Source organism: Rhinolophus ferrumequinum, chromosome 13, assembly GCF_004115265.2.
Source record: "Rhinolophus ferrumequinum isolate MPI-CBG mRhiFer1 chromosome 13, mRhiFer1_v1.p, whole genome shotgun sequence".
NCBI lineage: Eukaryota > Metazoa > Chordata > Mammalia > Chiroptera > Rhinolophidae > Rhinolophus > Rhinolophus ferrumequinum.
The window spans coordinates 58,206,923-58,347,973 of NC_046296.1; the positions used below are offsets into that span (position 1 = coordinate 58,206,923).

Consider the following 141,051-nt stretch of genomic DNA (forward strand, 5'->3'; position numbering starts at 1 on the left):
AAGTCCCTCTAAACTCCCTTCTCAGATAGGGTCACTCAGGAAAGAGTCAAAACTTAATGACTGATAATTAATGTCTGACCCCTGCCAGGCAGACTACCTTTTAACAAAGGTTTTAGCTCAAAGGAGTGAAGGGCTAAGGGTGGGGTGTCAGACGTGCTATTACAAAGTGTTGTCCCTTCCTTTGCTTCATTGGCTTTCAAATTTCCTAAGACTAGGAGAGCAAGGGATTTCTAATAGCCAGTAAGACATGGGGAGACACGCTCAGAACTCCAGGTGCCCCAGTTGCCTGCTGGTGGTGCCTGCATGAAACACAGGGCTGTAGACACCGAGCCTGATCTCTTCAGTAGAGGTACGGCTGGCAGGGCTGGGGGTGGAGCGGGACCCTTGCAGTGTATCTCAGGCTCTTCCTTACCTTCGCAGCCCCTCTTCTGCTGACACTAAAAGGCAGCCAGCCTTGCCACCCAGGAGGGGAATCCTGTTCTCCACGTTGGGCAAGGCTTTCCCCTTTCTCCCCTCCAGTCTCCTGGCCCCCAGAGCTGTACAGTTTGACTCAGTTCGTAGTTCTGAACAGCTCTCTCTCATTACACCCTGAACTATAATCATGCAGTCAGCATCTTCCTTCCTCAGAAAGATACACAGCAGGCCCCTGTCCCTTCAGGAAGGACCAGCAAGCTTTCTTTTGTCTGACGTCTAGATTTCCTCTCCTTCCTTTCTGGACTGGGAGGATTCCAGTTAAAATGTCTAGAAATTCTTTCTCTGGTTCTTATTCTGCTCTCTGGCTTCACTAAGGAAAGGGAATTATAAAAAGGAAAAACAAAACTGAGGATTTCATTGTCAGGCAAAATGCAAACACATTTAAGGAATGGCCTGAGAATCCCTAAGGAGCCCTCAGACTAGAGGGGAACAAACAAAGAAAAAACACTTCGATACAATATGGGAAATGCTGTAACTGATACACGCTGCCAGAGGAGGGAGAGACGACACAGACAGAGTGGCAGTGGGAGGTAGGGACGCCTACACAGAGCAGATATCACCTGTCCTCATAACTAAATAGCATAATGTCCCCAAGGGAGAAACATTGGCCTGTTTCAATGGCACCACTAGTTTAGGGGATGGTTTTATCTCCCATCATACACATGACTTCAAACATCATTATTACTTGGTAGTATACAACACTGCTTCACTAGAAAATCAAAGTTTTGAACTGGCTTTCCATAAAATTCAAGAGGTAAAATGTAACTGAGAAAATGTAAAGTTTTTGTTGTAGTCGTTCTTTTGGTCCAAATGATGCTCTACTTTCTTAGCTTTCTCAGTCTGTCGAACTTTACCCTGGATGAAACATCATCGGATTCCAGATAAAGTTCTACCAACACCCACGGTCACTAATGTCTCCGTGCCATCATGATTTTCACAGAAATCTTGGCCAAGTGACTTTATTTCACACCAGCTGTAGCAAAGTTGGGCGATTACCTAATGCGCCCAAAACATGATGTGACAATAGTTTAGGGACCTGCCTTGATGTTATCACTGCTGTCGTCATCTCATTGTATTATCCTCTCCAGCTAAACCTCCTTAACCTAGTTGGCTGCTCCCTGACCTTCCCCTTTAAACTCCTGCAGTGATCTTACCACACTTAGTCCAAGCTTTTGCTTTGTTTTGTTTTCACAGGACATTTCTGTGTTCCAAATAACTTTTTCCTTTTTAGCTGTCAAGCAGCCAAGCCCCCCAAGGTGCATTGGTTTGGGATGTTCTCCATTCACAGATTCAGCGTGTAATAATCCAAGATCATGGGGATTATGATCAATGACGCATGGCCCTATTTTAAATTAGAAGTGGAAGCAGACAGACCAGTTAGAGCCTGCTCCTCCCAGCGCTTCACACTAAGTTTTTCTGGGGCGGCTGTGAGCATCATGATACAAAGCAAGTACTCTGGAAGTATAGGAGAGGCAGAGATGAAAAGGAGATTCCGGAAGACTGGGGAGATGGGGGTAGGGCTGGACCTTTAAGGCTGAGGAGGATTTCACAAAGTTTAGAACAAGAGAAAGGCCCTCCCCAGTGAGAAACAATGGCTTGAGCTTGGAGCTAAGCTGCCGGTGGGCGGCTGGTTGGCTCAGTTAGTTAGAGCGCAGTGCTCATAACACCAATGTCACTGGTTCGATTCCCACATGGGCCAGTGAGCTGCACCCTCCACAACTAGACTGAAAACAACGACTTGACCTGGAGCTGATGTTTCCTGGAAAAACACATGGTTCCCCAATAAAGAAAGAGAGAGAGAGAGAGAGAAGGAGAGAGAAGCCCTCCAAGAAAATGGAACACCTTGAGCAAGATATCATGTAAGAGAAGGGCCTATTTAAAAAAAAAAAAAAAAAAGTCAGTGTTGCTGGAGATTGAGCTTCTGGGGTGGGGTATAGAAGTAGGGGAAGCTAAGCAATTGGGTCAGAGCCAGATCATGTAGATTTGCGATGGTGAGCTGGGTGTGGACTTTATTCTGGATGGATTCCAATGATAAAAGGGAGAGGTGTGAGAGGTTTTGAAAACTTTAATTAGGACACCAGCTGCAGAGAGGAAGAGGAGGGGAAAAATAAACTTTGTAGCCATCAAATTGATCAGATTGAAGTCAGGTTGGATATGGGGAAGTAGGGGTAAAGTGTTGGTATGAAGAAGAAGAAAAAGCCAAAGACTGGACAATCTATATCAAAATATTCTCCCAGTGCAAGGTCCCAGCGAAGCATTCAAACTCTCATTGAAGTTCATGGTTCCAGGATTTGGAGTAGTGGCTGATGACATTTCCTATGGTCAGGAAAAGGAAATTGAGCATTTGGAGGAAGATAGTGGGATAGATGATGGACCTGTATTTGAGGTGCTTTGGAGACATGCAGGGGGAGATGATGAATTGGCTTTGGACATACAAATCTGGAACTCAGGAGAGAGATCTGGGATAGGCAGGAAAGCTTCAGCTTTTAGAGCAGAGGTGAAACCACAAAAATAAATGGTATCTTCCAGGAAGAATGTACAGAAAGGAACAGCGGCAAGGTGGGCCCTTGGGGAGCACTAATATTTGCTGCTGGATGGCCTGCTTTGCGAAGTCAATGCATTATGGCCACCATTCGCCCATCTTCTCTCCAGAGCCTCGCACAGTCCTGGCAAAAGAGCAGGTAGGTACTCAATAAACATTAGTTGAGTAATGGAATGATAACTGAAGGAGCAGGTAGACTGCACTTCATCAGAGGTAGGGACATAGTTGTTCAGCATCAACTATGTGCCAGATACGTACTGGCTTTACTTGTGGTTTCTCCTTGAAAAGAATAAAATGATGTCACCCAAAGCTTCACAAAGCTTAACAGTCCAGCTTTATAGTGACCTCAGCTTTTGAGGTGTCTGCAACTCCCATGCCTTCCCATTGGCTCTTTCCTACCCTCAACATTTTTGTGTTTAATCTCTACTTAAGGAGTCACGGGGAAATGAAACTCCTTGGAACTTGGGACGCTCGTAACTTTGTCTTCCATAAAGAGAATTCTCAGATAACCAGAAACCTTGTGGTTCTTCTAGGACTGTCGCGTTTGTGCATTTAATTGATTAATTCATTTCCTAAGAGCCAGTATTGCCTAATATGTGGGAAGAAGATATGGCTTACCCCACGAGAAGCTTAACCTACACTTAAAATGTGTGTGTGTGTGAGTGTGTGTGTGTGTGCATGCATGGGTGTGAATATTTAGCTGTAACAATCTGTAAGCCCTGTGTTCTGTGGGCACACACAGAAGACTAAGACAAATTCTGTCTTACAAGTAGGAGTATAGGTGGAAGATCGTGGAAGTCTTTACAAAAGAAAAGATACAAAAACAGAACCCTGAAAGCTAAATAGATATTTTGGGGGATGTTTTGGTTTGTTTTGTTTCAGACACAAGGGGCCAGTGGGAGCAAAGATGACAAGATACAAGAGGGCCTGAGTGTAGACTGCTTGAAAAGGTGGGAGATAAAGCTGGAGTGGTACCCCAGAAGGCGTTTAAAAGAGGGTGACATGATTGGATTTGTGTCTGGGGAAGACCTTTCTGCCAACTAGTGTGGACATTGAATGAGAGCCTGGGTAAATGCCTGAAGACAGAGCTTTACGCAAGGTACCTTTCTTTCCATCCTCTTCTCTACCTCACAAAGGCCTCAGGAGGGCTGAATTTTGAAAAGTGACTTTTGTAAATGGGATGAACCGTTAGACGGGGTTGTAGACCTAACGGTATGCATCAGTGCATACACTTTGCAGCCAGCAGAATTCAGAGAGGGTACAGATATGGGGTGGGAGGGAAAGAGTATGAGGTTGCTCAAGAAAGAAGTTCAATAACTTGGTCAAATTTGTACTGATAAGTCTTGATTTATTGTAAATAAGATTTCTTCCAATCATTATTAGGTTTACACTTAGCTTCCTAAAGCCCCTTCTGTGATCTAAAAGAGTTTGCTTTATGTGTCAACACTGGCCCTGGCTGCAGCCCCAGCCCCAGCCACAGGGGAAATGCAAAGCTCTTTTAACTTTGAGGGACCCAAAGGAAGAGTGCCTCGACTTGGCATAGCTTCTCTCACCAGGCTTTACTCTTAGTAACTTGCATTTTAACAGCTCTGTTAACACAGATCATCATGCTATGAAATTCAAGTGGGATTTGCAAAGAACTCCTTGGACTATGGTTTAATCACCTCATCAAGATTCAAGAGATTTACTATCCGAAACCATTTTTTAAAGTGCTGATTTAACTGCCATTCACACATGTGCTTTAAGCATTTTGCACATATGTAACCAAATGAACGAGAGACTGCATTTCTAGAGTAATTTTTAGGAGCCAAGAAACAAGAATGGGGATTTTATTCTGCATTTCAAGACTCACATGCCCTAGCGTGTCTGGCAAGAGACAGAAAGCACAGCCATGCAAAGGACTGTCATTTGCAGCCCTAGGAAACTTCTTCTACCCGTTAGTTTTCTCTCCAAGAATAAAAATGTATACTCGATCTGAGCTTTGGAAAGTGATTTCTACCCCACAGTGTATGATGGTGTTAGGCCAGGATCTGAGTCAGGAAATTTTCAGACAATGATACCAGCCAATGATGCCTCCTGAGTCCCATCTAGTCCTTCTTTTATTCTCAACATCTCCTCTCCCCTGGCCTGCAACTAAAGCCCCAGAGAGAGGTTTCTGAAATTTCCTGGTAAGCAGAAAGCCGTACTGGCTATCCGGGGCACTGCCACCAAGCCACTTGGTGCAAAGTAAGGAGGAGAAATGCCTCCTCGAGGGGGGCGCCGTGGGGCGCGGGCCGATGGAGCTGCGTGGCGGGCGGCGCAGGAGGGTGCGGGGCTCGCGGAGACGCGGGTGTGCGGGCCTGTGGCGGGGTGAGGCGGACGCTTCTGTGCGAGGGAGATGTGTCAGTCCCGGCCTGACAGATCAGAGCCAGAGGCGAGGGAGGCGCGTGGGCCAGGCCCGCAGGGGTCGGCCCAGGGGCTGCGGTAGAAATGGGCGCGGAGGAAGCGGCCTAGCCAAGGCGGTGGGTGGAGCGGCGAGGGGGTTGGAGGCTGGGCCGGGGTCTGCGAGTGGACCCCCGCTCTTGTCCCCAGCTCCGCAGCACCTGAGGAGGCTGAGGCGGCGGTGGGCCTGGACCTGCGCTGGGAGGTGGAGGACAGCGCGCTGGGAGCCCCCAGGGGAGGGTGTGTGCGCCCTGCAAGGCTCCTCCCGCAGCCTCAACGGGAACTCAGAGGGCACTGGAGTTGCTTTAGGTCGTAACCAGCCTTTGAAAAAGGAGAAACCCCAACGGAAAAGCGATTATCCCATGACAGATGGACAACTGCTCAACCAGAGGGATGAATTTTGGGACACTGCGCCAGCTTTTGAAGGCCATGAAAAGATTTGAGATCCCTGAAGCCTGCAGCACATGCTTTTGAGTGATCTTGAACTGGCACAAAGGATCACTGATGGTGCAAACGTCACCTTACCACGTGGTGCGCTTACAGAGTGCCACGAGGAACTGGGACACGGATACCAGCGTCCACGCTATTGCTTGGCACCACCAAGCAACACGACAGAGGAAAAGAGCGACACGGAGACTCTGGATGTCCCTGAGCCACCTACCAATTCTGGATACGAATATCAGCTCCGTTTGTGCCTTTCCATGGGCAAAGACCTCAAACTCGTGGTCTGTGCACAGATATATCGATAGTAACGCCACCTGAAGAGGCGGCCCCGCCCGGCAGAAGGAGTGCTTGGCGGTGGTTGTTCTCTGGCAGACCTCTCACCGACAAAATGAAGTTGGAAGAGCTGAAGATCCCAAAGGACTGTGTTGTACAGGTTATAATGAGCCAACCTTTGCAAAATCCAGCACCAGTTGAGCTGGCCCTCCTGGCGTGTGCTCAGGTCCCTCCCGCTCCTTTTTCTTTTTGTTTCCTACTCAATGGCGTGAAATTTATTTTCACTGCTCTGAATTCCGGACGAATGGATTTAGTTCTGAGGAATTACCAGTGAAAAATTCCATCTGTGATGAAGAGCAACAAAAAGAATCAATAAAACACACAGAGCTAGCCTTGGAGACTCATGTCATTACAATTTCCAATTTAAGGGGCAGTTAAGAAATGGATAGCCATTTATTTTCAAATACCCAGCAACTCGGTGAGGCTGTATTTAAATGACTTGGACCCTCTGTGAACAGCACCAAGCGCCTTGTGAATACAGGGTTTTTATAAAAACGAATCAAATGTAATTTCCAGAAATCATCAATGACAGTTATAAAAGTTGGGCTTTTAAAAATGCAAACTGGAAAGAGCAGCATTTGAGGCTCGCTTCTATTCTGACCTTAATTCTTTGATCAGTTAATATTTAGCCATAAAGGACTAGAGACTGGCAAACTGTGTTTCATTATTGCTTTCCCCATCCCCAGACGTTCAGTTCTTTATTTACATTCACACTAAGTTCTGGTGCCTTCGAGCACATTGGTGGCAGGCATCCTTCTGGAAGACTAGGCAATAATTCAATGACTAGTCAATGCAATCAGATCTCTGATCTTCAACGGCTACTCAGTTGAAATCGCTTGTCCTCTTGCTGCAGAGGTATTTTGAAATGTCTCCATACTGAAGTTGTTTTCATATCCAGGCTTAGATGGTCAGTACTGTATAATACCTTAATTGTTCTCCCTACGCTGCTTGGATATTTTCAGAGCTAACTGTGCCCCCAAATGCACGGATACTGGGCCAGAAAATGCAATGAATCAAGTATAGCTATTCCCACTGTAGGTTAATAATTATCTCTTCTCCCCCAATGCGCAGGGTGTAAGGAAAAACCATTCTATCTGTGCCTGAGAGAACTGTGCTTATTTTCACTCTTTTAGAGAAAATTTCAACTTACATTTCACTAATGTGAAAGATTTACTGATGTCACTTAAACATCAGCAGTGAGACCAACTGGTGAAATGTTGCTTTATAATATAGTGTTTTCCAAGTCACTGTTACCTTAATTATGGTGGATGACAGTTTTCCTCTCATCTTTCCTAGCAAACAGGCAAATTAAGCACCATCTGCAAATTTGAAAAATCCGGTGTGATAACCTGATTCCTTTGTACTATGACTGGAATAAAGCTGCTGAGGATATTTAATTTGGAGCCTTTTCAAGGTTGGTTCCATGATGGGGGTTACCACATGATCACTGTACCCCTGAGAATCTGTTAATATGAGACGGAAAAATGGAGGAAGGAGGCACTTAGGCAGTTTGAAGTCGGAAAATAAACCTCCACACCTATTTAGATGTGAAGCACCGTTATTAATTTCAATGGCAAAATGAAACTGTTTATTAGTTTAAATGTAATGTTTAAAATAGTATTAAACTTCCTATAGCATGTTAGATATAATTGGTCATTGTAACTGGTCATGTTTCTGAGAGCTTTAACTACTTCTCTTTTTAATGCAACTATTTTAAAGTTGTGGCTACATTTAATTTAGGTTTGCTGATAATTGAATCTAAATTCAAGAGGATACAGTAGCATTAATGCCAACGGAGGATTTTTATATATGGAAGTTGAGGTATGTGAGGATATTTCAATATAATGCCCTGTCAGCGAAAAGATTTTGTTAACATGTGTGCCACATTGAATAGCAACATCTCTCAAAGTTTGTCAACTGGAAAAAAAGAAGTGTTCAAATCTATTTTTCCTTAAATAAATTTGGCTTTATCATAATCTGTGGTTGGTAAAAGGTCTTTTTATTGTTTGTTGAGGATTTGAGCTCTCTTAAGAGTTTATTTTAAAGGAGCATATACTTTGAATAACAATTTTCTGGGCATGTTTAACCTCGGTAAGAAAACCATGGTGATTTTAATTGTAAATAGATTGGTATAAGATCAGACCAATACTTGATGTGTACAATTTTAGTATGTAGGGTGCTTATGCTGTTTATTTTTAAAAAAGTTCAATTTTTCTTTTTGTCTTTGCCTTTATTCTGGTTTTTTAATTGCTACTAGTCTCTACAATAAGGGTAATATGCTTCGTTCTAATAAAACCTCTAAAAAGGTTTTCCTCCTTTATAAAACCTCAGCTCAATAAAAACCAAGTTCATTATCACCAGAAAAAGAGAGAGCGAGAAATGCCTCTTCTAGGAGAACTCCCAGCAAAGTCTGAAAGGACTGGTGATTTCACTGCTTGTGGGGAGATATGCTAAGGGTCTCTCCAGGAAGGTGAAAATAGACCCACCTAACCAATAGAGACTATGTTACTATTTATTCCCCCTAAGGGCTTTGTCATTCCACAAAGCTTACTTTCACCTTATATTTGAATATTTAAAAAATTAAGACATCCCTCCCCTAAGAAATCTGTTCCGATGTTCATCAAATTTATTACATTTAAAAATATTTTAATATAAACCTATCATTTGTAACAACCTATGAAATTAAACTCATTTCCCTTTTTCTTCCTGTGCTTTAAGTCTTATTTTCTTCCCACGTTATAGTAGGAAAGAGCACTGGGTGAAAAGTTCAGGGGTCTGTATTTCAGTCTGGACCCTGCCAAAAATGCTGAAAACCTTACGAAGGCCCGTTAACCCTTCAAAGGTTCAGCTTTCTCTCCCTTCCGAGGACACAGACACTTTCTGAGCCACTTGTCTCACAAGACTGCTGTGAGCTTCAGACAGGAGCCATGTCTGTGAAAGCAATCCAAAACCCACCATGAGCCAGAGCAAAAAAGGGAGCTTAAAATTTTCCGGAGATATTTCACATGAAACACTATGTAGTTTTGATGTACTGAGTTTCCTTTGATATTATCCATAATTTTGGCCCTCAAATAGTTCCCATTGTTAGAATTAATTTAATAATAATCTGACGGCTGCCTGAGCTTCCTGCAGTATTTATAGCCAATTACGAAGACAACTTTCTCACCTAGGAACAAAAGACTTTCATGGGTATTATTGCATATTAAAATATATTTAAACAATATAGGATCAGACCATCATTGAAACCACTTCAGATCGAAGAAATTTGCCAACATGTCCTCATGTCCTGTCTATTGCTGTTGGACTATTCTTTCTGTCCATCTCTGCTGATTAAGCACTCTGTGTGCTGCTAGCTGCAGAGACCACACAGCTGCTGGGAACAAGGAAGTGAGTCAATGAGGAAATGAAGGAGCAGCACACTTTATAGGTTGTCAATTTTAGGAGGATGTTGTGGGGAAATTTTTTTCTTTTGCTTTTTTAAGCAACGCTTCTTTTCAGATTCCCACACTTCATCATCAAGAATTACAATGATTTTCAAAATGTGCCTTTGGCAGGGAAGGTTATGTTTGGTCTGGTAAAAATTCTAGCACCTTTCTCTTTGAACCAACAGCTCATCTAAAACCTTTTACCCAATCCAGAATATAAGAGAATTTATGATGAAGTTTGGGGCGTAGGAGACCCAAAAATCAATTGATAGAAAACTAAGCTTTTCTTGGATGGAGCCTGTGTAAAATATTTTGCAGTTATATATAAAAGTGCTCAGAGAAATGTCTGTGGAGTTGAATTCAAAATCTCCAACTGCCAGGAACAACAGTTGCACTCGATTTGGTCCAGGAACATATATTGAGACTAAAAAGAGAGACTTTCCCAAAAATCTAAGTTTTGTTTTCTTCTATAATATTGCTAATAAGTGGAAATACTACCATGTGAAATCCTGGCATATATATATATATATATAAAACAGCTATGTATATAATGAATGTGGACTACTACGTCTTGTTAATTCTAGATCACAGAGAAAGTAGTATAGGTACTGTCTAAAAGTTGATAATCTAATGAAATACATTTGTGCATTGATAAGGACTATTTAAACACTTCTAACTTAATAATATTCTTTGGATTTCACTTCTCAAACAAATATTTTTAATTCTGAATATTATGCTCTATTTGGGTTCATATGTTGAGGACATTTTGAATTGTCTTAACATTTACTAATCATGTAAAGAATTCAAGCACCATATTTTCAAATTAAGTTTGCCTTTGTTTAAGGTCTTTCCTTTAAAAATGTATGGATTCAGCTAAGTAACCTATATTTTATTGTATTTTAAGCAAACAGAGAAAGAAGCTTTTAGAAAAAGTTAGAACACACCATTTCCTTTTTTAAGAGCTTTAAAAGAAACAAGGATGATAAGCCAAAAGCAAATTACCAAAAGTATTGACATGTTGTAAGACAATGGGTTTAGGAACTGGGTAGCTAAACTATATTGTCTTCTTCAAGGGCTGAAGAGGTGAGCGTACTTCTGTGTCTATCATGTTTGACTCAGTCATCTGAATGACCCTCCTGGTAAACACCACTGTAATTGCTGGATACAATATTTTAAGTTCTTTTTAAAAATGAGTAACTGACTTGACAAAAAGGTAAAGAATCTTCAGAAGAAGAAAAACTGGGAATTAAATGAATACTAAAGTCAGCTTAATGAAACACGTAAGTACTGGAAAAAAACACAGGTGAATTCCACTTTAACTTCAATGTAGAATAAAACTTACTACTGTAACTCAAAATCCAGAGGCAATAAAACTAGGAGAAAATATTTGTAACAAGTATTACAGATAAAGAGCTAATATCTCTAATTCTAAAGAACTTTTAAATTTGAGGAGAAAAAAAGACCACATGCTTTACCATTGCCCTTATAAAAATGGGCAAAACACAGACAATTCACAAAAAAAGAGATATAAAAATGGTCCTAAAGCACATGAAAAGATGTTTATCCTCACTCATAATAAGAAAAATGCAAGTTAACACTACATTGAAATACCATTTCTTAGGCAACAGAATGGCAAAAAAGCAAGTGTGGAGGATGGGAACCTTTTGTGGAGTTCAAAACAATCCACAAAAGGGACACTCCTGGAGCACCCGGCTCAGGTAACCAGGTGCCACTGAGCCCCAGAGGACCCCTACTACATAAGTCCACCTGGCAAGACTGGGAGACATAGCAGCCCTACCTAATACATAGAAACAAACACAAAGAGGCACCCAAAATGAGGAAACAAAGAAACGTATCCCAAATGAAAGAACAGGAGAAAACTTCAGAAAAAGAACTAAATAAAATGGAGGCAAGCAACCTACCAGATACAGAGTTCAAAACAATGGTTATAAGGATGCTCAAGGAACTTAGTGAGAATTAAGAACAAAGAAATAGCAAGCATAAAAAAGGACATAGAAACCATAAAAAAGAACCCATCAGAAGTGAATAACTGAATAACTGAGAATAACTGAAATGAAGAACACACTAGAAGGAATCATTAGCAGACTAAATGAAGCAGAGTATTAAATCAGTAATTTGGAAGAAAAGGTAGCAGAAAACACCCAATTGAAACAGCAAAAAGCAAAAAGAATTAAAAAAAAATAGGATAATTTAAGAGACCTCTGGGACAACACCAAGCATAACAACATTCACATCACAGGGGTACCAGAAGGAGAAAAGAGAAAGCAAGGGACTGAGAAGCTATCTGAAGAAACAATGACTGAAAACTTTCCTAACCTAGGGAAGGAAACAGACATACAAGTCCAGGAAGCACAGAGAGTCTCAGACAAGGTGAATCCAACAGGCCCACAGCAAGACACAGTATAATTAAAATGTTAAAGGAAAAAAAAACAAAGAGAGAATCCTAAAAGCAGCAAGAGAAAGGCAACTAGTAACCTATAGGGAGCTCCCATAAAATTGTCAGCTGATTTATCAACAGAAACTTTGTAGGCCAGAAGGGATTGGAATAAAATATTCAATGTGATGAAAAGCAAGGACTTACAAGCAAGATTACTCTAACCCAGCAAAGCTATCATTTAGAATTAAAGGACAAAGAGCTTCCCAAACAAGAAAAAGCTAAAGGAGTTCATCACCACCAAACCAATATTGCAAGGAATGTTAAAGGGACCTCTTTAAGATGGAAAAAAAAGATCAAAATTATGAATAATAAAATGACAATAGCTACATGTCTATCAACAATTGCTTTCAGTGTAAGTCCAATCAAAAGACATAGAAGTGCTGAATGGATAACAAAACAAAACCTTTACAGGTGCTGCCTACAAGAGAATCACTTCAGATTGAAAGACACACATAAATGGAAAGTAAAAGGATAGAAAAAGATATTTTGAGAAATGGAAATTAAAAAACAAAAAAAGCTAGGGTAGCAATACTTATACCAGACAAAATCAACTTTAAAACAAAGGCTATAACAAGAGACAAAGAAGGACCCAGTAATCCCACTTCTGGTATTTATCCAAAGAAACCCAAAACACTACTTCAAGGGGATGTGTGCATCCATATGTTCATTGCAGTATCGTTTACAATGGCCAAGATGTGGAGGCAGCCTTGGTGTCCTTCGATAGACGAATGGATAAAGAGGAGGTGGTACATACATACAATGGAATATTGCTTTGCCAGAGAAGGGAATGGGTTCTTGCCATCTGCGGCAACATGGATCGACCTGGAGGGTGTTGTGCTGAGTGGAGTATGTCAGACAGAGAAAGACAGATGCAATGTGATTTCACTTATATGTGGAATCTGAAGAGCAAAATAAACAAAACAGAAACAGACTTATAGATACAAAAAACATTTTGATGGTTACAAGATGCGATGGGGGTTGGGGTGGTGGGTGAAAAAGAGAAGGGATTAAGAAGTGCAAATTTGTTGTTACACAGTAGTCATGGGGATGTACAGTATAGCATAAGGGATATAGTCAATAATATTGTAATAGCTACATATGGTGTCAGATGGGTACTAGATTTATCAGGGTGATAGATGGGAGGGGGGTTGGGGTCAGGGTAAAAAAGGTGAAGGGATTAAGAAATGCAAATTGGTAGTTACGAAATTATCATGAGGATTTAAAGTAAAGCATAGGGAATATAATCAATTGGTCAACATTTCCAGGTAAAAAAACAAATAAGTCATGGGGATATAATGTACAGCATAGGGAATATAGTCAATAATATTGTGATAGCGTGGTACGGTGTCAGATGGTTGCAGGACTTGTCACGGTGATCACTTCTTTAGGTACAGAAATGTTGAATAACTATTGTGTGCACCTGAAACTAACATAATATTGAATGCTAACTATATTTTTATAAACATTATAAAAACCTTTAAAAAAAATAAAGTGGCTAGGACTCCAGAATAATGTTGAAAAAAAATGCAAGTGTGACAATATACTCTGTTGGCAAGGCTGTGGGAAATAGTTTCATACAGCGCTGGTGGAACTGCAAAACGGGAAAAACCCCATATGGAGGGGAATTTGGTAATATCTCACAAAACTATATATGTCCTTGATTTTCAACCCAGCAATCCCCTTGCTAGAAATTTACCCAGAGGATACAACTCCAACAATAAAAAAATCCATATGCCCAAAGCTATTCATGGTAACATCATTTATAGTTAAGACATTTTGGAAACTACCTACATATTCAAGCATAGGAGGTTGACTGAATGAACGATGGTGCACACACACAATGGAGTACTATACAGCTGTGAAAAAGAATGAGAATGATCTGTGGGCTATTGGGAGTTCCTTCTAGGAGATATTATTAAGTGAAAAAAGCAAAGCGCTAAAGAGTATTTATGTTAGACTACCTCTGTGAAAGCATGAAAGGAAAATAAGAAAACAGATCTATTTATCATTACAAAAAAAGAAATACAGGATAGATTAACCAGAAAACAATAAAGTCTGTCTCTAGTTCGGAGTAGGGGAATGGAATGTAAAAGATATGAAAGGGATTGAAACTTCTTTCACTTTTAAAAGTATATCAGTATCCTACACATTCAAAAAGCAAACTAAATCAGTAAGAATTCCTAAGAACCAAGTGGGGAGGGAGGGGGAACATCTAAAACAAAGAAACCGAAACAAATGTCAAAGGCCTTAATTTGTCTTATCTTCCACTGCTCCCTTTATAATTTTCTGCCCAAGCAGTAAAACCTTTCCTCATTTCTTGGTCATTTCAATCCTCAGAATCACCAATACTTGGCTTATCACTATTTTTCTACCCTGGATGATCCCTGTTTCATCATATCTGGAAAAAACTCTAATGCGGTTTATGGTCCTCAGCTCAGCAATAATTATTGCAAGAAGGAAGTGATGGTTTTTGTCTGTTCTCATAATAACGCTAATTCCATCAACATTTGCTAATGTGCAGCCGCTCTGTACATAAGAATCTGGACAAAATGTTTGATTAGGTTTACAAGTACACCTTGTCCTTCAAGACTAAACCAACCGGGTAGTCATTTTATTGAACAAAAATGTCCCATGATTCAGAGAAGTTAGTACTCCCAGCGGTGAGCCACATTTACATCTAATGTTATGACTACTTAGAGCGATGGAAAGAATTTTGTTTTCTAGAACAGAAGGCAACTTCCAAATGAGGTAAACAAGGAGAAAACTGTCAGAGAATCATCTCAAGAAGTCAGCGTCATCTTAAGAAGTTATCCTCTTAAAGTGTAAGTTCAAAATGTTAAAATAAGACTCATGCTAATCCAAAATGAATGTAAGTCAAAGATTTTATTCATTTTATTTTACTCAAATTATTAATTAGTAAGGGAACAGTAAGATATTAAGACAAGCTCAAAGGAAAATTTGAATACGCATTGTTCAAATATATATGTATAATAAATACATACACATGGAGTTGGTATTTCTGAAATACCTTTTGGAGGTTGAAATCGACTTGCTAATAGATGTAAAACTGATTAACATTCTAAAGCTCAACAAGATATTAATGTTTAGGCTTTTCTTTTCTACAGAAAGAAATCAATTTTACATCTACCAGACAAAAATCATTTGTATTAGTTACTGTGGACAATGATCATACGTGCTACATCAGTTTTTCACAAGTTACCTTCACTCCTACAGGAAATTCCCAGAAAAACCAGTGAAAGGAGTACACCTGTCCACAACCAGACAACAGCCCAAGTGTACACTAGGTGACATCCAGCACTCCATGGAAAGGACACACATCAATGTCTTTTGCGCATTGCCATGTCTTGGATAACCTTCCCATGAGTAACGCGCTAAGTATAATGGGAGAAAAGAAAGCAGGGGTGGTCTCTAGTTAGATCAGCCATGGCCACAGAATGAAAAAAGAAAAGGGGCAAAGTTAAAGTTGATGCCCCACGAAAGTGCTATGGGTGGGCACAGGTGACCACCCTCCCCCTGCCAATTTATGACAGTTTGACTTTCAACAGCCTGCTTCTAGGACCTTTCTTTCTGCCACTCAGACTTGCAAACAAAAACCCAGACTCCTATTTGCAACTCCCTAAAAACTTCCCAACACAGTCAGACAACTGAGGTATGCTTTATCACGGTCCAAGATGTGGTAGGGATCTTGAGCTGATTCTGTTCAGTTCACCCTAAAGCCAAGGTCACAAGACTTTTGCTCTCACTCACCATGGGAGTTACAGACCAAAACATGGTCTTCCTTTAGAGGAATTATGGATGTCCTAGGACATCAAGTCAGAGGTGTTTCCCCACAGGGTGGCTGGGTAGTGCCCAATCAAAAGCTCTGAAGAGAAGGTCATCACTACTTCTATTAAGGGGCCATGGGTGCCATGTTGACCACTGCAAAGGAATTTTGCATTAAGAAGCTAACCCCAAGAGCAAGTGGCATAGCTCCTCAACCCAGGGGATACTCAAAAAGAGACTCATTGCCTGTGGGCACTGGCTTGCTCCTTTATGGCTTGTGGGTAGTGCATACCTTGGTTGCTTGTTCAAATGGGATACCAAATGATCTCCAGGTGCCATGCCATCTCTCTTCCTTTCCAGGTGCATCCCTGTTCCACCAAAGTCTTTCCCAATTATTTGTATCTTCTGCCTTTCTCTTTCAACACTCCCAGCCTAAGGACCATCCCGAAGTTTTGTCTTACCACGTAGTCTTCCAATCTAGAGTCCAGTCACTGATTTCCTCCCTTTTCATTGAGGCTTAGAGTCTTGAAACACAAAAGCAAGGATTGCCTTCTTTCTGTTTTCTGCTCTTTCTTACCTTGCTGCATGGAATGTGGAATGCCCACTTGACTAGGTGGGAGAAGGGCCAGAAGGACACACCAGAAACAAAACTGGATTAGCTATTATTTCATCAGCATCATACCACAAACGTTATTTCAAAGTCATGGAGCAGATCTGAGACACCAATGACCCAGTCAAGATGAGCTGCGACTTAGCTTCTCTACCTGGAGCGGCACTTAAGAGTCAATACCTTTCTTTCAAAATGCTGTTGTTTATTCATTCACTCAATGTTGTTAACATTTGGAAATTTTATTGTGTTAACTACTTTGAGTAAAGGAAGCTTGATGCATAAAACATCAAATAAGTCAAGAAAAAGCATCACTTTGGAAATGAACATAATATTCAGAATCAACATAGGTCAGAAATAATAGTGATGAGAGGATTTCCAAGTGCAAATTGTCACTCTGAACTGAGCAAACACTTATGAAGAACAACAAAATATCAGAATTGACTGAAGAGCACTGGGCCCTTTAATGCAATCGTGGTGATAAAAACAAACTTTCATCTCTATTCAGGTAGAATCAGATACAGAAAATCCAGATGCCTCTGAACTGAGCACCTACCATAGTAAAGGTATTTTCTCATCAAAGCCTTAAGTACGAATAAGCTGATATATCAAAAAAAGTTTTCAGTGAGAATAAAAGCTACTTTCCTTCAGGAGAAAACCAGTGGGTTGATGGAGTTGGGGGTGGGAGGGACTTACTTATTGGAATTCCATTCACAAGAACTTGGAAAAACAGGTGAAGGTGTCATGAAAACTGCTATCCTCCCAACATTCACTATTTATGCCATAGTTCATGGATGCCCTTGTAAATTTGATCTAAAAAAAAAAAAGAACAAGATTTCTTCTCCATAAAAATTCACAAACAGGGCCGGCCCAGTGGCTCAGGCGGTTAGAGCTCCATGCTCCTAATTCCGAAGGCTGCCGGTTCGATTCCCACAAGGGCCAGTGGGCTCCCAACCACAAGGTTGTCAGTTCAACTCGAGTCCCGCAAGGGATTGTGGGCTCCGCCCCCTGCAACTAAAAAAAAAAAAAAAAAAAATTGAACTTGGCACCTTGAGCTGAGCTGCCGCTGAGCTGCCACTGAGCTCCTGAATGGCTCAGTTGGTTGGAGCGCGCCCTCTTAACCACAAGGTTGCTGGTTCCACTCCCGCAAGGGATGGTGGGCTCCGCCCCCTGAACTAGTAACGGCAACTGGACCTGGACCTGAACTGTGCCCTCCACAACTAAGACTGAAAGGACAACAACTTGACTTGGAAAAAAGTCCTGGAAGTACACATTGTTCCCTAATAAAGTCCTGTTCCCCTTCCCCAATAAAATCTTTAAAAAAAAATTCACAAACACACAATTTTTAAATGTATTTTACTTCATTGAAAATTGATTTGTTCAATAAGCTGGTATTGATATCGCATAGTGGAAAGAACATTGAATTGGCTCTGCCACTGACAGGTGAGTTCATGTAACCTCTGTGGATCTCTGTTAGTTTCATATCTGTAAAATGAGATGGTTGGGCTAAATGACCTTTATGTGCCTTTCTAGAACTAACATCATACGTGTCCATAACTGAAGAAAAATTTAGTATTCCTTAATGGAGGATCTTGCATTGGAAGCAGGCAATCCTGGTGCAAAAGGTGGCTGGCCCCCTGACTCACTCTTTCCTCACTCTTTCCTCCTGAGTTCTCCCTTACTCTTGTGGTCTTTGGTTGATCTTTATAGTTATCACCATGCTGATTTTAGAAGGACTCTCCATACCCTCAGGCCCAAGACAGAAACAGGCTCTTGCCCTGGCTCTCCTGAATAAGGCTTAGATGTGACTAAACACTTACAATACACAGAGAGCAGCACACCTCTAGAATAGATTGACTTATAAGCTATGACTTACTCATTCTCACTTTGTGATCTACTATGTTCCAGTCAGTTTAGGTCCCCATATTAATCCAGGAAAAAAAAAGGCAAACTTGAATACCCCTTACTGAAAGTGTCCTTATACAAACATAGACTTGTCATCATTCAGGTTCAGAGAGGGTAAGAAAGGCCCAGGTATTTCTTTTATCAACTGAGTTCTCCTTTCAGTTGTTCTGACCTAATGTGCAAACTCTTATCTATATGTTAGGCACCAAGAATGAACTTTTGGGAAGGCCCTATGCTAATCTCACCCCACCACCAATCCAAGAGTCATGCCCTGGCAGGACTCAGCATGATACTTATATTACTTTATAATACAACACAGTAACCCCAGCTCTCCTACTGGGAAATAATACAGTGGGAAAGATATATTTGAAAACAGACCAATATTATACATTTTGGTAATTGCTAAAATGGATATGTGTTAATCAATATTAGCATGTAAGAGAAAATCTAGGTAATGGTAGGTGAAGCACAATAAATAAACCTCTATCTCTCAAGTAAAAGAAGTTCAGAGGTACATAGTCCAAGGCTGTTAAGGCAGCCTCACAGCGTCAATCTCAGATTTTTCCTTCTTTCTGCCCCACCATCTCTGAATCCAACATCTCTAATGGTGTTCATGCTCAAGGGAGCCTCATGGTCCAAGATGGATGCTGGAGCTCCAGTCAACACATCCACATTCCAGTCCACATATAAAGAAAGAAAGGGCCAGTGCCAGCTATCTGTTCTTCTTTGGAAAGATTTCTTGGAAGTCCTACTCAGAATCTATTTGTATTTCATTGACCATAGATTGATCACTTGGTCACAAGAAGTTTGGGAACTGGGCACACTGCCACTCCAAATGAAATCGGGAATCTTTTATGAGGGAAGGAGGGGAGAATGGATATTGGATTGGCAGTAAATTAGCCGTCTCTGCTTCAGCAGGTGTGTACAAAGTAGAGTGGGGACTCTAGAGGATGCCTGAGGCAGGCAGGAAAGATTTCACAGAAAAGGTTCAGCATTTGAGCTAAAACAAAATGATAAAAAAGAATTAATTAGCCTCCCTGGTTAATGAACATCCCAGGCCACACAAATAGGATGTACAAAGACAGAGGGATCAGAATATAGCTTGTATAGAATCTCAAGATAGTTTAGACTCCTGGAAGGGGAAGATGAGGCCAGAATGGAAAATTAGGGCCAGGTCATGAAGACCTTGTATGCTGGAGAGAGGAGTGTGAGTTTTAAGAGGGAGCCAATGAGCAGTTTTAAGCATGGAAGTGACACAGTCTGATTTTCACAACAGAAAAATCATTCAGCACTTACATTAGGAAATATTCACTAGTGAATGGTGCAAGGAGAATTCTGTCTCATTTTAAATGGCTCATCCCAATAAAGAGTCACTAACAGATGCTAAGGACATCTCTGGTGATGGACGAAAAAGGAAGGGAACAAAGCAAATAACTGGGCTAAAAACATTTTCCAAAACTTCTTTGCAAAGACAAAACAGAGAGAGAGAGAGAGAGAGAGAGAGAGAGAGAGAGAGAGAGAGAGAGAGAGAGAGAGAGAGAGAGATTCAATATAAACACATTCCAAATCTGCGGAAGTTTTCAGGGAATATTGGGGCTCGGATACACATAAAGGAGAGAAAAAAATTGAGGTGGATAAAAACGTAACAGATTTAATTCTGATTTATTCTTTTGTTCTGTCTTTTACAGATCAGTCTCCCCCAGCGCCACTTAAATCCTATCTCACTCTTAACATAATGGAGAGCCAATTTTTTAATCAAAAGCCATTTTTAGGATCAAAGAGAAACATATTTCTAGGCGGATAGTATGTTAGTTATATCTCGAAACATCATATGGTGAAGGGTATTCAACTAAAATTAGAGATGATATTCACTGAAATTCTCAAAAAAATCAAATGCCTCCAAAACGGGGGAGGAAAATTGAATCTTTTTTCTTCCAGGATATTTTTCTCAAGTACTAGCGGAAGTGCTAATGAGAGACAGGCCTCCTTGCCATCCAGTGACAAATGTAATAGGTTACATGAAACCACAGAAAATGAGTCTATTTAAAAATGTCAGATACAACACTAAAGGAAAACTCGGTCTTGTATTTTTTTCCTCTTGATCATGGCCTAATAGAGACAATTCAGAAATGATTTCTTCTGAACTTGGTGATATTCATGATTGAAATAGTGTTGCTAATGATAACAATGTGTAGAATTATTACATGGAAAGTACTAATAATGCAAATCATATGGTCTGTAGTTGCAGTTCCTCGGCATATTATTTTTCCCTAGCATATTTGATTACTCAGAGATTAGCATACTAAAACTCAGATTTGTTCTAACATATAGAGAATTAGAGTTTATAAGAACAAAATTAGACAATTAACCAAATTTTCACTTATGCCAGCTTTGCCACATAAAATAATGACAATGTAAGGCAAGGGGAATTGAACTACAAATACTATTTTCAAATATTTTTGGCATCTCGTGTTTTTGCTTAGATCTACCAATAGTGTTCTATAAGACATAATATTAAAGTAATTGCTATGTAAGCAATTACTTGCTAAATCAGAGGCACAACTCTTAAAATGCATGCATCTTTACCACTTGACTTCATGACTATGTTTTCAAGAAATAATTAGAATATTTTCTTTTCCCTATCTAGAAGAATTTTTTTAAACAATCTTCATATCTCATATTGTTTGTACATCTGATGGTTACAAGAGACTATAATTTCTTCTGTAACCAACAATATTTGTAAAGATCTATTATGTCACTGTGATTACAGGTCATTTCTACTGGTTTTAAGGAGCAACAAAATCAGAATTTAAAACATTGCAAACATATTGGTAAATTTTTAGAACCATGTCCCAAAGCTGATGGATATAGAGCAATGAGATTTTCTCAAAGAAACAAAGTTGTAATGGAGGAACGTTTTTGACCAAATACTCAGCACCAAACAAATCTTGATTATGACCACAATGTGTAAAAAGAAACAAAGATACAACTAAAATTTTTTGTAATAATTAGCAAAAATTACATCTCAAGTCCCATAAAATATACATTATTTGTTCAAAAGATGTTACTATATCATATTGACTTATTCATGATATATTTTATATATAATATGTATATATAAATATAATGTAGTATATAAAGGTACATATAAAGGTACATATAAAGGAATATAGTATATACATATTATATTTATTTATTCAATACATGCTATATCAGTTTTGCTAGCTTATGCTGCAATAATAAACAACCCCCTAAAAATCTCAGCAGTTTACAACAAAAATTAATTTCTTGCTCACATTACATGTCCTGTACTGTTGGTTCCATCTCTAATCCACATCTTCTTCATTCTGGGACCCTGGACAAAGGAACAACCCCGATATGGAACATACTGATCTTGGAGTAGAGAGAAAAGAGGAATAACAGAATTCCGCAATGGTGGAATCCCACAATGGGCCATCTGTTAACATTTCCTCGTCCAAAACTAGCCACATGGCGAAGTCTGATATCAATGTAGCACAAAAATACATCTCTCAGTGGGAAGGGCAGGAAATTATTGGAAGTACCTTTATTGCTTAAGAGACTCTCTGAAAACATATTTATCCAAACAATAGATCATTCAATTATCTCTTTCACAGGACAACAGATCTCTCAACTGGGCAAATTGGCTTGCTTATTATCAAATGACCTTACTCATCAGAACATCAGAAACATGGAATACAAACAAAGCAAAAGAGGAAAATTCATAGCTGGAAATTTTCTATTTATAAATAAGACTCAAGTTAGGGGAAAAATTATCAAGGAAATGTCAAGGGAAGAATCATAAATAAATAAAAAATTCAATAATGAATTTAAGAAGAAAAACATGTAAAACTATTATGCAAATGCAAGAACTGCTAAATCCAAAAAATCTTTAAAATATATAAACATAAACCTTTAGGTCATCTGATCAAGTGGGGAAGTGGGAGATACCACAAAAGTACAAAGTTGGAAATAATGGAATAACCACAAATACAGAGGAAACTGAAAGATTCATAAGTGACTACTTTGCTCAACTGTAAGCAAATAAATTTGAGAACGTGAATTAAGAGGATAATTTTTAGGAAAATATAAATTATTGATAGTCCCAACACTATTTAAATTGTTCTAGAGCATAGAAGATGAAAAGAAATTAAACTTCTAAATTCTTTTTATGAAGATAGTCGAGTATTGGTAACAAAAACATTGGAAGAAAGCCACAAATTAATCCCACTTATGAATATCAATATAAAACTCTATATAAAAGATTAGTCAGTAGAGTAGAGCAGCGCATTAACATAATATTTTATGGTTATTTGTATTTTGAGGAGACCCCGAAAACAGACCCTTTGTTTCCATCGAGGTTCTGTAAAAACTGAGCAATAAGACTAGGAATAGAGCATATGGAGACCAAAAACACATTTTGATTTTTGATAAAAGCTGTATTAGGGTCCACGGCTAGTCTGAGAGTCAAAAGGGCCTGCAAAGGGAACCCCTAAGTCCTACCCACTTAGTCAGATGCAATGTTCTACAGGGTGAAGACCTGCCCAGGTAATATCACAGAGGAGCAAAGACCTCCTACTCCCTGTGGGAAGCTAGCTCCAAGAAGCAGAGATGAGTGAAGCATGCATAGTTTATTCTTCCAAAATTTAAAAATCAACTAAGTCACTCTACTCCCCCTGACCCCAACCCCCCAAGGCATAGTAAGGTTAGGGTTGTTGAAGCCAGGAATGTTAAACTAATTGAGGTCCTTCACCAGGGAAAGAAATAATACGAGCAAAAAATATATCCCAGTTTGTTGGTTTCTTAAAAATTCATTTGGTTTGACCATTAGCCAATAGTCTATTTCCCTCAAGAGAGAGGCCCATGAGAAGAGTCCTGCTCCTATTCCTAGGAAGCTGCTCCACCAATAACTGCACTTTGTGTGTCCTTCTGGGACTACTGATGACAAGATGGATTTTGCCCCCCAGAATGCTATGAACTGGCTCAAAAGAGTACATTGTCTAATAAATCCAAGGCAATGCTGTGATTCATGGTCAAGGCTGAAATTCTATTTAACCTACATTTTATTTTCCATTTTAAATTGTGTCCTTGCTGTGTTGTCCACCACCAGAGGGCAAATGACATGTGCAATGAGATTAAATGACATTAAGGTACTCCAGTGATAAAATGCAAACACTTAATGTTGCCCTAGAAGCCCCAGACTGAAACCATGACGATGCACTCAGCTGAATCTATTTTAGAGAAATTGAACATGAATTGGCTATTAAAAGATGTTAAAGAGTTACTATTAGTTTTGTGAGGTGTGATAATGGTATTGTTGTTCTTTTCATAAAAGTCCTTATCTCTTAGAGATTCATACTGAATTATTTAAGGTTAAAATAATATGATGTCTGGAAATGTAAATGTTCCAGCAGAAAAACAAAAAACACTCAAGTGAACATACTGTAAAGGTAGTAAGTGTTAGATTATAGATATGTTTAAGTTACCGTGCAAGACCAGGAGCCTAATTCTGCCCAGAAAAGTTAGGATAATGTGACATATTTGAGTGTTGAAACTTGTGTAGGAATTCTCTGAGCTAACGGGATAGGGTTACCAGGAAAGAAAATAACATTCTAGGTAGAGAGCATGAGATATGTAAGGGCACAGAAGTTTGGAAAAGGATGTTGGAATAGACATGAAGAAGCTCAGAGCAATTCTTCAGTAGAAGTTATGCACAACCCTAGTGAAAATATTTGAGGTAAAAGTGTTATTTAGTCTTGATTATGCAGAGTAGAAACTGGAGTCAACTTTTCTCCACTGGATCATACCATTTCAAACTATTGTATACATTTTGTTAAATTGATCTCATTTAGAATGCCAGTTTCTTTCTTCTTTATGCAAGCACTAGCAATATTTCAAGGCAGGACTCAAGAACCCCTTTCAGTCAAAAGCTCTCTTTACCCAATTTATAGGTCTCTAAATTGCCTCTCTTCTGACTCTTAACAGTATGCTATTCGATATGGCACTTGATGAGTACATCTACAATATCAGGACAGTTTTATGTGGGATGACCTCATCCCCTTGAATACAAGGGGTCATTTATCTTGAACCCAGCCTAGTGCAATGCTTAGAATATTGTTAAGACTTATCATGTGGGGCATTTTCCCAAACATAGGGAGAGGGCCAGATGTGGGTAGCTAAAAGTTCATAGATCGCTCAATCCCTCAAGATGCTCTTTAGGGTAGATATCTCAGTTTTATCACCGGTGGGGTATAAGAATAAAACAAAAACAAAACAAAAAAAAAAGAAAAATGAATGTGATTCTGTGACCTTTCTGAAATGTCACAAAAATGGATGATACCAGAACTAAAAGTCGATATTTAATAATATTGGAAATTCAACATTTCTTTTGAATTTTTATTTAACTCTGTCAATTTCAGTTAAGATTTCTAAAGGAAACGATGAATGAAAATGGGATCTAAGAATGGATTTGAACTCTATACTAATGATGACTACATTTTGGTTTTTAAGAACTACATTATGAAAAGACAGGCAAGCACAAGAGTCTTTTAAAAGTATCTAAATCTAAGAAAACAAAAGTTGAACAGAAAAATCACAATATCAGAGAAACAGAACAGCAGATATTTCAGTTCCTTTGTTGTGTGGTACCAAGTATCGTGGAAAACAATATCTCTTGGATAATTCAGAGAGTTAAATCGTAGGCCAGGTCCTCATTAAGGCTGCTCATGAGCGTACAAAACAAATATATTACTGTGATTGGTTTGGGCTGAGAACAGAATTCCTTTGCAATTTTTAAGGTCACAACATAATGCATTTTTAAACTATGAAAAACTTTAAAAACTAATACACATGGTAAGCCCAAAGAAAGCTAAACATTAGAGGAAAACATAAATAAGTTGAGTCAATGAGCTTTCAATCAAGATTAACTACTTGTCAAAAAATCACATCAAACAGGAATATTCAGCAAACAGCAGAACAGAAATGCAATGTAGGGGGAAATGGGCTTCTGTCATTGGTGGTGGAAGGAAGAGAAGTCATAGTATTTTGACAGCTAGAACTCTGAAACTTGAAATCTACTTAGCCAACACTATTCACTTGTTTGTAAAACAGAAATGATCTAAGTTTTTTTTTTTTTAGTTTTTACATCAGTTTCCAATTGCTGCTGCAACAAATTACCAAAAATTTAGTGACTTAAAATGATACAAATTTATTACCTTACAGTTTTGGAGGTCAGAACTCCAAAATCAGCTTCACTGGACTAAAGTCACGGTGGTAACAGGTCTGTGTTCCTTCTGGAAGGTCTATGGGAGAATCCATTTCCTTGCATTCTCCAGCAATTGGCTGGCTGCCTGCATTCCTTGGTTTGTGGCCCCTTCCTCCAGCTTCAAGACAGCAGCATAGCATCTCCCAGTCTCGCTTGGACTATGTCTGTTGCTTCCACCATCATATTTTTTTCTTTCCCTCTGCTTTCATTGTCACATTATTGTCTCTTATTCTGGCCCTCCTGCTTCCCTTTTAGATGGACCCTTGTGATTACATTGGGCTTTTCTGGATAATCCAGGATAACCTTCCAATCTCAAGATCCTTAGCACATCTACAAAGTCCTTTCTATCAAGTAACGTAGCATATTCACAGGTTCCAAAAATTAGGACATGGATCTCTTTGGAGGCCATTATTCAATCTACAAGAGTTGGATACATGGATGATGGATGGAAAGATACTTTGATTTATGAAAAATTCCATTCTTATTTTACTGAAGAATATAAAGTCTCCATTAAAAAAATAAGAAGGAATGATGTGTAAAAGTACTGTAGCAGTATAGTTAGCTCACAAAAACCTCGCTGAACAGAGCAATTCGTTTCTGAGGAATACGATAAAATGGGAACATACTATACTCTAAAGGAATATTCATCTGTAGCTAGTCCCAATCTCTACTTTGTTTTTAATTTACAAAGATAGTTGAACAAGATCTCCCATCTTTTCCTCATCTTCATTGTATCCTGCAATGCCACTAAAAGCTTCTTTACGGTATGATTCCATTGGGGGATTAATGGATCATATTGATAGATTAAAACAAAATATTTGAAGTTGCAGTTACATTATAGTACATGGTGAATCACCTTGAAAGTCTTAAAAGTATTATTTTTCTTATTTCTTTACTTCTTTTTTCTTTTTCTTCCTCCTGTTCCTTTTTACATAATCTTCAATCTACATATCCTAGTTCAAAGGGTGTCTAAACCCAGAGTTTCAACTTTCTGTGTAATGAAATAATAAGGAAGATGGGAACATATTTTTATCAACAAGTCCAAGTCTTCCTAACTATCTCATCATATCCACTAGAAACATTCTTTCCAATCATAAAAATCTAAGTGTTAGCCATTTCTCTCTCATTCTCATTGCTATTGTGGGCCCTCCACCTCTTCTGAAAAGTGTCCTCAACTACTCTCTTTCCTCCACTAAATGGTCCCCGACAATTGTGCCAGTTTCTAGTTGTCTTCAAGGATCCCTGCGTAGTTGATCTGGGCCATATCAGAAATGCAGCCATTTTTCCTCTATTCCTCTTCAATGACGTTGCCCATGAAAGGGCAGAAGGCTCTGACACTACTTCTACTACAACTTCCTCCCTATATGTGCTGCATGTGGTTGACAGTCCCCTGAAATCATTCCATGACCAGTCTACTTCCAACAAGTGATTGGATGGTGGTGCCTACCACTGAGATGTTAAGTACAAAAGGAACAAGTCTTCCTTTCTAAGTGTCGGTGAGATTCACTGATGATTTGCTGGTCTACGTGTCTACCTCTCCCCCTGGCTATAAAACTATGTCATATGCAGTACTGCATTTGTGGACATATATATATACCGATCACCTGCTATGTGCCAGGCGCTGAGGATGCAACAGTTCACAAATCGGATGTGACTTTTGTCTTCAGGTGGTAAGTTCGAAATACCTCCGGAATAGACATCGTCAGCATTTGGCTAAAGTGCGGAGTAGCAGAGGCTGGCTATATTAATGGTAATAAACAAAGGCAACTGAGAATCAACTTTCCTGTGTGTGTGGGTAAAGGAAGAGATGCAACCAGTAAAGGAGAAAGAGAAAAATGGGCCGAGGGAAAAAAAAGGGGGGAAAATGGAGAAGGGGGCAGGAAAGCCGGAAATAGATCAAGGATGACTGAAATAGGAGAGGGATGAAAGTCAGATGAAAGGGAAGAGAAAGTTCCAGCACAGTTACACCCTCCCGGCGGTCTCCCGGATGTGGACCACAGGCCCCAAACTAGGGGCAAGCATCTTCCCGCCCGCCGCGCGCCGCGCGTCCTAAAGGCGTAGGCTCCTCGGAGCTGCGCGCGGCGCGGCCGTGTGACGTCAGAGGGCCCGGCACTTCCGGACCCGGTGACGCCTTCCGAGGACCGTCACGCTAGAGCCCGCTGCCTCCTTGGCTGACAGGTGAGGTTCTGCCTGCCGCGCTCGGGGTGACTTCACGAGCGGAAGGACCGCCGAGCAGGTACGCGAGAGCCGGAGTCCTTCCTCTCTCTGGATCCTCGCAGAGCCCGTGCTGCCCTTGGCCAGACGGCCCGCAGGGGCGTGAATAACCGCGCTGAGACCGCTCCGGGATCCCGAGGCACTTTGGCCGGGATCCCCTTTGACTGCTGGCGCAGCGATCGCTCCGCTGAGCGCGGGAACGTACCATTTATGCAACTAAATTGCGGCCCCTTTCGGGAGTAGGAGCCAGGACGTTAGGCACCTGGCCGGGAAGAAGGGACTAGGAGAGGCCAAACTCTGAGCCGGCTTTTCCAAAGAGTTGAGTTCTTTTACCAGCGAAGCCTCTAACTAGCCCTGGGCAACTCACTCTTCCTCCGTGGGTTTCTGTTTCCCCACTTGTCCCGTCAGCGGAGTCTTGAAGCGCTCGTTAGGTTTGGACTCGGGGTTCTCAGAAGGATCAGCCTCCTCCCCCACACCTCTTCCAAGTTTGCTACACCGGGTACCCTTGAAAATTGACCCTTGGGCCAGTCTCTGAACTTGACACTCCCCTAACCATGTGTTTGAGGTTCAGCAGTAGTTACTTAATAATTCCCTATGGCGCCAAGGTTAAAACGGAGCTTGCTCTCTTGAATTTAGAGTGCCGCATTTTGGGGAAACCGATGAGGCTTTTCTGTTGCCTCTACGTTTACTGTGCGTATCGATATTTTATTTTACGGAACCTAGTCTGTGCGTCAGTTTTTCTCATCAGTACAATGGGGGTACCGTAGTGTCCAGTTGATAAGGTTATTTTATTAACTGAGACAATTCATTTAACATTGAGAACAGTGGTTTACACACAATAAGCATTCAAAGGTCAACTGTTACAGAATGACCCACCCACTTCACAGCTCTTGATGTTCTTTGCAGCAGGCATTCAGTTCTCAGACTGCTTTTCATTTATCCTTGGCGCCTTAACTGGAAACTCACCCTTGGGTTTTTAATTTTTCTGCACAAGACAGATGCAGATGGGACACTTTGTTCCTTGATTCATAGGTTTAGAAGCAGCAAAGGCGTTATGAAAAAAAATTGTTCCTTTTTCAGGTCAAGATAATTCAGCACGTTCATCATGAGCATAGTATGTGCTTTAGTTCTGATATTTAGTCAGTGGTTAGTGATGGATTTTATAGTCATCATATAAGATTGCTCTTCTGACCCAGTTGCACGGATTTGAGAAGACTCTCACTAGAGATTAGTATGTTGTCATTAAAAAGCAAAGTAAGACAAAATGTAAAAGTTGTAAAAAAAAATGTAAAATTACTAGTCTCATGACCCTTTATTAATGCAGCAAGAGACTGTTAAAGCTCCGTTTTAACCTTGGTGCCATAGACAATTAGTAAAGCAACTACTGCTGAACCTCAAAGGTATGGTTAGGGAAGTGTCAAGGTCAGACAGAGATTGGTAGAAGAGTCAATTTTCAAGGCTACCCAGTGTAACAAATTTGGGAGAGGTGTGTGGGGAGGAGGCTGATCCTTCTGAGAATCTTGAGGTAAAGTGCATCGTATCCATTTCCACTCTACACTATTATGTAATTTACTTTTCAGATTCTATAGTATTGCATACAATTTCAGGGTAGTATGTGACTGGAAAATACTATGAGTAGGAGTCAGAAGACGATAGAATTGATTTTACCATTTTAAAGCCCTATAACCTTGGACAAATAATATAAAAATACTGACCTTCAATTACTTGCTCCATTAATTGTACTGCCTATTTTGCAGTGTTATTAAGGCCAGATGAGAAGGATGAAAATGTACTTCACAAATGAAAGAACTACAGAAAAAGAAGGTAGTTTTGTTGCAAGTAGTGAGATTGTCATCAAGTCAGGATATAGCAGATGGTTACTTCCTCTGACATGTTATTCTGGAGAAAGATGGAATTGATATTACTTTAATGGGTGGATACAGATGTAAAAACGTTCTGTTTATGCATCTGTTTTATATGATGACTTCAGTATCTTGAAGCTTATATAGGGCTATGTGGTAAAATTCCCAGTGTTTCTCTTTCATTCCACTTAACACAAGTTGCAGTTAAATAAATAAATGTGTTATTAGGGTTAAAAAAAAACTTTAGAAATTATTATAGATTCCTAGGAAGTTGCAAAACAAAAAAAAAACAAAAAAAAAAAAACAAGGAAGTCCTCATGTACCTAACCTCCCCCAAGGGTAACATCTTTCATAAGTACCGTACACTTTTGAAGTGACGAAATTGACATTGATATGATCCGCAGAGTTTATTGAGATTTCACCAGTTTTACAAGCACTTGTTTATCTGTGTGTACAGGTCTATAGCTTTGTATACCACCAGTATATTCAAAATACAGAACTGTTCCATCACCACAGGGTTCCTTCATGCTGTATAATGACAACCATCTCCTACCCCAGTCCCTAACTCCTGGGCAACCACTACTCTGTTCTCCATCTCTATAATTTTATCTATTTCAAAAATGTAGTATAAATATATTCATACAGTATGTGACTATTTAAGACTTTCTTCACTTAGCATAGCTCCTTGGAGATCCATCCAAATTGTTACATGAGTCAGTAGTTCCTTTTCATTGCCGAGTAGTAGTCTATAGTATGGCTGTGCCAGTTTGTTTAATCATTCACTGGTTGAAGGACATTTGGGTTGTGTTCAGTTATGGGCTATTACAATGGAATTGCTATGAACCTTTGTAAGCTTTTAGTGTGAGCATGTTTTTTATTTCTCTGGGATAAGTGCCCACGAGTACAACTGCAGGGTCAAGTGGTTTGTATTTAGTTAATGCATATGATCATATGATTTTCTTCTTGGAGCACCATGAAATGGATTATATTGATTGATTTTCGAACATTGAACATACTTGGACTACATCCCATTTGATTGTGGGATATAAGTCTTTTTAATACATTGCTGAATACTGTTTGCTAATATTTTGTTCAAGTATAGATATGAGAGTGTTCTTTTTTTACTGTCTTTGCGTGGTTTTGGTATTAGGGTGATGGTGTACAATCTTTAGTGATAACCTCTATTTCATTCCTGATATTAGTCATTTATATCTTCTCTTTATTTTTTTTAATGGAAGTTTATTGCTTTTATTGACCTTTTTAAAAGAAATAGTGATTTAGTTGATTTTTCTGTATTTTCAATTTTATTGATTTTTGCTCTGGTATTTATCATTTTCTTTCTTCTGCTTGCTTTGGGTTTATTTTGCTCTTCTTTTTCTACTTTCTTGATTATTGATTTGAGACCTTTTCTCATTTCTAATGTAAGCATATAGTGTTATAAACTTCCCTTTCAGCATTGCTTTTGTTGCATCCCACAAATTTTGATATTTTGTATTTTAATTTTCATTGAGTTCTGTATATGTTTAAAATTTCCTCTGAAACATCCTCCTTGGTCCATGATTACTTAGAAGTATGTACTGTAGTTTCCACGTGTTTGGAGATTTACCGGTTGTCTTCGTATTATTGATTGCCAGTTTTCCCATAATGGTCAGAAGACATAAGATATATGATTTTAATTCTTTTACATTTACATTTGTTTCATGACCCAGGATATAGCGTACCTTGGTGACCGTCCCATGGATACTTGAAAAAAAAATGTATTCTGCTGCTGTTGGGATGAGTGTTCTAGATATGTCAGTTACATCTTGTTGGTTAATGGTGTCCTTCAGTTCTTCTGTATGTTGTTGGTTGCTTGTCTAGTAGTTCTTTTCACCCATAATTGTGGAGTTTTCTGTTTTTCCTTTCAGGCCAATTGGTTTTTGCTTCATGTATTCTGAGTCTCTGGTGCATGTACATTTAGGATGTCTTCTTGGTGGATTGATCTTTTTATCATTATAAAATATACTCTTTGTACAGTAATTTTCTTTGCTCTGAAGTCTATCTGATAGTAATATAGCCAATCTTTCTTTAAAAAAATAGTATTAGCATGATACATCGTTTTCCATTCTTTTATTTTATTATTATTATTTATTAAATTTATTGGTGTGATATTGGTTAATAAAAGTATATAGGTTTCAAGTATACAATTCTATAATACATCATCTGTATATCACATTGTGTGTTCACCACCCAGAGTCAGTTCTCCTTTTATCACCATATATTTGACCCCCTTTACCCTCTTCTATCTCTATCATCCCCCCACCTTATCTTTTTCCATTCTTTTATTTTAAACCTATTATAACAATATTGTTATGTCCGATGTGACTTTCTTCTAGACAACGTATAGTTGGGTCATGTTTCTTTTTAAATGCATTCTATCAATCTCTGCTTTTTAATTGGTATATTTAGGCTATTTATATTTAAAGTAATTATTGTTATATTAGGACTAAAGACAGCCATTTTATTACTGTGTTTCCCCGAAAATAAGACCTAGCCGGACAATCAGCTCTAATGTGTCTTTTGGAGCAAAAATTAACAATAAGACCCAGTATTATATTATATTATATCATGTTATATGAGACCCGGTCTTATAGTAAAATAAGACTGGGTCTTATATTAATTTTTGCTCCAAAAGACACATTAGAGCTGATTGCCCGGCTAGGTCTTATTTTCAGGGAAACACGGTACTTGTTCTCTGTTTGTTTCCTGTTTTTCACTTTTTCATTCTTTTCTTCTTGCCCTCTTATAGGTTACTTGAATATTTTTTAGAATTTCATTTAACTTATTTATAGTGTTTTTGAGTATATTATTGCTTAGTACCCTTTTTTTAGTGGTTGCCCTAGGTATAATAATATACATACATAACTTACCATATAACCTACTTGTATTGACATTTTGCTACCTGAAATGAAGTCTAGAAACCTTACTTACATTAGGTCCTTTTACCCTCTCCCCTTTTTTAAATGTAATTATCATATTTCCTCTACTTACATTGAGCACCACATCAAATGATGCCATAATTTTCACTTCAGCCACCAAATATGATTTAAGAAACTCATGAGGAGAAGGATAGTTCTCACTACTATCACTACTTTTACCCATTCCGTTGTTCTTCCTGTACTGAAGTTAAACCTTATTCTCTTACTTCCTTTCCATTTGGAGAACTGCCTTTAAGAGAACTTCTTAAGGATAGATCTGCTAGTAACAAATTCCTTTAGTTTTTCTTCATCAGAGAATATCTTTGTTTCCCCTTCATTTCTGAAGGATAGTTTTGTCTGATATGAAATTCGAGGTTGACAGTTCTTTTGTTTCAGCACTTGAAAAATGTGCCACTTCTTTCTGGCTTCCATAGTTTCTGATGAGAAATCTACTGACACCTGAATCATTGTTCCCCTATAGGTAATATGTCATTTCTCTCTGGCTGCTTTTAAGATTTTTTTCCCTTTGTTATTAGTTTTCTAAAGTTTGGCTATGATATGTGGGATGGGAATTTTGAAACTCTAGAAAAAAGATACCAGGAATCAAAAATGAACTTGAAAATTTATATTTGCTCATTAAAACTTTTAAAGGAGTTTTGTGATATAGTTCCAGATTCAGAAAGCTCATTCCTTTCTTCCTTTTTCACTTGAATAACACTGACAATTTTAAGTAGAACAGGTAATTTTCAATGGCCATACTTCAGATTTAGATAATATTGACTCTTGGTTTTATCAGTTTGATTTCTATACTTACCAATTAAAAATTAACCATGGAAACAATAAACTGCATAGAAGAAAACATAGGTACTAAACTTATGGACCTTGGGTTCAAAGAGCATTTTATGAATTTGACTCCAAAGGCAAGGGAAGTAAAAGCTAAAATAAATGAATGGGATTATATCAAACTTAAAAGCTTCTGCACAACGAAAGAAACCATCGACAAAATAAAGAGGCAACCAGCTGAATGGGAGAAGATTTTTGCAAACAATGCCTCCAATAAGGGGCTAATATCCAAAATATACAAGGAATTCATGCAACTCAACAACAAACAAACAAACAACCCAATTGAAAAATGGGCCGAGGACCTGAAGAGACATTTCTCCAAAGAGGACATACAAATGGCAAATAGACATGTGAAAAAATGTTCAACATCACTAACCATCAGAAAATTGCAAATAAAAACCACAATGAGATATCACCTCACCCCAGTTAGAATGGCTATCATCAACAAGACAAATAGTAACAAGTGTTGGAGAGACTGTGGAGAAAAAAGAACCCTCATACACTGTTGGTGGGAATGCAGACTGGTGCAGCCACTATGGAAGGCAGTGTGGAGGTTCCTCAAAAAATTACGAATAGAATTACCATATGACCCAGCAATCCCTCTCCTGGGTATATACACAAAAAAACTGAAAACATTTATCCATAAAGATACATGTGCTCCAATGTTCATTGCAGCTTCATTTACGGTGGCCAAGACATGGAAACAACCAAAATGTCCTTTGATAGATGAATGGATAAAGAAGTTGTGGTATATATACACAATGGAATATTATTCGGCAGTAAGAAAAGATGATATAGGAACATTTGTGACAACATGGTTGGATCTTGAGAGTATAATGCTAAGCGAAATGAGTCAGACAGAAAAAGCAGAGAACCATATGATTTCACTGATACGTGGTATGTAAACCAAAAACAACAAAAGAACAAGACAAACAAATGAGAAACAAAAACTCATAGACACAGACAATAGTTTAGTGGTTACCAGAGGGTAAGGGGGGTGGGGAGTAGGAGATGAGGGTAAGGGGGATCAAATATATGGTGATGGAAGGAGAACTGACTCTGGGTGGTGAACACACAATGGGATTTATAGATGAGGTAGTACAGAATTGTACCCCTGAAATCTATGTAACTTTACTAACAATTGTCACCCCAATAAACTTTAATTAAAAAAAAGAAAATTAACCATGGACCCAACTGCCATATTCACTGACAGCACAGCACTATGCTGAAGAAGCTCTTTCCCAACAGTATGAAAATTTAACATATGAAAAAGATTGTATTTTAAATCAGTGGGCATAGATTTTTTTTAATTAAATGGTATTAGCACAAGTAGCTCTATCTGAAAGAAAACATTTGGATCCTTACCTAGATGGATTAAAGGTTTAAATGTAAAAATTAGAATCATAAAAATTAGACATCTAGGAAGCTATAGGTAAAGTATAGGAGCCCAAAAAAGAGTTAATATCAGCAGTATACAAAGTTCTCTTACAAACCAATAAGAAAAAGCAATGACGCACTTAGAACCCCGGCAAAAGATATGAATAGACAATTCACAGAAAAGAAAATCCCAAAGACCAGCAAACATGAAAAGATGTTTAAATACACTAGTAGTCAAAGAAATGCAAAATAAAGAGTGAGACAGTTTATACCCAAACAGTACAAATATGAAAAATAATGGTACCACTTATTGATGGTAGGATGTAAGGGGAAAGATAACTTCCTAGACTGCTAGAGGAAATGTGATTTTTACACTCTTTTTGGAAAGCAATCTGGCAGTTCCTATTAAAATTCAACACAGTAATTCCACATTTGGGAATCTGGCCATTTGAAACAAAAGAACTGGTGTATGTGGATACATGTAAGAACATGGGGATTTAAGAGTACTTATTGCAACATTGTTCCAAAACACTAGGAAATAATAAGAGTGCCTGTCAACAGGGAGATGGCCATATGAATTATGGTGTATCCGCATTATAGAACCATTAAAAATAGTGAATTAAAGTTATACTATTTGACTTGGCAGGATTTTAATGTGTTACTAAATATAAAAGCAAAATGCATAGAAGTATGTATAATATGTTCCTACTTGTCAGTCACTGACCACTCATATTTATTAAAATTATGTAAATGCTTATGTATATTCGTATGTGATTATAGAAAAATGGAAGAGTTGATACTGAGTTAATAACAGATTTAGTGATATGCATGGAGGTAAAGAGAGATAGTGATGAGGTATGCAAAAAATTAAGAAAAATAGTAGACCATTTAAAAAACTCGCTTATGCGTATATCTCATTTATTCATTTAAGTGAAATTATGTATGTAAGTAAAACATTTAAAACAAAGAACATGAGCTCTGGTTTCATTCAGACATCTGGATTCAAATTCTGGCTCTACCACATTCCAATGTGTGACCTTAGGCAAATTCCTAATGGCTTTCAATCAAGTTTCTCCTCACGCGTTCTGTTGGGGATAGAGGGAGGAGATAACAATCCCCATCGCGTAGGATTATTGTCATGATTAAATGGTAAAATATAATGTGTTTAGCACAGTGCCTGACTTACAGAAAATACTCTTAAATGTGAGTTCTTACTAATGCCTCCGTTTTCTTGCTCTTTGACATTTATACATTTTAAACCTTTCATTACCAGCCCCTAACTTTCTCGAAGAATTCCCTTCTAGTTTACCTCACTTCATGTATCTTACTTAGTTCATGCCCATTTCTCATTGTTCCTTTTCATTCTTTTGCTGGCTTCCTTTTTTCTTGCCTGTGGGTGTTCCACTAGAATACAGCAGGAGCTGTCAAAGAAGCTTTTGAGTTAGGTGACTGGGAAAGTAATGGTGCTCTGTATGGGGACAGAGAAGTCAGGCTGTAGGGTTGATTTCTGAAACAAGATGGTTCTGACTTTGTTATTTAAGTTTTCTTTGACTTCTTGTCTTTATGAAATGTCCCTCTTTCTCTCTCATATACTTCTTACTTTCAAGTTTACTTTTTAAATCTGATTTCAGTATAGCTACACCGTATTTCCTTGGATTAGTATTTGAGTGGTATATTATTTTACATTTTTTACATTCTTTTAGTTTATTTCCTTGTGTGGCTGACTTTATAATAAATAAATATTATAAATTTAAACCTCTAAAATTTATACTGAGCAAATGCTGCTTTTCTGTTTCATATGCTATCTAGGTTTGTATAAGATTTAATTGGAAAAAAATCTTTTACTAAGTAAAATTAGAAACTCATTAATATAAGCAGATGAATACCTGTATTTTCATAAGTAAGGCTTGCCTAGTTGTGCAAATTTTATCCACACTTGATTTTTATCCAGCCTCAGTCTTGGCTGCTTATCAAAACTGATTTCTTTAAAGATTGCTTGTGGGCTGTGGCTGAAGTCAGGGCCATCAGCCTTTAATATGTCATTAGAAAGCATCGTCCCTTGTTCATCTGACACTTGTTTGTAGACTGAATTACCTTGGATTCTTAGGTAATGAATAATTTGAATTCTCCCACTTTAAGTTTTCCTTTCTGTTTTATTTGGCTATGTGGAATTCAGTGGAAGTTAAATTAAAAGATACTTGATAAATACATACATTAACTCCAAGTTTCTTAGTTGTGGTTAATTGAGGTGGTGTTTTAGATTTCCCGTTTTGTTTGTTGTCCAATTTTTATAGACTATGCTTGAGTTTCATATATACTTGATTTCTCATTAATTTTGTGGCTAATCAAACTCCAAGATGTCATCTACTAAGTTAAGTATTTGTGAATTGAATATAATTAATAACTGATTCTCTTCTGGTGCAAGTATTAAGGTTAGCCACCATCTTCTCTGTTAGTTCTCTAATTTAATACTGTGTCTATCGGCTAAATTAATATTGTTGCTAACACTTTATAAATGTCATATGATCTTTGTAAATATACTGTGTTTCGTGATAGTTGTGGAGACTGTGTCACAGTTACATTTATTAGTGAACTGAAAATCAGGAAAAGGTGAGATGATACTTTTATTTAGTCAGTGATATACTTTGAATGGAGAGGAATCCCCACTTTCTAAGTGAGAATCTTTTATTTTCTGAGTAGCTTTATTTAAGAAAATCCATTTTGGACTTTTGGTTACCCATGGAGGTTGAAATATATATATATACATGTATACATATAAATATTTGTTTCTTGTCCCTTCCTAAGTCTACTAAAATGACAGTAAAATTAATATAAAGGTATAAATGAAGAAAATGGAAGAGGCAACATCACATCAGAATAGAGAAGTGAGATTTTAGAAATGTTAGAAAGCAGATGGATAAATTATACCTATTTAGCAGAGCTGAGCAGTTTTGATGGAACATAATAGTTGATCATGATAAGATTGAACTACAATTTATTTAATCATTTCCTTAATGTTGAGTCATGTATATCATTTTAGTGGCAATGTAACGATTTATCATATTTACTTAACCATTCTTCCATTAATGGCCATTTAGGTTCTTCAGTTCTGCCATGTTGTACATAGCATGCTATGCACTTATTCTTCTATACACAGTTTCCTTTTTAGAATTGATCCCCAAAATTGACTGCATCAGATATCCTTATGGATGTTGTCCTGTTCTGCCAGGTTGCTTTGTAAAGGCTGTTTTCATTGTTACCTCCAATGTATGGAATCTCCCATTTCACTATATCCTCGCCACCATTGCCTTAAGGTGTTCAGTCAGGGGAGGGATAGGTGGTGTTTGCAGTGAATTCTTGACAGTTGTGCTGTGAGGCATGCATGGCATGAAGACACAAGTGTGGAGATTGCTAGGGAATGCTTACCTGGCTACCTTACCACTGCTGACTTATGAGAAAGGTGGGTGCTATGAGTTTAGAGAAAGAGATTTCCTTACTTGGGGTGCTCAGGGAAGACCTCAAGTAGGAAGTAGGATTTGAGCTGAGTCTAAGATGGGAAAGATTCGAAGAGAAATATTTGGATAGACACATGGGGAAATGTCAGTCTAGCAAGGAGACAGAAACCACACAGTCACTGAAATGGTTAGTTTAACATAAAGAATGATTAAGTCATGGTAGGAAAGGAACCTTAAAGTTACTGTATAATGAGAACTCTAAAAGGTGCTGTAGGGCTGAGAGAAAGTACCGAAGGAAGGACAAACTGAGAATGTGTGTTTAGATCTCATTGAAGAAGGTGTGGTTGCAGCCCACTGGATGATAGGAGCAATCTGGTAGGTTTCTGGGCCCGAGCTGATGCGCAGTCCCTTTGTCAGCAGGTGAACCCACACCGGTGGGAGGGTATGCAGTGAATCACGGCGCTGCTGCAGGTGTGTTGTGTCTGTGTTGGAAGGGCCACAGTAGTCACCCTCGGGGTGCAGGTGAGTTGAGGCGGGGAGGTGGGTGCGAGGCAGTTAGGACACTGCGATGGGTACTGCTGCAATAGGATTTGGAGAGCCCTCCCTCTGTAGCCACCCACAGCTCTACTGGCTGGGGCAGTTCCAGGCTACTGCATGGGGCAAAGGGCCGGTGATTGGCCCTTTAGGCCAGCGTGGACTGCCTCCAGTGTGTGCGTGCGGGCTAAGCAGAGGGTTTAGGGAGCAGCTACCTGGTCTGGGGCGCAAGGCTACACTACGTGGCACTCCTGCTACACGGCTGCTGCTTCCTGAGTAACGAGCTGGAGATAGGAGGTGTGTAGCAGCCGGCCAAATGCTGGAGAAAGCTGTGCTCTGTAGGCACCTGGCCCTAGAGCAGGTTTGGTTTTGGTTTTGTTTTTGCTTCAGCCTTGGCACTATTGACCTTTTGGGCTAGATGATTCTTTGTTGTGGGGACTGTCCGGGGCACTGCAGGATGTTTACCAGCATCCCTGGCCTCTACTCACTAGATGCCAGGTCTCCCATAGCTGTGACAAAGGAAACTATTCCCAGGTATTGGCATATGTTTTCTGGACCCATATTGTCTGCAGTTGGAAATCACTGCACTAGCAAGACTTCACAGCCTGAGCAGCAGAGGGGGTTAAAAACAAGGAATTGCTCCAGAAACCTGCTGTGAGATACATTGAAAGCCCAAAAGAAACCCCCTTCCTCTGCAGTGTCTCCAGGACACTCTTCTGACAAAGTTTCACATCATGTCAGCTGGTAGAGGGCACGTATTTAAAAGGCCCAGATCCATTTTTCCAGAGAAGGCAATGAAGAATGAGTTGGAACTGGGGCACTAAATTGATAACCGGCACAAGTGGGCAAAGCATTCCAGAAGTGGTCGGGGAATGAAAGATTAGCAAAGTGATAGGAGCAGAACAGCATAAGGACACTGAGGAAATTCAAGGACAGGACAAACTGGAGTGCAAAGTGGGAAAAGCAGAGAAAGCTCGAAGGGTACTTGGAATCTGGACTCTGGAGGGCTGTGAATGAATGGGGGATAGTTGAGGATAGAAAGACCACGGACCGTTTGAGCAACAGTCTTGATGGTAGACATAGGGAAGGCAGAAGCAGAGAGGGAAGAGTGATCTAAATCATTTGGGACTGCATTTTTCCGCGTACCTTGTGGAATCTTGATGATTCAGGAAATTGTTCATGATGTTGTCTCCTGTTGTTTTCTACCCATTTCATAATTTAATAATGCAGTGCTTTAATAATGCATACAGCATGCTTACAGAATTTGGGATGAGAGGATTAAAGGAGGAAAACACTGAGATCATCAAGTTCACTGCCGCTCTTTACAGTTCTATCTGGGAGAGAACAAGGGCCATAACCGCTGTATTTGCACCAGTCTGCACCAGTGAAGGTGGGGGGATTGTCTCACTGGTAGAGCACAGAACTCTAAGAGAATTCCAGCAGAGGGAAGTAGAAGTTACCCATGGTTATTGTCAGTTTAGACTGGAGAGGAGAATTGTGGCAAGGCTAATCTGATTTTGATTCACACTCCTCTGTAGTCGTGTAGTTCACCAAAGACCCGCCTCCCTGTTCCTCCCTACTCTTGTGGTTTGCTTTGTTTTTCACAATCCTATAATCCAGAAGAGCTGAACAGTCATCTATGTCCCATATGACCTTGTGGCATTCCTTCTCAGTATGTTGAAATTTGCCTTTTTTATTCTTGACTATTGTCTTTGGCTCAAGGTTTTACATTTTAGTGACGCTTAATATTGTTTTTCTCCCCTTATTTAGAAATGGACTCAGAAATCAAGGAAGAAATTCCCGTGCATGAGGAATTCATTTTATGTTGTGGAGTTGAAACCCAGGTTTTCAAATGTGGGCCCTGGACTGACCTCTTGAATGATCAAAGTGCCAACAGGCCAAAGCTGCTTATTTTCATTATTACTGGTAAGTTTAAAAATCTGGATGAGGAGACTATACAGATACCTATAACAATGTCTGATGGCAAAAAAATTTTTAATAAATATGAAAAACCTATGGAAGGAAGTAAAATCTCTTAAACCATTGATAACAACCACCCTTAATAGTTTGGTGGCTGGGCTTTTTGTTTTTCTTCAATGCATTTATATTATATATATATAATGTTGTCATATATATATATACACATATATATATACAGACACACATATATATAATAGCAATTGGAAACATATCAGACATAATTTTGTAATACGCTTTTTTAAATTTTGGAATTTTTAGAATAATTAAAACTTTATCAAATATTTTTTGAAAGTTTTCTAAATTTTTTTGTCTCTTTTTCAAGATGATTGTAAGTTTACTGTAGAGTGTTTATTCTGGGCTTTGGCCACTGGATCACTTGTGACTTTTACTGGATCAATGTTAATAGAATGTTAGGGGTAAATGCTTGATATATAGGGGTAGGTATAGGTATTCGAAACACTTTTGAATTATAAATCAAAAAATGTTTCGGATACCTATACCTACCTGAGATATATATATATATATATATCAGCCTTAAAGATTAAAAATGAAGCTGTCAGTATGTATCATATTATATGTTATATAGCTAAGCCTATGGGATATTATGGTTACATTTCTTTTCTTGTATATTTCTGTTTGTTTTCTCTGGGTTGTTAATTGTCTCTTTTATTTGCTTAATTTTAGGGGTGGGGCTTATCCACAGGTGTGTTCTGAGAGGTTTTCCAGGACACATGACTTTTGATACTACCACAATCTTCCTGGGCAAGACAGGATGGTTGGTTACTCTAGGTAATCCTCAGCTTGGGGTGATTGGGTAGGGACCCAGCATTTCATTGGAGGATTTCCACCTTTCAGTATCTGTAGTTGTTTCTTGAATTGTTCAGCTTTCCCAGAAAGGAATTTTCTGATATCCTGTTTAAGGAGTGGAAGTCTGTCTGCTAATGTTTGAGCTGAACGAGGGGAAGGAGTGTGAGTCTCAGTGTCTCATTAACACTTTAATTTAACCTCTTAGCATAGTGCTTCTGTTCTCAGCTGGCCTAAGATTCCTGATCCAAAATCTCCCTTTGAATTAATCTCTTCTGGAAGTAAACTTCCAATCTTCTGCCACAATGTAACAGTCTTTTTGGAAAGCACTCTGGTGGAATCTACTGAAATTAAAAATACATATGCTCTGCCATTAGTGAGGGAGAGTTTGAAATTATAGGCACGACAAGTGTTATTTGATGGAGCAGAGATTTGGCAGCCATGGCAGAGTATAGGATTGAGAAAATAAATAGAAACAGTATCTTGGACTGGAGAAGGGCTATCCTTCCAAGGTTAGAGTGAAGGAGGTGAAGTTGGCAACTGAAATGGAGCAGTGTGAAGGTGTGTCAGAGGGAGTGAAGTAGTTCTGCCTCCCGGCTCTGTTTTCTCCGTTAATTAGTTGAGGTGATCTGTTGAGAGTAAGGATGGCAGAGGGTGGATTGGGGCCTTGGAAAGTGGTCAGTGTTGAGAATAGCACATACACAGGATGGAAGGAGTTACCGACCAAAAACAAGTAGATAGTTTGTGAGCAGTGCTGTGACTGGGAGTGAGGTCTAAAGAGACAGAAGACTGAGCTGGAGAAGAGCTATCAGAGTTAGGATGCTTTGATTGTTAACCATTTCTGGGTAATGAAACGATTTAGCCCTGGGGTTCTTAAAGTTGGTGTCGGGACCAGAAGTGTCATCTGAGAACTTGTTAGAAATGCAAGTTCTTGGGCCCCATCCCAGACCTTCTGAACAGAAACTTTGCAGGTGGGGTAATCTCTGTTTCACAAGCCCAACAAGGGATTGTGACATACACACCACTGATCTAGGGCGTGCCTTTCAGAACTCATTGAATTATGGGATAAAGGTTTTGGCTGAGTCAGTCCATCCAGATTTTGAAATCACCTAAGTCATGGAATGGCAAGTAAAACTGTCATTTAAGGATCAAAGTTTTCAGGGAATCTGCGAGAATGAATAAAATGTTGATGATGGAAGTAGATGGCTTTAGTCTTAGAGTTGCCGAGGTTGTTATAACAAGGTGAACTGGTTAGGTGGAGCAGACAGCTCCCTCTACTTCCCATCAGAGGTGTTTGTTCACTCACTTATTATACTAGGGGCTACTAGGAATACTGTGCTGTGAAAGTCTTTGCCCTCATTGAGGTACATGAGGTGTTAGAAAATAGTGAGGTCTCCACTGCAGAGGCTTGAAAGGAAGAGAGTCCACCGTAGGGGAGAGCCAAGTTTAAGATATGGAGAAAGGGAAGCTTAAACCATTTGTTGTTTTATTGTCTCATTATTTTACAGTGCTTTGACATTTGCAGATCACATTTAGTGTCGTATTGTTCTTTTATGTTTGCCTGTCTGTTCTCATTCCTGCCCTGGGCCCTTTTTCTTAGAGTTGTTCATGAGAGCAGTAGGCTAGTGCTGCTCGTTGTTTGTGGGATTCAGAATTGTATTTTCTTTTAGAGTCTAGTCTACTTATACTATGGGGAAAATTAGGATGACAGTATTTCAAGGATTGTTAAACCACTATAGACATGTTTAATCCATCTCTGACAGACCGACATAATATTTCGCTTTCAATCACTTTGCTTTTGTAGCTAGCAAAATTAATTCATCACTTTAAAATTAGTGTTAATAATCAGGAGTGATTTATTGGAATCCACACATTGAGGAACTTTTAGTTTCATCTTTTGCAGTGAATCTTTGTTGTAGAATTTCTGTTAAGTAGCAGTATTCTTGGACTTTCTTTAAGTAGTGAAATGAACAAAGGGAGGCAATTTGAGAACTCACTATAGAGCATATCGAATCACTGTAATTCTCAGGTGGTCGTATGGGGATAATGGAACCATGTGATGTGTCTTGTGTTGTGACTTTGGTGATTGGAGAGGGAGCTGACCAGGCTCCGTGGACAAGCCCAAAGTTCTGTCCACGTGACAACCTTCCATAGAGATGCTGTGCCACATTAACTTGATACATGGAAGTTTTTGTCCCCTGTGAGATTAATTGGAAGGCATAAGTGTGCAGTGTTGAACAGTAAGAGTTTATTGACAATTGGGGTCTAGAGATAATTACCACAGCCTGTTACATGTTGCTTGGGCTTTTGACTATATATATAAGTTCAAGCATGTGTTTACAGTACATTTTGATATCCTTTGATAAAATGTTTTACTTGCATTACTGTGTTGGAATGTTTTCAAACATCCCTACACCTGGAGATATATATGGTTTTAGCTGTATAAACAAGCCCCCTTTAATTTTCTTTGTGGCTTCCTAGCCAGGAAGTTTAGTTCATGGTTCATAAAGTGTAACATAAGCCATAACATTTAAGTGACGAAGCACACAATGACACTTAAACATTGTGCGTTACATTTTCCATTGCTGTCTCTGCTACAAGTTGGAAATTCATGTTGCTGGCCATTGTGGACTCTTCTGGCTCTTCAAGAGGCAAGCTCTTTATTGGGTGAAGACCTTTGCGTCTGTCCTTCTCCTGCCCTGGTATGCTCTTCCCCCAAATCTTTCAAAAGCTGATTTCTTCTCATCTTTTGGGTCTTAGCTAAATGCCACTCCCTCAGACATTTTTCTAAGGCCATCGTAATCTCTTCCCTTCTCTATCACATGATCCTTCATAGAAGTTATCACACTCTGGAATTATCTTATTTAGTTATGTGTACATATTCTCCTGCTAGAATATAAATTACAGGAAGGCCCTTCTCTATCTTGTGCCTAACACAGTGACTTCCACATAGTAAGTGGTCAGTAAATAATTGATAACTAAAAGAATACGCCAAAGAAGCTATAGCATTGACTAGAACGAATGAACTTGGAGTAGTTGGCATTACCACTTACCCCATGATGGTAAAGCAGTGAATCAGATGCGTAAGATCTTATAGTCATTATGGGGGAAAACTCAGAGATATGGAGAAAATTTTATGTTATAGCAATTGTTTTATCTAGTACTTGTTGGTTTTATATGTCCTGTCATTGCAACTATTGCATCTAAATTATGTAGTTGTTATGGATTCTCCTTAACGGTAGACAGGTTTTAACATGCTGTACACCTTAAACTTACAGAATGTTACATGTCATATTGATTCAATAAAAAATGGAAAATATGATAATTATAGTAATAATAGCTGCCATGTATTCAGCACCTACTCTGTGCTAAATGTTGGTGCAAGTGGCCATCCATTCGTTTCCCGAATGGTAATGCTGACTACTTTTTAGAGCTGCTGTAAGATTAACTAAAACAGGGTATGCAGAACATCCTCTACCAGGTAATTTGGGTTCTTTAAATTCAGTATTACTATTTTCTTTTGTATATTCTTTCAGTCATCCAATATTTATTGAGCACTTATCATCTGTGTGACCTTGGGCAAGATACATAAACTTTCTACAGTTTCTTCATCCATAAAATGGAAATAATAATAGTACTACCTCATGTGAGGATTAAATGAGTTAATATAAGTAAATCTTAAGAAAAGCTCTTAAATGCTTTAGCATGTAATAAGTTATAGAACTTAAAAATGTTGGCTGTTGTTATTTTCTAGCCATGTAAAGAAAACAACAGAACTTGGCTGAGAGACATAAAACATTTGAACATGAGACAACACAGGCCAAGAAGGTTATACTCAGTAATGTAAGAAATATCACATCTTTCTAAATTAATGTATTAATGAGATAAAGTTTCAATCTGAATTCTGAAGAGATTTTTAAAAATTGAAACTGGTGAAAATAATTCTAAAGGTTATGAGACCAGCCTAGAAAATTTAGGGGAAAAAAAATAAAGGAAAAGGACTTTTTTCCCTGCCAGTTAAAAACACAATGTAGTAATCAAGACAGTATGGTGCTGGCAGAGAGAAAAGGAAAAAATAAGTGGAATTATTTTGGAATCAGAATTAGCAAGCTAATGTAAGAATGTACTATTGGATCAGAAGACATTTCAAATCAATGCAGAAAGAATGGATTGTATAATAACTGTACTTGGGACACTTGGCTAATCACTTGGAAAGAAGTTGGATTGCTACTTTGTACTTTATCCTCAAAAATATTCCACACTTACTAAAGATTTAAATGTAAAACATGAAACAGTGTCATCCACACGTACGTAGGTGGGATAGCTCTTATGCTGATACACCCGTCCTCCCTTCTTTCTCCTCTAGCTGCGCGGTAGTCGGTCACTGGGCAAAGAGCATATTACTGCATTGGAGGAAGTTTTCACGCTATTTAACAAGGATGACACCAGCACCATCACAGAAAGGAATTGGGAACTAGGGTCATTAGGTCAGAATGCAACAGAAGCAAAATGATAATATGAATGATAATGCCATCATGTATTGTCATCATGGCTAGACAGTGATGACAAGTTGAATAGCTAGCATTTATGCAGCACTTACGTAGCGAGCAGTGTTTAAGTACTTTACATGTATGAATTCATTTCGTTCTCACACGAGGTAGTATGTTTATTATCCTTATTTGGTGGACACGGAAACCAAGGCCCAGAGAGGTTAAATAACTTGCCAAAGGTCCCACACTTAGTAAGTGGCAAAGCCAGGATTCCGACCCAGGCAGTCTATGCTCTAATCCACTTTCCTGCATTACTAAAAGATACGGCCAATGAAGAAGAAATCTGCCAGCCTCTGAAGGATGGCAGAGGTTACATCAGTGCAGGAATATATGTAACTGCAAAGAGGAGAAAACCTAATAGTACAAAGAAGTAGATAACTTGAGTGGAGAAACAGATATTGATGGAAATGGCCTCGTATCTATGAAGACAGTATCACAGATGATGACCGCAAGATGAAAACCCCATTTCATTGTCTTTTCCCCCTAAAGATGTATCATATTGACTCTTTTAAAGAAAAAGAGCATTTATTCATTCTGTTTCTCTATAGCAAACCCATGTCAAAAATCCCTCTGTGCATATACAAGAAAAATCCACTGTATTGCTGGATGGTCTTTTCCCCAAAAGATCAAACTATACATCTGTTTACAATACAAATACTTATGATGAATGACAAGGAAACACTTAGTAGAATCCTTCAAGTTCTCCTTGTGAATGATTCTTACACTAATTTGTTTTCATGCAGCTTGGCAATTGTGAATAGTCAAATCCCGAAGCGCCTTACAGGCAGCGTTAATGCTTTTAGACTCGTCAATGACAATGGGAAGTCACTGAGAGGTGGTTTTGTAGGGTACTGCTGTGATTTGGTTTGAGGTTAGAAGATACCACTCTGGGTACTCTAAAGGATGGATTCCAAGGGGACAAGAGTGGATAGAAGACCCGTCAGGAGGCTGTTCAGAAAACCCAGAGGGAAGTGATAATACTATGGAGAGAAGTTGACAAAGTTGAGATGTATTGTAGATGCAAATTTGACAGGACTTATTGGTGAACTGGATGTGAAAAACGGAGAAACCAAGAATGGCTGCTGGTGTTAGGACTTGAGCATTTGGTTTATGATTAGTGGTTCTGTTGAGGAAAGGGGAAGAAGAATTTATTTGAACCAATTGGAGAACAAAGCGGGAGCAGAAATTTTCTATGTGATCATTCCCAGACTTAAGGTATAAAGGACATTAAAATTGAAGTGTGTGTGTAAATGTTACTAGATTTGTTGAGGAGAAATAAATTCTTTTCAGTCCGCACATCATCTTCTGTGAGTTTATTGCTTTGGTTAACCTGAGGTCTATGTTTCTTTTCGTAGGTAACCCAGGTTTTCCTGCCTTTTATGTGACATTTGCAAAGGCTTTGTACTCTTTAATAAACAGACGCTTTCCAGTTTGGATTATCAGTCATGCTGGGCATGCTTTGGTCCCCAAAGACAAGAAGATTCTTACAACCTCGGATGGTATGTCTTTATCAACATCTACTTTCCTTTACAGTGAGTGAGTGTTCATGTTGCTAGAAAGCCTGCTAAGTGTAAGAGTTGCACCAGTAGAAACCTCTGCTAATGGCCCAAGATGTCACCTTTTGATGATTTTAGTATTGTTAGAATCATTTTCATCCTTCTGCAGGTAATGCTCTGTAAAAATTTGGGCAGATCATACATTTTGTCTAGGACTTGCCTTCTCTGTTTACCAACTAGTAATCAACTGTATAGTTATTAATCATGCAGTTTCAGGGTTTACTAAGAGGGATGGTGGAGAAGAAGTATTATAAACCGTGGTCCTTAGCCATGGTTCTTACTTTAAAGCTCTCACTGTCATATTTAGAGAATGATTAGGTGATAAACAGGCCTGCTGATCATGTGGGTACTTGAGGAGTAAACAAAGGAGAGAACACGGTATGGTTTTCAGGAGACTGTGTGGAGTAGATGGGTTTTGACAGTTGAGTAGAATTTGGTTTGGAGGGGTGGAGGTGGGTGCAGAGATGTGACAGGCAGCAGGAGAAACACAGCAAGGAGAGAGATTCAGTAGGTATGCTCCTGCTAGGCACAGAGGATTGGGAGGAACCTTGCAACTGGGGAGAGAGCTAGGGCTCCGTGTAGTAGACTGCTGGAAGGCTTTAAATGGAGGAAGTAGTAGCACAAAGATGCAAATTATCTGCTTTTAACTTAAGAGAATTCTAGCATGTTCACTCTTCTAAAAAATAAAAATAGAGGGGGAAAAATACATATCTATATGTAGATATAGACATATAGATATAAAACTTCTCTGTAAGCATTCCATTCAAGGGCCATTTGTCCTATGGGTGCCCCTTAGTTAATTTGACTAGGAGAGAGGTGGCTATGGCTTCATTGCCTAGTTTGCTCCTGTTCTGGTATGCCTCTCTTACGGTACTAACATCTTGTACTTACTGAGCAACTGATGACAAGGGAAACCATGTATGGGTAGGGAGGGAGAAAGGGGCTGGTGAGAGGGGAACTCTCTCTACTAATCTGTTCAAATTTTCTATAAATCTAAAACCATTCTAAAAAATGAAATCTGTTAATAAAGAAATAAATAGTAGAATTTAAAAATAAGTTGATATTTACATGTTACTTTTTATCGTTGTATTAGTCAGCTCAGACTGCATAACAAAACCTATAGATGAGGTAGCTTAAATAACAGGAATTTATTTTCTCACTGTCTGCAGCCTGTAAGTCCAAGGTCAGGGTTTCAGCGTGGTCAGGTTCTGGTGAGAGCCCACTTCCTGGATTGCAGATAGTCACCTTCTCTTTGTGTCCTCACATGACAGAGAGAGAGCTACCAACCTATGTGCTGTCTCTTCTCATAAGGGCACTAATCCCATCGTGAGGGCCCCTCCCTCATGACCTCCTCCAACCTTAATTACCTCCAAGGGCCTCATCTCCAAGTACCATGACATTGGGGCTTAGGGCCTCAACAGGAATTTTAGGGGACAGAAACAGCCTGTCAGAGTCATAAATGGGAATGTTGCGTATTGACATTATAAATCTGATCACAAGAATAGGTGAGTGTATACACATGACATTGCACCTCAGCAATAATCATACACGTTACCTCTTAACGTTTTTACAAAATATTTGTTCTTTAGTAGCTGCCATTGGTCCATTCTCAAAAGCATTACCTGACCGTTTTTTAGAAGCCAGTGCCTTGAAGCTTGATCCTATTGAGTAGCAGAGGAAAAGTTTCTGTTCTAAGTAGAATTTCCTTTCACACTTATGAACATCTGCAGGTATGCTACATTTGTAAGAATTCCTTTATTTGAAGAAGTGGGTAACAATTGAAAAGAAGTGATTCCTATTTTTATCCATATCTTTTTTTCTGGCTATTCACTGGAATAGGGTCAAGACCACACTATACAGAGGATGCCAGAAAATCTATACACATTTTAAGAAAGGAAAAAACTGTATTAAAATTGTAATAATATATACTGATTAAAAAAGATGAATACAAGTCACGTTTGTCTTCTGCAACTACAAGAGGTGCTCAAAGTGGTTACCATCAGCGTAATTTTAATAGTTTTTCCTTTCTTAACATGTGTATACATTTTTTTGGCACCCTCTGTACTTATTGCACAAAACAAAATCACCCTCGTGCACACAGAGTAGATACTCGTTGGTTGTGTATTTAGTATGGAATTTGGTTCTCTGTTCTTTTCCCGCCTGAAGCCGTAAATGAGACTCTTCATGTGTCATCTTACTGAGAACATCTTAAGTCCCTGGCTCTTGACCTCTCCTCTTAATTCTCATTTATATATACAGTGGAATATTACTCAGCCATAAATAGAAGGAAATCCTGCCATTTGCAACAGCAGGGATGAACCTGGAGGATATTATGCTAGGTGAAATAAGCCAGACACAGAAATACTAATATTGTATGATCTTATATGTAGAATCCAAAAAAGTCAAACTCATAGCACCAGAGAGTAGAACTGTGGTTGCCAGGAGCTGGGGGTCGGGGGGATGGGAAGACATTAGTCAAAGGTACTAACTCTCAGTTATAAGATGAGTAAGTTTTGGGGGGTCTAATGTACAGCATGGTGGTTATAGTTAATAATACTCTATTAGGTAATTGAAATTTGCTGAGAGAGCAGATCTTAAGTGTTCTCACTATCACAACAACAGAAAGTGTCTGTTCCTGGGTCCCGAGCCTGTTATGGTAGCGCTCTCACCTGGGCACACATCACTGGTAGGGAGCTCCACAGACACTCCTTCCCCCCCAGGACCCCTATTTGTGGCTGGGATGGCTCTTGTGGTTCTAGTTATGGATTGCAGGATGCACTTCAGCAAGAAGCCATCAGAGAACTTTGAGGAACAAGATTTATTATAGTTTCTGAAGGCTACATGGGGGAGGGGAAGAGGAAGAGAGAGAGAGAGCGGACCTGGGGCTTTACCTTTATCAGTGTTGAGGGTGGAGTGTTTAGGGTTTCAGGGGTTCACTCTTTTTTTGGCTGAAGTATAAGAACTGAAAGTAGGGCAGAGGAAGGGAGGAATGGGTCACTCAAGCAGTCAGCTATCTAGGTTACCCAAGTCTTTGTGAAAGGGACCTTCATGGGTGGAGGTAGCCTAGTTCTTTCTCTGGTTGTTTTGCTAATGCTGCGACATGCAGCTGGCAGTATGTTTATTCAAGATGGATGTCTTTTGAAATCGATACCTTGTCCATCAAAAGCTTAATGTCAGACACACTACATTGTATGCGGTGATGGATGTGTCAACTTGCTTGTGGTAATCATTTTACAACGTACGAGTATATGTTTAGTAAATCATCACATTGTACACTTTTAAAAGCAATCATGTTGTAAAACCATACTTCAATAAAGCTGGAGAAAAAAATAATTGTACAAAGTGGACAATCGGTACACGGGGGTTTATTATGCTAATCTTTGTACTTTTGCGAGTGTTGGAAAGATTCCACTACTGGGGGAAAAAAGTTGTAAAAGGAAGAAAAAAGAATTAATAGAATCTTAGAGCTAAACGTGTCTGCATGAAATCCCACCTTGAACCCTTATTTTTCAAGGAAGGAGTAAGGAAGGCCCCACAGAGCTAAATAACCTGCTAGAGAGTGGCAGAACCTAGACAAGAAGCCAGCACATTTGTTATTTAGTTCAGTGAGTGCTCTAGTGCTGTTGGTTGGTCATCTCAGGTAGCTAGTGCAAAGTGCTAATGAGACCACGTTTTCAGGGTTAGTTACTCTCTGAGCGAATTCTCACGTTAGCCCTTCCAGGGACACAGGTGATACCCTAGTCTGTGACCCTTTTCCTGCTATGACTCGTAAGGGGGACAGGGTAAATGAAGTGTAGATGAAACAGTGCAACTCCCTGCAAATGCTCGCATAAACTCCTCCCAGCGCCTCCTTCAGAGTGTCGTGTTCTCTGCATGTGTATGTGTGTGTCCCTCTATGAACGCATTTAGTTGACAGCCTTTTATGCTTTGCTTAAAGACTGGGGTATACTTTGAAAATTCAAGTAAATATTGATTACCCAGCAGTGAACGAGTTTCAGAGCAGTAGTGACATGAAAGTGAATATTCAGATTTTATTGCCTTGATTAAAAACATCTATTTCAACAACCATCATATTGCAATGTGTCTGAAAGTGAATAAAATGTGTAGCAAATACTTGTTTTGCTGTGAAATATTTTAAAGGACACATTTTTATTGTTTTAAAGTTGCTTCTGCAGATATGCCCAAAGATAATTTTAGGCTCAATAAAGCAGACATTTGAACAGAACCTGAAAAGCATCTTTAAAAGGTGAAAATAGACAATCGAAGGGTAACCCTAGGTCAGGGGTTCTCAGAGTGGAGCAAGCTTCAGAATCCCCTGCTGTGATTTCTTAAGACACAGATTACTGAGTGCCCCCCTCTGAGTTGTTGATTCAGTTCCTGTGAGGTGGGACCTGAGTATTTGCATTTCTAACAAGTTCCCAGGTCATGTGGATGCTGCTGATCCTGGGACCACGTTTTCAGAACCCCTTCCGTGGATCTTCACCAGTAAACACTGGTGAGGAAAACTGGTAGAAAGTATCTGTCAGTGTCCAAATTTCTGGGCACTGTCTTTAATTCTTGGCTTAAATTGACATCCTGTTATTTATAATTTGATTTTGAGCATGCTTATCGCTTGGGCTGCTTCTGTACAATTGAGTTAATAACTTAGTAATTAGAGCCTGGGTCCTATGCTACCTAATGAGAACAGTGCCATCTAGAGGCATTAGCCCAAAGGGCCACCACAAGGCCAAAGGAAGCTGTGGTTTCTAGAGGGGTTGAAAGGGCAACTCGTCATCGTCAAGGCTTTATTGACAACTCCTAGGTTGTTATGTGTGGCGCTGCAGAGGTATACATAGAAACAGGAATGCCAACTTTTAGGTTAGTGACTTTCCATCTGAGTTCTGAGTATCCCAAAATTTCTGAGAAGGGGCAGGTGGGCTCTGGGCCTCACTGGCACCTCCATTCAGCCAGGACCGTCCTGCTTCCATCTGTTTTACATATTGAAGGTTATGTTTGCAAATGCATGCTACTATAGTAGATTGCTTTGGATAGGAAGGACAGATATATTATTCATCATCCAAGATTATTATTCTAAAGTACAGGTTTTCTGACGTGCAAAATATGGTGTGAAAAATATGCAATCATTGAGAGAAAGGACATAAGCTATAACTACACATCAAATGTTGAAAGAATGTTTTGCTTTCTATTAGCACATGTTAAAATTATGAACAGTTGGAAATAATATTCTCGTTGCACCACATTATCACCGTCATAAATTGAGTATAATCGGGAGAACAGATGTTCACCAATGTCAGAAGGGGGTGATTAAAAAAAAAAGTGTGAAAAGAAAATTTGAGGAATTAGAAGTATAAACTCTTTCTGGCTTTGATTTACCCTGTAGTCAGCTTCCTTGATGGCAGATTCATTATCAACTATTTCAAGTCATTTGTTTCAAAAGTATAACATAAAAGCTGGAAATCAGAGTGGTTTAGTTTCAGCTGATAAAACATTATCTAAAAAGTTACACAATCTTTCAACTAATGACGAATTTGGGTCATGCTTATCCAAAGAAACAGTAAACCACTAACATTCCAATACTTCAAACTGAAAGAGCGAGCAAACCCAGTAGAGCTTTCTCTCTTGTCAGGGCTGTGATTGGCAGGGGAACGTGGAGGTGAAACGGAATGGCTGGATGAGCCCAAGGTGGGGACAGTCGGTCAAGTCTCGGGGCTCACAGTCACGAGAAATAAACCAAGAGGTCTTTAAGTAGGTGGGAAGAGACAGAACAACGAAAGGTAGACCAAGGAAAGAAGTTAAGAATCAGACAAATTATTAGTCTCAAGGAAGATGGAAATAGGAAGCGTAGCAGGACTGGGGAGGGTAGCACTGCCACTAATGTCCTGTGATGCAGACCAGATGGTTGCCCCTCCGTTTGCGATCCTGGGGTATCTTCTCAGCTCATACCATGGAGTCCTGTCTCCTTGGTGACGTTCACTGGTCCTTTCTCACCTTATTTGTTCCACCTCCCCATATAAACACAGACAGCCACAGAAACAGCCACACAAATAGCTGTGTCCAAAATTACACGTCACACTTTTATGTCCTTTGCTTTTATTATTTGCCTTTTGTTCTCCTTGCTGAATCAATCTCTTTTGCTCTCCCTGCCTCCATATTTTCCCCCACTGAAATTCTTAGCCAAATCGTTGGTTATAGTAGAGTGTAAAGTATAGTTTGATTGCCCTGGTTTCACCATCCGTTTGGAGAATAATCACCAAAAACTATTCTATAAGACACGCTTGGGGTTTCCAAAGGTTTCCGTTTGTTTTCTAAGGAAGATAGCCTTTGTAACTGTGTTATACCTTGAAGGCTAACGGAGTTGCACCAGTGTGTAGACACAAGGAGATTACAAAATGCTTAGGAAGCTGGGGACAGTTGAGACCGAAATTATGAGCGTGTACTTTCACATCAGCTTAGTAAACTCAGGGGACAGTCGTGAAAGGAAGACCTTTGGATCAGTGAGTTCAGTAAGCATACGGAATTGGAGAAGTCCTCATGCATGCGTCACTGGTGTGTAGCATGAACCCAGATAAAGTCCTTTGGAGCTTTCGTACTCCATTGGGAGTAATGAAGAAGGGGATGGTGGTTTTCCCCATGAAATCGATGTAACATAGCTAGGAATAGCACGTCAAAGCACTCTTAATTAAAAGTGTTTCTTTTATTTTGAGAAATTTTTTCAAACTATAGAAAAGTACAAATACATAATAGTCCAGATTCTATTATTCACTACCCTGTTGATTGTCAACACTTTGTCATAATTGCATATTTTTGTTAATAAAATAAATGAAATAAAACAATACAGAAAAAGTTCTATCTTCTGTATTCTATCTCCAGTTCTACTATCATGAATTTAAAGTAAATGTCATGTCTCTTTTTATATTTTTAGTTACACATATGAAATGGGAACAACATGTGATATTGTTTTGTGTGTTCTTAAAACTTTAAAGTGTAAACTGTATATCCATCTTGCTCAAAGCATTCTTTAAAATATGAAGTGCTCTTTTCAACCTTTTACTCTCTACATGTAAGTTGTTCATTCAAAGTTATTATTAAGCTATGGCTTTGGAGGAATAATAGGGGCAGGATGGGAGAGTTGAGAAAATTCTGGTGAGAGATTTAGAGCATTACTTCCTACAGACACAGTCCTAACAAAAGGCTCATGAAGTGCTGACCTTTCCACTTATTAGTTCTGTGGTCATAGGTGATTTACAAACTTATGCATCTATATTCAATGTGTAGGTACACATATGTATGTGTATATAGCTAAATATTTATTATTAAATTTAGACTATTGTGACTGCATTCAAATATGTAAAGTTATATACAGAGGGTGCCAAAAAATGTATACACATTTTAAGAAAGGAAAACAGTATTAAAATTGTAATACTCAATATATACCATAACAGAAGATGAATACAAGTCACGTTTGACTTCTGCAATTACAAGTGGTGCTCAAAGTAGTTCCCATCAGCGTCCAGACACTTCTGATTATGGCGAACTACTGCTTGAGCAACGTTGACCAAAGTGTCCACTTTTATACATTTTTTTGGCACCCCCGGTATTTATAGTCAAGTGCATATAGTAAAGACGATTTCTTAGATATTTACCTTGTGTTACTTGGAGAAAGGCACAGTCTTTATGAATCCAAAGGGTTCATTACCTTTCTATTGTGATCCAATAAAACCCTGTTCTTTTCCCAAGGAAACACTTGAGATACTCTTACTTTGGTATTTTATAACTGTGTTTTTATCTATTTCTGTTTCCTTTTATTAGACTGTGAACTCCTCAAAACAAGGGGAGTATATTGTATTTATATCTATATTTTCAATATTACGATGGGCCAGTTAGTCACTGTTTTTTGTCTGAGTAGCCAATTTAGTTTATATGAAATGGAAGAAAATACTAGTTACCAGATTTACCTGTGTCCTGAAGCTATAAGCGATGCATAATATTTTGACCCAAAATTGACAAACTTTTAATAACTGCGTCAACCAATTTGAACTAGATGAAAAGTAAATGTGAAATACCGGTATTACTTAATTCGTCTATGAACTATTTAGGAACAGATTATACAGTTTGTACCTTTTGAAATAAACTCCAGAATCAATCAGTGAGCTGTAAAGTGAATTCACGGAGATGGGTCTAAGAAATGGGGTCAGGTTCTAAAAGGAAACCATCCGTATCATTCATGTTCAGGACCATATGTTGATTAGGAGATGGTGAATTGCGTTAATATCTATCAATTCAAGTGGTTCTCAACTTAGAAACATCGTTTTCCAAATGTACTTAGTTGATTGTAACTTGGAGAACATTTTCCCTATAGAATGAATGGTATAAATCGTTTCCATATTATCATTCTTCTGATTTTGATGCAATCGAATGTAGTGTTTTATTGTATTTTATGAAGAATAAGTTAATGATTCCTGGAGTTTTTCAGAGCATGTTAAAATAATAATAGGCATAAAAATATATAGTCAAATATATAGATAGTCCTTTAACCTCTAGTTTTTGATAATAAAATAATGTCTGGATAGCACATTGTAATTTTCTATTAATCTCATTACTTCAGCAAACACTAACAAGTAGTTTGTTTATCTTGGAAATCTACAGAGCAGTTCCAGAGGTAAAGCCAGATTTATCTCTGAAATATTCGTTTGAATCATTATTTGAATTGTAATGTTCTTTCATATGAAATATAATATTTTGGAACCTTATTTCTGATGTCAGTGAAGTTTTAAAATGTTTATTGTATTACACGCATTTTCTTTCTCTTTGCTCTCACCATGTTAAAGTTCTTGGTATATATTTGAGCGAAGACTTAAATGACAGGAATTGAAATGATAGCAGTCATAGCATTCATTTGTCAGGCACTTTCTGCCAGACGCTGTGCTGTGTGCTTTAACAGTGTTTTGCAAACAACATTCCTAGGGGGGCAGAACTATTATGTCTGTTATATATGTGAGGAGACTGAAGCCACGTTCAAGGGTTTGCCCACATCCCACAGTTGGTAGGTAAGGAGCTCAGCTGGGCTGTGGACCAGATTTATCTGCCTCCAGTACCCACCACCATCTTTGTGCTACACCAGACCGTCCCAATGAAAGGAAGACTTTGACATTTTCAAATGTTGCATATTATGAAAAATAAAGAACTTACACATATTGTGAGTTCACAAAAGTTACACGTATTGTAGGTGTTGGGTTTTGGGTGTCAGAGAATAATATGATCACTTATGGGTGGAGTGATTAGAGAAGGTACACTGAGAGTAGGGGAGTGTAAACTACTCAAAGTTATAAATAATATTAAATAAGCGTCTGAGCTCGGAGTCATCAGGTGCCCTACCAAAGTCAGATGTGCAGATTCTATCTCTTCCCAATTCTGTTTTATGTTGAACTTCCTTTTTACATGGAGAATGAATTCTAGGCTGACCTGAAAATAGGACTAGGGCAGAGTATGTCTTGCCTGGGTGATCAGCAGTACCACAGAAATAGGGAACAAATCCTCATCGATTCAATTAAAATAAAAACTCTTCACTACAGACATTGGAGAACAGATAAGCAAGACATGAATTGTACAGTAGGAGTAAATGAGGAGTAGTGTGGTCAGATAAAAATGGAATGTTGTAGAAACTGAAAGGACTTGACTCCTCACCTACTGAATCATAAAAAGGCTTCTCAGAGGAGGTTACACTTGTTGAGTGTTTGAAGGATGAAGAGGAGTTATCCAGACCAAAAAGGGAGCTGGGCACTGAAGGAAATAAAAACAGCAGGTGCAGGTAAAACTGAATTGACTTTTGGACACCTTTTGAATAAGCCACGCTGTGGCTCATTATAGTTTGCATTGGGACCTCCTTGTAGTAGTCATGATGGCAAGAAATTCACTATTCCAATGAGTGAAATTTTAGGAAGCAATTGACTACCTTGTCGTATTTTGAAATATTGCACTCTGTCGTTGGGGCTGTGTCATGCATATGTTCACAGGGAAAACCTTTGGAGTTTTCTGTATTTTTAGAATATTAGAGCTGGCAGCATCTTCAGCTTGTCCAGTTATTTCATATTTTCACTCAACAATAATATTTACTGTTTGCTAGTCACAGACGACACTGAGATGAAAAGATGGACCTTGCCTTCAAGGAGTCACCGCCTAAGAGAGGAAATAAACAGACAACCATACAAGTGTGACAAAGTGCTATATAATAAGAGTGCAGTGCTGCTTACGTACAAAGGAAGGCCTGTTAATTTTTCTTAAAGTTCTAATTAGTCTTGAAGAATCTAGCAGACGGTTCGTCTGTGAAAGGAAGAGAGGATATTTCAGGTCACGACTGTGCTGGTTGAAAGAAACAGTTCACAACATTTCTCCTTCAGTCTTTCAGTCTGAGTTCTTCAAGCGAAGATTGTCTGAACTAAAGTAGCAATGTCATGGCTGTTCTTAGTAGTTTATTAATAATGTAACTAGCCTAACCAGTGGTTCTCAGTGTGTGGTCCTAGCACCAGCAACATCAGCAGCTCTTGCATGCAAACTTAGAAATGCGAATTCTCAGACCTGTCGAATGAGGGGCTCTGGTGGTGGGCCCAGCAGTCAGTATTATCATAAGACCTCCAGGGGGTCTCGATGCACGCTCGAGCTTGAGAACCATTGGCCGAAGCTAAAGTAGTTCATGGAATATTTGAAAGTTCATGGGCTTTGAGGACGGAGAGACCTGGGTTTGAATGTCCGCCTCCCACTTAATAGGTGTGTGACTGTCAGTCTATCACCTAATGTCTGTGAGCTTTGGGATTTTCATCTGTAAAGTGAAGATAATAATACTTCCCTTCTAGGGTTCTTGTGAGGGTTGGTTGATATAATTTAAATAAAGTGCCTAACACTGTAGCTAGGAGAGCATTGTAGGTTTTAAATAAATGGTAACTACTACTGTTGTTACTGTTTCTCAAGATATTTTTCCTCGTGAATTTATTGACTTTCACTCATTGAGTGAAAACATGTTCATATTTTTGCTTTTAGATCCAAATGCTCAAGAAATTAAGGACATCTATGGACTCCATGGTCAAGTAGAACACAAGCTCGCTTTCCTGAGAACTCATGTGCCAAAGGAAACGAAACTGGTGGTCATCGGCCATTCAATTGGCTGCTATGTTGCCCTGCAGATTCTGAAGCACGCCCCTGAGCTCCCAGTAAGTACATCTCGGACGGCGACTGTTGCGCTTGCACAGATCCCCTCAGCTTTCCTTTGCTCTTTTGTCTCTTGTTTAATTGATAAATTGAACAGAGAGAATACTTGGTAGCTGCCTTTATCCTTTTCTGCATATTACTGTGGGCTGGTGTGACTCTATGTTTATGCAATTTCCATAAAGTCTCAAAAAAGAATGCTGAAGGAGGGAGGAATTTTCCAATTTGTAATCTAAAGTTATTTGGATTTCTTAAGTTATATGTAACTTGTCTTTTATAAAAGAATATTTAAGAGCAGTCACTAGCTAAGACCTAGACAAGACTCTGTCTTTATTGGGAGAGATTCTTCAAATCTTCATGCCTCTTTTCAAAAGGAAGAAAAGTTACCATCATCATCATCATCATCATCATCAGTGATAGGTAAACAGCTGTCTGTATGGAACACTACATCTTTATTTAGTCCTCAGTATGGGTTCCTATTAGTTCTATAGCTCGGCAGCCTTTTTGTGACATTCATTCATTCACTCACTCACAAATACTTATTAGGTGCCACTATGTGCTAGAGGCACTGGAGGCACAAAGACCTACTTAAAGTGCCCAGGAAAGCCACTACAAGAGACTTTAAAACAAAACAAAAACTCATACTTTCACTAATATATACCATTAAAATAACCCACTGGGTGGATGCGAGTCATAACATAAATTATTTCTTCATTCAGCAAACATATTAAACATATTAAACGCCTGCTCCATGTCAGGCCCTGTGCTATGTTATGTGCTGTGTTATGAGGACATCCCAGTGAATAAGACAGTGTTTGAGGTCTAATGGAGGAGGCAGACTAAGCCATAGGTGAGATAACCACTGTCTGATGTAAGGATAGCGTGTGTGGGAGCACGAGGGGGTGCTATGGAACCTGATAATCTGAACGCACGATAGGAAGTGATTCCTTCATGGGATCTCTGCCTCCTAGGAGTTTGACTTCACTCATTCCATGTGATAAAGTATCTTCAGTGGAGTCACGGAACTACTAGGAATTTGCTCCACTGCCACCAGCTTGGCACACTTCTAACTGCCATTGGGAAAAGTACAACTGTAGCCTCCCTGGGTATGATTTTTAATACCACGAGAAGCGGATTTACACTACAGCATGAATACTAAGAGGTGAGGGTCACTGAGGGCTGTGTCAGAAGCTGCTTGTCCCACCACTACTACAGTTAGGATTTCACTTGGGTGGTATGCAGTCAAGCATATAGATATGTATGTGTATATATAATTTATTTCCCAGTGTAGGAAGTGACTTGGTCCTGTCAAATAAAATGTAGGAAACTAATATGAAATGTAATTTTGGTTATTAGTTGTTCCAGGTGTTTTAAAAGCTCTAAAAACATTTAAAGAAAGAGTACTTGCATTTTTAAAAGAATAATAGCATTACTGTTTGTGATGGCTAATTTTATGTATCAACTTGACTGGGCTAAGGGATACCTAGAGAGCTGGTAAAGCATCACTTCTGTGTGTGTCTGTGAGGACATTTCCAGAGGAGATTTTCATTCGAATCAGTAGACTGAGAAAAGAAAGTCCGCCCTCACTTTTGCGGTCCAGCATCATCCAATCCATTGCGGGCCCAAATGGAACAGAAACTCGGAGGGTGAATTCTCTCTCTTCCTGAGCTAGGACATCCACCTTCTCCTGCCCTCGGACATTGGAGCTCTGGGTTCTCAGGCCTCAGACTCCAGGACTTAACCAGCACCCCCAGTACTCAGGCCTTTGGCCCTGGACTGAATTATACCACTGGCTTTCCTACTTCCCAGCTTGCAGATGGCATCTTGTAGGACTTTTCCGCCTCCAACATAGCATGCCCCAATTCCTATCATAAATCTCCGTGTGTGTGTGTGTGTGTGTGTGTGTGTGTGTGTGTGTGTGTGTATTCTTTTCTGAATCCTTCAGAGTTTATTAACTTAATCACAGATCTGTTTTGAGGTTTCTATTCGCTCCATCTCCATTCTGCATGTAATGTATTGTTTCTCTTGTGCATCTTTGAAAACAGGTTTTCAACATACACCCATCTCTCTTCTTAGGCTGTGTCCACAATGTGTTTTGGGAAAGAAGGGCAATGCCTCATGAGGTTAGCGTAGCTTCTTACTTCTTCTTCAGCTTTGTAACTTTCTAATTATTGCCTGGCTTTCAGGTGCTCTTGCCCTTGTAGGAATAGTGATAAAATGGGAAAAGAAAGATAAAACATGAGCTTAACCTAGTGTGTTTTGTGGAGACGTAACTCATACTGTGATTATAGAGTTTTCAGAGAGACACGTGAATCTGTCTTTTCTTAAAAAGGGTGTATTTTAGAAAATAACGTGTGCAATAAATTGTAACGTGTACAATAAATTGTCCATAGAGGTCACCCGGGGAGGAGCGTGAACATCTGTATGATTTTTTTTTTTTTTATGATTCTAAAGCTTTATCTGGTTTCAATTAGCTACATTGTTGAAGTCCCCCCACCCCTCTTTAAACACCTGGCCCCGGTCGTATTGGTGGTATGATCCCTGCTGAAGTGTTGAAATTTCAGTGTCTCTAGGCTACTCTAAGACGGCACAGTGCCGGCATGCCTGAAGTTAGCATGACACGCTCCATTTAAGATGCAGTTGACAATCAAATAAGTTTGTGTAAGCCAGAGTGTTGCAATCCCTAATCATTTTGCCAAAAATAAGTTAGCTGTTATGTTTTATAACATATGAAGTGTGATAATAAGAAACTTGTGTTTCCATCTCTTCTGTTATTTTTACTGGAATATTTGACTCCCATAAGATTTTAAGGACATATGTGTAGTTTAGTAGCTGGTTTATTTGGTTTCATTTTGGTTCAGTTCTTTACAATATTTTTGTAACTAATTATAGGAAACTTTGGTCTTAAAATCATTTAAAGAGACTTATTGCATATTTTAGACATATTGTCTGACCTATATTTTAATACACTAAAAAAATTGGCTCTTTTAAAAATCTGGTATTAAAATTTTTTTCTTTAAGCAAATTCGGTCCATAGAATTATAGAAATTCTTTATGTATCTTGACAGTAATATCCAGAATGAAGAATTTAAAAAGAAACCTGAGAAAATAGGTAATTGATTGACTGTTAAATAGTAGCTGTCATGACTTAACAATAATAAGCACAACGTTAGACTCATAGGACCTTAGGAATGAGATGGGCTTTAGAGACAACCTAGTCTATCTTTCATTTTATAGATGGGAACTGAGAGAAAAGTGCCTGCCAGGACTCAGCCTTGGCTCTGTCTGAATCCAGGGGTGGGGTACAGTTATATTAGCTATGGGTAGAAAGAGAGTCTAAGAAGGTATTTGATGGCTCTTTTCAACCTTTGGATAAAGCAAAGCCTACAGATGTTCCTGGAGTATACTCATGTGACTCATTATGTGTCAGCTCAAGGAGTAAGAGACCCCAGAAGACTGCTCTAACAATTTGGGCAGAGTGGCAGGGAATAACATGGGAACAAAAAAGTCTTACCCCCACTATCGAGAATATTCTTTCTCTCAATATTATTCCTCCGGGTGTTAAAATGTGCCATCTGATTATGCCAATAAATTGTCTGCATAAAGTTCAAGGTTGGGGCTTTAAAGCCCTTGATTTTTAATTGGGCTTTGCACCAAGTCATGAGGTGAACTTCAAGTAATTTAACTTTTTTTTCCTCTAAAAATTTATATAATGTTTGATGGTAACACTTCCTCTCCTCCCAGAGGTATCAGGTCCTTCAAGACTTAATTTTTTAATATTATTTGGCCTTCCTTTGGGGAAAATGCACAATAACATAGAGCTTCCTTTGTCTGTCTGGCTGGCAAAAATATCTTCACTCTAAATGAAATTTCCAGATTACTTAAACTCACTCCTTTAAGCACCAGACTATTTTATCCAGTTGGATAAAAATTTGTCTAATATACTATGTTATTTACTTATCTGCCTTCTTCAACATGCATACTAATTATAGAGGAATTAGTGATTAAAGAATATCATTTTTATAGTGTTATTATACTACAGTAAAATACAATCTTAAATGATTGTGATTTTTTAAAAACATTCTTATCTGTTTATATTTTTCTACTTATAATTCATTGTTACTAATTTGCTGTGGGTAGAGAAAACAGGTAACCACGTTAGAATTTTGTCTCAAGTAAGAATGAACAGGTCTTAAATGAAGACATGAGAGTAAAATTGACAAAATTAAGTACATGGATATGTTATTATTCAGAGCCTTTTTCTCTTGTGTTTCTTTTTGGATCCTCAGTGGTGCTTTTAGATACTCAGATTTTAGATACTCAAAGTATGCCACAAGTACAGCTGAGAACCTTCACTGAAAAGGTTAGAACAGCATACATCTCATCTACATTAGGGAAAAATATAAATTCAAATATTGTACAAACTGTGAGATTATTGAGACTCTTTGTGCAGCACTTGCACTGTTCTGATGAACCTTCACGTCTGCAAAGTTAGACATGCTTGTGAGAAACATTCAGATAACATCACTAAGTTGTGTTCAACAGTCGAGGTAATCTGGAGGGGGGGAAGAATAAGAGAGAACTCATTTGTCAAAATAGCTGTTGTCAGAATCCTGTCCCCAAATTATGTGATAAGAAATGGAAGGCAAATTAGGAAGTACTAAAAGCTCTAAGTGTTTTGAAGACAGAGGTGGCTTCTAACTGGGAAGGTCAGAAAAACGCTTCATGGAAAAGCTGGTATTTGAACAGAGAAGGACGAGTCGGGATTTACAAGCAGAGAATTTGATGTGTTGGTGGTAAGGGGTTGCTATACATTGTAAGCAGTGGGAACAGTATAAAAAGAGAGACATGATTTTTATCACTGGGTACATGGAGAGAGCAGTGAGTGGTCTGAGGTAGATGCAGCATAGTGTGGATGAAGGGAGCGAGGGGTATATGAGAACATAGGTGGATAGAAGGCAGGGACAAGAGAGTTTGGACTAGGAGCTTTGGACTCTGTTTCCTGGACAGCAAGGAGCCACTGAAGGACATCTGATGATAACAGTCCTGCATCAGGTAAATTAATCTCTTAGTGAAAAGAGGAATGAAATGGGAAGAGAGTGTAGAATATAAAGTGGACAACTAAGTGATAGGGAGATTTACTAGTCCAGATGAGAAATAGTGGAGACAGTGTATGTGATTTGCAAAGGGAAATAGTTCAGAGAGAAAAGAAACAGGTCATAGATGTACATTAGGGGAATGACTTTATTTGGTCAAAGAGGATACAGATGAGAAAGAGGCAAAAGGTATAATAATTTTCAAGACTTTTGCCTGCGGTCCATTATTGGATCCTGAAATCACTTCTGTGGTTTCAACTAGTGGTTCAGTCAAGATGGGATAGACTGAGGACACGAGTAACACAGTGTCAGTGGCTTTCGACAACAAAGATTTGTTTATTGTTCATGGTACAAGTCTTTTGAGAGTAGACTGCCCCCATATAGGTCTCTCCATGCACTCTTATTCCAGAATCCAGCTTGATGGAGTAACTTCTATCTGGAATATTCCAGTCTTGTGGTAGAGGATAAAAGAAATAGTGAACCATACACTGCACTCTAAAACCTCTGCCTGGAAGTGACATTGTCACTCCTCACACTGCATTGGGCAGAGGAAGTTACATGACCAAGTCTGCCATCAATGAGGCTGCAAAGAATCCTCTTCAGAGAAGGAAAGCATATATTTGTGAACAAGAAGACAGCATTTGAAAAAATACATATAATAAAATAGAGTAAAATAGAATAGGAAATATTAAAATGTATTGTATTTTAATAAAGGTATGTATTTTGAAACATTTGTTTCATTTTTTATGAGTGTGTGTTGATATCCTAAGTTAGATGTAGAATTTATGTCTTTCTGTGGGTCAAGGTAAAAAAAATCGAAAGCCATTAACCTAGATGAGAATATACTACAGAAACTAAGAGAAAGGAAATGTCAAGAAAAGTGTAGGTATGTGGTACATTAAAGATGGCCACAGGTTCTTTGTCATTCCTCTCTCAAGAGGTAAAGGGTCATTGCCTTCCCCTTCGAACTTGGGCTGGGCACGTGACTAGGTTTCACCGCTGGGATACGGTAGAAGTGATGGTCTGGTGCTTCCAAGCCAAGGCCATCAGGGTACTGGGGGCTTCTCTTTCCTCCCTCTTGGAAGTCAGCTGCCATGTAAGAAGTCCAGCTACCTGAGGCCATCATCTGAGCAAGCCCAGGCTGGCCACACGGGGGATCATGAAACACCAGACGCGAGCAAAACCTTGGACCTTCCACCCTACTAAATGCAGCCAAGGTAATGACTCAGCCCATGCCACGTGGAGCAGAAATCCAGCTGACCCCTGTTTGAATTCTGGACCCCACAGAATCAGAAAGAATAACCATTGTGATTTTAAACCATAAGTTCAGGGATGGTATGTTATGTCCAGTAGATAACTGAAACAAGGTAACAGAGTTGAGTGTAACAGAGGTTAAAGAGAAAGGGAATTTAAGGCTTCGGGTATTTGTAATGAGATCGATGGCCTGGAAGAGAACATTTTTAGTGAAATAATGGGAGGAGGTTGCAGGAAATTAGGTGATAAATGGCTAGTGATCCAGGAGTTGGCCAGTGAAGGGGAGAAGACAAGATGATAACAAGAAACTGGTCAAGAGAACATTTTTGTTCTATAAGCGGGAAAGAATTTAACATATGCTGAGGGAATAGCCCATGCAGAGAGAGAGAGAGAGAGAGAGAGGTTGAAAATGAAAGAGAAATTGGAACATTTGTTGGAGCAGGTTTCCTTCTATTTTGTCTTTTAAGCCTGCACATTTGAAAACTAGGAAAATTGACTTTTTCTTAATCTTTCACTGCATCCTTCCTTGCAAAAGTGTTTTTGTGCGTTATACTTGGTTCTTCATTTGAGTCTAGAAACCTAAAGCAATTTTTTAAGTTGATATATTGTCAATACTAACAGTTATCCCATCATTCATTTGAAATTTACAAAACATGTTCACATGTTGTTAAATGACAACCTGAGTTTCCCCATTTTACAGATTAGGAGACCAAAGTTCCAAAAAGTTATGTGTCTAACCCGTATGTCAGTTAGCTAGTAAATGGTGGAAGTAGGACTCTGGGTTCTGTTTTCTAACTTTCCCATTATCTGCTTTCCAGGGGAACTAATTAGAAAGGTTATAATTATAGATGGCTAGAGTAAGTTACTTGACAGCTACCAAAACCTGTTTGACCTAAACATAAGATTTCTACTGTTGTTTCTTTGATACTTGAGTTCTTCAAATACACAAGGGGGCAGGTGGGGGGAGCTTTAGTGGGAAGCAAGTGAATGCTTTCGGGGGAATTCAGAGAGAATTGGGACAAAGGTGAACATGTGAGTGCGGTTCCAGAGCAGAGAAGAAAAGGTATTGAGGCAGGGGCCAAGGGCAGAAATTGAGCTCAGAAGACAGTGATCAGAATCCTAGAATTGAGCTGGGGCGGAAGGGAAGATTAGAGTGTGAAGGGAACTGGAGGATTCTGCAAACACAGTGCATAGTTGTTCCACAGTTGCGTCCATGTGACCCTGGTGTGTGAAAACCACAGGGATCAGGCAATCAGCAACTAAACATACTTTGGTTTGTGAAAGATTCTCCATTTCAGAAAACAATAAATCCCCTACTCTGAGGAGAGCTTGTACTGAGTATGATAAAATGTTGTTTTCTCAATCACTTAGGCATTTATTTAAATATGTATTTATCTGTTTATGTGTGTGTGCACACTTTATCTTTCCTGAACTACCCAAGAGACTACCTTGCTGAAAACCAGACACATGGAAAGTTTCAACTTTTCAACTTCAGCCATTTTTAGTTATCTGCGTGTTTTTAAAAATCCTGAAATTGCTTTCAAAGTGGAAAAATTGTGTGGGCTTTTTTCATCTTTTCATAACTCAAAACCGATTTAATATATTTTTCTCAAACTTTGCAAAAAAAAAAAAAATCACCTTTGGGCTGAAACCAAGCATGGAAAATTTCACCACAAAGGACTAATTTTTTGGAAGGCTGTAAGAAAGTGAAAACAGGGGTTTATAATAGAACATTCTTCATGCATGTTAATACTTAGTACTTTATCTAATGCATTTCATCTGAGAATTTCTGAACACTTTTCAGATTTAAATATTGAACCATTTTAATATTTGTGTATCCATGAGACTGTTAGATATGGAAAATTCCCCTCATCCTCTCAAAGGTCCAGTATATTGGGAGTTAGTGAGATGTGTTTAAAGCGACAGGTATGGCAAATGAAGTGAAGTGGCTGCTGGCCAGAGAAAACCTTGCACTTACTGCCTAAACACATTTTATCATCACCTCTTCCTGGCCCAGGACTAGAATATAATAGATGACACTAGGCGCTCACTCAGTTATCTAAGCCAGTAGTTCTCAAAGCAGCATCAGCATCACTTGGGATCTTGTTAGAAATGCAAATGATTCGGCCCCATCCAGACCTACGGAATCCAAAACTTTAGGTCTGGGATCACCAATCAGTGTTTTAACAAGCGCTGCGGGTGATTCTGGTGCGTGCTGAAGTTTGAGAACAACCAACCTAAGCTTTCCAAAAGCTTGGAACGTAGAATGTTTTGAGAAGCTACGGACAATTAAACCTGTCCTTGGTTCTTTCATAACATGTCAGCTCTGTCTGTCTTCTCATATCATCCCTTGGAGGGGGAGGAATACTAATCAGGTTCTCAAGGGAAGGATCTTTTCCGTATTGAATGTATTCTAGCTCTTTCCACTTCTGACCTTATCCAAAAGAGCAGCAGCCCCCGTGAGTGAAGGTGCTGATACTCAGCTTGTTCAGGAGAACAGCACTGCCAAGGTGTATTTTCTCATTTCCTTGAATTATCACAGTCAGACCTGGCATGGGACCATATATTTCGTTCTCATTTCTTTGAAGTCTTAAGTTCCAAGATTTAAGCAGGAAGGTAGCAGAGGTCTGTCAGTGGAAGCTGATTTAAGCCCTGCTCTTTTGTGTGCAGGCTCTGTCTTCTGTTTTGCAGTGGCCTTCTGATTTCCAGCAGACTCCAGTGTCTGTATTATTGTCTCGTTACGCACTGAAGTAGTTGCGTATATGACATTGTAACAAATTTTCAGACTATTCTTGTGGTGACGGAAGTCACAAGTCTGTTGTAAGTGGGCCTTCAGTGAATCACGGGTACCTCAGCTTGTTGTAAGGGTGGGAAACAGGCACATCCTGGGAGAGGTTTTTCAAGCAGTTTAAGGGTATATTCAGGTGCAGCCCGTCTCGGTGATGTATGAGTATAGCTAGCTAGGCTAATATAGATGGAAAGGAAAAAGAGACACCTTTTTTTTTCAACTGATCACTTAAAATCTTTATTATGAAGAATTTCAAACAAAAATAAAAATAATTGTATAATGAACCTTCAAATCCCCATTATCCAGATTAACATAGCTACTAATCTTTTATCTTTAACTCATTTTTTTTCTTAAATATTTTCAGGTAAATTGTAGCCCTCGTGATAGTTTACCCTTAAATACTTCATTGTGCATCTACAAAAAAGGACCTTTTCGATATAACTGTGTCATTATCACACCAAAAAATTAATGGTAATTCTTTGATGTCATCTAATACAGTCCATATCAGATTTTCTTTGTCTTCAAAAATGTCTTCTAACAGTTGGTTTGCAAGATCTTACTTTAAAGGTTTTTCTTTCCAATTATGGAAGTTAATATAGTTGTAAATTTCAGGAAGGTAAGAGAAAAAAATAAATGTGCCTTTGAAGATCAATATAGTATCCAGAGAGACTTAACATACTAAATGTACCACAAATTGCTTTTATAACTCAACAAGTAGCTTTTTAAAACAGAGTGTGAAATTGTTTAAAGAAAGGCATTTGTTATAGAGAAATTTGATGTAAGAGTTCATGATTTTATATGTCATTGTAAAACTAACTTGTCCCTTGAGTTTCCATGCTTAGACCAGAGAAGATAATGAAGTACCCCCTTTCAATTTTGTTTTTATTTAAGAAAAAATGAAAATTTGAGCTGTTTAATTTATGGATCTTATTTAAACCTTTCAACTATTCGAAGGGGGCTATTATTATTCCCATATTATGCATTAGGAAACTGAGACTTAGAAAACACAAAAGTAACTTGCTCAGGGTTAGACAGCTCATAAGTGTCTGCTAGGATTTGAACCCATGTGTGTTTGACTCCAAAGTCTATATTCTTAGCCACTAGGCTAAAAGGTTAACTTACTATGACAGCTTCTCAGATAAAGGTGCAAAGGACATGAACAGATAATTCACTGAAGAACTAGCTAATAAAAATCTTTTGAAAAATGTATAGGTAAGACAATGACACAGTGCTTAATAAATCCATACATGGAAGTACTTAATGTCTGTTTATTGAGTATAGTAGGACTTAACAAAGTTTGATGAAAGTAGTACTAAAAATGTTTGATGAATATACCTCAACAGTTTTCAAAATGAGCTGCTTCTATTGCAGTATTGAAAAGAAAAGTTCAGTTTTGTGTGTGTATACTTCTGTGTACATTTCTAGGAAACCTGAACCGGTAAACACCAGTGGCTTATGATTTCTGGGGATTGGAGGTATTGGTGTGTTGTAGGTGGATACTACATTGTTTCTACTTTTTTTTTTACAATGATTATGTGTTGTCCGAAAAAAGTAATTTCTATAAAAAGTGTTCATACCCTTTGAATCAACCAATTCTTTTCTTTAGAATCTATATTAAGAAAATAATCTCAACAATAGAAAAACAGTCATGTCCAAAATATTATTTGTTGTAACAAAAAATCATGAACATCCTAATGTCCAACTCTAAAGGAAAGGTTAAGTATAGTATAGAATGTGCAACTATTAAAATTATATTTTCGAAAGATATTGTAATACATAAAAATTAATTACAGAAAATGAAGAAGGATGTTAAAATATAGAGAAAATATATGAATGCAACTATATATAAAAAAACATTAAAAAGCTTGAAAATAAAATTACCAAAATGAATATAGTAGTTGTATTTGTGTAGTGAGTTTGGGATGATTTTTTAAATTTATTTTTTGTTCCAAAAATTTTCTTTAATGGTGTATTTCTTCACTGTTATAACCATTTAATGGTTATGCATTTTCTTTTCTAAAAAAGCAATTTAGTTGTATGACTTAATAGGAGAAAGTTGGTTGAGGAGAGGGAGAGTTTTGGATAATTTGTTACACAGCAATGGATAACAAATACAAGGGAAAGCAAAGAGTGGTGTCATTTTCATGGTTTTTCTGCAGAAAAACCCACCCCTAAGAGCAGTAGTGGCCCTAAGTCGGTAGTCGCCTCTGGCGGTAGCAGCTCTCCTAACCTCTTACCCGGTCTTACCTCCTCTTCCTAATCCACTCACTTAGCTCGGCTTTTGGCCTTCCGTGGGACTTTCTACTAACCCCCTTTCCCCTGCCCCCAAATATGTGGGTTGTTGATAGGTACGCCTTCTGATGGCATGCCTCACGATTGTTACTTGAATGTGATAACAGAATCAAAGGTTGGGATTGGCATCATCATTACTTCTACTGCCAGAGTGAAGCAGACCTTATTCAAAAAGGTACAGCCGTATTCCAGTCACATCAGACCATGAGATCATAGTGGCCAGAACTGGAGGAGGCGCTGGGGTATGAGTGAGTGGCCCATGCTAAGGCAGAGGTGTTTTCTTTTTGAATACCCTTGCAGTTGGGTGGATACAGGTCTGAAAAGCATAGCTGGTACCTTGCTACATTTAGACCTTATTATGCTAATGAACTGGGGGTTCACAGAAGAGATAGTTCAGAATCTCAGAGGATGGAACAGCAGTCAGAGCTAAGAGATAACATGGAAGAGACTAGAAACAGAGGAACAACATTCTGACATTGTTTTTTTGTGTGTGTATGTGGTATTGTTTATTCCAGCCGGTAGATTCTTTTTAGGTCCATTAGTTTGTGGAGATGAGAACTATGAATATGATCTTTAAGGCAGGAAATCTAATATGATTTCCCAGTGTGTATGAGGCTGTTTTACTCTCCCTTCTTGCTCGTATGGAAAATCTGTGAACAATATGCAACGTAGGCCACAAAATAATTCCCTGAAGTGGAAAAAGCCTAGCAGGCACTAAATGAAAGATGCTTCACAAGAATAAAATGCTGTTGCTTTGAGATCGTGCCAGTTCAGACTAATTGTATTTGGTTGGAAAGAAGCCAGATTATCAGGTATCAAGGAGATATATTGATGAATGGATAGGCTGAAGCCAGCGTCTTTCCTGGCAACCTGTCCCTAGGAAACCAGACTGTAAATCATTTCCCAATGTCAGCCAAACAGATATCATAGGGAGCATACATGAATGAAATCTGTCGACAGTCCAGAAGCTCCATTTCAACAAAGAATTTTATCTCCTCACCAATATAGTTATGGGAGCTTCTGTAGTAAGCCAAATTGAGTGTCAGAGATTCAGCCTTTTACTCTTCCAAAACCTACCACCTTCAGGAAAATGCTAGGAGCTTCTTGTATCCTATGGAAGAGAAGAAAGGCTCTGAAGGCTTCGGTAATATTATGTGAACACTGGTTGACACTGACTCAAGGGATTTCATAAAAACTTAGGGACAGATTCTGGTATTCTGGGAGCTCCAAGAAGTCTCCCCAAAGTCTTCTGAGAGAGACGGCCTGAACTTGCCTCCTTCATAGTCCCTGTGCCTCCCCCATACGTACCCAGTGCTGCCCCCCAACTGTTATTAGTTATCGTTGTCCACTTCCTTTCTGCTTTTTCCCACCACCACCTAACGGATGCCTTCTGTCCATCTTTTAAAATCGTCTCAAATGCAAACTCCTATGTGAACTCTTTCCTGATTCTTCCCAGTCATTTTTAACATTGTTCCTTTATAACCCTCTTTCTCATAATTCTTGTATATTCCACTTTGTATTATAGGCATTGCATATTTGTTTGATTCTCCCTATCAATTTTGGAGCTTTTCTTTTTTAAAATTGAGGTGTAATTTACACACAATAACTTTTTTTCTCTCCCTGCTTCAGTCTAGATATTTTCTTCTGACCCATTTCCAGTTCACTCAACATCATTCAGCTATGTGAAAACTGCTTTTAAACCCACCTGTTGCATTCTCAATTTCAGTTATTCTATTTTTTGCTTGTAGAATTTCCATTTCATTATCTTTATAATTGTCGGTTCCTGAAATTCTACATCCTGTCATTTAATTTGATTATATTAATCACTTATTTTTTTTTTAATCACTTATTTTAAAAGTCATGTTTGACTTTATTCTCCTTTGTACTGTCAATAATTTTTTAAAGTACAATTACTTTTATTCTTAAAATATAAAAAGCCAGAGATGACATATTTGAAAATAAGTAAAGCTTATGTCTGATAATTCCAATATCTAAGTCTCATGTAGTTGCATTTCTTTTCTGCGTTTTTGTTTGTTTTTCGTCATGTTGCATTGTCCCTTAATTGTTTGTGCATTAGTCGGGGTTCTCCAGAGAAACAGAATCAGTAGGATATATGTATATACAGAAAGAGATGAACTATAACTAATTGGCTAACACAATTATGGAGACTGACAAGTGCCATGATCAGTAGCCAGTAAACTGGAGTCCCAGGAGAGCTGATGGTGTAAGTTCTAGAACAAAAGCAGGCAATCTTAAGACCTAGGAAGAGCCCAAAGGCAGGGAAAAAAAAAAACCAGTGTCCCAGCTCCAAGGCAGTCAGACGAGGGAGTTCTCTCTCTCTCAGCATTTAGGTTTTATTCAGGCCTTCAGTGGGGTGCATGAGACTCACTAATACTCGGGAGCACAGTCTGCTGTGCTTGGTCTCCCAGCTCAAATGGTAGTCTCATCCACCACCCTCACAGGCACAGCCAGAGGATGTTTGACCACATACCTGCTCACCCCCTGGCCTGTCAAACTGACACAGGAAATTAAACATCAGCTTGGTGATTTTTTTTGTGTTTTTTGTTTGTTTGTTTGTTTTTTAATTGAATACCTCTCATTATATATGAAAAATGGTTAAGACAATGTAAGGCGCCTGTCTTCCTCAGGGGGATTCACTTTTGCTTTTGCCAGCAGTGATAGTAAAGACCAATGACTTCAGTGCCATCAGTAATTAGGCTGAATCCCAGCTACCTCTGGGAGCGCTGGGCGATGTGCCTTTCATCACACTTCTAGGGGGTAGCCCTCTAGTAGTTCCACTCAGAGCCTAGGTACTCTCTCTTTAATGGGCACCAAACACCCCAGTTTTGACCCTTGAGGCAAAGAAGATTACCAGAAACTCTGCAGCTTCTTGCCTCCTTAGCTGCTCACAAACTGGTAAATAACGAAGAATAACTATTTCAGCACACCTTTCTAAGTTTCCTTTTTCTCGAATTTCGGCGTGTCAGATCTCCTCTGCCTTTGAGGCTTTCAAAGGCACTTTTAAAAAATGCGTTTTCCAGCTTTTCTAATTGTTCTTGGCAGGAAGATTGCTTTGCAGTAAGTTAGTCTGCCATCCCCACTCCGCATCTTCACTTTTACCGGCGGATGCCTAGCTTCGAGTCCTTCAAGCTTTGCTCTTGAGAAGTATGCCATTTCGAGTTATGTATTCTTTATGTGACCTGTTTTTTTCCTCTGGACAGTTTTAGAATCTTTATCCCCATTATTATGTTTTATAATGATATTTCTTGGACTGTTTATCCTTTTGAATCTGGAAATTGCATCCTTATGTACTTAAAACTTCTCTTTTATTTTTTCTCCTTGTTTTCTCATTCATATTTTAAACCTTCACAGATGATTCTCTTGATTTATTTTTCATTGTCTATCTCTTTTTTCTTTTAGTTGTATACGATGAGAAATATAGGGTATTTTTCCGACTTTATCTTGGGATTTATCTAATTAAACTTTGGATTTCAGCCTTCAAGGAAATAATTTCTGAGATCATTTCCGATTGATTGTTCCCTTTTTGTGGTATCCTTTCTATTTCATGGCTCACTCCTCTTTCTCTTTCCGAGGAAAGCACATTTTTGGAGTTTTGTTGTACTTTTTACATTGTCTCTATTTACCTGAATTCATTTTCTCATGTTTTGGTTATGTTCATCTGACTACTATAATTGAAGCTTCCCTCAAATGTCTGACATTCTTTTGTTATCTAGTCATATTTAAGAAAGAAGCACTGAAAATCCTAGGAGGTTTTGTGCGGGAGTGAGCCTCGTCAGCTAGTCAGCTTCACTGTAGGGTGATTGGGCAGGTGTCCTGACATTCTTTTTGTGGTACTTTTGTGGTATTTTTTTTGTAGTATTCCCCAATGTATGTTTTTCTGTATGTTTTTGTCTAGAGCCATTGGTTTTCTCAAACAAAAATCTCCACATCTCCTGCCCAGGGCAGCACCATCAAAATGAAACAGCGTACGACGCTGGTTGTTGGCATGGAAGTGTGTAAGCACTTAGGGTTTGGTGTTTCACATAATCCCTCGTTTCATGATGGTCCCTTCCCCCTGCCTGGTGTACCCAGGTCAGAAAGCTGTCTCCTTCCATTTCTATCCAGAATAAGCCTCCAGTCCTGAGGGGGGTTGGGGAGGAGGAGTCCCTGGTGGGTACAGGATGAGGCAGTGAGTCCGCCAGGACTCAGCCATACTTCCATCCACTCCGTCTGCTCTGCGCCATGCTGTCACGGAGCACCTGCTGTGGCCGTGATGGCACAGAGTTCAGTCTGCGCAGGGAAGGTGGTAATACACATAAAAATATGCATAACTTAATATATGCAAAGGTGATACCACCTTTATAAAAAGAGTGGAGCCAGATAAAGGGGATTGGAAGTGCCATGGCTGGGGGATAGAGGGCAGTGGTGGACTGTACTTTATTTTATAACATTTTATTTGGAAATAATTTTACTTACAGAAGAGTCGCAAGAACAAGGACAGTACATAGAACAGAATATACAGTTAACCCAAATGTACTGTTGTTAATATTTTACCTCATTGCCCTCTCTGTCTGTCTCTCTCTCTTTCTCGCGCACACGCACAAGCACTCGCATGAGGGGGTAGGGAGAGCAAGTATGTATATATGTAGTTGCCCTCCTTACCTGTGGGTTCCGCATCTGTGGATTCAACCACCAGGGATCGAAAATATGCGGGAAAATAATTCCAGAGAGTTGATCCTTAAACAATACACTATGATAATTATTTACGCAGCATTTACATTGTATTGGCTGTAACTAATCTAGAGATGATTTAAAGCATATGGATGTGCATGGGTTATATGCAAATGCGCCGTTCTATAAGGGGCGTGAGCATCTTCGGACTTGGGTATCTGTGGGGGTCCTAGAGCCAGGGTCCCTTGGATACCAAGGGACAGTTTGCGCGCGCGCGCGTGTGTGTGTGTGTGTATTTCTTTCTGAACCATTTGAGAGTAAGTTGAATATATCATGGTCCTTGACCCCTAAAGGTCTTTTGAGATTAATGAACTTTTTAGTTGCTGACTAAAATTTGAACTGGTAACGGAATATATGATTCCCATTCTCATCATAGAGCATTTTCAGATACGATGGGGGCATTTTTAATTGATAAATCAGTGACCTATTGTATTTATGTGCCAAGTGCTCTTACGAGTTGGCAGAGATGTGACAGGCTATCAGGAATGCCGTCCAATTTATTAGGGGAGGTCTCGGCCTTCCCAGAGGCGCTTGTGCCGTCTCTGAGCTCTGTGGAAGCTGAAGCACCTGGAGGACTCTAGGACTAACAGGGGTTTTGCTGAGCGTAGGAGACGTCGCGGTACCACCAGGAGGAATGCCGCCCAGGGAGCTGCGTGTCTGGGTGTCAGTGGCAGTAGGAACACCCCCGTCAGAGACCTGTGGGGGAGAAGATATGTCAAGATACATACGTCTTTGATACTCCTTTATTTTTTCCTGAACCGAAAAGAGAAAAGATCCTTACCCATTGCATTATCAAAGCTGGTACTTCCTTCAGTTATTGGGGCCTAACCTTTGCCAGAGTTAACTGCTTGTTTTCCCAAGTTTTATTCTCTGTCTCGTGGGGTCTTAGCTACCCTAAGTGTTGGGTTTGCTTCTTGCCATATCAAAGCGAACAAGAACGCCATCTCTGTGCCTTTCTTTTGACGTCTGAGAAGCTAGGAGAGCTACTGCGCAGCTTCTGTGGCAGAAATGCCTTGTTGTGTGGTGCTTTGGCCTGCACCCAGTGTGTGCCTCTGGCCATGGCCTTTCCGTGGTACCACTCTGCTTCAGTCTGAAAATGTGTCAGAGGTTCCTTTGCCTCATCATAATACAGGTATAAAGATGGTATTTTAGTATATGGAACTGAAGTGTACATGTTTCACAGTGTCTTTCAACGAAGGTAAGTGAGGAAGAATCATTTTACTGATTTCCCCAAATAACTGAGCTGTGTCATCAGCACTTTGTTGCTGTAGGTGCTCAGTGAATGTTTGTCACACAATTTCTCGTTCCAAGACCCTTTTCACAGGTTCCTAGCCCACAATGAATAAGAAGTGTCTAGAGCCCATTTTGTATGTTTCTATTGTACTCTTTATGTCCCATGGCACCTGGCATGCATCAGTATAAGATCTCTCCCATTAGACTTGAAGTTCTCTAAAAGCAGACACTCTTTGTCTTGCTCACCATTTTGTCTCACACTCACCACAGCGTCTGGTGTACTTTAGGTGCCAAAATATCTTTAATGAATGCACGGATGAACAGATCCAACAACGACCAGTAGACACAATGAATGACTACCCTCTCAGTCATTCTTGGCGTTAAGCTTTTTTTTTTATTTTTTATTGGGGAATATTGGGGAACAGTGTGTTCCTCCAGGGCTCCAAGTCGTTGTCCTTCAGTCTAGGTGTGGGAGGGCGCAGCTCAGCTCCAAGTCCAGTTGCCGTTTTTTCAATCTTAGTTGCAGGGGGCACAGCCCACCCTCCCATGCGGGAATTGAACCGGCAACCTTGTTGTTGAGAGCTCGCTGGCCACCCCTCCGGCAGCTCAGCGGCCACTCGTTGTCTTCAATCTGGTTGTGGAGGGCGCAGCTCACTGGCCCAAATGGGAATTGAACAGGCGACCTTGTTGTTCAGAGCTCGCGCTCTAACCAGCTGAGCCATCCGGCCGCCCCCTTGGCTTAACCTTTTAAAGATTAGAGTTTCTAATTTAGGAAAGTCCCAACCGCATTGTCAAACAATTGGGGTGTTTTGCTTCCTGACCACATAGAGTATTCCAGCTCCAAGTTGAGGAAATTCCCAGATAGCAGGTTTTTAGTCAGCAGAGTCGTCCTTTCAGATTCTGTATAGCTTTGCCTTTGGAAACCAAGAGAAAGCCGATCGTACCCAAGCCATAGTAGTCACATGAGAATTTTGTAGCTGTAGGAGTGAGGATGGGCTTGCTCTTGTCACCAGTCACTGAATTCGGAGGCTACCTGGAGACACCATTTAATTCACAATAGCAGGTGCTCTATGAGGGATTGTTGCGCTACAGAGCAGCTTGTGAAGAACAACCTCCAGTGGGCCTGTGAGCATCATTATTTTCTCTCTGAGTTCTTAGTGATTCTGAATATGAAAGACTCAAACAGAAGTCGATGCCACGAGATGTTAAGCTGAGGAGAAGAGCATTTTGCATTAAAAATAAAGTGTACCTTGGTGCAGTGGCAGTATCATAGCCAATGAGGTTTATCCAAGGCGCGATTATTGCTAATTGAAAAAGAAAATAAATGTGAAGTGTGCAAAATGATAAAAGCTTGAGAAGAATGGGTTATAGGAAAATTTTGACGCTCTGTTACAATTGTTTAAGTGTAATCATAAGTGATATAAATACTTCTTCAAATATGCAAGCAGTCCTTGTAATTTGCAACCCTGACATGTAGACTGAATGCGTGAAATGGCTTTTTTTACATTCAGGTAATTAAAGTGTAGAAAAATTTCTGTCCCAGAAGGTCTAAGTATAATTCACATAAATGAAAAGTGCTGAAATGGTCAATTTTGTGAATGCCATCTATCTTAAACAAAACGTTGAAGTGGCATAACTTTTTTTTTTTACAGTAATCAATGGTTGAAGGATCTCACGCTTTTCAGAGTATCTGTAATTAGTTACTTCTGAAGCTGAATGTTTTGAAACACTTGTAAATATTGGCCTATCTCTAACAATAATGATAGTGATTGGTTCAACCATAGGGAATTATATCACCAAACAATAATGATTGCTAAGAATTTCTTTTGTGTACAAGCATATGGTGTATGTAAAGGTTAATGGCATGAGCTCTGAAGTTACTCTGCTTGGGTCCATACTTCGTCTTTGTTGCTTTGCAGCTAAACCTCTGTTTTCTCGTCTAAGGAATGAAGAAACTTACTTGATAAGGTTGTTATGCATATTAAATGAGATAATGTATACGAGATGCATCAGTGTCGTTCCTAGAAGAGAGTGAGCTATCACTACTACTGTTATTCTAAGCACTTCCCAACTGTGGGGCATTTTCCTGTCTAACTGATGTGTGAAATTAAGACCACATCTAAGATCTCAAAAAGCAAGCTCTTGATCATTAAAATAGAATGGCATTTGCAGTTTATAAACTGCATACATATGATTAAATAAGCTATGTATAGTCTTATCCTAAGGAGAGGAAAACATGGCCTTACGGGGAGAAGAGATAAACTAAACTGGGATAATTTCTAGGCCTGTGCTTTGACTGCTAGCAACTTTATCTGTGAAAGCTGTCTGGTTTATATTGCATGTTCTCCAACATGGCATAACGATGTTAGCAATCACATAAAAGGCAAAGCTGTATGCTATGGTTTCTTGTTTTCAACTTGTGCAGTGGGGAAGCACCCTTCCATGACTGCAGCAGATGGGCTCAGCCAATAAAAAGTCAGGGAAAGTAGCAGTGATGCTGTTGTTCTGAGGATGTTGAAGTTCTATGGATCATAATATAGGCGTCGTTGCTGCGCCCCAGAAAAATGGATGCGTATGTCATAAGTCATCTCAACAGGAAAATTGATGATATTTTAGATTTTACTCTTTGTTTTCCTTAAAAAAAAAAAAGTCCTATTTAATGAAACAGATTCCAAACAAACCACACCTGAACATCATATTCCTTACCTTATGGCTATGCTTCAAATTGTTTCCTAACTTCCTTTCAGAAAAATGATTAATAATAATAATAAATTCAGAAAAAACAAACATCAAAGTACTGTCTCTAGTCTCCCCAAAAGTGCCCTGTCTAAGAAGTCCCAATGTGTATATTTACTTTCCTGTACGATTCATGAAAACATGGTTGTGCTTCATTATCAAAGTTGACTCTAGTAGATTTCAAATGAGAATATGAAATATATGAAAATGTTTCCTTAGAGTAGAATGAATTGGCCAGCCTAGAAGTTCTTTCTTTAATGAGACAGTAACATAAGAAAATGTTTTTTGCCATGTACGCAGATTTGGAAACCTTCTCTGCACAGCTGTGTTGTAAAATTGGGTATGTTTCCTTGACCTCAGTGATTTTTTTTGCCAATAGAATTCTATATGAAGAAAAGACATTTTTATTACTATGACTTATCCTATCAAATCTGAAGTATAAGTTTCACCCATCAGCTAATAACTGTTGTTCTCCAAAAGCAAAAGAGGAAAACCAGTCTCATCAACTAAGTATTCGTTGTGATAAACAATCTTTAGTCTTATATTTTTGAGAGGCAATGATGCATTCAGAGTACATATTAGAACTTCCTTATTGTTTCAGGACATTCCCATGATTTCAGAGTGCACTTTAGTTCTCAATTTGTTATTGATATAGATCAACCAAATGTAACCCCTTAGTTGCTCATGTATTTTCAGAGTTTCCCTTGCATGCAGTTTTGTTTAACATGGGTCACAGTAATGGATCATTTATACAAAGTAATGGATTGCTTCCTTTTGCTGCCAGCTGATTTGATCAGTCTGAAGTTCCTTATGTACTGTGGGTTACATAACTAGTATGGAATCTGTATGGTACATGTATTACTGTGACAGTAACTATATTAACCATTTATGTTACCTAAATCTTTGAGGACATTTTAATAAACTCAGTGAAGTCTTATTTTGAAACGAATAAACTTGAAACTAAATTGAGCAGTGAGTTACCACAAAGGACTAAATTATCAGAGTTCTTGGAAAACAGGTCATTTTCATTAGTTGATTGTTCTGGTTGACTGGATTGGGAGGGGCGGGGGGGTCAAAAACATTTATTTCTACCTTTCCCATTTAAAATATTTTTAATGTGTTTTAACATATTTTTCTGCTTTCATAAACAGAGTACAACAGAACATAATTTATTTTTATATAGTTTTACTTTCCTAATGAAGAATCTGTACCATCTGAAAGTCTTAGTTCTGAATATTGTCTCTTATCATCTGCAGTGCTGTTATAAATGCAGAAGGTTTAAGGCAGTGGGATTAAATGTACTGACCTCACACTATTCCCTGGAATTATGTTTTTTAACCAAATCCCCGGTGGTAGTTGGTTTGGTTACTTACTGATATGGTTAAAAGTTGTCTGGAGGAGAAAATAAGATTGAGAGTTGATCAAATTCCCATCAGTAGAGATTACGTTATTGAGTGACATCTAATTTTCCAAGTATCATTTATAGGACACAGTTGAGCAACATGAAAATAAGCAAAATTACTTTTGTACTTTCAGAATAAAAAGACCAAAGAACATATAACCCCAAAGGCTTAGAATGTTTCATTTGAAGCTTGCTGACTCCCTTTTATTCACAATCCCAACCAGCTAGTTTAGAAGAAACAGGGTTTGGACATCCACATGTCAGCACATGCAAATCTACCTAATGTTTCATTGTAGCGTAGTATTCCATTGTATGGATACATGGTAATTTATGTAACCACTCCTAATTAAGGACAATCATCTCTAGTCTTGCTATTCTAGATAATTCTGTTTTCTAATTTTCCCAACTGCAGTTATTGAACACCTCTTATTATTTCTCCAGTGATACATTATCATGAATTTAATTCCCATATGTGTTATGCAGGTTTGTAGTTTCTAGATTTTTTTGTTCCCTGGAGCTACGTGATCCTTTTCTGATACCATACAGCTTTAACTACTGTAACTTCATGTGTAATATTTAGTAGAGCTAATCTCCCCTCTTTTTGTTCTTTTTCAGAATTCTTAGGTTATTAGCGCATTTTATTTTCTAAATTAACATTAATATAATTGGTTAAATTTCAAAATAGGGATCATCTTCTAGTATTTTAGTTGGGATTGAATGAATTGAATTGATAAATTAATTTAGTGGGAGAATATCTCTTTTGCAATAGAAAAATAAAGGAATGTCCCTTTGGGTTTTAAAGTTTTAAGTAAGTGTTAGTGTTACACGTTACTTTCTACATTTGTATTTAGCTCTTATTTTTACACATGAAGCTATAAATCATGGCAAGCCGTAAGTACTGGTAGTTTTGTTTTCCAATATTTATAACTCACTTTTTTCTCTTATCTATTTCATTGGTTTAATACTTCTGGGACAGTATTAACAACACAACCAGAGTAATCTTAGCAAAATGGAAGTCAGACACAGTCACTCCTGTTACCAAACCCTTTCAAAGGCTTCCCAGCTACTCAGACTAAAACCGGAAGTCCTATTAGACCCTACGTCCTCTGTTCCCCTCTTGCTCCTGGGATCATAACTTGAACACACACTCCACTCAAACAACACTGTTCTGCTTTTACACCAAATTAGGTTCTATCTTACGGCCTCTGCACTTGCTCTGCCCTCTCCTAGGAAAACTCTTTTTCCAAGTATTATCCAGCCTCCTCCCTAACTGCCCTTGTGTAAGTGGCATCTTTCATTGAAGCCTTTCCTAAACACCCTATTTAAAACTATGCCACCACTTCCAGCAATTCCTAGTCTTCCTTTATTGTTTTATTTCTTCCCGTCCCCACCACAGGACTTGAGACTTACTAACATTATACATCTTTGGCTCAAGTATTATTTTATTACTTATATTTATTTATGACTTAAATTGTCATGTAACTTTTTTAATTATTAATGATTTATTGTGACTTACTACAAATAAAACAGCATACGTGTTTTATTTATTTTTATATAATTTACTCAATTTATTGAGTATTTACTGTCAATTATATTTTTATCATTTACATCTTTCTCAAGCAAAAGATGGTAAGAAAGAAGAAAAAAATGGAGTGAGGGGATACAAAAAAGAAAAAGCACAAAATAAGATTTTAGATTTACATTTTAGATTCAGCTCCAAAATATTAGCAATTATTTAAATAAAAATGTATGTGGTCATATTAGTTAAAACGCAAAGATTGTCAGATTAGATAAAAAATCCAACTCTATCTTCTAAATACAAGGTTATATAGAAAGGTAGGAAGTAAAAGAATGGGAAAAGTTATATCGTGCAAATTCTAACCAAAAGAAACCTGATATAGCTATATTGATATTAAACAAAATAAGCCCTAAGGGAAAAACATTACTAGAGATGATGAGAGTCCCTTCATAATTATAAAAGGTTTACTCTATCAGGTACTCCTGGTCAATATCAGGAATGAAAGAGGTAATATCATCACTGCTGGTCCAGAGATTGTCGTATAATAGCAGGATATGATAAATAACTTTATGCCAATATATTTGGAAGTTTAAATGACATGAACAAGTCCCTAGAAAAAGATAACATCAAAGCAGATTTAAGAAGAAATAGAAAGCCTGAATAGTCCTAAGCCATTAAAGAAATTGAATCAATCAATAGTCAAAACATTCTAAAAAATAAAACTCCAGGCTTCACTGGTGAGTTCTATCAAATATTTAGAGAATAAATCCTTCTATTATTTTACAAAATCCTCTAAATAATGAAAAAGGAGACCATACCCTCCAACTCAAGTTTTCTCAAACTAGCAAAACTTTTATATCCAAACCTAGAAAAAAAATAAATAAGGAAAGAATGTTACTGGCCAGGCTTACTCATCAACATGCAAAAGTCCTACAAAATATTAGGAAACCAAATATAGTAACATATAAAAAGGATGTATCATCTCAATAGGTACAGAAAAGGTATTTGATAAAATTCAGCAGCCATTTATGATTTTTAAAAGCAATTAGCAAACTAGGAATTGAGGAAATTTTTTTAATCTGAAAAAGTATATCTCTAGAAAACCTTCAGCGTACATCATGCCTTATGGTGATTATATTGAAAAATTTTCCTTTGAGTTGAGGAGCAAGAATTATTTTTATACTGTATTAATATTTTGGCTAACTCAATAAGGTAAGAAAAAGAAATAAAAGATACAAGGATTTGAAAGGAAGAAATACTATTTGGGGATATGAGAAATCAAGAAGAATCTACAGACAAGTTATTAGAACTAATAAGGGACTTTAGTAAGTTTGCTGGACACAAAATCAACAGGCAAATGTCATTTATGTCATATACAAGCAACAATTTAGAAAATGAAAATTTTTTAATATTCTACTTACAAAAGCATAAGAAATAATTACCTAATTATCTGACAAAAGTACATGATGACTACATATAAAATGTATAACACATTTTTAGAGACTAAAGATAGCCATGTTCATGGATAGGAAAACTCAATATTGCAAAGCTGTTATTTCTCAAATAAATTTATAAATTTAGTACAGTCTCAATCAGAATCTCAACAAGATGTTTGTGGAACTTGACTAGCCAATTCCAAAATGTTTATAGAAATGCAGAGAGCCAAAAATACTCAAGACGTTCTTGAAGAACAAGAAGATGGGGTTTAATTTACTCTACCAAATACCAAAATATATTATAAAGCTTTAGTCAATAAGACACTGTGCTCTTGGAGCAGAGTTAGAAAAGTGGGCCAGTAGAGCAGATTAGTGAGCCCTGAAAAGGAACCATTCACACAGGATTTACAACAAAGGGTCACTGCAGAAAAGCAAGGGAAGGGCAGACTTTGCACTGAACAGTGTTGGGACAATTGGGTTTCCATATGGAAAAAAAAGTAAATTAGACCCATATTTCACACCACACATAAAAATGCATTTCAGGTGGATTATGAGCCTCAATGTGAAAGACTTCGAGATATTACTGAAGAATATTGGCTGTCAAGGGCCCGCAGTGACTGTGAACTGTGGCCGACCTGGCTTCCTTACTGTACCGCGTTCCTAGAGCTCCAGGTGGGACTGAAGCTCAGCTGAAACTGAGAATGAAACTGAGAAGTCAGTTCCTTCAACGTTGTCTTTGCTGCCACCACAGCTGCTAACAAGAAACCTGCTCTCGGCCTCGCCTCGAGGGAACACTTCCTGGGGGAAGGTAGCCCTTCAGCAGGGAGGCCTCTGCAGGACAGTGAGAAACCCTTCCTCTCTCAGTACCAAAGATTGCTTCGTATGAATTCACCCCGGTCTGAAATCTCTCAAGTCTGGTAGAGCATTGGTAGCACTTAAGGTAATAAAAGAACTCACAATATTAGAGGTACCCCCAAAATAGGGGAAGAACTCTGAATTTGTGGGTATAAAATCAGTGGTTAATTGTCGCACCACTCCTGTTGCTGAAAGATTTTTCATCATTTCTGCCTCTCAGACTCTTAAAGCATGCTGCTTGGTATCCAAGTGAAATGCCAGCTCCCTGAGTTAAACTGCTAACATTAAACAATGTGATAAAAATTTATTTGCCCTGTGAGCTCCAGACACTCACGAAAATGACTGTACTTTCAAAAACAGAGGGGGAGTGTCTAATAATTAATGGCATGTTAAGAGTTCCTTTTGATCCACATCTTTGAGTGGTTAGTATTGTTAGACTTCTTAATTGTTGCCACTCTGAAGGGCATATTGCCCATCTCTGAGACAGCAGTCAACTTGAACTGAGCCACTGAGAGCAGTCCTGAAAAATATGTTTGGACAGAAAGGCAGAGATGGAGCAGTGGCACACCCACTGTGTATTGAATGCAAGAATGGAGAGACCTGTTCCAGAGCCCTGGAGACACTGGAAAGCTGCAACTGAAGAGAACTATAGTTATGATGCTTGTGCTATGTACTCTGCTTACCCTGTGTCCTCCACAATTACTCCTAAATCAGGAATGCTGTATGTATCCCTGTGTTATGCTAGAAGGGGAAGAAGAACACTACCCAATATCAGAAAAGTCCTGGATTCCAGAGCTGATCCCATTGCTTCTGTATCCATGTTTAAGGGCACTGAGTCAGAATTGCCATTGAAAGTGGCATCCAGGGAGAATGATTCCTTTAAGTGACTTTTCTTGTCTGGTTAGACTTCACAGAGATCACTTAGCCTTTACATGAATCTTTATAAAGTTGAACAACACAGGTTTGAACTGCATGGGTTCACTTACACACACACAGAGATAATATATTCAGCCCTCCGTATCCCTGGGTTTCCGATCTGTGATTTCAGCCAACCATGGATCGAAAACAGTATATTCGATCCATGGTTGGGAATCGTTGGATGCGGGGAGCCAACTGTATGCACTGTTCTTTACCATTTTATGTAAGGGACTTGAGCATCCATGGATTTTGGTATCCATGGAGATCCTGGAACCAATCCTCTGCGTATACCAAGGGATGACTGAGTTTTTGGAGAATCAAAAGTTACACGCAGATTTTTGACTGGGTCGGGGTGAGCACCTCAAAGCCCCATGTTGCTCAGGGGTCAACTGGATATGACCTTTGTGTAAACCCATTGTGGTACAAGCAGCCAGCTCTGATTGGAGGATTCTGGATCGTCCCTGACATTCTGGAGCCGACAGTGATCTCATCACAAGTACCCAGAATGCCTCTTAAGGCCTTTAGTAAGCACAGTCCATCCAGCATCTCTGCTTTGTACTTGAGAAGATGCCGAGGTGGCAGCAACTCCTGTATTCTGGCTGAAACCCTGCATTCATTCGAGAAGCACATTATGAGCATTTTGCAATCTGTTGTTGCCAATCCAGCATTTGAAAAAAACAGCTGAAAAGGCTGTGGCTCCCTGCTCCCAAAGAATGTCTTTTATTCACCATCAAGGCCATAGAGGTGTTTGGGGAACAGTTCATTCTTCCTTATGTAACAGAGGAGGCGATCTAGTGGAGGTCAAATTATTGTAACCAAAAAAGAAACAACTAAAATATCTCAGTTACTGTTGAGAGCAAAGGAAAAGTCTACAGGAAATGGCTGAGCACTTAGTTGACAGATTTGACCAAGGAGAAACAAGGCGATGCCATGGCTAGAAAGAAAAGAGTCCTCAGAGAGAGACAGAGACATAAAGGCAGAATTACGGGTGCTACCTGATCAACTTTAACATTTGGGCAATGCCATCAAACAGGTTACTATTGAAAAAGGACTGTAGGAGATGACAAAGGGACTGAGTCCACAAAATCCCACCTTTACTCTCTGGCCCTCATGGGGAAAGTGCTCATCCAGAAGGAATGTAAATACATGAGGGGAATGGCAAAGCACTGACACCCGGAGTCACAGAACAGACTCACGCTGAAGTTCAACACAACCAAAGGCTTAAAACCCACAGTGTAGAACAGATAAGAGGTAGAGCATTATCTAATTTCTAAAGCCGCATCTTGAATGAAAAAATAATACCTTCATGATTTGAGGTTGGAGAAGAATTTCTTGAACCAGGCACAAAGAACAATAACTATAAAGAAAAAAACTATTAAATTCAACTGCATCAAACTGAAGACCTTATCCCCATAATGAAAAAGAGAAAGAATTATAAGAGTTGAAGAGGCAAACCAAGGACTACCGCAAGATAAAGGACTGGTATCTCAAATAAATCAATAAATCAATAAGGAAAAAAGGCAGGTTGCCTAACAGAAAAATGTGCAAGAGACTTCAATAAGTACTTCAGAGGATATGGAAAATATCCAATAAACATATAAAAGCTATTCAACTTCATTAGTCATCAGAGAAACACAAATTAAAGCCACAGTGAAACACCACTATACGCCAGGTTAGTCGAAATGAATTTGCCAGTACCAAATGTCATGAGGATATGTAACAATGTGAACTCTCACGTCTGTTGGCATGGGGGTAAGTTGGTACAAGTACTTTGGAAAACTATTTGGAATTATCTACTAAAGCTGAACATATGGATACCATATGACTCAGTAGTTCTTCTTCGAGGTGATATAGTCAACAGAAATACATGCATACATACACCAGGAGACATGTTAAAAATGTTCATAGCAGCATATTTTTCATTTCTCTGGATTAAAAACAACCCATATATCTATCAGTCAAATAAATAAGTTGGGGTATGTTCATACAATAGAAAACTGTATAGCAAAGATAATAAGCTATTGCTATATATATCAACATGGAAGAATCTTATAAACAATGTTGAGTGAAGAAAGTACAACGAAAACATCGTGCATGATTACATTTATATAAAGTTCATTAACAGACAGAAATTAACTACAGTATTAAGGGATATGTATTAGTCTGCTTGAACTGCCATAAAATACCATAGACTGGGTGCCTTAAAAACTCACATTTATTTTCTCACAGTTCTGGAGGCTGGAAGTCCAAGGTCAACATGCCAGCATAGTCAGTTTCTGGTGAGGCTTCTCCCTGGCTTTTAGATGGCCACCTTCTCCCTGTGCATTCACCAAACCAGGGAAAGAGAGAGCAGGCTCTCCATAGTCCCTGTTTATAAGGACACTAATCTATGGGCCCCACCCTTGTGATCTCATTTAAACTTAGTTACTGTCTCTATATACAGTCATGTTGGGTGTTAGGGCATCAACGTACGAATTTGGCAGAGACACAATTCAGTCTATAGCAGGATGAAAAGTGTTAATGTAAAGCAAAACAAAGAAGTGATTATAATATTAAGGGATGATAAGTATGATATAAAGCAAAGTAAGGAAGTCAGGATAGAGTTTAAGATGTAAGCAGAGGAAGGAGTTGTGATTGGAAGATGCCATGCTGGCAATGTTCTGTTTCTTGACCCACATAGCTACTCGTTTTATAAATTATTTGTTAAATATCACATTTGTATTTTGTACACTTTTCTGTATGTATGTTGTACTTAATTTAAAAGATTTTAGAAAAACAGGGTACTGGACTTGATGGGGGATCACTTCACAAGTTATATGGATGCCTGGCCATTGCTCTGTACACCTATAATTAATATAAAATAGTATTGAATGCCAACTATAATTAAATATATATATATATATATATATATACATATATACATAAAGAAAAAAAACCATTGTGTTCATTCTCATTTCCTGTTTTCTACAATCTGTTAACATTGATGATCTGTTCCATGTTTGTTACTCTACCATTGATAGGAATTGTTCTTAACTATTTAGACTTTTGATCCCCCATAGAAATTTTCATATATTATTAGGTTGGTGCAAAAGTAATTGCATTTTAAAAGATTAAAAATAATTGCAAAAACCATGATTACTTTTGCACCAACCTAATATTTTTTAAAATATTAATATGATAAATAATGGTAAATTTAAAATATTTTAGTGATGTTTTTTTCTTCTGGAGTATTATTAAAATACATTTCCTGATACTTTGATGAATTGAATTGAAATGATATTTTTGTCCTTAAACATTTTCCCACATAACTAGAGATTTTCACCTTCACTTGTCCCTGGCCTGCATTTTATTAAGGTTAATTTGGTGTTAGAAATATATTTGGCCCTGTGAAAGATTATCTTGGGCTGGTAAGATTAAGGAATAGAGGAGCTTTTCAAGAGTGAACTATCTCCAACTGTAATCAATAAAAGAAATGCTGACTAGAAATAGAGTATTTATGTAGCTCTACTTTGTTCTGGTATCATTAGTGAATCAAGTTGTTATAACTACTAAACTGGTACATTAATTTCTACTTTCATCAATCCTTCAAAGGGATTATGAATTGCTGTCACAGTCAAGAAATTATCTAGGAATCTGATTTCCTCCTCACCTTGAAAATTAACCCAACAATTCAAGGGACATCCTTATAGCCTACCCAGATTGGTTGTGGGATAAGGAGGTAGTGGATGGTGGTTCTCAGTCTGCACAGCTCTTTAATCATATTCCAAAACCCAGTCATTTGTCAATACTATGTAGAAGAAACAAGAAAGCAATAGGTTATCCCTTAGAAAACTTCTCATCACAATATGCTTTTTCTTGTAGATAATTCGCTCCTTTCTGCTCTTTCCAACAATCGAGCGAATGTCCGAGTCACCCAGTGGCAGGATCGCCACTCCGTTACTGTGCTGGCTGCGGTACATTCTCTATGTTTCCAGCTACTTACTGCTTAAACCATGTCCGGAGAAAATCAAGTCCTGGTTGCTCAGCGTGGCCCTTCAGAAGATGAACGTGCAGAGTGACTTTTCACTCCTGAATCTGTTGGAACCGTTCTGCCTTGGTAAGCACATTACAAAATATATGGGTTTATTCTTGTATCAGAAAATGTTAAGAGGATAATCTCAGACAGTGGATGAATATCAAGCAAAGAATTATTTGTTGAGTTTTTTTCTTCCAAAAGTTTAAAACTGAAAATAAAATGAGAATAGAGTGAGGGGAATTCTGTATGACAGGTAGAAGGCTTTTCAAGCTTTAATTTTAAAATTATCCTGCTGATTCTCCACTCCAACTGCAGAACAGTGAGAAAGAATTCTTTGTACATAGTACATATGGAGTCCTTACAGGAATCCAGTGTGTGTCTTGTTAGTCCAGTGTGAAAACTTTGCAAAAACCAGCCCAAGGAAACCAGACCCCATATTCCCGTAGAGCGTGCTGTTATTTTCCTCCTTAAATGTTTTCAGAGGGGGTTAAATTATAAAAGTAATAAATAATAGTCATGGTGATCTAACACTTGGTGCTCTGCTGATTCTATTTTCTGAATGTGCCAGGGAGTGTTTTGCTACTTTACTTTTTGCTTCTAACATTGTTTTTAAATATAGTCTATCTTTTTAGTTAATTCTAATTTATACTGTATTTATAAATGATTTACATAGTAAAATCCTACTTTCTTAATCTATAAGATGGGGATAATAATATCCTAACCTTCAAAAGATTATTCTAGGATTAAATATGATAATATACACAAATTGTCTAGTATTTTTATCTATAATTACTCTTCAATGAATAACAACAGTTGCAGCAGCAGCTGTTTTAAGATTTCACCTGTATTTCTCAGAAATAATGAGGTTTAGTTATTGTTACTGTCCCCACTTTACAGGTGAAGATACTGAAGTACAGAAATTTATGTCTCTGTACATACTGTGTTTCCCCAAAAATAAGACCTAGCCGGACAATCCGCTCTAATGTGTCTTTTGGAGCAAAAATTGGTAGAAGACCCGGTCTTATGTGACTATAATATAAGACTGGGTCTTTAATATAATACCCGGTCTTATATTAATTTTTGTTCCAGAAGACGCATTAGAGCTGATTGTCTCGCTAGGTCTTATTTTCGGGGAAACAGGGTATGTGCAAAATCGACCCTGTAAACCAAACCGAACACTCAGCCATATTGTTTCATCTCCGTTCCAAGCAACCACCTTGCAGACAAACGTGGGGAGCATAGCCCTCCTATTTCTGACATCCCTTCCTTCTCTGATGTTCTCTTCTCTTCCTTCTAGATCTGACCTTCTGAGCGCCAAGTAACACATTAACTTCAGTGGTCCCTGTTTTCTCATTACCCATTCAGCCTGTATAACCTTGGTTAAAGGAAAAGCAGGCAAGAGTTCCTTGTCTTCTTTCTTCTTGGGGTTCTTGCTTCAGTCTCCTAGTAGTGACCCTACTTCACCTACTTAGGTCACTTCACCTAAGTAGTGACCCTTGGTGAAGTGACTCCTTCACCAAGCATCTCAGTCGTAGCCTCTTCCCACCTGCCTCCTGTGTCACCCTTGCCTCCTCTTGCAGCGACTACCACCGAAGCTGCCTTTGCCCAGGCTTCCCTGGCATCCCTTACTTAAGTGATGCCTATTACCTTGCTTCCTACAAACGGAAGAAGGTCCCAGCTGAGAGAGAACGGTCCCTATATGACACTGGCCCTTGCAGATGATTCGTGGACTCCTCCCTAGCGTATATCCCACGAATGGTGAGGGTAATCAGTAGTCAAACCAGCCACTTGAACTGGTGGCATGATTTTCAGGTTTATACAAAGAGAGGGGTTGTCAAGGACAAGAGTACAGGTCCAAGATTCTCAGTGGTCACATCTGTGCCATCCAGACATTCCCACTGCAGACCTGCTTCTCTGTGGCTTGACTGTCATCCAGACAATGACCTTTCACATGCCAGCTTGACTTTCAGGAGGCCTTGCGATGTTTGCACATTATGTAACGTCTGTACTTCAGTAGAAATCTTACGGAAACAAATGGAGGAAGTTTGCCAGTCCAAGTAGTGGATAATAAATCCTGCCCTATCTAGATTGAAACTGATTTTCTGTATCCTTTAGTTTATACACATATTTTGTTGTTGTTGTAGTAAGGCCTGAAAAATTCAAGGAACAAAAATATTCAAGTATCAAGTGCTGTTGCCCTTTTGGCAAAGATGGCATGTCCCTTCCTGTAGGCTGAGATTCTGTGCATTGGCCGCTTCACCAGCCTGAGGAGTGAAATATCATTTCTCATCCAGCATTCAAGGAAGAGTAGCCCTCATTCAATCAGCATACTTTATAAACTTTACCACAGTGTCCATCCACTCAATTTATATAACTAGATGGATTTAAATGTTCTTTTTTAAAGAAAATACATGGATTTTTTTTCTTTAATTCTGGAATGTTTGCTACTACATATTTTCTTTAGAATAGATGTTCTTCTATTTAATGAGAAATAGACTTTTCACTCAGACAGCTAAATTGGATTTTCTGATCAAAGCCAAAAGCAAATATATTTCAGCTTAGCAGTATCACAGGTCAAGATAATTAACTTTAAAAAATATTCTAGGGTCTTTTGGTTAGTTAGGCCAAATTGATGTTTTAATTCCTTTCAGTTACCTAACTAAAAAAACATAGTGCAGAGACAAAGGGCATTCCTGGTAGGTTACGTTACTTTGTTGCATACATTCTTGTAAAAGAAACTTTCATAATCTTTCCTTTCCATAATCAATATGGAAATAACTTTTTAAAACATGTACAGTCATATGAAAGGAACTTAACTATTCAGTGAGTTGATACATAAGCTTCACTAAAGAATCATAAATTTCTGCTCAGAATATGTTATGTTTAACTCAATCTCAGAATAATTTTTTGAATAAGACAAAACCAGACTCCCATGTTACCTATTCTCTCATTTATGTGTGTAGCTTAGGAAAATCTATTTATAAAAGCCAACTGCAATTTTGATGATTCGTGGAAGTTTAGCCTAAAATTCAGCAATGAAGGAAATGCTTTTCTTGTTTGTTTGCGTGTATGGTCAATATTAATATTTAGGGCAAAAGGTGATTAGATATGGCACTAGAATATCATCTCTTTTAGAATTAAATGACTTGATGAAGGTTTTACTATTTTTTTTAAAGAAAATTACATATGTATTAAAATTATCCACCGCTCTAAAAAATTGTATTTTTTTAAAAATATCATACACCTTGAATTGTGTTTTTCACTTTGGGGAACTCATTGTCACATACATAAGATACTCTGCAGACTAAATGGATGGTTATAATAACCAAATTATTGGCTTATGGAGAAACACATAATACGTGTACATTACATGAATAATAAACATTTCTCTAAGTTCTGCAGAAATTTTAGAGTGGAAGAATTACTTTTTTAGGTCTGGTTTTCACATTGGTAAAAGCCACATTTGGCAACGTTAGGAAAAGGTGGGAAACAATCTGGAAAAAAACTAAGAACTGACAAAGAGCTCCCCCCATGTAAGAAGACTTCATCTGGGTGGGCTTCTGAGCATGCCTAGTCCTGCTTCACCTTCTGGCAAACTCCCCTGGTGCGTGCTGCTCCGATTGCCCAGCCTCACTGTGCTAGAGCAGCTCTGTCTGCATAGAGCTCTGCCGGAGTATGGGATACTCGTGTCTCCATGACTGTTCAGTTTCACAGTCAGTCCTCAACCCCAAGAGTTTTGCTACCATGCAGCCCTGCTTGGCTTGCACCTCCCTAACTCCCCTACATTCGGCCATATCTTGCCAGCCTTGTGACCAGTCAGAAGACGTGCTGCGAGGGGCTGTCCCTGGAAAGGCTCTTTGTCAGTCAACTCCTACCTCTGCCTCCTCTCAGGCAAGTCCTCGTATGTGTATAGACGGCACGATGCCACCGTCATCCCCCACTCAGGCACCGGAGTCTGATAGCTTAAGGACAGCATCAACCCCTGTGCTATTATCAAAAGCACCGGAAAATTCAAAGACCCCATCTTTACTTGCTTCAATCAGCTAGGATTCAGTTTGGCTGGAGATAACAAAACTATTATTACAGTGGCCTAAACAGATGGGGCTCTCTGGAGCCCCAGGAAATCTACAGGTAGACGGTCTGGGGGTAAATAGTGTCGCCGTGGTGCTATCAGGGGTGTGGGTTCTTTAGATTTCCCCTCTTTGGTCCTTTGCTCACAGACCTTTATCTTCATGCTCATCTTCTCATGATCACATGACTTCTGCCCCTCTAAGCCTCATGTCTGACATTTAGACAGAACGAAGGGAAAGCAGAGGACTTATTCTTGATGAGGCTTTGTCTTATTTAGAAAGAGGACTCCTCCCCCAGGAACTTCTTCCTATAGCTTAGTAGCCAGCACTGCAACATCCCTTGCTGTAAGGGATATGGAGAAGTCCTATGCCCTGACTGTCCCATGTCTCTAGTAGAGAAAATGACGGTTTGAGGGGTAGGTACATAGTATCTCCTACATCCCCACTCCATCGCAGTCCTGGAACTCATTTTCATGGACTTAATCCCAGCATACCCCACCCACCAAATACCTAGCCAGTTAACTCCATCCGTGCTAGTTAGCCAGTGACCTAGCCACTTAACTCCATCTTTTCCCCACCATAACTAGAATCCCCCACAGCCACATCCCTCCAGAGCACCTCTGGGCTTCATAAGCCCTGGCGAGACCACCTCAGACCAGGGTGTGCAGTGTGTTTATGGCAGGCCCTCTTCGGAACGTGTCGAGATGCACCCAACACAGGAGAGCCCATCTCAGTTCCCATGGTGATTATTGGTCCCCCTTTTATTTTAAAGAGAATTTAAAATAAAACTTTTTGCTATTTCACATCTATCTGTGTGCTTACTAATGGCTACTCTCCCCGGCCACTCTCCCATCATGGAGGTGAATACACCAAACCCTTTTTCTAATCGAAGAAATCTTGTAATGAGCATTTTTAAGAGATTGATTTTTCTTTGTGAACATCACGGTATATACTTGGGACGTATAGAAACTGTCAGACATTTTAAAGAAAATCAAAGTGACTAGAACTAATGTGTGGTCAGAATAACAATCGCATTTTAACACTGCAGTGTACACACCCACCTCTGGCAGATTTCCTACCTTTAAAATTCACTTAAGTAAACTGTGCCCATCTCCAGTAATCCCTTTTGCTTTGGCACCAACAGCAATATGTCCCCAGTGTAATGGCAAAGCCAAACACATCGGGGCATCCTACCAGGGAATCTACAGACCACCAACACAGCAGAAACTTGGCTTTCCACCCCCAAGTTCTACTTTGGAAAGCTATTTCGACATCTCCCCAAAATCTCCTATTTTATCATTAATTGTGATTCTCACTTCTCACTGCTTTTTCTCTTTCTGCTGTCACCAGTGCGTTATGTGGCCGAGTTTAGGGCTAGTTGCATCAAGAACTCTTAGACGCTCCCTCTGGCTGGCAGTGATTTCTCTCAGTCTTATTCCAGCCCCTGCCAGCAGGGCTTACGAATGTCAGTGCACGTGCATCAGCCTCCAGTTCTGGTGTCCGTGGCGATGGCAGCCCCTGCTCATTTCACAGAAGGCCATAGCCTTTTTCTCCATACCCCTCACCCCCAAAACACACCAGCTCAGCTACCTCTTCCTTCAGTCCCTTCCCACTTGTTTCATTTAACAATCTTTACTGATACCTGCTGTGAACCAAGCACTCACATGAGCCCTGGAGATGATGATAAATGAAATACAGCTCCTGCCCTTATGTTGCTTCCAGCATAGTAGGGGAGACAAATGTGGAGACTTGTAATCGATGACATGAAAGGCTATCATGGAAACAGATAGAGGGCACGAGTGGTACGAACAAAGGAGAGATCAGTTTTACCTAAATAAGTAAGGGAGAAAATAAACGAAATTGAACTTAAAGATGAGTTGGGATTTTTTCGGATGGACAAAATGACATCAAGATAGGCAATGGAGCTGAGCAAAAGACAGCCTTCTGTTGTAGCTTCTGTGTACTTGGGGAATCCAGTGATACCCTTTGTCGTGTGACGTGAATCTCCTACTGATCTCTTACTTTAGCCCTCACTCAGCCATTTTAAACCGTTAGCCACTCTACCATGGGTTGAAGTCCTGTAAGCAGATTGCAGACAATGGTAGTAAATAAAATAGACTATTAGACTCCTCAGTCTTTTCTTAGCACCTGTATTTAAACTTGCAATGAAGCAAAAGTAAACAACATTCTTCTAAATCATTCTCTTTCCTTAATGTTTTTGTTTCCATTACTGCTGCTACTACATATTTCCTTCCCTGTGGTGCTTGAAACTCTGAATTCTGCTGGGTTTCCAGGAACGCTACTGACAGTCATTGCCAAAAGAAATGTGTTTTTCCCTTAGGAAATTACACTTCTATTTGGTATTATTATTTCTGACCACTGTGTTGTGTTATGAGCATTTCTGAGGAATGAAAAAAATGGCTTCCTTGAGGCAATTACTGGAAAGGCAACTGGTATTCTACTTTCTTTTTTTAAACAACAACAAAAAAAGTACACTTACATGAGAAATTATCAGGCAAAAAAAGAGTAGGAATAAAGATACATTCCTGATGAAAAATTTACTTTTAGAAATATGATTCCTTACAAGTTATTTTAATTTTTTAACTTTTTCCAATTAAACAACGACACTACAGAAAAATGCTTAAAACATAAATGTTTTAAAGTAAACTCCCACTGAACTTCCACCCAGCTCAAGAGTCCCCCTTGCTTGGATCTCGGAATCCTCCCTTATACCTGTGCATGTCCAAAAACCCACTTCTGCTCATTTGGATTGTTGGCAGAATCCAGTTCATGTGGCTTTGTACCCGAGGTCCCAGTTTTCTTGCTGGCTATCAACTAGGGTCCCTGTCAGCTCCTAGAGGTTACTCTCAGGTCCTTTCCACGTAAGCACTGTGTTCAAACCAGCCGTGGTACCTTTCATCCTTTTAGTGCTTTGATTCTGACTTCCTCTTCTGCCACCAGCCAGAGAAAACTCAGATTCTGAAGGGCTCGTGTGATTAGATTAGGCCACCAGGATCATCTGCTTTGAAGTCATTTCCACTATGTGATTGAACCTAGTCATGGACCTAGTATGTCATCACATTCACAGATTCCACCCACTCTCAGAAGGGAGGGGATTATAGAAAGGCAAGGAATATTGGTGTCATCTTAGAATTCTGCCTACCACAGACCACCTGTTTTCTACTGCTCTCAAATGCTACCTTTGTCAAAAATCAAACAGCCATAGATAGATAGATAGATAGACAGACAGACAGATAGTCGTTTCTTGAAGAGTTTATGTAGAATCAATATTATTTCTTCCTTAAATGTTTGGTACAGTAGACCGATGAAGTCACCTTGACAGTGCTGTCATACATTTTACTTCTTTGGTATGTTGTTACTGTTTTTGCTTTAAGTAATCAATTTTCTTATGATGAAATATAAATAACAGAGAAAATATATTTTAAATTTACCCACATAGTTCCTATTTATGATGCCTTATATTTCTTTGTGTAGACCCAATTTCTAGCTGATATCATATTTTTGCTTGAAGTAGTTCTCCTAACATTTCTTGTAGTACAGTTCCACCTAGAGCTAATTCTTTCAGCTCTTGTATGTCTAAAAAAGAATTTGTTTGTCTTAATTTTTGAAAGCTGTCTTCACTGGCTATAGAATTCTAGGTTGACAGTTACTTTTTTCTTTCATTACTTTGGAGGTATTACTCCACTGTCTCCTAGTTATACTATTTCAAGAAGAAATCTGTCATTTTTAATCTTGGTTCCTCTGTATGTATCTTTTTTCTCTGCCTGCTTTTAAGATTTTGTCTTTATCACGAATTTTAAGCAATTTGATTATTGTATGCCTTGGTATAATTTTCTTCATGTTTCTTGTGCTTTGGTGCTCTTTGAGCTTCTTGGATCTGTAGGTTATGGTTTTTAGGAATTTTGGAAGTTTTTCAGCCATTCTTCTTTCACATTTTTTTCTGTGCTTTCCTCCTTTAGAGACTCCAATTACATGGTATATGAGACCACTTTGAAGTTCACTCACAGTTCACTGATATTCTGTTCTCTCTGTTTTTTCCTCTAATTTCTTTATCCCTATGTTTCCTTTTGGATGGTTTCTATTGCTGTGTTTTCAATTCACTAATTTTTCTTCTATGAGGTCTACTCTGCTATTAACCCCATCCAGTATATTTTTCATCTCTAGAAATTTGATATGGGTGTTTTTTATATCTTCTGTAATTCTACTTAACATGCTCAATATTTCTTACTTGAATATATGGAATAGTTATAAAACTTTCAAGATGTTTTTAATTTTTAAAAAAGGTTAATTATGATACAATTAAAATGTCATAAAACTTATTTTTAAAGCACACAATTCAGTGGTTTTTAGTATATTCTCATAGTAGTGCAACCATCAGAACTATCTGACTTTAGAATGCTTTCATCACCTCAAAAAGAAACCCCATACATACCCTGTGGACTTGCCTATATGGACATTGCACATAAATGGAATCATGCAGTAAGTAGGTGGGTTTTTGTGACTTGCTTCTTTTACATAGCATCATGTTTTCAGGGTTTGTTCATGTTGTAGTGTGTGTCAGTACTAAATTACTTTTTATTGCTCAGCAACATTCCACCATATGGCTATTTCACATTTCAGTTTTCCATTTATCAGTTGATGGACATTCAGGTTGTTTCTACTTTGGGGCTATTATGAACAATGCTGCTGTAAACATTCAGGTACAGTTTTGCATGGACCTTTATTTTCAGTTCTCTTGGGTTTATGCGTACAAGTGGAATTACTGGATGTATGGTAACTATTTAACTTTTGAGGAATTGCCAAACTGTTTTCCAAAGTGACTGTCCCAATTTACAATGCCACTAGCCATGTATGAGGGTTACAGTTTCTCTATATCCTGTCAACACTGTTTTTTTTGTGTGTGTGTTTTTTTTATAACCATCCTAGTAGGTGTGATATAGTATCTCATTGTGGTTTTGACTGCATTTCTCTGATGATTGATGATGTTATGCATCTTTTCACTTGCCCATTTGTATATATATCTTCTTTAGAGAATGCCTATTCAAATCCTTTGTTCATTTTTCATCAAGTTGTTTGCCTTTTTTTTGTTGAGTTGTAAGAGTTCTTTATATATTCTGGATACCAGATCCTTATTAGATGTACGATTTTCTCCCATGCTGTGGGTTGTCTTTTTACTTTCTTGATGGTGCTCTTTAAGGCACAAAAGGTATTAATTTTTATGAAGTCCAGTTTATTTTTTCTTTTGTCAGTTGTGCTTTCAGTGTCATATCTAAGAAACCATTGTCTAATCCAAGGTCACAAAGGTTTACTCTTATGTTTCCTTCTAAGAGTTTTATAGATTTAGCTGTTACATTTAGTAGTATAATCCATTGAATTCATTCTTGTATATGGTGTGAGGTAGTGGTCCAACTCATTTTTTTTCAGTTCTCCCAGCACCATTTCTTGAATGTTTACTAATTTTATTTTCTTTGTCATTTCTGGATCAGTTTTGATTAACTTTTTTCATTTTGGGTTGTATTTTCCTATCTTGCATGCTTGATAACTTTTTATTCAGTGCCTTACATTGTTCATTTTACCTTGTTGGATTCTGGATATTTTTGTATTCATATAGATATTCTTGAGCTTTGTTATGGGACGCAGTTATGTTATTGGAAGTAGTTTGGTCCTTTCTGGTCTTGCTTTCAAGCTCTGTTAGTTGGTACCAGAAGAGCATTTAGTGTAGAGCTAATTTTTACCCCACCATCAAGACAAAAGCCTCTCTGATTTCTATAGTTGACATATCATTAATTATGAGATTTTCTACTAGGCTGGTAGAACAGTAACTCTTCCCAGTTTGGGGATTGTTCCCTCTTAAGTCCTTTCAGATGGTTCTTTCCCCAGCTTCTGGCAGTTTCGCACATGTTAGTGTCTGTCGGTCAGTACTTAGCCAGAACTCAGGAGGAACCCCCTGCAGACCTCCGGAGCTTCCTTCCCAGCCCCCGCCCCCCACGCCACCTTCCTACAGCTCTGTCCTCTTCACTACTCTGCCCTACCAAAATCCACTGCACTATCCTTCCCAGCACATCCGCTCTGCCTCTCTGTTTTAAAATGTGTCCAGAATTTGTTTTAATCAGGTATAGTAAAGTGACAGACACGGAGACAGCTGCCTTTGGAATAAGAGTGTATTACTTACAGTTCCAAAGAGGAATCACAGTGGGAGGAAGGCATGGGGAAAGTGCAGGTATGCAAAGGGCTTGCCTTGTTTGGGTGGAGAGATGATAGATACTGATTAGTTCCAGATAGCAATAGAAAAAAAATGTTAGTTTTACATTTTAGGTACGGCCAACCATTCCAATGAAAATGAAATTTATGCTTTGAAACTATTATTGAAAAGAAACTTTTTAAAGGTAGGGAAGGAAAACTCATCATTCACACTGAAGGTAGTGAAGGAAGCGTCAGAAATAACAAGAAGCAAAGCATATACAAAACACAATGACTAGAGTCAAACCAAATATCTTTATTTCCTTATATATGAATATGTTAGGTCCTTTTATTTAAGAGAGATTTTCAAATTGCATTTTTAAAGAAGTCCACTTATGTTTTCCAGAGACATACTTAAAACAAAATGACAAAAGATTGAAACTAAAGCAAAGGACAAATATACCAGGCAGATGATGACAAAAAAGAAAGCAAAGTAACAACAATGTGTAATACCAATAAAATTGAATTCAGGGCACAAAGATGAAATGAAAGTTTTTATACCAGCACAATAAAGCCACATAAATTCGTCTTATCTCTGGCTTTCTTCTCTTTCCCAGGTAATTTGACATCTTGAAAGTGAGGGTCCCTTTGCTCATTTTGCAGTCAGTATAATGAACTAACAACCCTCATTAAAAACTCTTAAAGTTCTTTTAAACTTGTTTTAAAATAAACATATTTTTCAGTTGTGTTCTTTTTAAAAAATTGCCAGGATAGTTTCACATTAGTAATTGTGCGAAGTTTCCCTGGTATACAGGATTTATGTATAAAACTTTGCTTCTAATCCTTAAGTCATAAAAACACAGTGATCAGGTATAATTACACACGTCATCTGCTTTAATACTGACATGAGGCTGTCACACTGCTCAACGTTGCTGTTGAGAAGCCAGGTGAGGCTGAACGGAGGTCCTTTTGTAGGACATGGTCTTATTTCCAGAAACAACACATGTGGCCTGACACACATGCCTGCTTTGGCCTTGCTGATATCTCACATCAGATAGCACCTGCTGAAAGAAAAGGGGGGACCAGGAATGTACTACAACTAATCAGATAATTGTGTTTGTTCTGTATATTCCAAGTGCTTGACTTTTTTTTTTTTTTTTAATGTAGCTAATGCTGCCTACCTTGGGAGCCAAGAAATGATGGAGGTCGTGAAGAGAGACAATGAGACCATAAAGGAACATTTACCTAAGGTAATCACTTTAGCACTGCCAGGAAGTAGGTAGAGGGGCAGAAATATGCACTGCAGATGAAAAGCTAGAATTGGTTAGAATCTGTAGACCTCGGGGCTTTGTAGAGTTCAGACAGAGTTCTACTTCTGGTTAAAAGTAATTCTGTCCTTGAAAGTTGCATAGAAAGTAAGTAAAGATGATTGCATCGTTTCTTAAGTATATTTTACCACCTATTTTTGTTGGGTTTATTTATAGAATCAATATTTCCCTCTAGGGCCTTGTACAGGGAATATTCTCAATAATATTTATAGAATATGTGAGTTATATTAAAATGTCAGTAAAACGTAGGGAAAGAACTAACATTACTGTGACCTTATGACTCTGAGCCTCCAGTGCATTAGAGTGGGAATGTCCAGGTCTGACACCAAGAACAGTTTTCTATTCAAACAGGTGCAGAAAGGCAAAGATTGAAATATTTAGCATCACTTGTCTGTCTGTCTGTCCATCCTAAATAGGATAGAGCTGCATATGTGGTTATGTGTGGCTAGTGTGAATTGAGATGTGTCGGAAGTGTGCAAGACACATGGATTTCAGAAACTTAGGACCAAACGAAAGTAAAATATTTCATTAATATTTTTATATTGATTACATGTTGAATTGATTTTTCAAGATATATTGGATTAGGTAAAATATATTATTAAAACTAATTTCATCTATCCCTTTATACTTTTTTTAATGTAGCTATTAGAAATTCTAAAATTGCATATATATACTTTTATATTCCTGTTGGACTGTGCTAATCTAGAGCTTCTCAGTCAGTGCTAAACTGTGACATCTGCTGGGTGCAATGAATTGAGCCCTGCTGAGTGGCCCAATGAGTGTGTTTTTATGGCTTGAGGATTAGGGCCCAGGAATCTACAATCTGCAAGGACAGTTTTAGCTACCTTACTGGGTTTAGAATCTCTTCGTAAACTTTGAGACATTTGTAAACTTGCCTAAGTGTTCATTCACATTTCTATAATCTCCCAATACAATTATCTTAAAGCAAGAAATATGTATGTTCTTTAACAGAGTATTTTCAGAGTGTTGATCCGTGGTGGCGTACCCAGAGAGGACTGTGAAAACGCCCATCACTGTGTGTCTGTGGCCATAGTGGTCATCATGTTTCTCACATAGCAATTGGCTAGACGTTGAAATTTGGGATCCAGAAGGAAACCCTCACTAGCTGAATGTGGTGGGGGGAACAGGGGCTCAGAAGGACTCTCTCTCCAGCCTTTCAACTGTTGCCAGTTCTCGAATGATGTGAAAATACAAGAAAAACAGTACTTTATTTTTCACTTAAATTATAAGTGAATTTATTTCAAAAATGCATTTAAGTTCTCAAAGCTGGAAGTTCATAAAAACAACTCAACTCCCAGTTAATAATAAGATTGGCAGATGCTCACTTCCAAAATTCACACTTGCTGACTGAAGAGACCCATCATGTGTCCAAGCCCATCCTACCATCTGGGGAAGCCAGCTGCTGTAAAAGACTCATCATTCCTGGATTCTGTTTGTATGTTGTGCTCAGAAAGAGGTCAAAGGAAGGTGCTAACTTATTCCCGTCCTAAGTTAAATCCATATGCAAGCGTAATCATTCCCAGATAGAGGTCTGCTCGTGGTAACTGTGTGTCAGGACTGTACGTTTACTGAAACTTTTATGGCAGAAACATGGGGATAGAATAGTAGATGGCAGACGTTTCAAGGTTAATATTAACACTCAGTCAGAGGAATAAACTTTTCCAACTCCAGGGAATGGTTTGGTTTTGTGTTTTAGATAGCATTCAATGTGCTTGTGGAATCTGGGAAAGCAAGGCATTGTTTAGTTTAATAATGCAAAACTATCTTGCGATTCATTGATTATCGTTTCTCCCAGCTCTCCACTGGAAGTTTCAGCTCTCCACTAGAATAATGCAATTCCAATTCCTAAGTGAAACGAGGTACGGAGACAGGAGGTTTATTGCAACTTTTTGTTTCTGTAACGGAAAAAGAGGAAATAACGCTGTAATTTAATATTGGAGAAAGTTGAATCAACATATGTCCCCATCTGCTTGAGAAAAGAAGGAAATTCGAAAGGGCACATAGTTGCAGAAAGACAGTGGTCATTGCCTCCTGCCTTCCAAACAACCCTGATAATTAGTCAGACTTGAAAACCACTTCCTAAAACTACACCTGTCCCTACCTTAGATAGTCCCGCCAAGGATATTCTGTCCCGTTTCAACCCAGACGTAGGCCTTCTGAAACTTCTTACCTATCCAGGACTGTCCAGTGTGAAGACATTTTGAACCATACATTTTGTTGTAAAGATCACCCAATATATCTCAGTTATTCAACATTCAAAATAGCTCTGAAAAATGTATTTTTGTGCCATCCAGTCGGGAAGCCGCAGGAAAGTTAGTCTAAAAACAACCCCTAAACTGCATCATGTGGATGGCTTTTGCATTCTTTCTCCTCCCCAAGAGAATGATCAGACCGTGATCAGCAGGATTTGGTTCTACACTCCGATTTCTACCACTGGATTGTCATCGTCCACATAAAGAGAACTTTTTATTTTCTGGAGGAAAATGAGCCTTTTTAACTCTGAAAAATCTTCTGGGCTGATTGTCTTCCTTCCTTTCTTCCTTCTTTCCTTCCTCCCTTCCTCCTTTCCCTCATTCTTCCCTTCCTTTTTTCCAAGGTCTAGAGACTTTGTACACAGTGTCAGTTGTATTTATTTGCAGTCCTTCATCACTACATGAAGTTACTTCCCTTTCCTGGAGCAAATATAATCAGAGGCATAGTTGTTTCCAAAAGAGTATAATATGGCCTGTGGCATCATGGTGGTTGTTTTTGTTTTTTTTTAGGTTTTTTTTTTTTTTTTTTAGCTTTTATTTATTTATGTGTGTTTTTCCAGTACCCATCAGCTCCAAGTCAAGTAGTTGTTTCAATCTAGTTGTGGAGGGCGCAGCTCACAGTGGCCCATGTGGAGATCTAACCGGCAACCTTGTTGTTAAGAGTACCGCGCTCTAACCCTGAGCTAACTGGCCACCCCCATGGTTGTCTTCTTTTTTCACCTGATTAAACCCTACCTGTCCTTTAAGACTTGGCTCCAGTGTCATCATCTCCAAGAGGCCTTCCCCAGCCCCTGGTTTGGGTTGAATGTCACTCCTGTTGGTTCCCATGGCTCCAAGTATCAATATTGCATCTATCACACACTATTTAAATGGTCAGCTTTCCCATGTCACCCACCTGAGGTAAGGAGCTGTGTTTTCTCACCGCGACATGCATAGGGCCTAGCACAGTGCATGAGACCTAGTGAGCAATGGACAGGTGTATCCCGAGTGGGCGGACGGGCAGCCATTCGAGTATAGACCCCAAGCCTTTATTGTGCCATAGATCTCTTTGGTTCTCTCTCGATGGACCCCTTCTCAGAATAATGTTTTTAATAATGTTTTTAATAAAATAAGTACACGAGATTACAAAAAAAATCCAATTATATTGAAGTATAGTTATCAAAATATCTTAAAGACAAATATGTCATATGTAATATGTGCATCTTTATTAACACATTAAATAATGAGATATAATAGCTGTCAGAATTATTATTGTAAATTTGTAGTATGATGAGCATAAATTATTATTTTGTTATCTAAAGTTTACTGTGATTAAAAAATGTCTATCATTTTACAGGTGACAAAATATAGGTATTATTAATGCTACTATGGTTTGAAGGAAAGACTAACTCATAGATAGAGGTTAGCAAAAATAAAGATGTAATCTTTTTCCTAGCCAAGTTTACATTACCCACCCCCCACCCTCTACTGCTGCTTCTACCCATGAACCTGCATGGACCTATAGACCCCAAGTGAAGAAGACCTTCTTCAGAGACACTAGAAAAGGTTAGTCCGTGTGATATTGTGGCTTGGGCACTGGCCTGAGAGCAAGAAGCCCCGATGTGCTACACTAAAGAGACGAGATTGTTTTGCGTCGTTGGGGAGCCATTGAAGGGTTTGAGCGAGGCAGTAATAATCAGGGTGATGCTCGAATTATTAGACAACTATGTGACGCGGGTCCATCAGAACATATGCCACCTGTGAACAGAACAAACAGCCAGGTCAGAGACACCAATTCCTACCAATCAGCCCTAGCTAGGAATGTGGCTAGATTGACAAATGAGGGGAACTCCTTGGGGGAAAATGTGTGGCAGAATACTGGAAGAGAATGAGATTTTAGGTGGGGAGACTGTTTAGAAGGCCTTCACAAGAGCTGAGGTAGTGGGATTGGGGATGGAGAAGAGGTAGAATTTGGAAAGATTTAGGAAGTAGAAGCAAAGGCCCTTAGTACTAACGGGACATGAGAGGATGGTGACGGAGGAGCCTGAGGTGATTTCTCTGTACTGGATTTGGTAACAAGACAGGGAATGTGGGAGGAGAAGCACTGGCAAACGGTGGGCGCTGGTTGGCAAAGGAGTCATTTTGGTGCTTGTGTTTACGATACCTGTGGAGCCTCCAAGTGGGCACATGCCTGGCAGGTAGCTGGATAGGTGGGTAGGAAGCTTAGAAGATAGTCTGGGCTGAATGATTGGAGAGTGATGAGGATATATGTGAAGCCGTGAACACGATAACTAACCTAAGGAAGTATGGAGTGTAAGGAGAGAAGACATTAAAGATTGATTCTGGGGGAGCACAGCCTAAAGGTTGGGAGGAAGGCGAGGAAGTGATGAATAAGACGGAAGTGGAGGGGGAAGGGCGGGGAACAAAAGCAAGGTTGGAATAAACCAAAGTGAGAGAGTCAACTGTACATTTTCGCCACCCCACTCCCAGTTCTCCTGGGAGCCTCTGGGGTCTGCTCTGCTTTCATGAGGCACCTGGTGTGTCTCAGGCAAATAGGAGGTCAGCTTTCCCTTGTTCTGTCATTGTTCTAAACTGCAAGGGGATGTGTGTCTCATTCGTAGAAAAGTGAATTAGTGTTTGATTTAGAAACTTGAAGTTTTCATTTAAAACTCACTTAGGAGTTTAGGAAATTCTAAACTGCCGTGACCATCTCTGGCCTAGGCTCATGGAAACAGCTGGTGTGTGCTACCGCCAGACTGATCTGAGCTTCACTGTCAGTCACTAGGGCTCTGAAATTGTTCCCAGTGAGAGCCCAGGAGACACAGCTTTCTGACAGAGGTGGGCAGTGCTGGAGGGGCTGCCTGCAGAGTGGTGCTGCTCCTGCCCCCGGAGGCCCAGGACAGGCGACAGTGTGGTTTGTGAAAGGGGCACAGTGTCCCAGGAACAGAAATGCCTCTGCTCTGGCTCCCCCCTAACCCTCCCCCGCCATCCTGCTTAGCCCACCTGAGCCCAGAGGTGCATGTTGCCTTTGGGGACAAATCTCGTGCAGCGTTTGCAGATTCGGGCATGCAAATCCTTCAGACATGCACAGGCCCTGCCTAGCGGAGCGTAAGAAGCGCTCCCTGGGCCCTCTAACCAGGACTGCCTTTCCGCCAAGCCTCCGTCTGAAACTGATTGTGTTAGTTCTGCCTGTTTAATTTGAAGCCTGTTCAGAATGTCATAATCATCCTGGAAATTGATAGGTTTGTTTTTATCTCAGTCATTTTGACCTTGAGAGCCTCATTTTAGGCACTTGTGTTAGCATACCCTTGCGCTCTCCAGTGGAGCGTGATCGAAAGGAGGGGAAGGTACATTGGGGAACACGGTCGTCAGAGTCACAGCCTGAGCTTCAAACTCCAGCCCGGCCATCTGCTCACTTGTGTGACCTTGGTTAAGCTACTTGACTCATTGTGCCTCCTCTTTACATGAATAAAATGGTTTAAAATGGTATCTATTCTCGTACAGTTGTTCCAAAAATACGATGCTGCAATTTATATAAACACCACATAAGAGTGTCTGGCGTGCACTAAGCATTCAATAAAAGGTGATTATTATTTTTATTATTAAAGTTAATTATATCCTAGATGTGTCTCTGAGTACTTTAAGAAGACTGTTTGCCTAACTTTTCCTCCCCCACACACCCCTTCACAGAAATTTTCATTCTGTAATGAAATATTTTGATGATGTTAAATATGTAGCCAAAGGACGCTGAAGCCCCAGTCCCATTCTAGCTCACAGCCACTGCCCCGTGTCAGATGCCTAAGGGGGACGTTGTGTAGGACAGTGGTGAAGGAAAACACAGGGACACTTCATCTTCACCAGGACTTGGGCCCAGTCCCCTAATGCAGCGAATTCAGACGAGCTGGACTTGGCCATTTCTCTAAGTTGGTTAAGCAAGACCCTTTACTGAGGCAACGCGTATACCAGGGAGAAACAGAAACACAGGAGGATAAATGTACTCCCTATACCTCCTGCTCTGCTGCCTCAGCAGAGGAAAGTAGACACCTTGGGCCAGCTCCTCACTCTAGCCCCAGGGAAGAACGAGACGAAGCCAGTCACCACATGGCCCGGTGCCTCCCACCCAGGAGTGCGTGGGCTCTGGCCCTTCACACTTGCCCCACGCAGCAGGGAGAGAGCCCCGCTTTGCAGGCCTTTGATGCATGGTTGTTCCAACCACTGAAAAGTGGTCCAGTCAGGAACCAGGCTGCACCTGCTCCTCCTTTGGGGTGCCGATTCCCACTGTTCCCCTGGGCCCTGCAGAGGGAAACAGGGCTCAGTTGTCCTGAAGGATTGTGCCTGCACCTCCATCCTCAGCCACTTTTTTCAATCTTTGGGGATTTTAATTCTCACTTTCTTAAGAATGGTAATTGAGCCAGTTTGGGATAGAAGGAAGAAAGGAAACAAGATAAATTGGAAAATGAATTTCCTACACTGTCTCCCTTTCTGTAGCAGTTCTTCAAGTTCCTAAAAATGTTTGCTCAGAAAGACTGCAGTGAAACTTTAAAGACTTGTGACTGCTAGTTCTCTGTTCCCTAGAGGATAAGATTTTTAAATAACTGAAAAGAGCTGCTTATATTACAGAATAGGTTTCCTTTAAGGTTGCAAGGTGGAGGCTTAAGTGTGTGACTTTGGGGGGAAGGGAGAGGCAGAGGGCCACTGCTGCCTTCCAGCCTGTTCTGGAGTCTCCCCAGAGGCGAATGCACCGGAGGACCTGAGGTCTGTACCCTGGGCCTGGGAAAGCAGGAAGGGGATGAAAATAGGGAAATGAAGGCAGGGCAGGAAATCCAGCTGGGGCATAGGAAGCCTAGGTGTGTGGGTACTAATATGACTCCTTGGTGAACAACTGACTGCTTTATGTCTGACCTTTTGCTTCTTTGATTTAAAAAAAGAAAAAAGAAAAGAACAACAACAAAAAAAAAACTGGCCAAGTGGGAGTTCTTTTAGAGAAGGAAAGAAAAAGTGAAGAGAGCAGGAATGACGTAACGTTTCTTGATTTCTCAAAGTAAGGCAGAGGAAATGCATCTCCTCCCTGAGCACATACACCGTTGTGCTTTGGCTTTCTCCGTGCTGGCTGGCTGTTCCCGGCCACACAGTGTGACAGCTCAGGGCACTCTTCTAAAGAAATCAACCCCTAACCTTAGCTGAGAAGCCTGTCAATTTAGCACCGAGGGAGCTATGGCTCTTTATGAAATGCTAACAAAGGAGCCTCCCACAGCCCAGGATAGCAGGGGCGTTCTCTCTGCTGTTGTGAGAACCCAGGGGCTCACCTATGAGCCCTACCAGGAAGGGAAGTCCCAGTCTCAGAAAACTGGTGCCTTGCATTGTTTGAAAGCTACACATCAAGAATGGCCAAATGGCACTGCAGCTTAGGTTCCAGGCCTCCTTTGTGAGTAAAAGTGGGTGACAATTCACTCAATAATCTGAGTGTACATGGTGGTGAAGGTGGAGGTTGATGATTTATCTTCCTTCCAGCGTCTTTCTCCACTATCGTTTCAGAGGAATGCAGCGTGTGTGTGTGTGTGTGTGTGTGTGTGTGTGTGTGTGTAATAATGAATAATGTATAGAAGACTGCTTTAGGCTTAGAAAAATGTTTAATACTCATATATTTTCTGAGCCTGACATATCAAAAGCAGCTTATCAGAAGAAAATATATGTTCTAAAAAACTAAGGTCATGTGGCTCCCTTTTCCTCTGACCTGGGCACAGTTGCCATTGTGCGGAAGAATCTAGATAGATTTTGCCCCCACCATTAGATAGTCTCGGTCTAGGGGTCCCTTTGGTCATTGGTCATCGTCAACAATGTAATAGCAACTACCCTTTAAGAGTGCTTACTGTGTGTCAGTTACTAGATATGCTTTGTTTTCTAATCCTCAACACCAGCACACAAGGCAGCAATTTCTATCCCCACTTTAGAGGTGAGGAAACAGGCACAGAGAGCCTAAGTCACTGGTCAAAGGTAGCACCACTAGTAGATGGAGAACCAAGATTCCGATTTTGGCAGATACGGCCAAGGGCCCAGGCTCTTAGCAGTGCCCGCACCTCACCGTGCTCCCCGTGGTACTGCCTGGTGAGCTTCAGCATTCCACAGATTATTTTACCATAATGGAATATAAAGGCTTTATGAGAAGCCCTTTCGCTCTGAACATGCTAGCCCCAGAAACACCGTTTACCACTCTGCCCAGGTCTACACTATATCGTGGAAACAGATTGCCCACAGACCACTTGAAGGAATCAAGTTCAATCCACTTAAGTACTGAGAAGAACTAGTTTACACCAAACTAGGCTACCTGGTAAATTATATTCTAAGGAGCTTTTAAAATTTGGTTTATCCATAAAGTTAACGAAAGAAAAAGTAAATAAATAAATAAAATTTTAAGATAATGAAAAACTTTCTTGTTTAGACCTGCGACTTCTGTAATGCCTATCGTCCCACTGGACTGTTGAATAGAGAGAAGTAATTCAGATTGAGATTTTTTTTTTCCCGGTTTTATGGAGACATAATTGGCATATAACAGTGCATTAAAGTGTACAACGTAATGATTTGATGTTTGTATATATTGTGAAATGATCACCACCATAACTTTAGTTAATATCCATTACCCTCATAGTTACAATTTTGTTTTCTTGTGATGAGAACTATTAAGATCTACTCTCTTAACAACTTTCAAATGTACAGTATAATACTGTTAACTATAGTCCCCGTGCTGTACATGACATTCCCAGGACTTACTCATCTTGTAACCAGAAGTTTGTGTTTTCTGACCACTCCCCACCCCCTCCCTGCCTCTGGCTACCACAAATCTGTTCTGTTTCTATAAGTTCACCTTTTTTAGATTCCACATATAAGTGAGATCATACGGTATTTGTCTTTCTCTTTCTGACTTATTTCACTTAGCATAATGCCCTCAAGGTCCATCCATGTTGTCACAAATTTCAGCATTAGCTTCTCTTCACACACACACACACACACACACACACACACACACACGCACACCACCAGATAGAGATTTTTGCGTATGTCTTTTTCATGATTAACATCTTAAGATGTTGATATATCATTAAAAGTGATTTTTGTTAGTAGCAAAATCAAATTTATAAACTTGGTTCATAAGATGATTTCTAGTATTATTTCTCTATACATTCTCTATTATAATTAAAAAGCTTTGTAGACTCTCTCAGAGCAGAAGTAGGTTTTCCTGCTTTGGGTTCCTACACTGTCCGTACCTCTCCGCCTGTTGTGTTGAAGGGCCAGTTTGTACATGCTTATGTTTTTCCCTACTCTGGGAGCTTCACCAGGACAAGACTGTCTTACTTCTGAGTTTCAGCCACTTAACCAGTACCAGATGAGACAGAAGTTGAGGGTCATTTTTGGTGAATCTGTCAGTTTCAGCAACACAAAGTGAAAAGAAAAAAGAAACATGAGAAAAGACAAATGTGGCATCTGTATGGCAACAAGCTGCAGCACTTTGCAGGGACATTTTAGTAGGGACATGTCTCCTTAGGGGAACCCTGAATAGTTCAAGGAAAATAACAGTGAAGAAAACACACGAGGAAAAATGAAAGCACAGTCCTGGGGAATCAAAATCTAGAACTGAGAAAATTAAACTTCGTATTTAATAGCGAAATGGACTACTTAACATGACAACAATTTGGAAACACAATAATTTCCACATTGATAATGTATACTTTTTATCAACTCTCACGCATGTCAAAGCAAGTGCCAGAGAGAAATAACCTACAGCAATTAATTTATTTTCTTATAAAACTTTGAATTCAAGTCTTCTGCTTATAGCCTGAGATTCTTAGTTAACAATTCCAGTATTTTCACAGCAGTTATCACATGCAGCACCCCAGAACTATATAGACTTTGAGAAGACTTTAAAGATAGTTGAGTTTGTACCTGTCATTGATTGTTACAGTCAGTTTTCGTATCCAGTTTAAGACATCCCAGTATTCAGGTTTTGTGTTTGCGTGGCATAGGTCCCTTCATTGTTAATGATAAATTGTAGTAAAAGGCGCTGATTAGGAATGTTCTTTCTGGACTTAGAGCCCAGCTTTACAACTCACTAATTGTTTAAACTTAAGCAAGTTAGTCACTCTAAGCCTCAATTTCCACTGCTGTAAAATAGGGATAAAATATCTTCCTCAAGTATTATTGTAAGGGCTCAGTGAGCACAGAGCTTAGCACAGAGCCTGGCATATTATGGTGAGTTTTCATCAGATCATTATTCTTCGTTGTGATTCATTTTTACATATCAACATAATAACAGCACACACTCTTAACCACTGTGCTTCAGTGTCCAGTTATTTCTTTCTACTTCACCTGTCCTCTCCCATCCCCCACTACCTCCGTACACCCCATACTTTGTCAGTTTCCTGTTTAGGGTTACAGGTTCAGAGTCCTCTGTTCAGATCTATTGCCTGTGACTAATAATCTATAGGGAGCAGGAAGTATCTTGAGCCAGTGTATGTGAAGGCATTAGAAATAACCACGTGTTTTACTTGTAAGCCAAGATTTTCATAGAGAGCCCGTCAGTGAATATAGCCTGAAGAACTTGGGAAAAAAGAGACATTATCCCACCAGCACTTAGAGATTTAACCCAATATAACCAACTCTAAATGGTTGCTGGTCACAGAGGATCGAGAAATAAAATCAGATAAACAAATGGGAAGTCGTGCCTCCTCACTGTTGCGCTGTCTTGCGCTCTTACGTCCCTTTGTGTTGAGGTTCCTAATACCTGCTGTCGGCAGTGCGTGCCCCCAACCACGTGGACACCACTTGTCTCTTGATACCAGAAGGTAGGTGTAGGGTCCCTGTCATCCTTGTTTATTGCTCGTGGGGGCAGCCTGGAGGTGCTCCTACACAAGACAACGAGAGAGCCCAGACAAGGGACAGCTGGTGGGCAGCAAAGCTTCCCCAGAGAGTTGGTGCCCAAGAATCTGGCTGACAGATTCACACACAAAGGGAGAGATGGCATCTCCCCAGTGCTGAGGCTCGTCAGGCTGGACTTCTCATCGGAGACATTTCAAGTTGTAGTTTCCTCACTGAAAAGTAAATGCAAAGTTCTCCATAGACATAGTCTGAAAGAGCAAGTGCTTGCATTGATGTTGTTCTCTTCGTCAGAGAGATTTTATAGGGAGGTCTTTTCTGCCATGCTTTCCTTCTAGCTGACCCTTTCGTGTTAGGGTTTTTCAGACTTCACTCTGTCGCGTGTACTGGTGTGGGGGCTCCCAGAGTGCCCTTCTCAGGATCCAGGTACCTTCAAGCACTGGAGCAGACGGACAGACCTGACGGACTCAAGCCCAAGTCTGGATTTCCAGACTTCTCAACACTTTTTCATACTGTGAGGAAGTGTGGAGCAACTGTGCACAGTGGCTTTCCATACACGATTTCCTGGATGTAGTTTAAAGGATTCTTGGTGGTAAGAGTAGGGAGTGGTTTAGCGAGAACTAAAGTTACTAGCTTTATTGGTAGCAACTAATGCCTGCCGACAGCTTGTACTCCCAACAGTATTTTAAGAAGAGGCTGAAGCGGGGTGGTTGCTGAGAGATTCTAGGAAACTTCTTTTCTACAACTGGTGAGAATAGTCACCCACTGGTTGTAAGGTTGAAGCATATTGGAGCTATAGAAAGACTGACACCAGGAGGAAAGAACCTGGCAACTGCCCGGCTCTCCTGTTCCCCAGGGAGCAAAATACACTCTGCTAAGAGCCTTGGCAAAGTGGATTTTAGGTTTAGGGGCTTTGGAGTGCCCAGAAATGGTTGTAGTGGGCAAAAATTGGAGAATGGGAAGAATAAATTAGTGAGAAATCTATATGCCCCAGATCCTTTGCATCATTCAAAACTAAAACTCCGGGTGACAACCAGAAAAATCTCTATGAAGTGATTCAGAATATGTCTGCAACTCAATGTTTCGTTGTTAGTTATTAACTCTCTGGAGTGTACTACATGAAGTAGTTTCCTCTTGAAAGTGTTTTTAGCTAAGCATCTTTTTAAATACTGGTTAAGTCATAATGTGATTGTAATAAAGGCCAGTGTTTTTATCAGAGCCATTTCACCTATTCACATTCAGCCAGTTGGTTTAATGATGATACAGCACAGTTACCCCCTGGGCAATAACACGTATGTCCTACATATTCCTCCTGCTACCATTTGGTCCCCTCCAGTCTCTTCACCACTGCACCCAGAATAAGTTTCCTACCATTCCGACCTGATTATGTGAAGTCCTTTGTTAGCTCCGGTGGACTTCAGAGTAGGTACAGCCTCCTAAGGAGGGCACAGGAGTTCATGACCTGATCTCTCTGCCTTGCCAGTCTTATCCCCCACCAGTCTTACCTTCCAGCCGTCTGTAATGACTCCCAATTCCCCAAGCAGGCCATGCTCCTTCAGAATTCTGACTCTGCTTGGCCTGCTCTGCACAGTGTACTCCCCCACCTTGAAGACTCCACTTGGGCACCAACTCTCTGGGGAAGCTTTGCTGCCCACCAGCTGTCCCTCGTCTGGGTGCTCTCGTTGTCTTGTGTAGAGCACCTCCAGGCTGCCCCCACCAGAAACTGTCATCATCTCTTTGCCAGATTCCCAGTACAGGGTAGATGCTCAATAAGTATTTGCTGAACAGATTAATGAACAACAGTTTGAGTGAGTGAGCGAATTTGGTGTATTATGGAAACTACAAGTGACAAACTGGCAACTTAAGGGCTGGAGCGGCCATAACTCTTTCTTCAGTGATAACAGATGCCATAGGGACTGGTCCTTAAAACTTACTTCTTATTCTTTGTAGAAATTACCACTATATACCCCTCTGAATAAGATTTCACTTTTGTTGCCCGTTTTTTCAGAAATTCAGAACTAGAACATAGTTTTTAGTGAAGAACAGCCTCGAGCTAGACACACATATGTGTACTTATCATAAATGCATATGTGCATAAGTACATGTATACATATATACTTATATGTATGTATATGTATGTATGTGCCCGTATGCATATACACAGACAGTTATGTGTATGTACACGTATACATATATGCATATGCATGTATATGTGGTGTGTGTGTGTGTGTGTGAGATGAGCAGGTATAGATTAATCTTAGTGATGTCTCAAAGGAGATTCTGTCTCCATGCAGCCTGCTTGCTGTGACCTGAAGTGTAATTATAACAGCTCCCCACTGAATCAATATGCTCTCCTGCGCATGGAGCCTATTTGTAGAAATGTCATAGACACTCACAGGGTTCTGATCACATTTCATCTGCTACATTGAGAAGCCTTGTCTATCTAATTCATCTTTGCATGCATTCAGCACACGTCCCATATGCCTACCATGTGGCTGTATGAAAACTATTAAGTGTGTAATGAATGGTCCCCAGTCACTCAGTGATTTTGTCTCAATAACTCTTCCTTATTCTCATCTGCCATCTCTCCAGTGTCCATCCCAACCTCAACATACACAAGTTTTCTGGCGAGTCCTTGTAGTGAATCATGGGTGATCTGTCACACAAGTCTCCCCCTGCATGGGATTTTTCCCATCAGATGCCTCTCAGTTCACTCCCACAAACCATGAAGGCTCGCTGCCTTGAAAGAGCCACTCTCTGGAAGGAGCCGTGGGACCAGGTTATAGGGCCAGGCACCAGGGCTGCTTTGAAAGCAGGCTGCTTGCAGGTTGCTGTTGTCATATTTGTATTGGGAGGGGCACGTATTTTCTAATAAAATGTTTTTGTCTTGTCTTTTAGCTTACATTTTACTATGGTACTATAGATCCTTGGTGTCCAAAAGAGTACTACGAAGACATAAAGAAAGATTTTCCAGAAGGAGATATTCGACTCTGCGAGAAAAAAATACCTCATGCTTTTACCCTCCATTTTTACCAGGAAATGGCTGAGATGGTAGCTGGCTGGCTAAAGGACGATCTGTCCCAAATAGAAACAGAGACAGAAGGAAACAAGGACTGACAACTAGCACAGAGAGGCAATAGCTAGCCTGTCTCTTAGTAGTAAGTAGTGTACTGAGTAGGTAAATGTTTAATTTTAACATTTGATATTCGAAGAGAAAAAGTAAGAACCTCTTGGCTTCAAGACTACCCGCACCCAGTTCCCCCTGCTCCAGGCTAAATGAAGTAAACATAACTGATGAAATATTCCACAGGTTAAACCACACATTTTCCAAGACTCAGGGAACACAGGGATCTAAACAGGTCTCTTATGTTTGCACAAGATACCCAGTGGCACCATCCAGTTTATTTTGGTAGGCAGGATCCCTGCAGACAAAAGGAAGTCCACATTTAGTTGATTTTAATCGAGTTACATTATAGAATGGGCTCTCCAGGAAGAAATTATGAAACATTCCTAGAAAATGTAACAGAGATCAGTGAACATTAAGTGTATAGTCAGGTATGTGAAGTGTGTGAGATCATGAGAAGGACACACTCACGTTCCAGCAGCAGGAAGTGACAAGCGTGGATCTTGGCAGTGGACCCGGGTCTCCCTTAAGGACAGAAGGTGAAGATCAGCCCAGACCAAGTTTGTGCAAGTCGTGGCTGAGATCATCAGAATCAGGCTGGATACCAGGGCAGCCTGCAGACCCACCTGTTAACTACCTTGTAGGATGTCACAGACAACCACGTCGGCCTTTTATCTGGCCACAGTGGCACAGGCCCAACACCAGGGGAGCCATTGCTTTTCTCCATCTCTGAGAAGCTTCCCTGAGGACTGTGATTCCGTGATCTACCTGCATTAAGCAGAGAAGGAGGTTCGCCAGCCATTGCTCTGGTCAGCAGACCGGATGAGAGTTGTTGAAGGATCCTGACTCTTCCTCCTACCACAAGACAACAGCAAACTCTGTGCTGAGCCTTAGTCTGCCGGCTTGTGAGCTCCCTGTGGGCTTGTCTTCTCCAGAGACAGGATGGGGAGGCCCTGGACTATCCCAAATCAAGCCTGTACCTATCCCATGCAGTTGCCCCTTCTGTGGTTTTTTTCAGTGAAACTCAAGTGAGGACCAGCAATGAGCCAACTACCATGCTAGGCACTGAGGATGGAGTTCTTAGCTATATTATGATTCTTTTGAAAATCTTCTAGTAAGTAATTTTCAAAAGGACATCTTTAAATTGGTGACTAGAGATTTACCAAAAATAAGTTCTCCATTCCTATATTAGCTTTGTTAGCTGGAAAGAAATTGTTTTATTAATGGACCAAAACAAGTCATTAAACTTTGTAAATTCAGCAGAGAAGAAGCTTGCTCTCTGGCCTAGAGTGCTTTGCTGCCTTCCCCAGACTGACTCAATCCTGGGACCCTGTGAGCCAATAAATCGCATCGACTGCAGTGATGGTTGACCATGGATCAGAAACCTTCACTTTTCTCCTAGAGAAAATCCCTCAGGCGTTGGCATTCCTTAATGACAAAAGGATGTTGGCCTTCCTCTCAAAACTTACAACCCCCTGATGAAAGATTCAGTTCTGATATGCTGCCAGCTCCGGGGTGAGAGTTGAAGGAGCCACTGTCCTTTGGCAGGTCGTCTGCATCAGAGCAAATGACTCCTGGGAGGATAAGACCCAAGCTGAGGCCCCGGAAAGGAGCCAGTACACACACAGGCCGTGGGCAGGGGCCACACGCAGAGTCCTTATGGCATCTGCATGGGAAGGCCTTCTAGAAATCTGACGCTAGAAGCTAAGACGCGTGGCTCTGACGTGCCTTGCATGTAGGAATTGCCCAGTAACTAACTTGAGCACTTAAGCAAGTTCTGGGTAAATGAAACCTACTGAAATAAAGAATAGCATCCCCAGCTTTTCCTTTAGCATTACTTTGCACATTACTCTGTATTTCAAAAGTCCACATGTATGAAATTGTATCTTATTTTGGTTTTTCAGAGCTTAAAAAGTGATAAAAAGTAACATGTTGAAGTACAAGATACTGGCTCTTATTTCCCATTTGTCATCTAAGCACCAATAATTTTTGAAATAAATGTTTTACTGACACGTAGACCTTGCCTGGCCTGGTCTCTGCACGGGGGGAGGAGAAGCACAACCTGAGCAGCTCTTCTGCGCTAGACGCTGGTCCAGGTCTCTGTGTGAAACTGAAAACCCACTTTCTCAATGCTTCTTTTAGAGAAGGAAGAATCAGATATCAGGAGATTGAAGTTGATTTTATTTTATTAGGAATTAAAAGACTGAATGTCTCCATACATATGTATGATAAAGTACGTGAACTCTGGAGGTAAAAATCACACAGATGGTAAAGCTGTGTGATTTTCAGGCAACTTCATCTAACTTCTCCACGCCTCATCGTCCTCACTTATAAGATAGGCTTAATAATAACGCACATGTAACGTTGGAAAAATGAAAAAAGATGATAAAATTAAAGCATTGAGCAAAGTAACCTGACTATCTAATTGGCTATAATCATAATTATTACTAGACCTCATAATAATAAAAACTAAAGCCTAAGATTAACAAGCAGTGGATGTAATCCATTTTCCAGTAGCATTTCTGCCGGTATTGCCCAGTCAGCCACATGGATGGGCCTTGTCAAAGATTTAACTCCGTACGGGGTTCTCTACTGCTGAGTGAAAAGCCTGTGGTTGTTCTCCATCTGCTCTGGACCATGGAGAGGACGTCCAGCGGCGGCTCTCATGGCCTCATTTCCAAGGCAGGGCGCTCTCGCCATCTGCTGCTCCACTCAACCCTTGGAAAGCCGGTGGCCTCCAAAGGCTTGACTTTTCTTCACCCTACATTATGTTAAATTTTAATTTAATTCCCGATTAAAGGAGACTAAGGAGACATGACAACATGATTGTAACACCTGATTCTGGATTAGATGTTTTTGTTACAAATAACATTGCGGGGACAATTTGCACAATGACATGAATGGGGGCTGCAGATAAGCTTAGAGTAAGAGGTTGGGCAGGGAGTAAGAGTAAGATGATAACTTTCTGATTTCAGCGGTTACGTTGTAGAGAAGTAGGAGAATGTCCTGACTCACACTGAAGATACAAGTGTCTGACGGCGATGGGGCAGCATGTCAGCTTACTCTCAGATCGTTAGGAGAAAAGTGTCCTTTATACTTTACTTGCAACTTTTTTGTAAGTTTGAAATGATTTTGAAATTTATGAAAATAATTATTAAAAAGAAAACCATGCTCTCTCCTTCTGCATCTGTCTCTCATTGCTTCTTTCTCAGAAAGTGAATTTCTTCTAAGCAGCAGATGGAAACTGGGGTTCAAATCCTGGGTCTGTCATTTCTGAGGTTTGTAATGTTACATAGACTCAACCTCCCTGACCACCCGCAGCCCAACTCCCACCCCCCACCCCCGTCTCCTCATCCATGAAAGTACTTGCTTCAGTTTGGGGACTTTGGATTTGGGAAGAGTTTTTGTTTTTAATGGAGTCAAACGAGGTCATGCATGTGGCATTTATCACCCTGTCTGCCTTATAGTAGATGCTCTCTGATATGGTACCTAAAGAAAAGGGTAGCAAACTTATTTTTCTTTTACCTGTCCCTTCTCTTTGGTGCAGTGGAAGACTCCATGATATCTCAATTTTTGCATTTTCACCCAGCCTGCTATTTGATTTTTGCAGTCTTAGCATTTTTGGTTCATTCTGGGGGCGAGGAGGATGCTTGCTCACTTGGCCCAGCTTTCTGGTCCCAAGCCATGCAGACCTCCCACACACAGCCCAAGATGCTCCAACATCACCTCTAGGAGCTTACAGTCCTTTTAGAAAAGATGCAGGAAGCCAAGCATTTCTTAAATAACACCAGACATCACCTTTGTTCCTAGCCTTCTCTTAAAGGAAACAAGAAGATACACTTGGCTCCTCCTTCCTGAGGCGGTGGGGGAGTAGGGAGTCATCAGTTGCTGGAATTAAGTGTGCTTTGTGGACAAGTATGTCTCTGAGGCCTTAAGGCCAGGAAGGCCGAGGACAGAAAAGCTTTCCCTTTCCAAGAGACATTTCTGCATGTGCCCCACAGAGATGTAGGTGAGGGACCACATTGGTCCAGGTAGGCAGTCAGTGTGGGACAGTGGTTGGACTGTCCTCTTCCACCACACCGAACGCATCCAGAGCAAGACTGGTGAGGCCCGAGAAGGTTCTGGTTGCCGTGGTTCTGTAAAGAGCCATCTCCTGGAGGGAGAGGGGGAGAAGGCTGGTCCTGGTGCGAGAAGGACAGGGAGAACTTGGCTGCGTTTGGAGGAGAGAAGAGCAAGTCCAGAGAAAGAACCCCTGCTCACTCTGCACTTTTTCACACTGTTTCATGTAGACCTCACAGTCCTGCAAGGTTTTGATTACACTCACTTCACAGATTACCACGGAGGTGCAAGGGGAAGTGACTCGCTCAAGATCTCACAGCCACTGAGTGACAGCTGGGATTCCAATGCAGAGCCACCCTTCATCCTCTTCTTTCCACGGCCTCAGGCTGCCTCCTGGAGGCCACAGCGGGCAGCCTGGGAAGCATGGAGAGTTGGGAAAGGGAGTCCTTGGAGGGGCTAGGGTAGCAGGGAAGTAAAGAGGAGATGGTAACAACTGGGTCGTTTTAACAGAATGAAAGATATAACAGACCGGTTTGGGGTGGGGGTTGGAGGGGGCTTGCCAGGAGGAAAGCCTGCATGCGGGAGGCTGCGCTGAGGCTGCAGTCAGCGCTCTGACCACAGCCGCCTAGTCTGGGGGCGGGGGGGGGGGGCACTAATTTCTGTCAGCTCTGAAGGAACACTGAGCTCTGAGCCTCCGGCTTTGAGAGTGCCCCTGCCTCTACCCCACACCCTGGAAACTTGGCCCAAAATACCAACCTCTCCTCCCTCCTTCCGAGCCCTCGTGGTCACCTGTCTATGTCTCTATTGAAATACTTACCATTATTGTAGGAATTACATTTTTACCAATCTGCTGCTTCCCTCTCCTGCCATCCACACTCCTTCCTTCCCCTAAAAGGAGAGTCCTAGCAGATGGAACTTGTGCCTTCGTCATCTCTGTAGTCTCAGGGCGTACAGGATAGGGCCTGCCAATATCTTTTGTTATCTAAGTTATTAAAAGTTTCTACCATACCTAATAAGAAGCTCTCAAGAGACACAATTCTCTCAGTCGGCAGATTGTCAGGGACTCTTCGTCCCTCAGAACTGAAGACGTAAATGCAGGTGTGACACGGACTTGCTATTTTATCTCTGCAGCATTTCCCCAGCCGAGCTGCGCACAGCTGAGTCAGAAACATTCAAGGACGTGGACAGTTTCCTTTCCGGCACTGGGGACTACAGGAAAGCAAGGTCACTACACCTCGTGGCCCATCCTTTTGTCCTCTCCGGCTACAACTGTTACTTCTGTTCTTCTGTGGTTAGAAAACCTCTGGAGTTTGGGTATAAGCAACTCCCAAATGTGGTTATTCGCTGGGCGCCAACCCCTTGCAGCTCCCGAGTGGGGATCACAGCAGCAGCTCACAAGACGTGTTCGGGACAGCGCTGCATGATCATTTTGCATTGCATTCCTCAGACGTTCTGGGGAAGGGGCCTGCGCTGACCTCCCCACATGGGGACAGACTTCCTTGCTGGGTAAGTCTATGGGAAAATTCCTCTTCCCCGGGAGGGGAATGTGACCCTGTGACTGGGCGTCCATTACAGCCAAGGGGTGCAGGAGCACCTGCACGGCCTCCCTCCCTCACTGAGGGACTAGAATCCCGCCTCTGCATCCCCCCACCCCCACCCCCAGGCTCCACAGAACATCTGGGCCTGCTCCTACTGGCCACTGCTGAAGGCCCACGCACCTGCATGTGATGAGACTCCCCCAGCCTCATGGTCAGTGGCTGCAAGCTGGTGACACATGCATTGTGTCACATGGGTGACACATGGATTTCTCCCCAGTCACTGTGCCTCCTGAGCAGAAGAGCGTAGGATTCCCAGGGGCACAGGAGCACAGCGTGTCCATCACCAGGTCAGGCAGCCCCACCCTCGGCGGTGCTCATCTTTGCCTCGTCCTGCTTGGAATTGAGCAGGCATCAGGGCACACCAGGGCCATGGGGCGTGGAGAAGCCAATCTTCGCCTCCTTGCAGCATCAGTCATGGCAGGGCCTTCTAACGTGCTCTATCAGTGTCTGGGAAACAGGATGAAATTTTCAAAGCCATCCCTGACTTTCCTTTCTCTCTGTAACTACTGCTTCTCTACTGGATGTGTAATCCTCTAACCACAGAATGCTGGGGTAGGTCAAGTGGAGACTGAAAAATAAGAAAATGAAGAACTGACCGGGGATTGTTACAAACAAAGCATGACAAGACTTTACACTTTTCGATGGCATAAAGTTTCTACATTTATTGTAGCTACCAAATGAGTTAGTTGACAGGTGAACATAATTGCTCTTCCAAAGAAAGAGACTCTTTATTTAGTAGCAATGAAATTAAGAAGCAAAAAGGGAGCAGACTTGCTTGAGCTACCTCTCCAGACATGTGACCACAGGGACTAGCATTAATGCATTGCAGGACCACGGGAGCACAGTGGATATATGTGGCCATTGCTGTGGAAAGCTGGGTCATGCTGGCCTGATCCATATGCCTGAGGAGGTGATCCTGGTAACAAGTCATTGTGAGGGAAAGTCCCTGTCATCTTACACAAGCTTTTCTGTCACTAATCCACCCCCAGAAACACTGAAGGAATGGATGAAATAGCTTTCTCCTTCATCTGTAGGAAAAAGTCAGGTGTGAGAGCCAGATAACAGTACAAGGCTATGAGTTCTCTCCTGCTGGTCTGGGAGAGATGCTGAAGGAAACAAGGCAGTGTCACTGAGCATGGACCTTTGTACTTGTCTAGAAGAGAACTGAGCAGAGGGGCCCTGTCGACTCCATTGCAGGGCCTGGTGGGTTTCTCTGAACTACGTCATCGGCCTTGCAGAGGAAGCTGCCACGCTTGGGCCTTATGCTTTGGATTTCAGAGGCACGACTGTGCAGCCTGCAGAGTGGGTGTGCTTGTGCTTCTGAAGTAAGACAGGTCCCACTGCAGCCTGCTGTGTATGGAAACAGAAAACCTCTGAACTCGAACTGTGCTTGCAGTGACAGCATTCACTCATTACACGTGACAATTTTCATTTTCCAAAGAGAAAATGTTTTCCACTGCATATTGGCCTCTTGTCCCCTGAACCTTCTACCTTGCCGTGCAGTGGCTTCATGCAGTAAAGGGCTGCACACAGCGTCCTATGCAGTGTCACATCAGTCACAAAGACCCAGGGAGAAGCAGCAGCATGCCTGAGGCCCCCATCCTGGGGGGCTACCTCCATGTTACAGCCAAAGGCGTTTCAAGGGGGGATGTCAGACGAATGGGCCCAGAGCTCCCAGGCAGCCCCGTTTTAACCTGGTCATTCCTTGCTCCTACGTGGTTGACTGTTCTCAGTGCACGGGAGTAGGAGCAGTAAGGCCGAACAACACATCAAAAGTAGTTCTCCAAAGACCAGTCAGGAGCAGTTTTATCAATAAAATATTTAATCAACTTATCTGTACAAAATATTAAAGTGGTTAATGAAGAGTATACAAGCATGTTTAACAAATATATACTGCTATATAACTGTCAAGAAAAATAGAGATTGCTGTTTTATAGTTCATTTACATTTCAATATGTACAATCTATTTAAACTTGAGAAGACATATACACCGCGGATTTGAACCCTGCTAGCTGGCCTGGGCACAGGCGGCATTCACAACGTCAGCTCCTGCTGCCCACAGGGCCAGGCTGGGCAGCAGGGAGAAGGCCCATCTCCAGCCCCCAAGCCTCGGCGTTCTGCTCTGGCCAAACCAGTTCTGGAAGACTGACAACAAAGGAAATTTCGGCTCGCATTAAATGAGCATTTAAAAATCTCACCCCCTTCCCCATCTTATTCCCGAGCCAAGCTGAAATACAGTAGTGAGTGTCACTGCAAAATGAAAAGGACTTGTAAACTCCCGCCTCCAAAAAACATAATTCCTTTTGTCTACAGCTGCTGAGGGAACATGTCATTGAGCTGTGATGGCATTACCGTCAGGTCGCGTTGTGCCCATTTCCTTAAAATCACAGTTTTGCAGTCAGAATGCATGTGATCCTTAAGGGACAGGGTACCCATCATGTCAGATGCCGCTGCCCACCCAGGGCCTACGCAGACGGCACCACGCTGGAAGCTGGTGCAGGAGGTCTACAGAAACCATGGTAAAAACTGCTGCTTTATGTATTTAAAAAAAAAAAATACTTTTCAGAATCCCCTGTTGTCATCTGCTGAAGGGCAAGCTGCGGTCAGCATGTTAATCCTTGTAAAAAATGCATTAACTTTTCATTTGAGGTGAAATACTTCCAGCTAAAAGACCTGAAGTCATTCAATGATGATTCTCTGTCATAGAGAATATAAAAGCTGTTTGCACCACTATATACAGTGAAATAGAAAAAAAAAAAAAAAATGACCCTAAGGAAGCTCGTATTCATCCTGTGACATATCCAAAGTGGAGAATGCCGGAGAAATTCCCCTTTCCAGAGTCTCTGTTCCTGGCTTGGGACACTTAAATATTTCCCAGCCATAAAACACATTTTACCCCAAGCTTTCTTGTTTCCCCAACTGGGTCATCCTTTTCTGAACAGAGTGCTGAAAGGCTGGCTTTGCTGTGACTGTGACAGGTCCTGACCAGGAAATATACGTTGCAAAGAAGTAAGCCCCGCTCCTGGGCGCTCCCCTTCCTCAGCAGCCTGCTCAGCGCTGACCAAGCTGCTGCTGCCCGAGCTGGGGTGGCAACTCGGACCTGTGTGTTTTCTTCTGCCCTCAGCAGTCTTCTGTCATGCAGAGGTAAACATGCAGACAAGGAAAGGCCCTCAACATACTTTTTCACTGCTTTTCAGACTCACCCCACTGAAAAATTCCAGGCTAGGGCTGCCCATGTGTGAGAGGTCTGAGAGAAGCCGGGCTCGTGGGAGAGTCCGTACAACAGGTACAATTTGTGCACCTGCCTGGAGCCACCTGCTTGCTGGCCCTTTGCAGCCTGTAGCCCCAGGAACATCCTCAAGGGAAGTTCAGCCTCTGCCTTGGATGGGTGTGTTTGCCTGAAATTCAGAAGGACTTCTATGAGTAAGTCTTACCGGGAGTCTGGCTTTTGTCAACCACAAGCACACCTGAGCCCCGAAAGGCTCAGCCGAGGTTCTCGATTCTGACGCCCAAGTGTTTGAGCGGGGTCTAGGCCCAGCACAGCCACCTGGCCCCGTTCTAGCTGCAGCAACGGCGTGTAGTTGTTGCCACCTCTGGTCAGATGGAGCAGCAACCAGCACAGAGATGATTCTGCAAAGACGACAGCCCTTGGCCCACTTCCTGCCTGGTCAAGTCTCCAAAAACCACCGCACCACACTCCTGTTTGCCTATAGCTCTAAAGTGGGGGAAATAGAAAGGCACAAGCAAAACTGCTGGCCACCTCCCGGAAGTTCTGTACTGCCAGGCCTGAAGGTGCTGAGGATTCAACCGTCAGAAGCTTTTCCTCGTTTTTCTAGACAACTCATTTCACATCCCGTTACGGACTTAGAAAAAGGATATAAAGTTTCTGCAGAAGGAAATTCCTCAGGCAAAAGGAAGAGTGCAGTGTGCTTCATACACCAGCACGCCAAGCTGTCCTGCCAACACACTCAACTGACTGCAGAAGCACCGCTCAGAAAGTGTCCGTGAACTCTTGCCATTGGAGGGGGATCTGTGCGACAGCAAAGCAGTCCTTTGTTCTGCCAACACAGACGCAGGAAGGGCCTGCCGGACTGCTCGGGACGTTTGCACAGGCAGGAGGACACGGACTGCCACCCATGGGTTGGTTGCGTGGCTCTTGGCGTATGTACACTTCTTCACAACTACAAGCATGATCGGAAACGCAAACCAATTTTCAGTGACCTCACAGTCTTTGACCCCACACGTCCTATGTTGCTGTGCTGTAACTGTTGCTGCTACCGTGACCCAATCGTTGCCCGGCCAGAAGGTTCTATGGCCAAGTCCAGGCCCGCTGTAGGCACGGCACCTGCCCAGGTGATTGCAGGGGGGTGGGAAGAAACCGAGCTCCGGTGAAGCTGGACCCGCGAGCAGAGCGCATCCCTGAATGAATGGCCAACTTCCACCCTCTCCCTGCAGCCACATCTGCGTAGGTACCTGTACGCATTCAGCCAGAAGTGTGGTTCCTCTCAGCGAGAGCCTGCTTGGGAGGTAACAGTTCTGGGCACAGATTAAAGTCCAGAACGGCACACACACAGGAGAAAACTGCTCGAGCCTGCATGGCCAGAGGCTCCAGGAACAAAAGACCAAGCTGAGAAATTAGGAATAACATCTTTTTTGAAGTCCCCTGTTCTAGTGTTTCTTCATGTTAAACTCTGCCACTATTTCCAGGCCATAAGAAAGAAGAGAAAGAAGCTCTTCTGATGCCTGCCCCTGGTTCACTCCCCTGGCAAGCTGCACAGACATGACCATGGCATGAGGTGACTGAGCAGGGCAGGGGCCTGGTGGAGCAGTGCACCCTTAGACAGGCTGGCTGGCCTCATCCAGGGGCTCTGGGACAGTCCCGGTCCCTGTCTGGGCTGTCAACAAGGCACAGCCTTTTCTTTCCTCTGTTCCCCACACAGACACCAGCAGCAGGTGGAAAGCTTCCCCGACTTGGTCTCAGAACAGTCTCAGCCTGAGTCTCAGCCCACGGCTGTGTGAGCACGGAACTCGAGCTGGGTTGGCAGTGCACCTCGGCTAGGACACAGGAAAGGTCGTGGCTTTGGTGAGCTGAGCTCCCCTGAGGTTCTGGCCTCTCCTGCACCTGCCTTGCCCCAGGTGGAAATCAAAGCAACATCCATGAAGCACCAACAGAGGCGAAGAGTGTAATGGACACACATTCACATATGTACCCACAGGCAAGAGGTGCCACACTTGGGACAGGGACCGGGAGGGGGCGTTTTCCAGGAGCAGTCACATTTGCTCTGCCTTTGAACTATGTGAGTGTGTTTTTGGACAAAAGAGAATGCCAGAACCACAGGACTGGAAAGCTGCTCACAGGAGCAGAAGCTGAAGCTCCAGGCAGGGAGCTGCCTGCCCACAACTTGGCTAGGCCTCTCCGGGTCGCCTTGTAGAACTCTGAGGCAGGGGGCCGGGGACGGTGGGGGACAGTTCACTGCTGGGCTTGCAGAAGCCCAGTGTGGCTCAGCCCTCAGAGGGATGGAGTCACTTCCCACTCACTCCCAACATTTCCTAACTGATGACTCGCTTTCCTTCCCAATCCAGGCATTTTCTGAGACGGCAGTGAAGGCCCTTTGCTCCCTCTGACAGACTGCTGCTTTCCAGAGCCTCAGCCCTCCTGGGCCACCTGCTGTCCCACTGAGAGGCCCTGTTTTCCAAGCCAAGGGAAGGTTGTATATCCCCACTGACAAGCTCTCATGAGAATCAGCAAGGCCGTGAGCACATCTGTGGCCCAGAGATGGCTGCAGTGCTTTCTCTTCTCCTCCCCGGATTTTCTGGAGATCAGATTCAAGCAAGGGAAGAGTCTGACTTTTTCTGTGCACACGCTGCTCTCTGAAAGAATTCAGTTTTTCTCCCTGCTTAAGAAGAAAAATCGGTCTGCAGTCCCTAGTTATTTTCTGCTGAGTGTGAATGAAACTGTGAACAGGATAAATGATTTGCAGGATTTGGATTATACTCCGACTACATCCACAGGGTGGTCCGTACTCGTGCACTGAGAGCAAGGTTCCTGCTCCTGCCGACACCTCCACAAGGCCGTCGTGGGAGGTCACTGCGCTGGGTTTGCTGGGCTTGACCCCACTGTCACCCGATCCACACCTCCGCTCTTTCCCATGCCACTTGAGCAATAAAGTGTCAGAACAGCAGGGTGAAGGGGATAGTGTACTTAATGAACAGGCAGTGCTCACGCCGACTTCCCCAGCTAAGAGGACAAAGCCCACCGCCCTCTCCAGAGGACCTGGCCCCTGGCTTGGAAAGCCAGACTTCAACCAGAGGAACATTTGGGCAGTGGTGGACACGGCCACCCGCCCATGGAGGGGGCCTCCCTTAACACTAAAGTCTGGCTGCCGGCAACAGTGACCAGACTTGGTGTTTGGCAGACCCAGCACCGGCGCCCCTGGGGCCCCACCTGGCCTGCCCTGTGTTCCCCAAGCTGGGATGCCAAACCCTCCTCTCTAGCAAGAAGAGCGATTCAAATGATCTCCACTGGTAGTCCATGAATCTCCCCAACAAAATGAAAACTTGGATTTACTTCAGGAGAAATACTTTGGTGACCCGGGGGTGGGGGGGCGGAGGGGATCTGCCTTCACTCACAGCCCTGACACACTTGACCCTGCTCACCAGCAGCCAGCTTGCCCATCAGTGGGGACTGGAGCTCCCAGCTGGGTGATTCGGCCCCACTTCCCACTGCCTAGAAGACGGACAGACTACCAGCTGTGCTGGCAGAATCCCTTCTCTACATCTTGACAAAGCTAGTCTGACCACATCTCAGCAGCCAAAACCTGTCTGCCTCCACACGTGGTGGCCCTTTTGCTGCATTTTTACAAAGTGAAACACATCCTCTCCACTCACCTACTTTGAACTCTGAGATGCCAGAGGCCTGAGCAGAGTTAGAGGAGGACCCTGGTGGTGGTCCCTGGCGGTTACATGCAGCTCCTGAGGAAATCCGGGAGGCACCTCTTTTGTTTGGTAAGCAAAAAACACACTGGAGGCATCAGGGCCACTGAAGGACCTGTCACTGGCCAAAGACAATGCCCTCCCCCCAGTCCCCACCCCAGGTGCAGCCAGGACTCAAGCAGGGGGACACCCACTCCTATATCGCTTATGTCTTGATAGAGGACGTCATTAGAAGGAAATGGAGAAAATGGAGATTTTTTTTCTGCCATAAAACCTCAGACTAAATCAAGACATTTCTTCCCCAAAAAAAAAAATTTTCTTCAAATCACTAAAAAAGTATCAAAATGGTTGTTTTTTGTCCAAAGATATTTAAATACCCTAGAAGTTTTTCCAAATAACATTTAACTATAGTTTTTCATTAACTCCCTTTCTAAAACTTCTAATACTATGACTTTTATTCTTCATTAGGACAAGTATCAGAGCAACCACCATGCAATTGTTAAAATCATAGTTTTCAAAAAGCAAGAGAGGTTTCTCTGGCAAAATCCATAAACGTAAGGGGACCGTCTTGGCCCAGTCACTGAAATTGGACGGAGGTGTACCATTACAGCCACTTTGGGATTTTTTTGTTTTAACCTGAAGAGACTCGCATTTTCTGGTTATTTATAACTACCCACATAGCCACAGCATATAAATTCACATTATAAATGTGTTTTCTTTTCCTTTGGGGGAATTTTACAGCATGAAAAGCACTCAGGTGGGGCCCTTAAATAAATTAGCTGTATCTCTCTCTCTCTCTCTCTCTCTCTCTCTCTCTCTCTCTCTCTCTCTCTCTCTCTCTCTCTCTCCCCGCCCCCAACCCCCCGCCCCCACTCCCTCAGAATTAAAAGGTGTGTAACTGGTTGTGGACCTTTGTAGTCACGACAAGAAGGGCAGAATGAATGCCTCTCAGGGACCCTACAGGAGAACACCCAGTACAGCCTTCCTTAAACAGGAGCACCCTGGAGGGCTGCAGAGGTTTTCAAAGAAGCCCTTGGAGCCCCAGACAGGTGGACCCCAACTTACATCTCTTCCCTCTCCAAACCATTCATACATGCCACAAAGGACTACCAGACGGAAATGAGCCAAACACTATGCAGGCTGGCACGTCCCAGCTCCCTTTTACATGGACAGACAATCCTCCCATCAACACACCTCTGTGAGGCAAGATACAGGGCCTGGGAGATAGACTTCCACCCACCTCTGTTCCCCAACTCTGAGGCCTGGCCCTTCTGAAGGGGCCACAGCAGCCAAGCTACAAATGCCCCTGGACAGAGCAAGGAGGGAGGGGTGGGCTTTTCTCCTGCTCTGAACCACTGGGCTGTGGGGAGTTGAAAGCTCACAAAAGCACTTTTGTGTGGCTTCACTCCCTGCTACTATCACACTGCCAACAATTACAGCAACAACACAGTGAAAGCGTGTAAAAGCCAACACAGACTTGATAGCTAAGCACAAGCACATGTCTGCCCACTCTGAGTAGGTGCCACTGGAGGGGCGATGCAGCCCAGCAGACAAGCCTGGGTCCCCTGCAGGAGCCGCCCAGGACACCTCCATGCTTCTTTCAAGCCCTAGGAGCCTCTTAGGCAGCTCCTTAGGAAAACCACTAGGAAGACCCATAGCTCCCCACCTTTCCCCACTCCCAGCCACTGCACTAATTTCCTCCTGGTCCCCCCCAAAACACTACCACAACCCGGGGCTGCGCAGCTTAGGAGCCTCCGAACCTGACGGAATGCACCCCAGCCCCAGTTTCATATCAGATCAGACTGGCAGTTTAAAACTTCTCCCCCATTTCACTCCCCCAAAAAAGAAAAATATTTTTCCACTTTCTAGATCATTCCTAACTGGAACTGATAAGGAAAAAGGGTGGTCCTGACCTTTGCAGAGATGTGGGAAACTCCATAACGCATTCTTTCTGACAAATGTTCTCTTTCAAAATTGAGGGGCTCCGTGGATTTTAAAAGTCAAAGAAAAGAAAAGGCCTTTTGCAGCGGCTCCTTCCCAGAGTGAACGGCCTCCGTGCAACGCACACCTTCGGAAGGGGCATGTCAGCCCTTCAGTCAGCACCAGGGTTAACTCATCCACCCAGCGGGCCCTGCCCCCCACTCCACCAGAAACAAAAAGCGGTGAGTTAGAACGCAAGCACCCCTTTAGTTCACCCATTCTGGAACCCCCAATTCTCTAACCCGTTTCTAGCCTGTGTAGCTCCTGTTGTAACATGAATACAAACACCATCGTCTCCCCCAAAGGGGGCAAAGGGCGCAATGGTGATCTGTTTGCAGAGTACACAAGGCTGTGAATTTGGTAGCGGCCGCTCATCTCTTCCCAGGGCTTTCGGATGCAGTCCACGGTAAATGCGTGCAAGAGTGAACGAGTGTGTGGGTGTGCGTGCTGGTGTGAGTGTGAACGTGCGCTCTCCCTCCTCCGTGCTGGCGCGGGGCCAGAGTCCGACCGCCGCACCCACGCTCGGCCCCGCGCGGCTGCTCCTCGCAGGGGGTCGGCGGCGGCGGCGCTGCTGCCGCCTCCCAGGCCCGGCCCGGCCCGGCCCGCGTGCTACCTGCAGCCGCACGCCTCCACCACCATGTCCTCGTATTGCTTGTAGACCACGTTATTGGCAGCATCGATGTAGAGGATGCTGATGGCGCTGAGGCGCGCGGGCACGCAGCAGGAGGCCGGCGCCGCGTCCGGCGCCATGGAGTTGAGCAGCGTCTGAATGATGGCGTGGTTGGTGGGCTCAAGGTGCGAGCGCAGCGGGAAGTCGCAAACGCCCTCGCAGTGGTACGCCTCGTAGTCCAGCGGCGCGATGATCCAGTCATCCCAGCCCAGCTCCTTGAAGTCCACGTGCAGCGGCTTGCGGCTACAGCGGCTCCGGCCCCTGCGACCTTGGCCCCGGCCGGCGCCTCCGCCGCTGCCCTGCGCCGCCCGAGCCCCGGCCAACGCTGTCCGCCGCCTCCTGCGACCGCTGATGACCATCTTCGGCGACCTAGTGCCGGGTCCCGGGTCGGGCGGTGACTCCGCAGAAAGCGCGGCCCCGAGCGCACGGGCCTGGGCGCGGATCTCGCGGAACAGGCTCTCCTTCCTCTGCGTTCGGGAGGAGACGACCAGCAGCGCGCGCTCCTCCGCCGCCGCCGCCGCACCACCTCCGCCCCGCGAGCCGAAGCCCAGCAGCCTCAGGGCCAGCGGGCCCCGCGCGGGACCGGCCACTGCGCGCAGCAACAGGCAGAACGCGCGGGTGGCACGAGGTTCGCGGCGGTGGCGCCTGACGGCGTCCGCTACGTCAAACACATCCCAGCGCGCCCGGTCTAGGGGCTCCGCGGCCCGAGAGTGCAACAGACGCGGCGCGCCGGCGGCACCGGGACACGTGGACAACAGCAGCAACGGTGGGGGCATCGCGCTGCCCGGGCCCGGCTCCCGACACTCGCGGCGCAGCACGCGCAGCTCCGCGCCCACCACCTCGTCGGCGTCGGAAAGGCTGGACAAGTCGAACAGGAAGCTCTGACCGGTCTCGGCTGCCGACTCATCTGCAGGGGACCAGCAAAAAGTAAAGAGAGAAAGAGTCGATTGAGAACAAAGTCTGCACTCCCGGCCGCGGGGCCTCCTAACTCAAATGGCCGAACCGGGTTGCGGGACTAAGGCCGGTTGGAGCCGGCGCCCGCCCCCTCTTCTCGGCCCCAGCCGGACAGGTCCCATCCTGGTCCAAAGGAAAGAGAGGGTTTGCCCCGACTATCGGGATCAGGGCTTTGGTTCATCGAGCCACAATTCCCGCCACCGCGACAACCCACGGATATTCACTTATCAATGAGACGCGGGGCTAGGAAGCACATCCTCGCAGCCTAGACCAAGACTTAAGGCCACTATAGTTCTGCTGACTGCCCCAGAGCCACGGGTTTGCGGGGACTAGGTCGGAGGCCAGACTTTCGGCGGGTAGTGGACAGAAGGCCCGGTGGGCGCATCAGAAGTTGTGCGTCCCTTCCAAGGCCCGGAGGCCAGGCCTCCTGTTTGCCCAAGGTCCCGCGCTACACGGGGACTGCTCGTTATCACCCTGTTGAGTCCCAACGACAGCCGCGGAGTCCCGGCTGTGCGAAACGGAAAATTCTTGTCTCCTGCGAACTCTGCTCTTTCTGCTCCCTCTCTTCCCCAGCCCAGCCTGGCCATTCCAGCCGGCCGTGGGCTCCTATGCAGGCTGAGTGGGGCCCTGCGAGTCCAGAAAGGGAACCCGTCAACAGGGCTCCAGAGATCCTCTCCTGCGGCCAGCTTCCTCGCTTTGCCGAAGGGGAACTGAGGCCCAGATAGGGGCCGGCTCAGCCCAAGGCCTCAGAGCGATGAGTGCGGCTGGTCGCTATCCGAAACTACAGGCTCTCAGATTCTCACAGTGTTTCCTCGACCTCAGATGGAAGGGGAAAGGTGGCAAAGAAGCGCAAGGGACCTTCTCGGAAGGGTTTGTGGCAGCGGTGACTGTCTTGCTGAAATGAGCGCAGTGGACCAAATGAGGTCTCCCTCCAGGACCCCACCGGTCCCTTCGCATTTACTCTTTCCCTCCTTTATGACTTATCTCAGGCTTTCAGATTTTACTTCTGCTCGTGGGTGCTTTTTTCTTTGGGGGCTCAAAAAAAAAAAAAAAAGATGTTGAAATTCCACCAAGCAGCAGATAAGGAGCTCCCTTTGAAGAGAGTCATATGGTTTCATTTTGCCCCAAAGGCAGAGAGACTGTGCAGACTCCCCCCACGATTGGAGATTTGCTCACCAACCACGGACGCCAGGCCCTGGCTCTTGAGGTCTGAAGTCTGGGAGCTGCCGGTGGCCTCTGGGGTCCTCAAAAAGCCCTGCTCCAAGTTGAGGCTCAGGTTGGAGAGGGAGGCAGGAGAGGTAGTGGGCAAGCACCCCCCCTGCACTGCTTGCTAACCAGAGCGCTTTCTGGGAGCTGCCCAGTTACCTCTCTCTGCTTCAAGGACGCCAGTGCATCCCCTCCTCCAGAGGACAGAGAGGGGACTTACTAGCCTCGCCAGCCAAGCGAAGTGCCCCAGGAAAGGATTTGGCTCAGGCTGAGGCTAGGGCAGGCCTAACTCAACCAAAGAAAGAGCATCTAGTGCCTTTCTCAGCCTGGGGCTCTGCACACTCCAGCTCTCCCCTAGCCTAGCAGCCTGACCAGTAGCATAGGGCCGGGCCTTCCCTGGGCCTTACTCCAGGACTGCTGCTCCCTATGAGGACCCCAGCATCCAGTCCAGGGGCCATGCCAGGCCCTCAGAGGATGCTTGAAAGTTCCCACTGGACTATAGGGCCATTTGGGCCCAGGATGTCCTTGCACCCAAAATAAAGCAGTAAGGTGTGTGTGTGTGTGTGTGTGTGTGTGTGTGTGTGTTGGAAGCGGTGGGTGATTTGGTCCCTGCTCCCAGGCGGGCCCATCTGCAGCAGCACTTGCTTTCCAGCCCCGTTTGCCCTCCTTTCTCTCCTCCCTTGTATGCTGAATCTCTGGCTGGATAGAATTAAGCTCGAAATTACTTGCATTTCCGCCTGAAATTAGTTAAATCTTCCCTATCTGTCTGCTTTAATGATTTCAATAGAGATTAATAAAATCCAGATGACACAGCAATCACCACGGCTCACCCACGTCCTACCTTTGCAGGGCCTGGGAGTAAGGTGGAGCGCTCGTTTCGGCAGAGGCCTGCATTCCCGTTTCCCGCACTGTCGCTGGCCCTCCTCCCCTCCCCACACAACCGGTCCTCAACCTCCGGCTTTCCCGGGGACCCAGCACAAAGCACAGGCACCCCTAGCTATACACCTGCACCCTAAAGCAGCCTGCTGAGAAGGGCCCTCTTCGTACCTGGTGATGCCACCAGCCTCTCTGGGGCCGTTTGCTTTCGTCTGACGCCTGCCTCTGTCTCACATGCCCGAGTTACCCCCCACCATAGGGGCCCCACCTATCTGGCCCCTATGAGACTCGGAGCCGCCGAGATTGCTGCAACGAAGCAGCTACCGCCACTACCGCTCGCAGTTCCCCCGGCAGGACACCCTCCTCTTGCTTCTCAGGATCTCCGACTTAGCCTGCCTCCTCGAGGGGACCTGCCAGCTGCAGGGCCAAAGCAACCCCGCAGAGGGACCAGCTCAGCCCTCTGGGGCCGGGCCCCACGAGCTGCTGCGGCTCTCGCTACAGTCCAAGCGCAGCGGGTTCAGGTGCGTGGGCCTCCGCGAAGTTTCTTTCTAACACCTGAGGCTGGGACGCGGGCCTCGCCCCGACTGGAATGGAACAGGGCCACGGCTCCGGCGGTGGCCTCCACCTAGGACTGGACAGGATGTACAGGCGCAGTAGAGGCGTGAGTACCTTGGGTCGCTTGGTCTGCGAAGCCGGTGATTGTGTCCGCGCGGCCGTGGCGCCCAGAGCCCGAGGTGGAGGCGGCGGCTGCCCCGGCCGGAGCCCTCCCGGCCAGGCTCCGGTAAAGCGACATCATGAACTGGTGAGGCACCACCGAGCCGTTCCTGAAGCCGGAGCCAGCGGCGCGGCGCGCAGCGCGGGCCCCGGGAGCCGTGGCAGCAGGGGCAGCGGAGGCGCCCGCAGCCGCGGGGAGAGTCCGCCGGCTGCCGCCGCCGCCCCCAGGACTCCCGGCCGGCCCTGTCCCCGCCGCTCGCAGTACGGCGGCCGCTTCGAGCCCGTCGCGGGGGCGGCAGGCGCTCAACAGCCAGAGGCAGAGCGCGGCGGCCGCGCTCAGGTCCATGGGCTCCGTGGGCCAGGCGGGCGGGAGGCGCGGGCTCCGTGGCTCCGGGAAGTCCCCCGGCGCCTTTTGAACATAGTGTTTAATAATGGGGGAAGTGTGCGCAGCAAGCTGCGGCCCCCCCCTTTCTCACCCCACCCCCGCCCAACGCCAAGAGCAGCGCCCCCTGCTGAACACTCTAGTGGCAGCGCCGCGCCCCCTACTCTGGCCTAACGAGGAGTCCAGGGCAGGAGTTTCTTCCCCCCGCCCCCCACCGAATCGCTGCATCCCCACTCTTGACGAGCGAGAGAGAGCGGCCAGAGGCTCCCGCCACAAAACGGGGCCCGCCTCCCTTCCCCACCGCCTTGCGACACCCCTCCGCCCATGCTGCGCCCGAGCCAAAGCGCCCTCCTGAGTGAGAGGCTCCGGGGCACCGCGCACACCCGCCCAGCTTCTGCCCTGCTCCCCTGCGGAGAAGCACCCGCCCCTCCCCGCTCCTATTCCGCGAGTGCCCGAGATGCCAGAGGTGGGGAGGCGGGACGGCTCGGCCCCGCCCGTCGGTGCCGCGACCCGGTGGCCAATGCGCCGAGAGGCCACTAGTGTGCACCGGGCCACAAGGGATTGCAGGGCTGCCACGAAGGCGCGGTTTTTAATCACCGGTTCAACTGTTCCCACCCTGCCACAGCCCCCAAAGATCGGAGCGGGCGGCCAGAGCAGGGGAAGGGACCCGTCGGGAAGAGATCGAGCAGCTGGAAGGGCAACCCAAGGACAGATGGACATGGACCAACAGTCGGAGAGCAAAGGTTTGGCCGCCGAACATGCGCTTAAGCGGGAGCCCAGATCTTCAAGGAGCGCGGGAATTACGAAGGCAACGCCGGGCTGATGAGGGGGAATGGCGCCCCGTTCATCTGTGCGTGGAAAGTGATGACCTTCCTCCCACCTTTTAGGGGTCAGGCTAACGGAAACGAGCTACCGGGTATGTTGGGGTGCAGCCAGAAGCCGGGAGGGCGGTTGGCGAAGAGACCCATGGTGGCACCTCTGTACTTCTTTCCCCCGTCGCGGTTATTGCGCGGGGCCGGGTGTCTGTGGAGGGGCCGCCGAGTGAAGGAGGCGCACCGGGGCGCACTCACGCGGGCGACTGGCCTCTTGGGTCCGTAGACGGCAAGGGCAGGTTCCCGAGGCCATGTCTCAGGGGTGCCCTCAGGGGAGGGTGGTCGCAGCAGGTGTCGGCTCAGCTCCTTCCGCAGCCCGGATATCCCGAGTGGGAACGTCAAGTGGACCGACAAGCCGCTGTTAGGCAGACGGAGGGACTGAGCGGAACGGACTCCCGACGCAGGGCAGGCGCGTCCTTTAAAACTGAATTTACTACCAAACTCGAAATCTAGATGGGGTTGGTGCGTCACGGTCACTTTGAGTGGGTGATCAGGGTCAACCAGACGTCACAGGATCCAAAGCCGCGTGACTTCCGACTCTCGCCTCGGTGCGCGACGCTCTGACCCACTAAGGACTCCCGGCCCGGGAGCTCCCTGGCGACTCCGGCCTAGGTTCTCCAGCTCCCCTGCACCGGCAGTTTAGTCCCAAGTGAACTCCTCGTCATGGTCCTCGTGGCCATCCCGGCCACTACGGAGACACGGCGCCCGCTCAGCTTGAGACTTTGAGCCACTGCCCAGTTGGGACATACTGGGGCAGGAGGAGACGCCCGATGAGGGGTCTCTCCTCGCGGACCCCAGGCGCATCGGGTGGGCAGAGGAGAAAGACCCGAGATTAGCAAGGGAAGGTCTGGGCGGAGAGGGTGCCCAGGGCTTCATTAACCCACCCTGTCTTTGGGACTGGCAGCAAGGCATGCCCACAGGAGCGGCCAGTCTCTGAGTAGTGATGATATAAAGTGCCAACAAATGGTCAAGCCCATGCATGGCTCAGCCTGGGGCTTCCTCTTGGGAACCCTCGGTAGTTGGGCCAGGCAAGGGGGAGACCTGGAGGTTGTACTCTAACATGCTGCTAAGTGCATTTTGAAGGGAAATTCCTCTGGGGCAGCCCCCGTGTTGCCCCAGCAGTCACTGGGCAGCTGCGGATGAGGTGCAGAGGCAGGTGCAGGAAGTTCTGAGAAGGCTGGGAGAAAACCCGGGACAACGGGTGTCCTAACTGTTTTGCATCCTTCTGATGACCACTCCCCAACCCAGAACTCCAGACTCCAGGTGTCTCAGAAGAAGTGAGTTGGGCTCCAAAAGGGGAGAAGGGGGAATGCAAGGGGTCTGGTGCATGTTTCTTGGCTGGGATGGGGAGGAGTGGTCCCCACATTCTCACCCCCAGATCTTCCCTTGGAGCGCACTACTGCTCATCCATCCTCTACAGAAGCTGTTCGCTTTCTCTGAGCACCAGGTCTCTGATCCAGGTCGCAGAATCCCAGGTTCTGAAAGAACCTTTTAGGTTATTTAGGCCAACGTTCCATGCCATGCCCGAATCATAACAAATTGCTACCCAGGCAGTGCTTGCATACCTGCAAAGACGGAGAGCTCCCTATCCCAGGCGGCCTTCTGACAGCTCTGAATGTGAGATTGTTCTTTATACTGTACTCATGAGAGCCACAACATCTCTCAAAGGAACCTTTGTTGTGGGAGTTTACATGTCATCTGGGAACATGAGCCTGAAACACTGTGTTGATGCCACTTAGGGAGTTAGTCTTGGGTTCTGCCAGCAAGAGCCTCATTGCAGTGACCTTCAGGCACTGGGACGGGCCCCAGAAGCAGCCTCAAACAAGTGTCTCCTGCCACATCCAGACACCAGCACATACACACCCCGCCCCCATATCTAACTATAAGAGCACAGGGAGGTCCCGTAGAAATGGCCTGCTCTGCTGCCTGCGTTGTCCACATGAGAAGGGGAAGTGATCAGGACTCTGTTACTTGGCATCACAGCCATCTGGGATGGTGGGTCCCCTTGTGGTCGTGTGCCTTTGCTCTCCATGCAGCTCAGAAGGTCTCAGGGCCACTCTGTCCCGGGCACCCTGTCGATGAAGCATGACGAGGACCCAGCCTCTCCCCTGTCCACCGTTGGGGGTTCTCAGTTCCCACAGGAAAGTACTGTTTTGGAGGATAGAACAGATGCCCCCTGGCTATGACTGGTTGATGCTCCTGAGAGTCAAGAGACCGGAATTCAAATCTTCCTCTAACCTTGGGTCTCAAGTTCCTTGGCTCTTCCTGGTTTTAGATTCCCAAATGCAGAGTGAGGCTGACAGTCACATGTCCACTGAGGCTTCCCCTATGATAGGTGGAGCGCATGTGGGGGTGGGGCCACTGCCTGGACCTAGCCAGGAGCCTGTCTTAGGCCTGGACCCACCATGGTACCTGGCCTTTGTGACTCAGAGATAGAAGGGAGGGTTACCCTGAGACTTTGCCCTGAGGATGGTCTCCATGGGAAGGCGGGAGAGGGAAGATGGTAATGACATCCACAGAGGCAGTTGCCTCCTGGCAGTTACTGTATCTGGTGGTGCTGGTCTCCACTCAGCCAGAGAGGTGCTGCAAATCTCTCTCCCAGAAAGCCCTGGGATGGGCTGCTTGGGCCACAGGTGTGGGAAGATTCCAGCAGGATTCTGGCTGTGCCCCCCCCCCCCCCGTCTGATGCTCAGGCTGGGGCTTCCTTGGGCTCTGAGAAATTCTCCATGCTCAACACAGGGCTGTCGTCCCCACCCCCAGCCCAGGTTACCTGGGGCAACAGCTCTGGCATCCACACTGGGATTGGCTACAGCCTGGCCCGGGGCCACCACTGGCTCAACCTGGCCTTGGGCTGCGGGCCCGTTGCATGGGGGAAAGGAGGGGACAGAGAAGAAGGGAGTAAGTAGGGTGGCTTCTTTCCCAGAAGTTCCACAGGGGACCTCTGGAGCCCTTCCATTTGGGACAAGTGCAGAGGGCTGGCAGACACTGCCATCTGCTGGCCACTGGTTGTAACAGTTGTATCACGGTGTGGCTGAACTGCCTGCTGGGATAACAAAGACCCGCCAGTCTGGAAGAAGTATCAGGAACACTGGGACCTCTGCGGTTGAACCAGTTTACCTGGAGCTGTAAGGTGTCCTGGGAGATGAGGGGACAAGGTCATGGACCACACATCACTGAGGTCAGGAAGGGGACTACAGTATAGGGTCATGGTAAAAACCTGGCTTCCAAACCACCTTTGCAGCGCACTAGTTTTGTGTGACCTTGATTAAGTCAACCTGTCATCCTCCTTCTCCTTGTCTTTAAATGGGGACAGGGATTCCTGCTTGCCTATGCAGATGAGACTTTAAAACAGGTAAAGTCCTCACCACAGTGCCTAGCTCAATAAAGGTGACTTTTCCTGTATTCCAGGTAAGTCCCATTTTAAACAGTTGGTAAACTAGTTAATCTAGCCTGTCCACCCAATCTCCTCTGTATGACCACTGTCTCTGATGCATGTCCACTTTGTCGACATGTCCATCATGGATATCAGTTATCTGAATGTTCTGGAGTTATGTCTCCATTAGATTTTCTTGGAAACTTTTGTGGACACAAAATTTTTTTTAAAAACTTCCTTTTGGAATAAAAACTGGTAACTCTCAGAATGAGTAATGGGATGTGGAATCTTGGTCAGATAGGAGCCCAACTTTTCTTTTCTAGACACACAATGAATAGAAGACCAAACTCTCTTCTCCTGGGAAAATAGGGGCTGACAGGGGAAAAACAACCAGAAGATGTGTCCCCCAGTGCAGGAGAGGAGCCTTTGCAGCCCCCCCCCCCCCCGAGGATGGGGACACTAGATCAAAAGGTCTCGTGGTTCACACAGCAGAGCGTTGAGCAGGAACATCCTGGGGCTGAGCTGGGGACCTGGTGTCATCCGGTTGGGTGGCTGCCTCAGGTCTTTTGTCCCACATCATGGCAAAGACATCGTGAGATTGGTCTGCAGGAGACAGTCTCTGAGGCTGCCCTACAAAGAACGAGGGTACTTACAACCCTGGGGACTCGGCCCTAGGCTGTGGCGACCTCCGGTGCTTCCCACGCTCCTAGTATCTGATCCACCTCTAAATAATGTGTTCCTTTTGGGCAGTGCCCTGGCTGGGTTCTGTCCTCCCAGACTTCCTGGCTTGGATGGAGTTGGAGGACTGATCCAAATGCTGATTCTGACTCCTGCAGACGCACATCTGAAGAATTAGTACAAACATCAGGTAACGGAGTCAGAATCCCGGAAGCCACCAGCAAATCATTGCAAATGAAAAGAACAGTGAGATTCCATTTTCCTTTACCTCTCAGTTGAGTAAAACCAAAGAAGATAAAATGCATTATTGGTGAGAGGATGGACAAATGGCTATTCTATATACCTTTGGCAGGAATGGAAGTTCATAGAGATTTTCCAAGAGCAGTGTGACAGCATCAGCATTTTAAAGAAGAAACCCTTTGACTTGGCATTTTCACTTGTAGAAATTTAATTTGTTATAAGGGATACTCACACAAGATAAATATACAGGGATTTTAAAAATTGAGGTAATAATGACAACTGGAAATGACCAAAATGGCATTTAATAGGGGAATAACAAAATAATGATACACACTCACATGGGTTGTGTTTCCCCTAATGTAAGACTAAATTAGATGTGGTGCCTGGCACAGAAAGATGCCCAAAACATATGATACTGAAAGACAGGGTAGGCCGAGTAGAGGGAGGGGGAGGGGCAGGCTCAGCCCTTCAGACCAAAGGTCAAGCCACACTGATGGGCGTTTGTCCACCTGTCACTGTGTGTGTCTGTCACCATCCTTCCATCCATGCTCTGTATCCCAGCCCTCTTATCTCCTCAGGGATCCTCCTTTCTTTCTGCTCTGTCTGAAAACAGACCCAGATTTTTACGTCATGAAATAATAAATCCACTTTGGAGAGCTTTATTATCAGCTATCAATATAAGTAAATTCCCGTGTAGCACTTGAAGCAGAATTGAAAGATCAAGACAACAGCATAGAGTCCAGAAGCAAATAACAGTGTTTGAAAATGTTTGAAATATAATAATGGTGACAATTCCAGTGGAGGAAAGGAAGAATTGTTCAATAAAATTTACCAATAAACTTACCAAGTACTGGGTGCTTGACTAAGTATTTAGGGCCCCCCAAATGGCCCTACGACATAAATGAATCCAATAATTGATTGTAGAAAATATATCTGGAGGAAATAGGGGTAAGGGATACTTTTCTATGTATGATTTCGGTGTAAAAACTACCAAGAGAAATGTCCATGGTCAAACAACATAAAAATCTTAAAATATACGTGTAAAAAATTCGAAAAACAGAATTGACCTTAAGCACATGAACCAACTTAGCACTGCCAGTCGAGGGGGACACTGGCATTACCTGCCCTCTGGTGTGATCACCAGTGTGGCACTCCTGCCAAATACTAACCTGCAGCAAACCATGAGAAGGAATTAGACAAACCCCAGCTGAGGAGTGTCTGTCACCATCCTTCCATCCATGCTCTGTATCCCAGCCCTCTTATCTCCTCAGGGATCCTCCTTTCTTTCTGCTCTGTCTGAAAACAGACCCAGATTTTTACGTCATGAAATAATAAATCCACTTTGGAGAGCTTTATTATCAGCTATCAATATAAGTAAATTCCCGTGTAGCAC

General features: G+C 41.7%; 2 protein-coding genes and 2 pseudogenes across 8 annotated transcripts; 3 read left to right on the top strand and 1 right to left on the bottom strand.

Annotated features, from left to right (window-relative positions):
• Positions 1-5,292: 5,292 nt before the first annotated feature.
• On the top strand, positions 5,293-28,131 carry LOC117032820 (ubiquitin domain-containing protein 2-like; annotated as a pseudogene).
• On the top strand, positions 27,773-117,975 carry LDAH (lipid droplet associated hydrolase). Of its 7 annotated transcripts, XR_004424822.1 has the most exons (8): positions 27,773-27,910; positions 40,687-40,842; positions 47,606-47,749; positions 58,841-59,010; positions 89,127-89,361; positions 100,719-100,801; positions 104,588-104,697; positions 114,898-115,026. XR_004424822.1 is itself a non-coding variant. In XM_033124818.1 (7 exons), the coding sequence occupies exons 2-7, from the start codon at positions 40,689-40,691 to the stop codon at positions 115,114-115,116; spliced, it is 1,005 nt and encodes a 334-aa protein (XP_032980709.1). In that variant the 5' UTR covers positions 27,773-27,910; positions 40,687-40,688; the 3' UTR covers positions 115,117-117,975. The 7 variants fall into 7 exon arrangements, 6 of the variants coding, with proteins under 6 accessions (XP_032980709.1, XP_032980711.1, XP_032980713.1 ...); XM_033124818.1 differs by lacking the exon at positions 104,588-104,697 and having other exon boundaries at positions 114,898-117,975; XM_033124820.1 differs by lacking the exon at positions 104,588-104,697 and having other exon boundaries at positions 27,780-27,852; positions 114,898-117,975.
• Positions 77,647-77,814, top strand: LOC117033484 (uncharacterized; annotated as a pseudogene).
• Positions 117,976-130,234: 12,259 nt separating the features above from the next.
• Positions 130,235-134,502, bottom strand: GDF7 (growth differentiation factor 7). Its single transcript, XM_033125218.1, has 2 exons — positions 134,069-134,502; positions 130,235-131,270 (listed from the first exon to the last, which is right to left on the bottom strand). The coding sequence occupies exons 1-2, from the start codon at positions 134,457-134,459 to the stop codon at positions 130,303-130,305; spliced, it is 1,359 nt and encodes a 452-aa protein (XP_032981109.1). The 5' UTR covers positions 134,460-134,502; the 3' UTR covers positions 130,235-130,302.
• Between the last annotated feature and the right edge of the window lie 6,549 nt (positions 134,503-141,051).

Bases quoted from the DNA above. Each gene is read 5' to 3' on its own strand.
- LDAH (XM_033124818.1), top strand. From the start codon at position 40,689: ATGGACTCAGAAATCAAGGAAGAAATTCCCGTGCATGAGGAATTCATT. The intron at 40,843-47,605 runs GTAAGTTTAAAA...TTCTTTTCGTAG, and splicing joins GCTTATTTTCATTATTACTG to GTAACCCAGGTTTTCCTGCC. The intron at 89,362-100,718 runs GTAAGCACATTA...TTTTTAATGTAG, and splicing joins GTTGGAACCGTTCTGCCTTG to CTAATGCTGCCTACCTTGGG.
- GDF7 (XM_033125218.1), bottom strand. From the start codon at position 134,459: ATGGACCTGAGCGCGGCCGCCGCGCTCTGCCTCTGGCTGTTGAGCGCC. The intron at 131,271-134,068 runs GTACTCACGCCT...GGTCCCCTGCAG, and splicing joins CGCAGACCAAGCGACCCAAG to ATGAGTCGGCAGCCGAGACC.